This window comes from Scleropages formosus, chromosome 16 (genome assembly GCF_900964775.1).
Source record: "Scleropages formosus chromosome 16, fSclFor1.1, whole genome shotgun sequence".
Lineage (NCBI taxonomy): Eukaryota > Metazoa > Chordata > Actinopteri > Osteoglossiformes > Osteoglossidae > Scleropages > Scleropages formosus.
Genome location: NC_041821.1, coordinates 21,450,592 through 21,594,770, shown reverse-complemented (window position 1 = coordinate 21,594,770; position 144,179 = coordinate 21,450,592). Strand labels below are relative to the sequence as shown.

The 144,179-nt window shown below is 45.1% G+C and overlaps 2 protein-coding genes and 1 non-coding gene across 5 annotated transcripts in view; all 3 read right to left on the bottom strand.

Annotated features, from left to right (window-relative positions):
• LOC108933786 (ras and Rab interactor 2-like) overlaps nucleotides 1–44,846 on the bottom strand; it is a 47,923-nt gene extending 3,077 nt beyond the window's left edge. For 2 of the 3 annotated variants that reach the window (XM_018751109.2, XM_018751111.1), the window contains exons 1-8: nucleotides 42,856–43,037; nucleotides 23,953–24,054; nucleotides 16,227–16,327; nucleotides 13,741–13,939; nucleotides 12,762–12,873; nucleotides 11,333–11,405; nucleotides 9,841–9,932; nucleotides 5,962–7,191 (exon numbers count right to left, since the gene is read on the bottom strand). In XM_018751109.2, coding sequence (XP_018606625.1) covers nucleotides 5,962–7,191; nucleotides 9,841–9,932; nucleotides 11,333–11,405; nucleotides 12,762–12,873; nucleotides 13,741–13,939; nucleotides 16,227–16,327; nucleotides 23,953–24,012 — 1,867 coding nt within the window. In that variant the 5' untranslated portion in view covers nucleotides 24,013–24,054; nucleotides 42,856–43,037. Of the gene's footprint in view, nucleotides 1–5,961; nucleotides 7,192–9,840; nucleotides 9,933–11,332; nucleotides 11,406–12,761; nucleotides 12,874–13,740; nucleotides 13,940–16,226; nucleotides 16,328–23,952; nucleotides 24,055–42,855; nucleotides 43,038–44,792 lie in introns of those variants that run through there. The other variant, XM_018751110.2, reaches the window with a different exon arrangement.
• A 12,709-nt stretch (nucleotides 44,847–57,555) lies between these two features.
• Nucleotides 57,556–138,610, bottom strand: LOC108933613 (sodium/potassium/calcium exchanger 3-like). Its single transcript, XM_029259084.1, has 17 exons — nucleotides 138,369–138,610; nucleotides 125,009–125,131; nucleotides 81,158–81,234; nucleotides 76,738–76,812; nucleotides 75,715–75,799; nucleotides 75,266–75,369; nucleotides 70,119–70,193; nucleotides 64,703–64,728; nucleotides 64,375–64,428; nucleotides 64,077–64,207; nucleotides 63,059–63,219; nucleotides 62,193–62,472; nucleotides 61,462–61,628; nucleotides 60,928–61,042; nucleotides 60,128–60,240; nucleotides 58,643–58,708; nucleotides 57,556–58,067 (listed from the first exon to the last, which is right to left on the bottom strand). Exons 1-17 carry the CDS (start codon nucleotides 138,568–138,570, stop codon nucleotides 57,912–57,914), a joined length of 2,010 nt encoding a protein of 669 aa, XP_029114917.1. The 5' UTR covers nucleotides 138,571–138,610; the 3' UTR covers nucleotides 57,556–57,911.
• LOC114912461 (U6atac minor spliceosomal RNA) lies at nucleotides 99,001–99,127 on the bottom strand. The gene has a single exon (XR_003798279.1). It is a non-coding gene; the product is annotated as a U6atac minor spliceosomal RNA (small nuclear RNA).
• Nucleotides 138,611–144,179: the final 5,569 nt, after the last annotated feature.

The following is a 144,179-nucleotide window of genomic DNA, read 5'->3' as shown; positions in this document are numbered from 1 at the left end:
CATTTTTACAACGGAAGATGGAGGGGATATAAAGTAGGTGTGCCAACCCATATGGATTATGGCCTGTAGAACTTAACTACAGTGTGTAGGGAAAAAAAGTTAATGTTCATCCAATAAAATGATCTTAACCTTGCTCTTACATGAGCAGTTGGAACAAATGTGTGTCAACAGTTGTGACAAGTCATCAGATTCAAACCTTAGAAAGGGCACAGCAGTTACCTGCAGACAGTGAGCTCAGCAATATCCATATACTATTCAGTACAAATGTACAATATTAAAAACTGAAAACTATCGAAATCACCAATCAATAAATGTAAATAAATCATAACTCAGTGACACCTTTTTTCAGTGGAAGACAAAATAATCAAGGCAAGGAAGTATACACCAAATTCTTTATTGTGTAATGTTACGTCCCAGTGTTTTATATCTACCTAACCTTGAATTTTATGGGTTACCCCTGTATGGCATGACAAAGCCAACGAATTTATGTACTTTATTGTGGTGCAAACAATTTTAAAATGTAGAGAAACATCCTCCTCTACAGAAAGCAGACACAAACAACCCATAATTTCCACAATACAATGTCTGCTTGAAATCAAAGAAATCAGACTTTCAAGTGTCCCTTCCACACATCAAGCTTACAAAAAGGCACGTCTGAAGTACCGCCAGATCCATTAAGGAAGTAAAACCAAGACTAAGCCCAGGTGTGCTTCCCTCCACCATAAAATGTTTGTGTGAACCGAGTCTCTGACATAAGATGATCCAATGAAGGCGTGAAGCCTCTCATTCAGCGGAAAGAAGTGGGAAAACCCTTCAATGTGCAGCAGTGCTGTGGAATAATCTACGGAAAAGGAAAACATCCAGTGCTAACATTTACTGAGTGGTTAGAATGACTGTACACACAAAAAAAGAAAAGTCTATTCATATACACTGACTCCTCCTACTATGCATATTGAAGTTTTTCAAGTTTTTAAAGATACAAACATTCTTCCCTAGAGTATTTATTTTTAGTTACATTTTCTTTCTTTTATTTCTTTCATTTGCTTGTTTTCTACAATTTCTGTCTGGTACACAATGAAAACAAGCTGTTTTTCCACAGACAGCTGTTCGTTGGCAGTAAAGAGCATTCAGACAGTTGGAGGACTGGCTTCCATAATTTTGCCTCATGTTTTTGAGTACTGGTGATCTACAAGCTAAAGAAAGTCACACATGTTAACGGGATTATATGAATTGTTATTGAAGAGGACTTTTTCAGTTTTTTCAATATTAATGTACTTTGAAGATAGCTACATCCAAGACTTTTACAGATCCTAACCTTAGAAAAATCAATATGGGTTGACTGTATTATTAACCTTTTAGTTGTGGATATGAAAAAGAAGTGAAAAGTGGGCAGAAGTTGTCAAAAATTAGACACTTACGGGGGTGAATTGGTGAACTGTCCGTTTGATTAGGAGGTTACCGAAATGACTTTTTTTCTTCATTTCCAATAATTTTATACTGCTTTTAATTTCACTATTTGAAGTTAATAAAACCAATTAAATTTCTCAGTTTTAAACATTTGTTATGGCTTTGACATGTTTTTACAAATATACAGAAATATATCTGTATTACTAAGATTTTTTCATAATTGGAGAGAATTTATTTACAGACAAGCAGTTATGAAACTGACTTCCAGTCTCAACTGTGTTCATGTGTTGTAAGACCAGTGTATCTAGAGCAAAAGCCAGCTGCATGAAATTGAAATATAGAAGCTTTAAGTACAATAAAATCAAGATATGCTACAATTTTGTTTAAAGCATGCTTGGGTAGCTCCTGTGTGGAAATAAAGAGCTTTAATTGGTTACATTTTAATGATAAATAATTTGTAGTTCACCCCCAAAACCGCAGAAAGCAGAGTCAAAACACTTTCCCTGGCAAATATGGCTCAGTAAACAAGACTCCCTGGAAGGAAGGACAGGGGCAGGGTACAGAGTTCTGGATTTGAAGTGTCTGAGGCATTACCTCTTTCAGTTCTACTCAGAGTGCTCATTAGAAGTGATGTCTACATCTGAGGTCTTCTCCTGCTGAGAGAGGGCTGTAGCGCCTGTGGGCCCTCATTCCTGGTCAATCGCACGCTTGTGCACTTCAATGAAGTAATTACTTCCGCAGCTGGACTATTTTGGCACTTTTTCTCAGAACTGGAGCTGCAGGCTGTGAAATGAATGCTGGGAGACCTGAAGGCTCTGTGGCTCTCCATTTAGGGTGGGGTTAACATCGTCAAGTGAAATTGCTCACATGGTGTGGTTTTCATGGTAAGGGAGGGTGCCGAAATGGTTTACTACTGCCTCCCTTCCACATACCTGGATTGTGAACATGGGGATCGCATGGAAACTGCACACACCCACTGCTAGACTCCAACCTGCATATAGGAAATATAAAACACTGCTGTGCCACCGTGTTGCTCTCCAAGGACGAAAACAATGGCCTCATGTCGTCACTTGCTGCCCTCCATTTCCCTTGGTGACGACCACCTGTCACACACCTGACCTCTGAACTCAGCAGGCTCTGTTCACTCTCTGCACCACTGTGTCAATCTCTCAGCCTGCGCTTGTATATTATAACACCCAAGGATCCTCCTCCTTCGTTTGTCAGTTTTCGCTCTTCCTTTTCCTGACTCACTAACCTGCAGTGCACGGTTAATAAAATCCACTGTTATACAGTACATTTTTGAAGATACTATACTTTTCACCTAATGCTGTTCATGGTTTTTTGAACAACAAAAAGGTTCAATGAGTCCTATGGGAAGGGGTGCAGTGGCGCAGTGGGTTGGGCCACAGTCCTGCTCTCCGGTGGGTCTGGGGTTCGAGTCCCGCTTGGGGTGCCTTGCGACGGACTGGCGTCCCGTCCTGGGTGTGTCCCCTCCCCCTCACGCCGTGTTACCGGGTAGGCTCCGGTTCGCCGCGACCCCGTATGGGACAAGCGGTTCTGAAAATATGTGTATGTGTGTGTGTGTGTGTGTGTGTGTGTGTGTGTGTGAGAGAGAGAGTGAGTGAGAGAGTCCTATGAGACTGCGCTCACCTTCACACAATACCTCCTCCAACACTATTTGTGCAAACCGGAATTAGTGCGGCTTACTATGTATGAATTCGATATGTGCATTACTTATACAAGACCCAATACAAGTGCAGAGTAGTACTAGTAAAGTACAGTAATAGCTTTCAATGCAAATCAAATCACTGATTCTTTATAAGAAACAACAGGTCCTATTACTGGATCATAGTGGTTCAGAGCCTCTTCTGACAAGGCAGGGTACACCATGGCTAGGATGACAGTCCACTGTAAGAAAATTAAATTTAATATTTGAGTAAAAAATGCAAAAAAAACACCACAATCACATGGAGATACAGTCTGCCCTGTCAGGAGGGACGGCAGCCAAAACACAATACGAAAACATGAAAATAATGAAAAACTCCGGGAGAATTTGTACAGGAGCCGGCAGGAGCATACATGTCCTGGAATGATTTCCACGAAAATCTGCCCTGGAGCAGAACGGCCGTGTGTTTTTCTTCTAGGATTTAACCAACACAAAAAAAAAAAAAAAAAAAAAAGTGCGTTAAAGGAGCTCTTTTAGTCATAGGTTTTACAACACATCTGGAATGAAGCCCATTTTTTCTGCTGATCACAAACATCTCGGCAGCATGCCGATGACAGACAGTTTAATGACAGCAGTTTTTTTTTTTTTTGGAAACGGATAAAAGCTCCACATTTTCCCCTGAATCTGCAGAATATAGATCTGGCAAATGCACAGATCAACATACACGACTCACTCCCCCCCCCCCCCCCCAAGAGAGAAACTGCCAATTTGTACATTAAAGCATGTTTGCAGAATAACCTTGTTTTAATATTGAACCGTTTCAGTGCCTTCACTAATACTGCACCATTTAACTAGGGGCCTTCAGAAAGAAGCCAATCATTCACGAAACCATAACTGTAAACTCTATAATTTTAAAGTCACTATTTAAAGAAGGCGACAGGCAGCAAAGGGGACTGTGTATGTGGAAACAATCAAAGCCATGTCCTGACTCTGTATGTCAAAAGACGACAGAGATTTCACTTCCATGTCTCCCCGTCAAGCTGTCAACTTCAGTCTTTGAAAATGGGATATGAAACCGCTTTTAAACTGATTCCACAGCCATTTCCTGAGCCGCAAAAAAACAATTACTCAATCAAAGAGAGCGCTTCTCAAGTGGAAAAGCACCATCTGGACTGTAAAAAGCACAGACACACACAAATAACTGACAAAAGATGCAAACTCATTTGCATCTAATTTAAGGCCAAGGACAAAGGATGCAGGACTTTCTGTTTTTGAGTTTGTCACCTCTTATTTGGCATTGAACAGTAGGAGGAAAAAAGGCTAACAAAAAAGGAAAATAATGACAAATAAGCACACCACCTTTTCTTAGTGGAACACTTGACCAAAAAAAAAAAACAGAAGTATCAAGTTCAGAGTTTATTCATGATTCACAAAAATTTTCCCTTGTTTCCTGGGTCTGGCATGGGCCCGACAGTAGTGAGGGGACTTGTCTCTCTGTATGTAAACATCCTCCCAGTCAGCACTCCAGTGTGACCCCATGTTGCTTCTTTTCTGCCCAACTCATAAATATTCAACAGAACACAAACCCTCCACCATAAGGAGACATCTTCACAGCTTGTAAGAATCAGAAATATATAAGTAAGACCGTTCAGTCACTGATTCGTTCCCTGGACGATGAATTCTTACACTGATCCAGAGATGTAGCCCAGCCTCAAAACCAGGAACTCCTTCTCCTGCTTTGGTACACTGGCTCTTGACTTCTGCCCACACAAGAAGTCTTTACCGAGAGTAGCTGGTTCTGCACGAGGCACACTTCACACGCGACATGGTAAACTGTTACACAATGCCGCTGCTTAGCTGACACTGCAAGTCAAACTCAACTTACGAATTTAGACAGCCCACATTAAAAGTTCTTAATGTTCTACTTTAAACACCCCCTCTAAGGTAGTGTTTGCAGAGGCAGCTGGGATCTTTGGATTATGCATCAAGTTCCCTCACCATGAAATACTCCCTGGCACTAACTTAGTGTTTGCATTGTTATGCACAGTTTTTTGGATGCTCCTATTACTGACCTCATCTAGAACACTGCCGTTTCATGCAAGTGAAGAAATCCCTTAACATGGACACAGAACACACAGAATGGCAGAAGCATGCTGAATCCCAGGAAATTTCGACTTTTTGTCATGAACCGGAACTTTCAGAGCAAGAATATAAAATCCAAAAGACACTGTTTGTGACTTGTAATCTTTCAGGATTTTTCTATAAATACAGTGCTGTTTCAAAGTATCTGAAGGCCTTGTGTCCCTTAGATTCACCACAAAATGGTTATTTAATGAGAATCAGTGTTTCTCATGTGACAACTGGTTTGTAACAACCGATTCCATGTTAGTTTAGAGGAAAATCATGTGTGTAGGAGAAACACAGAAGTAGTGCAGGTGTAAAAATAAGTGAATCCCAAGCTGTACTGGTTAAACCGAGTAGGTAAATAGAATCTAAAATTAAAATTTTATACAAGAATAATAACCATCCCTATAAGGTCCACAAACTTTCAAGCAGGACTGTATGTCTAAGTCTCCAAATTCACTGAAAGCTGCCAGTGACTCAGCCTGTGAAAGACTGATCAGCCTGCACAGATTTGCCTACTCCATCATTTTAGCTGGCCAGCAGCTGTGTGTAACTTGACACTCGCCTCACCCTACAGCTTGGCAAGAGACAAATTCTGAAAGCAGGCGGCAGTGTGCAGTACCAGCTCCTACCACACTTGAGATAACAGTAAATGAGTTTGGATAATGTGCCCTGAATGGAAAGACTTACACAGAATAGTAGCTATGTGGTGCAAAGGATGAAAGGGATCACTGTAAAGAGAGAGATGAGCTGGGCTCCCTCACCAATCTGGTCTTCAGGGATGAGGGACTCAATGGGGGGGTCCAGCTCGGAGCTCTGCCGCAGGTAGGACTTCATCTGGGTCATAAATTGACGCAGGGTCTGCAGGAGGTCTAGCCCCGATGTGTGGCAGCCACGATTTTCCTGCAGAAAGCTCACGTAGTCGCGCACCAGGCAGCCGAAGTAGGAGCTCTTGTCGCGAGACAGCTCAGCGATCCGGCGAACCGCACGCCTCTCCGGTGTCATGAAAGAGTTGAAGACGCCGCTCACCTTGCGGAAGTGCCCCTTAAGGGCCCGTGGCAGGACAAAGGTGCCGCCTACATGGCGCCTCTTGGACTTGAATGGCAGCGGCACGTTGACCTCCTGGTCGCTCTCCACACTTACACCGTAGTCTTCCTCCTCTTCGTCATCCTCATTGTCCTCCTCGTCCTCGCTGCTTGTGGCACGCACATCCCCGCCGCTGGGGGGGCTAGGTCCCGGCAGGGAAAAGCCATGTGGGAAGTCCAGTGAGTCAGAGGAGGAGGTAGAGATGCTCATGTCGCTCAGTCTCTGGCCATCACGCACAGCTGCAGGAACACCTGGGGGGCTGGGGCTCTCAGCCAGCTGTGTGGCTGTGCGCCTGCGGGACAGAGCCTTTTCTATTGTTTTGTCATCCATGGCAATCTGGCACCGGAGCCCATCAGCATCAGACATGCTGAGCTGCTTCTTGACACGAGGCGGGGGCACGGGGATGGGGGCGCTGCTCTTTTTGGGCGGAGAGAAGGATGGGCTGCTGATCTTAGAGCCCATGGGACCCCTGCGGTTCTGTGGTGGCAGCTGCTCCAAACGGTGGTCCCAGCTCACCGTCTCGGGCATGCTCCTCTGCTTCTGTGGTGGGACCGGCCTGCGGGGCGGTGGAGGCCGCGGCGGTGGTGGTGGACGGGACTTTCCCCCTGCACGGTTTGGCGGGTTGTGTGCCGGGAGCCTCTCAGGGGCAGTGGTTGAGGGTTCAGGCTTGGGGGTGGAAGTAGAACCTCCCTCAGGGTGGTGGAGCTGCAGGAAGAGGGGATTTACAAAGCAAAGGGCCCCACTGGACTGGCCACACTCCAGTTGGGAGGGGGCTCGGGTACGCAGGGTGGGCGGAGCTTCCTTCTGGGGTGGCACCGGCTGTCCTTCCTGTGAGGGCTTTGGTGGTGGGCTGCGAACAGGAGACACAGGACTCCGCTTCCGGTAACAAAGATCTGAGTCCCAGAATCCTGCAAACAGCAGTTGAGAAGATGAAGGGAAAAGGGGAGGGGGAGAAAAAGTAGTCAGATATCAAAAGAAAACAGATATTCACAGACATGCACGCACACTTAGAAAGGCCTTTAGGATCTTAAGAGCCAGTATACTCACTTGAGAGTTTTGAAGATCCAAATCAAAGCTTTTAATTTATTTTAAAAAACGCTAAGCTTTAGAAAGTTAAGTGTCTCCCTCGGTGATCCGGCAGAGGAGAGGACAGGAGCGAGAACTCAGTTCGACGTTACTGGAGTCGGAATCACAAGTGCCAACACACACCCATAAACACTGCAGTGAGTCACACATACAAATGAGAGAGTAGTTGGAGCTTAACTGCTAAGCTCCGCCCCTGTCCACCACACCAGCCAATCCTTGTCGACTCCTCACAGATATTTCAGCAACGCCACGGTGCGGACTCCCGGATGCTCAAGTTACGACTCCATGCCGAACGTTAGCTGCTGCTCCATTGACCTCATTATTCTAATGTACACTGAATATGACTGTAAATCAAACACAGTCCTACTTTACGAGGCAAACAGAACTCCAGACAGCGAGCAACAGACAAGCTCCTTTGCACGCTGGAGGGCAACAAGAAAGAGCTTCAACCCACGTCTACATACGTACACGGAATACAGCAGTGATTTTCCCACTTCTCCCTGACATCCCTGCATGGAGAACCACCCCCACGAGAAACCCGACGCCGGTGGTTACGGCGAGAGAGGAAGTCGTACCCTGCCCTGGCATCTCTGACCGCACACATTTAGCATTGGGAGGGTGGTGTTTGTCAAACTGCTGATGCCAGTGAAATGACGTGTGTGCAGCCCATGAGCCGGCACCATCAATCTTTCAGCAGTCCTTCTGCACTCACACGTGCTCAGCTGGACCTTTTGGGCATCTAGGATCAGAGCCAAATTTGTGAAAGAATCAACATATAGATGACGGAATAATTTTGTAGCTTCTATGTGTATTCCTAGGGCTGGCATTTCCAGTTACACTTACTTAACTGACACTTTTTCCAAAGCAACATAGAGTGTTAAGCTGCTAAGTAATTTACCCATATAGACAGCTGGGTAAGTAGCTTGTTCTAGGATATTACTGCAAGACGTGGGATTCGAACCTCAGTCCTTCATTTGCAAGGCAGCAGCTCTAAAAACTACGCCACCTGCTGCCCCTCATTTTCCTCTATGAAAACGTCAGCATATTACTACCAATACCAAGAAAAATTTCACAAGATCACTAGTGCTTCAACACGACAATGTTTCTCTCTCTCTCTCATTATATATACTGTACACACACACACACACACACACACACATACACATATATATAGTGAAAAGATGGAACAAACATGCAGTAATACATAGCCAATAACCTTTATGACATCTGATTATGCCTTATCCCAAGGTGCAAGAGTGTCTTGGACTCCCAGAGGCCAAGGACCTGCACTGCCCACAACGATTCAAGCTGGACTAAGAGAAACCCTTTATAATGGTACCTCTAATAACTCTAAGATGCAATTATCATTAGTATTAATGGTAAAAGTTTTAATGTTTGTGAACTCCCAAAGGTGGTACCCATTTATGGTAAAATGCCACCAAATTCCATTAAAATGGACACAATTTCTTTGATAATTAACATCAGATATATCGTAAAACAACACAACAAGGCAGTTTCCCTTCATTATTACTCTATAGCACTGTATGGATTATTTTTTGTTGTACTGTACAGCTGTTTATCTGCGTTCGTTCAGCCCTTTCTGTGCTCCCGCATACCGTACACCTAAATGCTCACAAACGCATAACGCACATACACGTATGACATTCATTTATGCATTAATTCAACCTTTGATGCAAAGCATTAAAAAACAGAGGTAAAGACAAAAGAAGTGTATAAAAACAATGCGAATTAATTTGCACTAACTGAACAAACTGACATGGTGTCTCACAGCACCTGGGCTGCAAAACACAGCATGAGTTTGATCCCCACTCAGTGCATGGGGAGTTAGCATGTTATCCCCATGTTTGCACACGTTTCCTTCCAAAGATGTGTTTCAGGTGTACTGGTGATTCTAAATTGCCGGTAGTGTTTGTGCGCACATGCTGTGTTGCTTTGTTATATACAGTAGATGGGTGAACAATTGGAGAAGTCCAATGTATTTAACACAGTAAATCACATAAGACAGAGTTATCAGCTAAATACTAGCTAATCATCGGTATAATTAACTTTGGGGGGAAAAAGCACGTGTTTAAAAAAAAATGTAAACGTCTCAGCCACTCAGCCATCAGGAGGTGCATGAAATCCAAACTCGATCCTTATAAATTTAAAAAAAGTCTTATAATTCAGAGTACGGTCATTACATGTCGAATTCTTTAAACTCCAGTGGCCATGTTTTAGGGATGACTGCACCCATGTCGTATAAAGTGTCAAAACTTATGATATACTAATTCTGTTTCGGTACGTTAATTTGAACCCAAGTATCTGTCATACGCAGATTTCTGTCTTACCTAGCACTGCTAACTGGTGTAACTGCTGTCCTAAATCCTTCAGAAACATGATAATTTAAGGAAATACCTGGAACACCCTTCGCTGTCACTACTTTGGTTGAGAAAAGCGATGGTCGTGCTCACCTGCCCCCAGTTGAGCCACCTCCTCCAGCTCGGACCTGGTTCTGGCTCCAGCAATTGCCTCAGAGAGCTTCAACGTGAAAGGCAGCACATCTCTGATGGGATAAGGAAAAGGTCCCTGTGAGCAAGCTCTGCTATCAGACAGGACACCTGCGCTGGCACCCGCTCTTGATTTGGCCGTGCTGTCATAGCGGGGCACATGCTCTCTTTGAAGTGGGACAAAGGAGAGTGCTGGTCGATTGTCTCCAAATACACGCACACGCCTGCTGATCTCCCGCGTCATTTATTCACAGGGCAACAGGAGTGTGGGATCTTTCAGGCCAGCCACCTTAAATACAAGCAGATTTTGTTTGCACTGAGACGCACATTGGTGTACTCAGGTGTATTCTGTATGACAAGTTCCTTTGTTCACCTGAGACTACGAGAACAAAGTCAGACTTTGAGCTCGTAGGCCTGAAAAGACAGCGCCAAGTAAAGAAACCTACTCATGTAGAGACGTTCCTGCAAAATGCCATTGTCTGACTCCTTATGTTACAAATGGCAAGCTGAGTTACCAAATTTTCCAGTAAATACGTTTTTGTAATTTTTTATAATTCTGTTTTCTTTTTTTTTTTTTTAACTACTGTCTGTAGAAGAGCAGAAGACCTTTTTATGTAACCATTTGATGGGTGTCAGTAAAACACTCCCAACCAGGAATGTGTGACCACAATCAATTCAACTCACTTCCACAGTGTTTACGAACGCTGAGCGACTGAGCAATAACAAGACTGTGAATGCTGCTAGTCAATAAGATGGCGAATACTGCAAAAACTTATGGGATGAATCGGTCAAGAATCAGAATCAAAAAGGGGTTTGTAGAGAAAAGTTCTCCCCCAAACGAAATTTTTTACTTATTTTAATCTAGTCTGAAGCTTCTAAAACATTAACATAAGTCTTATGAAGTACTTTATTACACGTATATGCAAGGTTTTTACTAAACATAACCTGTAAATTAACAGATACATCTATATTATTAATCTTGTTGTATTGATTGTGACTTGGTGGTAAAAGTGATTGGAGTTGAAAACAAAAGGAATTAGTTGCTTTCTGTTCCCAACTGTGTTCTTCAACTGAGGAATCCATGTATTCAGTTGTCTTTATATGAGAACGTGAGCATGAATATGTTGCAGGCCTGATTAGCGGCAACCTGCCCATCATCATACTAGACCATCTTATCATTTCGCCACTCCTGCTACAGTGATGCCGTTACAAAACACACACCTGTCTTTTCGAGGCCAACATGAAACCTACGGGGAGGCACTGAGCGGTAGATAAGACACCCAGGATGCAATGCCAAAAAGACTCATGAACCTGGAGAGTCCCAGGTGAACTGGGGAACTATTAATAGAAACGACATGAGTGTCACCACTAGAAGTGAGTGATACACAAACACGGGATGTTGCCCAAGTGTGGCTTGAAAAGTAAGAAAGACACTGTAGGTGGGGGGACCCCCTACCTGCTAATGCAGTAGAAGGCGACCAGGCGGAAGAGGTCAGCAAAGCTGATTCCGGAACCCTCCAGGGAAAAGGCTGCAAAAGGAAATATGCGAAGAATCTGTTAAATAAACAGCAAAAGGAAAGGAAAAAAGGAAAACAAAGAACAAAAAAATAAATAATACAATGATAAATGATGAGGGGTGAAGAAAGGCCTTTAACACAGTGAGTGTGTGTACACACTTGCGCTATGTGTGACTCAAGGCCCGTCTATCTTGGCCTGTGAAACAAGCCCAGACGTTCCAGTTTCACCCCACCCACTGCCGGGGGTTGTGTGACTCAGCTGGCGAGCAGCAGCAGCTTTGCTCTCGTTTGTGTACTGACAAGGACAAAGAAAAGCTAAGGCAATATTTCTGTAACAGCAGTGAGCCAGTTGAGCATCACCATTAAGGCTCTGCTGATGTAACTTTGGGTCTACATAAGACCAATACACACCAATATAAAAAAAATAAAAAAAAAATCTTGAGACAAATTTGTTTATAGTGAAGTCCTGAAATTAACCTTGTAGTAACACTGACTCTCTACAAAAAGGTCTGTAAAGTTTGTATTAAGTTGTATTACTTTCAAGCAGCACTGTAAAAGTTATGTAAAGTGCTTGTGTCCCTTAGTTTTACCACAGAATGGTTATTTAATGAGAATCAGTGATTCTCATGTGACATAAAGAGGTGTGTAATGACTCAATTCCATATGTTCCTTTAGAGGAAATTATGTGTGTAGTAGAAACACGCAAGTAGTGGAGGTGTAGAAGTAAGGGAATTCCAAGTTCTATTGGTTAAACTGAGTAGGCAAGTAGAATCAGGTGTCTGAATCATAATCATTCATTGTATGTATAGTTTAAGATTTAACATTTAGACTAAGTATATTTTAATATTTTATACAGAATAATTACCATCCCTATAGGGTTCATGTACTTCCAAGCAGCATTGTATTTTAAATATTGCTTCTTTTACCTAAAACCACAAAACAACTAAAACTAAATCACTTCAGACACCAGAAGAAAAAATATTAACTCAATTAAAATGTTGTTCATAGGTGTGTGGAAGGACTCAGAGAAATTTCCTATTTACGCTGAGAGTTGTGGGATAAAAGTCATTGCGTTGGACACAAGGGGAAATTACACCCCTCTGGGAATAGAGGATGTTTTTCTGTGGATGAGAGCAAATGTGGGAGGGAGGTGGATAAGTGGTGGATGTGGAGGTCTGTGGTAGGGACCCTCATAGAGTAGGATGGGGAAGACGAGTCTTGCTCACGTCAGCAACTACAAGTGCCTTAAGAGGGGAAAACCACCTGTACCGTGTATCATGACAGCACTGGGCTCCAGGCATATTTAGCCTGAAACTGAGCCAGAAAGAAAGAACTGTGCCAGACAGATGCTGAGAAGAATACACTTACTGTACTGACTCTCCTTTACGGGGAAGTCGCAAACAGAGGGTCCGGAGACGTCATCCACGCGCAAAGACAGCACCTTCCTTTGAAGCTTAGATGACTTCCTGACCAGGAACATCTAAACCACAGAGTGTCACTTCTGTTGAATGTGAACCACAAGCAGTCCAGGAAAAAACCCATTACTGACCTTACAGGAGGAACAACTACCCCATCCTCCTTTCAGTATTACCCATGATTCTTAGACTACATCTGAACGCAAAAAAAACTCAAAATGAACAATCGCACAGACACCACCTTCACCAAGCTGCCCTGAGCTGACCAGGTGTGTGTTTGGTTACTTTTATGAACTACAAAATAAAACTGTAAATAGTAGTAGAGGACTTTTGTGTACAGAGTTCAGTCTGAACAAATTTAGTGCAGTCTAGTTCAGTGTACTGTGAACAAAAGTGCCAAATAAGACAAGCCACAGAAATTAACATGTTTGCTCATGATGCTCTGAATGAAAGTAACTCAAACTGTGCACATGTGAGAGTATCAATATGTAAACCTCTTTAAGTCCATTTATTATGGCCCAGCGGATAGTGCCAGTAACACCCAGTGCCTGGGCTGTGTTCATATCTCTATATACTCTGTGTGGAGTTTGTATGTTTTCTTAAATTACATTTATTCAATAAGCTGACGCTTCTCTCCAAAGTGACTTACAATCTTAAGCTACTTACAATTATTTACCCATTTAGACAGCTGGGTAATTTTATGGGAGCAATTAATAGTAAGTACCTTACTCAAGAGAACTACAACTAGAGGTGAACCTTTGTGTCCAAAGGCAGCGGCTCTAATCGCTCTACTACCAGCTGCCTATTCTCCTTGGAATAGAGACAACATGTAGTGCTAAAAAAGCTAAATGTCACTTAATAATCATTGGACAGGTATATGTAGATGAGGGGGTATGGTGTTAGAGTAGTGACAGCAGCAGTTAGTGTCTCACCCCTGGTGGCCGCTGGAGCAGGATGCGGGAGGCCTCCTCATCACTGAGCGACAGTAGGAGCCACACAGGATGCGTCTGCATTAGCCTGTCCAGCACGCTCATGCGTCTGCGCAAAGAGTCGTAGCCCGAGTCCCGCGCGCCCGCCGTTCCTCCGCAGGTGTGTGACTGCAAGTAGAGCCCGCTCACCTCTCCCTCGAGCCTGCAGCCGGAGAACGGGAGGAAAACGAGCTAATAAGAGGACAATTTCAACGGGTATTTTTTTTTTTTTTTTTAAAAGTGCTTAAGGAGAGATGGCAAGCTGCCAAGCAAAACCTGGCCTGTAGGATGAAGGATTTTGTGTTTTGTGGTGCCATATAAGAAGGGTCAACATATTTCTAACTCGCAGGATGAAATGGACAGGGATAGTGCAGATCCCAGTCTAACCTCATTGCCATGAGAAAGAAGCTTCCAAGGCCATTTAGAAAGCCCAACTGTAAGGTCCTTTGCTTAAAAACCCATCGGTTTCCCATTCTGGGTGCATCCGACCACATTTTTACTGCATCTGATATGCACAAGCTGCATGGAGAATGTCTGGTTTTGGCGACAACTCGGGGGTGAAATGGAGCAAGTCTGCACGTTGGGGCAAAAAAAGTTTGAAAAATCATCAGTTTCTTAAAGTTCTGAGCAAAAGAAATGTTTTTCTCCAACAATACATGTTGACCAGAGTGCAGGTCAGAATTCTTACAAATAAAAGCTTTCACTAGTTTTTCTTCAGTGGAATAACTTGCCCAATAACTGCAATCACATGCTAAAACATATCCTGAGCAAGAGGCTATATTTATTCTGAATGATGACGGTCATATTTTCAAAGGCACCACCTGTGACCACGTGGTGTAGTACACTGAAAACACGACAATGTTGCCCCCTGTCGGTGCACAGAAAGCAGGCGACCCAAAACAAAAATCTGAAGAGAAGCTGCTTCTTATGTGCTTAATTGAATATTTAGATTATGTTCAGCCTCTGCACCCCCGAAGATCGACTCATAAAGACTGGACAGACAGCTCAGTTATGACATTCCTATAAACTCAAGCAATCTGGACGTACAGGGGAGTCCTAAGAGCTGGTGGACTCACACACGATCACTATCAGTGTTGCTTCAAAGTACATGAAGCCCTTAATTTTAAGACGAAATGGTTATTTAATGAGAATCAGTGTTTCTCATGTGACATAACAGGTGTGTAATTACCAATTCTATATGCTGCTTTAGAGGAAATCATGTGTGTAGTAGAAACACACAAGTAGTGCACTTCTTTTTACACCTGCATCCAAAGTTGTATTGGTTAAATTGACCAGATAAGTAGAACCAGGTGTGTAAATCATCAATTACTCATTGTAAAAGTTTAATATACACAACTATCCATGCAGGACTTGAAATTCTACAACAGAGCTGGAGCTGAGACATTCAGCATGTTCAAATCAGTCATGGAGACTTGTACACAAATGACTTTTAAACAAATGCTATGAATGTACACTGAGCCCTATTTAAGCATCAAGTCACAATCACCTTTTTCAAAAACTTGAGATTCTGTGAAAATCTTACAAAGAGGTGGTTTTTATATACTAAAAATTTGTAAAGAATGTACACTGATACTTTTTACTACTCACATAGCAATGTAGCATATATATTTTCGGAAAGCAAACACTCAACAGTAAGTGGCCTGTTTATCAGACATATGGATGTAACGGAAAAATAAGTGTTTTGACAGGATGTACCTGAGGGCACACGAGCAAGGTCACATGGTGAAAGGGAAAAATGCTTCTCCTTCACTGGTGAGGATCATAAATGTTGCTGAGAACTGAACTATGTTCAGGTAGGGCTGTTAGCCTCAACAGTATTTATATTCACAAAAGTAAAATCATCATTATTGGACTCTTTGCACTCAAATCGGCAACCATAAAGGCTTAGTATAATGCCTGTGTGTCCAATGCATGGTCACAGTGGTCTGGAGCCTTTTCTGGAGGCATAGACTGTGAAACAAGGTGCAGCCTTAGCAGGACACCACTCCACAACTGGGAAACTGCATGTGTGGGGGGGGGGGGGGGACAAGGTTCTCAAGTGCTTTCAAAATCTGGCTTAACATCCTGTTCAATTCAAATCATTTTTTATATCTGCTATAATTGTTTCCCCAGAGTCCTTAAAAAAAAAAAAAACACACACACCTAAGAAGAACAAGTTAGACAGCGACACAGCAAAATAGGTAGATACTTTATTAATCCAGTAAGAGAAATTAAAGAAAGAAAGAAAAAAAAGAGAGTGACAAGTTCACACTCAACACAAGAGTAACATAAGCTACAAGTGGAGGAATGTGCAATCAGATGTGGTGCCATACTAACAAAGTGTGACAAACACAAAAGAATTGAAGGTAACACATGTTACTGCGGAAAGAAGTCAGAAGAGAGGCACCGTGAACCATGTTCGCAGCATAAGTGAAGGGGAATAGACTTACCCAGGTAGGACCTCCATTTCTGGGTGTTGGGCCGAGGGCTGGATCGTCTGCACCATCTCCTGCTTCAGTTCTCCAATCTCCAAGGCAAACGTGTCCACGAGCTGAGGCACGAGACAAAGGGACAATTAGAGAAAGGCAACAAGAGCAGACTTCTGTGGCAGCCAACGCCCTGGGCTCAAATGCACACACAAAACACACAGAGGAGGGAGAACAACGAGCTCGTACGCACATCCTGTCCAGGCAGCCACAGAAGCAGGGAAACCCTCATATCACCATCCTGTAAGTTCCTGCCCCTAAGAAGCCATTCACAGGAACCACTTCCCATTTACAGGAAAAGGAAAGCTTGACATTTAAGAGGAAGAATAGCAGCAGAGCTGGCAGTTGGAGGTGCACAGACTTCCTTCAGTTCCTGTTTCCTATAGCAAAGGGAGGATACACACTCATTGCACCAGTACCACCCCTTGTATAAAAAGCAGCATGCGGTCACTAATGACTCCTAATTATGCAATGTGTCTGAATAAGTGTACACATCCCTCCTTGGCAGACACTAGATTATTAAATGAATCCTCACCCTTAATGACCCATTCCTTCTCCATATATTTACCCAACAACTAAATTCATACAAAAAGTTACTTTTCTCCAATAATTTCTCACACACTCAGATGCAGCACTATTATTATACAACGATCAGCCACAACATTAAAACCAGACAGATGAAGCGAACAACACTGATGATCTCGTAACAATGGCACCTGTGAAAGGGTGGGATATATTAGGCAGCAACTGAAGTCAGTTCTTGAATTTTGTGTTGGAAGCAGGAAAAATGTACAAGCGTAAGCATCTGAGCAACTCTGACAAGGGCTAAATTGCGATGGCCAGACGACTGGGTCAGAGCATCTTCAAAACGGCAGGTCTTGTGGGGTGTTCCCGGTATCCAGCGGTTAATACCTACCAAAAGTGGTCCAAGGAAGGACAACCGGTGAACCGGCGACAGGGTCATGGGCGCCCGAGGCTCACTAATGTGTGTGGGGAGCAAAGGCTAGCCCGTCTTGTCCGATCCCACAGAAGAGCTACTGTAGCAGAAAATGCTGAAAACCTTAACGCTGGCCATGATAGAAAGGTGTCAAAGCACAGAGTGCATTGCAGCTTACTGCGTAGCCGCAGACTGGTCAGAGTGCCCATGCTGACCTACAAAGGGCATGTGAATGTCAGAACTGGACCATGGAGCAATGGAAGAAGGTGGCCTGGTCTGATGAATTGCGTTTTCTTTTAGATCACGTGGACGGCCGGGTACGTGTGCATCATTTACCTGGGGAAGAGATGGCAGCAGGATGCACTATGGGAAGAAGGAAACCGGAAAAGGCAGTGTGATGCTCTGGCTAATGTTCTGCTGGGAAACCTTGGGTCCTGGCATTCATGTGGATGTTACTTTGACACGTACCACCTACCTGAAGATTGTCCTGAAAACGGTCACTGATAAGTCACACTTTGGGTCATACAATTTATACCTTGTCTTTATTTCAGTGGCCTGATGCATTTAGCATAGCACTGAAGAATGTAACAAAGTCTTTCTGGATGAAACCAGAAGACAAATTAAAGAGATTTAAATGTCAATCCCCGACCGAGAATGCAGACCACAGGTGGACACTGAGTGAAACGTAGCACGATCTGAGCTGTGTCCGCCGTGGGGTAAAAGGCAACAGCATTTGACTGTGGAAAGCGGCCATGAGACGACAGGATGACTGAACCAGTGGACCAAGTAGTCATCATGTGCTTCAAGGCGCAGGGAAGACTTGTTGCTCAACGTATGGATGGCTGCATCCACAGACCGTAAATTACTGAAACAGAAATAACAGCAGAGAAACCAGGCACCACGCAGGAAGAGATCATTCTCAAACTATGATACTTGTAATACACCCAATCTTTGAGGGTTGGAGGACAACAGCCAGGCTTGACATAGTCCATAACACCACCAGTGAATTTAAGCATAGAAGAAAAACGTGAACGGCACAGAAAAAGCAGAACCGAGTATGACCTCTATGTAGACCAGAGTATATGTATTCACCTCCTGCTGAGCCAGGCACCAGTTCTCTATTGTCCAGGACTTACCATGAACGTTGCCTAATAATGACGGTAATAAGTAGTGCAACAATGGAGATGCGGTATGCAGAACCCCCTACAGATGGCAGTACTTCACATATTTGTATTTCTTCCCCGTTGGCCTGCATTCTGTTAGCCTCCGTTAGTCTGCATTGCAGCGAGGGTTGAGCAAAGACTGTCCACATCGACAGTAATTGGCAGGAAAACACATCAGGTGTTGAGAACCACAGCGCAAAGACAGACAGTGCATACAAACAGTTAAGGTAAAATGTAGCACTGACAGCTCACCAACTGGGCAATAAGAGACCGGTAGCACCCTGTGACCATCTTGAAACAGTATGAAAAAGCACACACACACAGTTTCTTGATGATGTCAGGGAAGTATGTGAGTGATGTATGTACTGTATGTGTCCGTATAATTTATTTATATATCTATCTCAGTTGCACTGCTGGGATGTTATTTCACTCTGTTAGCAGTGTTGTGACATTGGCATGGTGCCATGTGACACTCCTGCTAGTTAGCCTTTTGTTAATCTGGTCTCCAAGGTACTAGCGTGTGGAGCCGAGTTGCCAACAACCGATTGTACTAATTGAGGAAATTTGCATGTTTGTTGCATCTCATTTTATGCAAATATTCTGCATCTGTAGACTAACGTGGAAATCCCTTAGGACAAGAGCAGCTGCTATATGTGTGAATGTAAATGTTGGGCTCGTGTGATGTCTCTAACAAAGGCCACATTTAAGATGTAGAAGTCCTCTTGAGGTCGACAAGCTCTTGCTGGTAAACAAGAGCAATGCTATCAGAAGATATGTTAAAGGGCTAGGAAACGTAGGAATGTAATGTATAAAAAGAAAGTTTTCCCCCCTCCAGCCAAAAACAGCAGTGCTCAGCTCAGAGAATGACCCACTTTGCCTGCATCAGGCCTTTTCATGGGCTCCAGCACTCCTTCTCTCCTTTGTCCAAGTTTGTCTCAATCTTAGTCAGCAAACCAGAATTCCACAGCCTTCGCAAACCCAGCACCGGCTGCCAGGAAAAACAGCCAGACACAAATGTGTGTACAACAAAAAGGGGGGTGGGAGTCTCATGCAGCCATTCATATTCAAAATGTTTATCAAAGGCTGAATTTAACATATCTGCTTCAAGTGACTAACTCAGCTAAAGCATGTGATTCCTAGGTACAACAATTATTGTGCTCTTACAATTACATAACATTGATACATTTAGCAGATGCTTTTCTCCAAAACTATGTACAACAAAGAAAACAAAAGTGCATTTCACCAATAGATGAGACATACAGGAGATGTGATTCTCAAAGTACAGTCAGTTTGTATAACACCATTTAAACACACACACTATACAGATTACCCCATATACTGTATAACTGGAGGAGAGTAACTGTACATATGCAAATTAAAGGGGTACAAGGAGTGATGGGACATGGAGATGAATTCTGTGGATGAGGACAAGAAACGCTGGCAGTTCAGTTGAGGAAGGTACTTTGAATGGATTCAGTAAAATTACCCAGCTGTATAAATAAGTACATCATTGTAAACAGCATACACTAAATAAATAAATGTAAATGTGAAACGTATACAGCTGGGTCATTTTTACTCATTTACTCTAACATCAGTTCAGGCTAATTTCCTTGATCAAGGGTTCAACAAGAGAACGTGGGATTTCAACCTGGGTCCTTTGAGTGGAAAATAGCAGCGTAACTACTACATCACCCCTTGGCCCACTAAAATTTTAACTCTATAAAGGAGCTTCTCCCTCCAAGTTCAGTAATGTCAGCTTGGAGAAACGAGCATAAAAAGCAATCTTGACAAGTTCACTTTCATTGCTTCATCACCAGTCCACTAAGCTGAACAGACCAGTTATTCTCCTGAAGAATGACGATTACATTCATTGTGGAGCACTGCAGCTGGACCACGCTCTGGAGGAACGCGGATCCTTACCTTTAAAATGCCACCTCAGTTTTTCCACGCATCAGCACAATTATATATTCTTATACATGCATGCTTAAAATTGTCCAAAACATTTCAAAATATCCAGTGGCTGTGGGGTACACTGAAGTGACTTACTCCTTTCAACAATGTGGTGATAAACACTTTTTCAACAACAAAATAAGATGCCTATATTCATATCATTGTATGTACATACATACAATGTCTAGTGACTATTTTTGTATATTGGGTCTTGTCATTGTCATTCTGTCTGTGCTGTGGAGGCTTCTGTCACCAAGACAAATTCCTTGTATGTGTGAACATACCTGGCAATAAAGCTTGTTCTGATTCTGATTAAGAATCCTTGGGCTAAAAACAGTGGACTGGCCTTGCAACTGCTATATATTTTTTTTTAATGGTCGGAAAACAACAGGTTATAGGCCTCAAAGATTTTTTTTGCAGAAAGAAAACAAGGTCATGCTAAGCTGATACTGTGCTGTGTGCCAAGTGGACAACAAACAGTAATGCAAAAAGCAAAATCGTGTGTGGGAAAGCAGGCGTGGTACGGAGCAGATCAGGTTTTAAGGGAGCATGTGTGCACACAGGTACGCAAAAAAGGATTTCAAAGAAAGGAAGCAGAAAGTTTCAGGGAGACAACAATCTGGGCAAACGCTGCCCAATCCGTAATGTTTTATTGGGAAAGTCTGATGCTTGTCCCGTGGCACATGAACTGACCAGACAAAAAAAAAAACAACATAAAAACCTTCCATCTGCAGTTTTCCCTTTTTGTGAAGGCCAGTTCCAAAAGAGAGCGCCACTAAACGCTACACTTTAACAAGGAGAGAAGGTAAGCCATTTCCTGCATGGATGCAACACAAGTACTGTGGTCAATAGGAAAGTATGTGTGAGTGCACAGAGGTTGCTTTCATTGAGGCTGGCCAGGGGCGTTCAGACTAAGCGCGCACACACACACACACACACACACACACGACAAATATTAACACCAACCCTGACTCCAGCACAGCAATACCAACAGGGTGATGGCTATAGCAAAACTGATAGCGACCTGTCTCTGACCAGAGGCTGACTATACTAAAGCCAGGAATTGGGAAACAGGGATGGTTCTTTCATCAAAATCCTGAAACTTCTCACTATTCTAAATCTTGAAGTTTCATACCGTGCTGGAGGGTGAGGGGAGGAAAAAAAAAAAAAAAAAAAAAAAAAAAAAAGATTTTGAAGATGAGATTTACATGTGTGTTTAGTAAGTGAGCAACTCAGAGACTGACAGTGCCCGGTACCAAAGAATCACACTCAATTTCCCCAGAGTGCCCTTGTTCAAAGGGCAGCTTTGTTTGGAACACAAAGGCAGTCGCACTTATTAACATTAAAACCTATCAATATCTTTTTCCTCTCATCCAAACTATAAATAAAAGGATCCGAACTAATCTCAACTGCAGGAGAGAAGAGCGACAAAGGCATTTAAAGGGAACGCCTTTGGCTTACAACATTTCTTCAGGGTAGCATTCATGCTGCATCCAATCGCACAGATGATCTCTGGTGGCTTTTCCTGGAGCCTCCAGATACAGGCCAGACTCCTGGGGACCGGCCACATCTCACCACATGGCTTCAGATGTGGACATTCGTACGTTTCTCTAATAACCCAGAAGTGCTGCAGCAAATGCCTGGGCCATACCCCTCCCTGAGCAAACAAACCTCAGGCCTTTTGGCAACTGTCACTGGGATCACGAGGGCTTCAAGAACCTCCTTAAAAACATTTTATATCATGCAACACAACCAATTATGTTTCATAGCAAACTTGCACTTCAAAGACCCTGATAAAAATTCCACCTCTTGCTGTTGTACCCTTTAGAAAAGTACTTACCCTGAGATGATACATCAAAATGTTACCCTGTTGTACAAATGGGTAAAATAATTTTAAAATTGCTCAACACTGTTACTCACTTTGGACAAAAGTGTCCAATACATTAATACTGTAAATGTGAATGTACAGTGCTGTTTGAAAGTATGTGAACCCTACAGGGATGGTCCTTTTTTCTTGTATAAAATATTAAACTTATAAAATCTAAATGGTAAATCTCAAAATAATCGTAGAAAATAAATCATTTACACACCTGATTCTACTTACCTACTTGGTTTAACCGAAACAACTTGGGTTTCACTTATTTCTACACCTAGAGCAACATATGGAATTGATCATTACACACCTGTTATATCACATGAGAAACACCGATTCTCATTAAAAAAAACCATTTCGTGGTAAAAGCAAGGGACAGAAGGGTTTCACATACTGTCAAGCAGCCCTGTACACGTACAATACGTCAGGTACACACAAATTAAATATACGATTTCCATGTAAAAACAAAGAATGTGACAATCATCACGAACCTTGATTCAGATGATGCTTTTCTTCATGGTAACTAACAATGTGAGGTTTGTACACTGAGCTATTTAACAATGTTTTACCAGTTTATACACCAAAATAATTTTGTTTTTCATCTGCACCACTAGAGTGAAGTGCAGTCGCTATATCACTGTACTGTTTTTATGAGTCTGAAGCACTGTACAGCACTTTACTAATTTATTCTGGAAGAGCAGGAAGCAGGAGTAATTAGGGTGAAATTAATTATCAAACCATTTATAGAGTCCTTATGCCATTTTAACAGTCTGTTTAGCAGTCTTAAAATTTTTTTGTCTGAGAAGCATGGCAAAAGAACAAAAGCACTTTGTTTTTCCCATCTCAGCAGAGAAGAAAGAAGGAAGCTTTCTCCTGGCTCTTCACTCGCTACGGAAATAATGGGCTAAATAATGTGGTTCCATTGAGTTTATGCCAAACAAACAATAAGACGGGCAGACAATAACTGGTACAGTGGTCAAACGCCACTGTGCAAAGACACACCTCCTGCTTTCAACACAATAGGTGTGTGTGTGTGTGTGTGTGTGTGTGTGTGTGTGTGCTTGGAGCAAATCTGCACGTCACTTCGCGTCACTGCATGTTTGTTTGAGTCTGGCTCAGGGTGTGCGGGGTGTGCATGGTGTGCATATTCTGCCCTGCGTTCAAAATCCAAAAAAGTGTAGAAACCACTTCAGCACCCTCCATCACCAGAAAAACCACAGCAGGGGTCACAGGGAGTGGAACTGAACTTGATGACACTAACCCTGCCTACCTCTGTCCAAAGATTTTTAAAGGCAAAAAATAAAAAATAAAAAATGGATGTACAGTCTTGTGCATTTGTCCCATGTAGACTCACACAGAGACTGCACAGAAACATGTATATGTAAGGTGCACGTGTCTATTTATTTATTTAGCAGACACTTTTCTCCAAAGCAACTTCCGATGAACTCTATGCAGTGTTATCAGCCCACACACCTTATTTACCAAGGTGACTTACACTGCTAGATACATTACTTACACTGGGTCACTCATCCATACATCAGTGGAACACACTCTCTCTTTGTCACTCACACTATGGGTGAAACTGAACAGCATATCTTTGGACTGTGGGAGGAAACCAGAGCACCCAGGGGAAGCCCACACAGACACAGGGGAGAACATTCAAACTCCACACAGACTGAGCAGGGATCGAACCCACGTCCTCTTGCACCACCCGGGTGCTGTGAGACACAGCGCTACTCGCTGTGCCACCGTGCTGCCCCACCTTACCTTGAAGAAGCTCCCGCTCCGGTCCAGCGGGCGGGGGGGGTCCAGGGTGCCGGCGGCCATGCTCCGCTGCTGCCGTGGTGGGGCCAGGGGGCAGCCAGGGTCCTGCAAGTCACAGGCGGACAGCAGATTAAGTTGTGGCCCAATAGCAGGAAATTCCAGTCCAGCCGCAGTGAGCTGTGCGAGAGTCACAATGAGCACACCCTCGCTCTCTCTCTTACTTGATCACCCATGCTCTCCCTGGCCAATCCAATCTAATCTCCTGCCACTTTTTCCGGCAACAAGGGCCATGTGTGCAGGCCCCTAACCCCCCCTTCTCTCTCAAGACATAGCCTCCCTCTGCTCCTACACAACCTCCAAACCCCATCTCGTCCTTCCTGCTGCAAAACCTGACAGACAATATTATCTGCAGACGTCCTCCTGTGTTGATTTGAGTGGGGATGAAAGAGCTGCCCCCCCCCCCCCCAGCCCTGGCCTGTGTCTCAGCCCATGTGGAAACAATTATGGAGCCATCCCACTCTGGCAGGTGTTCAAAGTGGTGTAGGGAGATGCTCCGAAACCCAAGTTCAGTGGAAAAAGAAAAGAAAGCTGACAAACCAGGGAGGCTGTAGAGTCCCTGGTCCCAAAGATGAGCAGGTCCCGAGGCTTCGGGTCAGGTGTGTATTTAACATGTGAAGAGCTTTCGAAAGGATGGGACACATTAATTATGATGCACAGGATGTTAACTTTAGAAGAAACTTGGACATTTAAGTCCACCACATTTGAAGAGGGAAGTTCAGGTATGGATCATAGCAGTAAGACACACACACACACACATTTTCAGAACCGCTCGTCCCATACGGGGTCACGGGGAACCGGAGCCTACCCGGTAACACAGGGCGTAAGGCCAGAGGGGGAGGGGACACACCCAGGACGGGACGCCAGTCCGTCGCAAGGCACCCCAAGCGGGACTCGAACCGCAGACCCACTGAAGAGCAGGACCCTGTCCAACCCACTGCGCCACTGCGCCACCGCGCCCCCCAGTAAGACACATTTCTTTGATAAATACATAAGAGTAATCAGTTTATGCTAAGTTCTAACTTTACACCCTGATATATGTTTTTACTTACCAAGAATATAGCATTTTGAAGGCCTTTAGTTTTGAGTACAGGTGGGCCCCGATTTACGATGGGGTTACATTCCGCAAAACCCATCATAAGTCGAAAATGCATTTAATGCACCTAAAATACTAAACACCACAGCCTAGCATATGTGCGATGCCATTATGGGCTTGCCACCTTTATGCTGGGCAATTATCTTGAGTTTCTCCTCAAGAGTAATTGCCCTCTTCTTCTCCTTCTTGCCACGAGTAGCAGGAGACACAGATGGGCGTTTGTGACATTATGGATGCACAAAACACAACGTAGATACAGGAGGTATCTGTATAGTTGCAGACTGGGAGATGTGGATCGCTGCCACAAGAGAGTATCGCACCATATATCGTTTGTCCGGGACAAAAAAAAAAAAAAAAAAATCAAAATTCGAAGTACAGTTTCTACTTAATGTCTATCGCCAGCTCACCATCGTAGAGTTGAAAAAAAAAATCACAAGTCAAACCATTGTAAATCAGAGACCACCTGTATAGCCATTCACATGTGTAGCTCCACCTCCTAGAAGCACGAGAAGCTGACCTCTTTGTGCCCCCTTGGTTGAGGCACAGATACCAACCCACAGGTCTGATTATGACCATCAAACCCAAAAGATAAGACAGACGTTGAAGTTTCTGTTTCTACTATTGACTCTGTTCAGCTGGGGAAGCTGGCAGCCTGTCAACAATCCAGATGTTCAGAAACGGCACAACAGAGGGCAACGGAAGATCACCACGGTACACAGTTACAGGAGACTGACTGGATCAGTAAACACCAGTGGTTCTGGACACAAACACGTTCCAGTTCACACTACTCAAAAGAGCTTTACAGAGTAGACACATGGAAAAACTTAATCCATTATTGCATCATGAGTTCTGTTAGCATTTGTTCCAAGAAATATTAAAAAGCTTAAACTTAAAAAGCTACCAACAAGCTTCTCAGTGTGCAAGTATATTTTTCAAGGTGTTGGGTGGCATGATGGTGCAACAGGTAGTTGTGGTTTTCGATCTGGATCTCTGTATGCACTGCGCTTGTTTGCCCCATGTTTGCTTTGGTTTCCTCCTACAGTTCAAAGATGTGCTTTTCACATCAACTGGTCACTCTAAATTGCCAATAGTGTGTGTGAGTGAACAAGTGTATGCGATTGCCCTGCAATGGACTGGCATGCCATCCAGGGCATACCCTGCCTCATGCCCTGTGCATCCGAGCTATACTCTGGAAGACCAAAAATGTGGGCTTACACACTCTGCTGCACTGCCTACACTCCACGGTGCTCAAACTGTCTTCTCATTCACAGAACTTGGGCGTCCTGGGTAGGTGCTCAGGAACACGCGTGATATGTGACTGAGGACATATGAGAGGCCAAGGCGTTGACATCATCGAGAGGCCGGTGCTTGTTCCCCTGGGTCTGGCCCTTATTTATTTTATGCTGCAAGCAGGAAGTCGCAGTCGCCTGACAACATACTGTCAGCACATGTAGGATTTCCTATCTGCTTTAAGCAAGAGAAGACACAGTGAAGGATTATATTTCAATGTATAGTGCATGTCTGGGCGGAAATAACTGGAATGACTGAAGGCGGGGGGGGGGGGGGGGGGGGGGGGAACAGGGTTTGGCAGTTTCTCTCAAGAAATTTCTTAAAATGCAGCATTCGCCTTCTTCTTTGACCCAGTGAGTACAGAACTACATGTGCTGAAGCAGCATGTGTGTTGATGAGCACCCTGGGTTGTGCTGATTTGCACAGTGGCACAGACTTCCACACCCCCCTCCCCCACCCCCACCCATACCCACACCCACCCAAAGGCAGTTCATGCAAAACAAACTCTGGGAAAGCAATTAGACGGCCTCCACTGAGGGTAAGAGCGACTCCGCAGAAAACAGACGGCGTTTGTTTGGTTCAACAATAAATGACAACTGTGAACATAGGCTGCTGTACACAGCCAAGCGGGACCTAGCCTCAATGGAAGCCATTGTGTGACGGATACCTTGAGAAAAATTCCAAATGACAGTGGGGGCGAGGCACCGCAGAGAAGCGCCTCCTCCAACCCCCTGAGCACCACAAAGTGGTCACCTATTTTTCAGGACAGCTATGGTGGGGGTGGGGCTCCCTGAAGGCTCCTCTGTGGGACGGCAGTGCGAGCTCAGCTGCTAGAGCACAAAAGGCGCATCTGGGCGCATTGACGACAACCCCCGGCTACACGGACACTGAGGCTTTCTGTCCCTGCCCTCCTCCGGCACTGCAGGTGCCTTGCCACTCCACCCACGGGGGGGGGGGTCCGCTAGAGATATGGAGATCGTCTCCAGACAGGTCCACAGCTCCTCAAGAGGAACACCAGAAAGATGACAACTGAACACAGCTAGAGCCCAGCGAACAATTAATTTTCCACATTCACACACAAAAATCTGAGTTATTTTATTAATTTGACTGACAAAATGAACTAACCATTTATAAAGCTGGGTGATTTTGACTATCAGTTGAGGGTAAGTATTTTCATAAACGGCACTACAGCAGGAGTGGGGACTTGAACCTGGATCCTTCAAGTGTAAGGGGGCAGGTCTAGCTGCTGCACCACCTGCTTCCCCATCTGGTTCCAACATTGGCCTGCTTTTATGAACGTAACACTTGCCATCTGACCCAAAAGGCTGGAGGAGGTGCAATTCAAAACACAAACCAGGTCTGACATGGTCTGAATGTGGCCCAGACCCTAACATATATCTTAAACACAAAATAAATGAGGCTGGAAAGCTACTGTTAAACATAAGTGCATAGCAGTGTATTTAATGGTTGCTATGAGATATCCCGATAAATGCATATACTTAAAAATGTTAGTCTAGTCTACCTTTGTTCAAGTTAATAAAAAAAAAAAAATGAAAAAGCTTTACATAATGAAAAATAGGTTGGGACAAAATATTAATAATAAAAACAAAAGTAATAAACTTACCTAAACCTGTTATATGCATTTATAATTGTTTTGTAGAGCTTTTTTTTTTTTTTTTAAACCTAAAGCGAGGTACAAAGATTATCAACTAATATTTTACTTACAACTTTGTCCAAGATCACAGCTCTAGATAAACTACACTATACTGTCTTTGACACATTTGTACAGCAGAGCCACATAACTAACAGACACAGAGCAATTTAGAGTTAGCAGATCACCTCAGTCACAGGTCTTTGGACCTGAGAGGAAACTGGAGCACCTTGAGGAAACCCACAAACTCCACACAGACTGAGCTGGATTCAAACCCATGTGTGAAAGCACAATCCAATTCCACACAAGTCACAGTGGAAATGTGCTGGCACTACAGATGTGGAAGAAAGAGCTTTAAAATACTGTGTGGTGGTCACTTTGTGAATGGTTCAGCTAAAAAATTTTAAAAAGCCAAAAATAAAACCAGGAACTATAATTTCTCAACGTTTATCAACTTTGTATATTTGAGCCTAGTCGCTCAAAACCTTTTAACTGGTTGACATCCTCCCTCCGCCCCAAGGCCAAGCGCAGGGTGTCCAATGAGTTTGCTCATAAAACCCTGGTTGAAGCAGCTGCAACAGCTGGCCAGATGTCCTGCCTTGTGTGGCATCCGCTCAGTCTGTCGTGGAGACGGGGGGGCGGGAAATGTTTGAGCGGTCTGACAGCAGGCAGACGTGGAATTTCCACAGAAAAACACCACAATGACATGTAATCTGAATACAGCTTCTTCTTCCTACTTCAAATGGCCAAATTGTGTGTGCGCACGCATGCGGATGTGTATGCAGCTGGACCTTGCCTTGCTTGAAAGAAACACATGAGCACTTAATCTCAGCAACACAATCCCTGCTCTTTCTTTCCTTTAAATATTGCTGTAGTTTTCCACAGAAGGCTGAATTCAGATCAAAGCAGGCCTTCAACTTCCCTACTCAGCACTTACCCCTTTCTGAACACGGTGAACATGAGCTACAGGGCAGCAAAACCTTTTGGTTGCTAAAATTATTGTTTAGTAAAAAGGGCATTCTTCCCTTTCCCTTTACATAACAGCACACTGCAGGCCATTATTTACGATTCCGTTAAATCAGCCTTACTGAGCCGATTACAAGTGTTGCAAACACACGTGACTAACAGGAAACTACACTTTTTTTTTTTGGAAAAAACATACTATGGTTGTGTTGAAAGAACTGGTGCCTCGAGGTCCGTTCAACAAGTAGGTAGTCACATGGTAACAAAGCAGTAAGTTGCTGTTTCATGGAAAAGAACAAGGCAGTGTGAAACTTAGAGGTTAGAGCTGTTGCTTTACAATAGAGGGTTCTAACCCTACCTCCCGCCGTAGTACGCTTGGGCAAAGCACTTACCCAAAATTGCTCCAGTAAAAACTACACAGCTATATAAATGGGTTTATAATTATAAATAGCAGGACACTGCAACTCGTTTTAGACAAAAGAATCAGTCAAATAATTACTAAACAATAGAAAAACATACAGCATGTAGTGGTAAATGAGCGACAAAATGACAGCCTGCTGAGAAACAAATACGCACTGGTATAGTCAAAAAAGTGACACCTCACTGCACAACTGATGGAGTTATAAAGGGCTAGTTCTAGTGTCAAACCAGGAGGCGATGGCACCAGTGCAGTATAGCCTATGCCACAAAAAAGGAGGGGGGGGGGGGGGAAAAAAGAAAAAAAAAAAGGGGGCAGTAAACCATTTAGCCAGATCAAGGGAACCTTCTGAAAACAGGCTAAACAAAACTGCAATAACCATACAGTAATACAAGCTCTGACAGCATTTCCCAAGGGGGTCCTCATTTCTGAGAGCCCTCAGTGAACACCATTTCTTTAACCACAAGGCTTCAGAGGGAAGATGCCTCATTTCCTGCTCTGGGTCAGGTCTCAAGGCTCTCTGACTGCAGCGCGAGTTCACGGAGGCCAACTCCGAACTGGGTCATGGGGTTAGGAGTTCAACCGAATAAGGGCGGGTATGAAACAGAGAGGTAAAAACATTTGAACCGAATCAGGTGTAATGGAGTAAAAATGATGTGGTACAATGTACCGCCTTTCAGGCTCATCTTTCACAATTCACTGTACGTAACTGTTGCTGCTATTTCGAGGCACAAAAGGGGACGGGGTCAAGTGGAAACATGGGAGCCGAAAGTTCACTGACCAATCCTCCTACCGCGAGCACACAAGCAGACACATGCAGACATGGGTGGCAGATTAAAATCGGCAAGCTGAGCCAGAGACAAAAGAGCCAAACCGCTCAGCGGTGAACTTTCCCTGAGCCACACAAAAAACAAAACAGTGGGGGAAAACAAGATCATTTGTCGACACAGAACAAACAGACCCTTCAAAAGAAGCAGACGGGACAGCTTTTGTGAGGAGTGGGTCTGTGTGTCTGAACAGGAAACCCTGAACTTGTTTTTCTGTCTATTCGTGTTCTTAGAGGACGCTGCCAGGTTTTCTGGGGTCCCCAAATACCGGCCTGGGAGCATGTGACTGTTGAGCAACAGCTCCTCAGAAGCACCAGGAAGAGGTTCCTGGGAGGAGACCAGTTCAACACCCTTTTGGCATAAACAGAAAAATGTTGTTTTCCTTCCCTTCTGAATGCCGACCATACCAACGTGTTCTGAATTTCTTCGATTTTTTTTTTTTGATGTTGATGAACTGCAGTTTTCTATTAAAAAAAGCCCTACAATTAGCTGGAAGCAGTGAGGCTTTAAAGAGCAATAGAAATTAGACAGAGGGCATGTGGTTGCAATCGGGGGCAAACCTGACTGTGGGCCTACAGGTTGCGTGACAGTGCTGTGCTTCCTTGGCTCGCCCCCGAGGCGACTCACGCTCTGAGCTTGCCTCTTCTGGGATGCGGAGAAACCAGACCTGGAGAACTCCGTTCTCGTGGAAAGGAAGAAAACACTGCACATCTGGAGGGAATTAATAATGTGGCAAGGAAAGAGTAAGCACCCAAAATTCCTGAAAAACAAGTGTGTCTAAAGAGGGTCATGAGGAAAACAGAACAAAATGGGAACAGAGCACTTCTGGTGCGGGACCTGGAATCTAGAAGGCTTCAGAGAAACATTTTAATTACAACCTGCTATCAAACTACTTACTACAATTAAGACATTAAAAGGTAAGGTAAAGAGATGCCCTCCAGGAACAGGGCTATCTTCCCCTTGTTAAGAGAAGAACGGGACACTGTATACAGCTACACACCTAAAATTATACTTTATTATTATGGAAAACACAGCTTGAGAAAACTGCACAAGCTGTTGGACCATTGAGCATCAGAAGATGCACAAATCATAGTGAACTCAAGTTTTTTTTTTTTTTTTTTTTAAACAAAGTTTCTGGAGCCAGGCACATAATGTACATTCCTAATCTGATCTTTGATAACATCATGTCATCTTCCACATCACCACAAACACTGGGCTCAGTAATGATCCTTTTTGAACACTAAGACCAATGACTAACTACATGAGGACACTAAGTTCTTGGATATAATGAACATATCAGTTTGATATATATGTAGTTAAAAGGAAGAAAAATGGGTTGCATGGTGCCACAGCTGGTAGCGCTGGTTCCTCACAGCCCCTGGGTTGTTTACTTAGATGTGGATTCAAACCTGATTCAATCTCTATGGAATTTTCATATTTTAATTGTGTTTGCAGGGGTCTCCGCCAGGTGCTCTGGTTCTCTCTCTCTCACACACACACACACACACACACACACACACACACACACACACACACAGAAACCGCTTACTTCCACTGGGGTTGAGGCGAGCCGGAGCCTAACCCGGCAGCACAGGGCACAAGGCTGGAGGGGGAGGAGACACACCTAGGATGGGATGCTGGTCCGTCGTAAGGCACCCCAAGCAGGACTTGAACCCCAGACCCACCAGAGAGCAGGCAAAGGCCAAACTCACTTCACCACCGTGCCCCCCCCCCCCCATCTCTGGTTTACATTTACGATTATTCATTTAGCTAATGATTTTTGCCAAAGCGCCTTAAAATGTTAATTTACCTACAATTATTTACCCATTTATAATTAACTGGTTGATTTTACCAGAGCAATTTTAGGGTATGTTGCTGAAAGGTACTACAGCTGGAGGTGAGATTTGAACATGCAACCTTTTGGTCCATGAGGAAACTGGTCTAACCACTATGCTACCAACTATCCAAGTGGTTTCCTCCTACAGTCTAAAGACATGTGCTTCATGTTTTCATGGACATGTGGTGAACTGGTGGCTCTGAACTGCCCTCAGTCAGTGATGGTATGTATTAGTGAACGAGTGTGTGTTTACACGTGTGTGTAATTGCCCTGTGATGGACTGGGCTGGATAGGCTCCAGACTGCTATGACCCTACAACGGACAAGAGGTTATTAATAAGGGACAATCTAGACCAAGAAGGTTGCTTTAAAATGCAAGAGGACTGCAGCAAGAAAGTAACTTCTCTCCTGGCGACAGCTTTTCTGAACATCTTTTTTGATATTCAGGAAAATATGAACTGAAGCTGAGGGATCCACATATTTCTGTCGAAGATAAGCCCTACGTCACATATGTGACATTATTCTGCATGCCATGTCCAAAACGCCCAGCAAAAAGTGAAGGGTTCCATGGTCCATAAGAAGTGAATGGGAACATTTACTGAACCATAGCATTTAACCGCAACTACGTAATCTGGCATGGTGGTGTTCACTGCGCTCAGGGGGCCGGTGTTCCACTGTGCCAAGAGTGACGGTGTATCCAGATGAATCCTGTCCACCATCCATCATCAGACCTGGAGAGAGCACCCAGGTAACCATACAACTGGGGCTGGACCAACATCATTCTGTTTATTGCTACATACTGTTTTTCATTTTTATTTAAAAAAAAAAAAAAAGAAGAAGGTCTACCTCATCTTGTTTATTTTCTTCCTGCCTGCAATTACCCATTTGCTTGGCCATATGCTCACTTGGGATTTTAATAGCAATAAAGCAACATTTTCAAAACCCATCGGCTAAGAAAACATGCCTAAAATAGAGGTAACCTCTGCTTCATTTCTAATGCAAGTGCCAGCCGTCACCGCAGAGCCTCATTTCCATTCCACAACTGAAGAGGGGGCACAGGGCGAGCCGATTTGGTTTCCCCGCCCATGTAAAAGTCATCATAACAGCACTCCAGACACATTAAGAGGAGCAGAAGGAAGAAAGAACTCCATTTAACGAAGGAAAATTGTTTCTTTTGCAGACTGAAGTCCCAGACACAGACGGGGTGCTGAACAGGACAGAACTCCGCAGTCCTATGCAGGTCCCTCCAAAACTGCATGTCAGCAATAGGGTGAGCGATCCAGGTCACAGACACAGGGCAGTTAGTGAGATGGGTATAAAAACAAGGAATTGCGGTTAAGAATCCAGGCTGGTAAACCAATGAGCCTTAGGGATTTGACACTGGGCTCCAAAAGCTTCAACGCTGTGTGTGGCGCAAAGCCTAGACAATGATGACACCAGTGTGTTCACACCTGGGTGTGGTCAGACTAACTGTCTCGCTGAGAGACAAAAGGTATAAAACTACAACAAAAGGGCTACTGGACAAATGTGCGAGAGAAACGAAGCACTGAAGAGACACTGAGTTGGAAGTTCCTTGGACAGTTAACGTGTGCATATCTACCTCCTACTGCACTTTAATGCATAGGTTCGAATCCTGCTCCGCGTGTGTGGAATTCGCATGTTCGCCCCATGTGCACAATGATAAATATTTTCCATAGTGGTGTGACACCCTATTCAACAGCTACAGGAAGCAGGCTGTAGTAAACCATTTCTTACTCCACCCTACCCTGCTTCCTGCTCACCCAACAATACTACCACCAGAGTGTGGAGGTTTGGGAGGAAATGAAAGGTTGTGGAACCACTCTCCTTCTCTGTCTCACATCACTCAGCAATTGTACAGTGTTGGGTAGGCAACCCAACTGTGATCTAGCACTGAACCAGGGTGTCCCACCCCTTAAAGCCTCAACCTTAACTACCACAACCCCAAAGACCACAAAGAGGCACCACTGCTTTAGTTTGGAGAACCAGGAGGGTGAAAAAGAAAGACACGAGGCCAACTCCTTGCAGAAGAATTTCTGTTGTGAGCAAAATCGTTAAATGTCTGAAATAGTGAAATATTACTCCAATTACTCTGGCCAAGAACCCAGCTGTAAGAAAATATTTAAACGTGTCAACTTCTATGAAAATGGTAAATACCAGCTGATAAAACAGAAGTAGTGACAAACAAAATGCCTGAAATAATGCTGTGTTCTCTGTTGCTAGGTGGTGTACTACTGTATCTAGCATTCTAAGTCACTTTGGGTGAAAAGATATCAACTAAATAACACAGTAGTACTCACTGTAAGTCTGTTAAATTAATAAATGTAGCTGTAATGTAAATGGGAAACAGAGTCAAGAAGAGAAAAACACTTCTAAAGTCAAGCACTACTACGTGTTACATTAACTAGTTCCCAACACCGCCAGACTTTTTTGTAATCACTGGATGGTTACAAAATGCGGGTGACTACTAGTTACAGATAGGAAAGCTTGGGTGCCACATGCTTTTGACGACCGCGTTTCGGGCAGCAAAATGTCAGACAACTCAGTCTTCATAAACTTCAGCACAGGCGTCCGACTGCAGCACCCGCTGGAGCGGTCCATATAGTGCAAGCTGCTGGCTGACCAAAAGTATGAAAAACACCACCATCTGCACTGCGAAGCTGCGAACAGACAAAGCGAAGCCAAGAAAACTGTTGGCCTTTGTGAAGCTGGAAGTTTAGGGGTTCCAGCTGATTTATTCAGTGGAACTAATGCCAGGGAGTTGACTATACCGCTTTGACTCTTTTCAAATCAACGGAACAGGCCGAGTCCGTGGTTTTGACATTGTTTTCTGACATCGTCACGGACGCTCAAAGTGACTAAATTCCATTCTGATCTTCAACAGATGAATTACTGCCGGTTCACGCCAAGAGAAAACACAGAAAATGCTACAGGGGAAAGAAAGGGAGAAATAAAAAGCTACACCCAGTTCAGGAGGGCTTGAGATGTTGCACAGCAAGCCAACTGACAAATCAAAGGGGGTGGGGGCATTTTTGGAAACTTTTTATTTTGGATCTCATGTTAAAATGGTTGTACCCTTTCAGACTGAGAGGCACTTCCGTAGCTATAGTTCCACCTTTCACTGCCCTCCCTATACACACCCCCTATGTGTCCTCCATACATGCACTTTCTACAGGCTCCCCTCCCTACACATCCCCCTGACTGCCTTTTCTCCTAAAACACATAGTTCACTTTCAGACCACCATATAGGCACATAAGGGTCTTTTCTTTCAATGTACAGGGCACATAAAACTAGTGCTCAAGACATCACAGCTGCCCAAGTAGGCACCAGTTACTCTTAGTGTGGTTTTGATCACAGTATGATAAACACAGTAAGATTGGAATCAGTGAAGGGAAGATTTGATGACAAATGACAGCATTAGAACATCTTTTGCATCAATGCCTTCTGCCCTCTAGGCCACATGAAAGCCAGCAGTGTTACTAAAAGACTGGTAATACTCATTTTCTACAACACCCACATCCATCCCCCCAAACCAAATCTGGATATCTCTACTCCATCAAGAACAGCAGACTAGAATAGAGCACCAGAAGTTTTCACTCACTACCTTCAAATAACATGTGCCCTACAACATTCGCCCCATGTTTTGAGGCTTTTCCCCTCCGAGAGTAGCAAACTGCTGGGGCTTCACAAACTCAACATGTGAGGAGATCCAAGGGGGAAATGCTCAAGACTGCTGCACACCACTGTGGTGAGGGAGGTGGTTTGGCCACAGGTCCCATAACTAAGGGTCATGCTTGGATTTGTAGCCATGGTGCAGTTCATGACCGATAGCAGATCAGTGGAAACCCTGAAATACAAGCAGAACCTCTCATGCCTGCAACAGCACAAGTGCAGGGTACGATAAGTGATGTCAAGTCAAATTTGACGCATGGTGACCCCCTGCACGGTTATTATGGCAAGGAATGGTATAGAAGTGGTTTACTATCGCCTTCCTCAGCATGTGTCTTTGGATTGCAAACGCCACACTCTGAGCAGGATTCAAAGAAGTGCCTGAACGTACACTTCGGACTCTGTGAGGCACCAGAGTTACCTGCTGCACCACCATGCCACTTGCAACAGCATTACATTAATTCATTTAGCTGACGTTTTTCTCCAAAGCGACTTACAATGTTAAGGTTACAGTTATTAGTTATTACAGTTACAAGCTTACAATTATTTACTCATTCATATAGCTGAGTAAGTTTACTGGAGCAATTTAGGGTCAGTACATTGCTCATGGGTACTACAGCCTGAGGCGGGGTTCAAACCTGCGACTAAGATCCAAAGGGAGTAACTCTAACGTTACACTAGCAGCTGTCCCCACCAGCATAGCGCAGCAGCTAAAATAAGTGATATCAAAATGTAAGTCTTCATCCATCACTTTCTCACATATGGCAGGAGACAAAAGCAATCAAGCTTACCAGGAAGTGAAAATTAGACAACAGATACAGTGCTCAAGTGGCTTCAGACCAGGGAGGTTAATAGAAGAGCTCTCTTGTTCTATTAATCATTTCCCCAACACTATCACATGTGCTCCTCTAGCCACTTGCTGGCGTCACTCACAAGAGGTCCAAAGCTGAAAGTCTCTAGGTTCTCTTTATGACTCCAAAGAGACGAATTGAGCTCCTTCTCAACCTCAGAACTGCTGAATCCATCGCAGCATTTAAGATGGATCTCTTTCAGACCCACTTCTCTCATGATGTCCAAAAAGCTCCATATATTAGCATCACACCAACTGCCATAATCATCCCTGTTTCTCCTGGTCAGATTCACAGTTTTATAAACAGTTATGGTTCCAGCAAAATGGCAATACCAAAGAAGCAAGCTGTGCTTCTATAATCCTGTGTCTGTATCTAAAGCTCTGCATAAGCTGAAAAATGCACTTTGTATACTGAATGAAAAATATAAGCAAATATTAAGCACCACATCAATTCTTGGCAGATTTTAGCTAGCCAAAGAGGTTATAATGAATAAAAAATATACACAAGTCTCATCAACAGAACTGTACTACTGCTTTTTATGTGGGGCACTGAGAATCGGAAGTATTCAGAGGACAGCAAGCCTTTTATGCCTTTTATAAATTTTATTTAACTACACTGGTTAATTCTCAACAGAGCTGCCATTTGCTTCCCAATAGATTTTATGCAGCTAAAGCAGGAGTAATGAAGACAGCAATGCTAGTTATACCCTATGTGGTGGACAGATCACTAGCATATCACAACACACCTTTAAATTACTTTTCAGCTTCTTGACCCAGACAAGTCATCTGGCGCCAGTGACCGACTCCCAGATAAAGCCAAGAATCAGCTGGTCCTTCCGGTTGTGCAAAAACAGACATTAAGTTTTTCCTGAAATTGCTGTACAAGCCATTAACATAGTAGAGTGACGTGTTCAGCTTGACAAACAAATCTCAGATGTTTGGTGAACAGTTTTAAACATCCCGTCTGGCTCATAATCAGAAACAAATAAACATTTAATTACTTCCCTATCGTGATGTTACCAAACAGAGCAAACAATTTTTTTAAAACAGAAAGTATACGTTACCAACCTGCAACTGTACAATTTAATATGGCACAGAGTTAAGAATTTTTTCAAACTGTAAATTATGCAACTGGACCTTCTGTCAAGTGGAAATGTAGTAGAGATGAATGTGTTTCAACAAAGAAACATAACAGTAAATGATCAAGGGTTTGGTGTAACCACAACAACAATTCCATCTAATACACTGCAGACAGTGTAGTCAACGGAGTGACTCGGGTTCAAATCTCTGTTCCTGTGCACTTGATCAAGGTACTTACCCTGAATCGATAGTGAAAAATATCCAGATGTTATTAGGTAAATGGAGGTACCTTAGTATACATGTCCACAATTCCACTGAGAGATACACAGAGGTCCCTGCAAATATTTAAACAAGCAAATGCCAAGAGCCAAGGGAACATGTATGGTCAAAACTGCACTGGGCAAAAAGAAAAAAAGATTTCTTGAGCAGTCACTTGCATTCTTTCTAAACCGTCTTTACTTCACATGGAAGTACTAGCCCTAGTGGAGAGTGGACTTGGGCTCACAGACAAAGGTCTATTGAATACAAACAATTGAAATTCAGAGCTATGTGAAACAAAAGTGACCAGCTACTCCTCAATGGGCACATAGGTTGCACAGAGGTATGAAGTGATTAAAGTTCTGGTAAGAGACATTAGCATTTCAGACAGAAATATGTGGGATCTCTTCAAACACTTTCAGCTAAACAGTCAGCTTGAGGATGAACAAAATGATGAAGAAAAATTAAGAGGAGCAGAGACAAGACAGGACATGTTGGTCTTTCCATCTGGAGGGGCCTCCTACAAGTTGAGACAAATCTGTGCAACTACCAGTTAGTTTTGACAAACACTTGGTCCAGCACTCAAAAACAAAAGATTTTGGGTTAGAAATAATCTCTCCATCCAAAAGCCAAAACAGCAAAAACTAGACCAGATTACAGTACTAGATCAGATTAAACCCTAACAGAGCAGCAACATGCAAAAGAACCAACCATACTTTCACACTGTGGACAATACTTGGAACTGGATGACAAACAGGGAAAAACAAAACCTGGCTATTTAAATAGGTTAAGCGGCATCTATCACCACAAACTCCAATCTTCTGACTAAAGGTTTAGCATCTATGTGCTTTTCTGTTTCTAATTCCAAAGCCCATTTCCCTCTGCTCAAAATTGTTTTAACAGATTCCACCAATGTGTTTATGGCATAGTGGTAAGGAAACTGTTGATCCTATCATTGGAAATATCACCTAAGTGAAGAGAGGTTTCCAACATTCCTGCTGGTTTGAGGGTTTGCCACTATCAATTTGAAGCTCAAATCTGTGCTGACGACAACACTGGTAGGAAAAGCAAAAACTGGAAACGTATAAAGCTTACATAGATTCATGTAAAACTGGGTACAGTATTTGAAAAATATAACACTTAAAAAAATACATACCATATTTAGTCAAATTAAGTTGTTCCTAAATGTGACAACCTCAGACAAGTATAACAAATTTACTAAATGCAATAATCATCTTAAACCAAATAAATAATTACAGCAACATTTTTCTTATCTGTTTTACATGTGCTAGATTCTCACTATAGATCTCAGCCACCAGAAAGGAGTCTTTTCTGCTTGCTGTTTTTATCCACTAACTCCACTACTAAGACTTTAAAACAAACTCTTTAAAATCTTTGTAAATTCAATTACACAAGTAGGATAAAAATTGCTTGTATACAGAGTTAAGCAAAGTGTCAAAAATACCTGCATTCCAAAAAACTATTTCAGAGACAAACGTATTTTTTGAGTTACATTTTAAAACAGACGAACAACAACAACAACAACAACAACAACAACAACAACAAAAAAAAGCAAGAATTCAGACAGAGCTCCATATTGAAGAGATTTTCAAGATATTCCAAGTGCTCCTTCTGGATAGAATTTGGATTATTCCTTTACAAAAAACAGACCTCACTAAATGTGAATCACTTTGGGCAAACAACAAAAGCTCCACAATTCTCATACTGAGCTGCCAAGCACAATGAGTCAATTCCAGCCATAAGCCATGAACCGGCAAGGAGCTTAGTATGCAAAATTCTGACCCACCTGTGGTCAACAACTCTTGCCGTAATGTCTGCGATTTAATTTTCATGTGCTAAATCCTCTTTAAACCAAAAAAGACCATTTGTTGACATTTGTGATTTTTACAAAGCAGTCAACTACAACCTTACCATTAATTTAAATATTCATTATACATTTACCAGGTTAATTAATTTAAGAATGGATGCTGCTGGTGTCCTGTCCGATGTGCACACACAGTGCTCCCAGGGAAGGCTACGAACCACCACAAATCTGCAATGGACAAGCAGCTATTGATAATGAATGGATGGATAAACAATATTTTAATTAAAAATTTAATAAATTTATCTTAAAGAAACAAAAAACAAAGAAGAAAGGTCTGCAAAAACATTACATGGCCTCAGCAACTTTGCAAATAATTGTGCTTTAAAGAGAGGAGGTGAAAAAAACTGGTAAACTGTTTATTACTTCCATTAAAGCATAACATTTAAACTGGACAGCTGTAGCTGCGTTATGAGCGCCAAATCTTAATTAAGGAATTATTCTAGTTACCAAAGATTTATATTTTGGTAAATAGTGATAATATTTACCATTACATTCAAGACAAAAAGTACAAGATGTTACACCCCATGTGTACATTAAACATGATTTTTGATGATTCTGGTGAAAAATTGTTATTATTAATAACAATAATATTTGCCTGTGGCCCCTTATCTATATATTGTCAAACATGAAATACAAGGCATTCAGATTTATTTACTCATCTGCTTTCTCCAAAGCAATTTACAGTGTTAATCTGCTTACAATGATGTATCCATACACAGCTGGGTACTTTTTACTGTATCAATTCAGGACAAGTACACTGATCAAGGGTAATACAGCAGGAGTGGAGATTCAAACATGGGCGCTTCCTAAGTGGAAGGCAGCAGCCACTAGGTCACCCGTTGTCCCCAAGATATATATATATTACACACACACACACACACACACACACACACACACTTTCAGAACCGCTTGTCCCATATGGGGTCACGGGGAACCGGAGCCAACCCGGTAACACAGGGCGTAAGGCCAGAGGGGGAGGGGACACACCCAGGATGGGACGCCAGTCCGTCGCAAGGCACCCCAAGCGGGACTCGAACCCCAGACCCACCGGAGAGCAGGACTGCGGTCCAACCCACTGCGCCACCGCACCCCCTTAGCCCCAAGATATAATGCAACTAAAATAACTACCCAGTATGGGCTATTTACACAATGGGTTAAAAATTCAGGGGGGCGCGGTGGCAATGGACTGGTGTCCCGTCCTGGGTATGTCCCCTCCCCCTTCACCCTTATGCCCTGTGTCATCGGGTTAGGTTCTGGTTCACCGTGAGCCCACTTGGGACAAGCGGGTTCAGCCAGTGTGTGTTTGTGTGTTAAAAATTCAACGCCAAGCCACCATACCTTCAGTGAGAAAAGTGTTGAGGTGTGTTTAATTTGAAATTCAAATTTTATTCCAACCCCTCACACCCAAGAGTTGAAGCAAACATTGTTACTGTCTGGAGTACAAATTATACTCCACTACTTCACCAGAAAGAACTCCATGACCCGCTGAGGTCTGACGTAAACAGATGCAATTTTGTACTCTAATACATCTGCTACACAATTCAAGCAATTACGATATCCTCCTATTTCTTAGAGAAAATAATTATTTCCAGTTGTTCTTCATGCTTGCCACAACATCTGCAGCTGGCATAGAACACTAAACTGAGAGAACATACAGGAGAGGGGAAAAAAGTCTATAAAGTAAATTGTATCAATACACATATTCCAATTTACAGGAAATACTGTGTTCTGTATCTTACCTGTCTATCCTTTGACTTTGTCACTTAACTTACACTTGAGTCCTTAATGCAAAGGTGAAAAACACAACGAGTTGAAGCATAGAGTAGTGCCGGTTTGTTCCCTTCTCCCCAATGTCACTCTAAATTATGATTAACTACTATGAAGTACAAACTCTTGTGCAAGGCTGGAGTAAGAACCTCTTATTCACTACACGTTCCTGATAACTACAGCACTTCCCTGCTAAATACTAAGGCTTTGCCAGCATGTACTGCATAACATGTTATCATCATTCATGCCAGTTTCTAAACTTGTATGTGACAGTGGTACACATATTGAAATCCACTTACATCAACCAGTCCACTTTATTGTTTATTTATTCACTGAAATAGATTGCAGGACTAAAGCTTAGGCTGGGAAATGACTGTCACTCATATCCCATCAGGAGTATCAATGTTGGCTGTATGTTATTGAGGCCTAACCTGTTTAGAGGAAGTAAGCAAACTATTTCAGTTACCACCTGTTTCCTGTTTATATGCAATTTCACTCCAATCTCTGAGCCAAAGTACACACCGACAGGTACGTTTATCATACACGAGACCCCTGCAATGTTTGTTAGGACTTACCTAAGTTACAGGAAGTTTTTATCCAGCTCCATATCCACTTTGCACACGACTAATCTACTGACAGCAAGCATGGTATATAAGTACAGGGGTTTTCATCAGGAAAAACGATGAAAAAAAGCCCCCGTCTGCTGTTTGCGCTCCATGATTTTTCCAACACTAAGTTAGCTGGCAGTTTTGTTTGGTTCAGAAGTGGTACTGCAGGTCTGTCCATCACTCTCACATACTAGCTCTTAATTAAATAACACGTTCACTTATAATAATTCGCAAATGACTAATAATGACAATAACAAAAACAGGTGACTATCCCGCAGACTGATACTGAGCGTTACAACATGATCCTGTGGATTCTCGTCAGACGACTCCTAAACTCACTGACCAACCAAGCAAGCGCCAGCTGAACAAACAAACAAATACATGAATGAAAGGGTTTTTTCTACTTCTAGAAGAAAAAAAAAAACATTTCAATATAAAGATATCCATAAAAAGTTTTTTTTTTTTTTTTTTAAAAAAAAAAAGGTATGAAGTGGACCAACAGCACCAGCTGAAGAAGCGCAGCGCTGCGAATGAGCTGATACGTGAAGCCGCGCGCGACAGTCACAGCGTCGTGCACGAGCTCATGTGCAGCGTTTGCTCTGTAGAAGAGCTGAACAAAGGGGGGAACTAACCTGTCCCGATGGCTCCCAAGAATCCTCAAAGACCCCTAGCTAAACATTCTCAGAGGACATTAAGCTCTCTTAATGCACTCGGCCATTTGTTGCACACAAACGCGCTGTACGTTCCGCAGTTTTCTGCCGAAGAAACTCCGACGTCTCTGCAGCGCCGGACCTCCAGCGCGAGCTGCAGTCCCAGCGAGGAGGGCTCGAGCAGAACCGAAGAGGCTCGGCGCGCGGAGCGTCACGTGACCGCCTATGGAATGTCCTGCAGAGGAGTCGTTTTTGGGAATAACTTTGTTTTCCTCATCTGGTGTCTGTTTCTTACAAAAGCCTTCCATGTCAACAAAGAAGTGTGTGTTTTCAAGTGGAAGTCACGCCAGGCATGGCTACACAATGATGTCACTCCAAAGAACCGGGCAGACTTGCCTAATCATAGCTAATAGCCTAATGGAGAATGATGAAGTAAATAAAATGGAAATGCAACAAATGAAATGCTCTTAAGAGTGGGGAATAGTATTATTTCACATTGGGGTGAAGGATGTGACCGCCCATGTTCAAGCAAATCTCAATGTACCCTCATATTTGTGTCAACTCCACTGAGTATTACAGTACTGTTTTCGATCCCCAACACGTGACAAGTTGTTACGTCACTGGGTATTTAAAGTGATTGAGTTAAGAACCATTTAGGGAGTGTTTAAGCAAAGGAGCTGCATAATATTCAGCTGCATTTATTTATTTAGATGCTGTTGTTCCACAAGGGGACTACAGGAGGAGGAGGGGGGATTCAGACCTGGGCTCTTTCACAGCAAGCTGGCACTTTTCACTACACCTGCTGCATTTCCAACAGCAAAGGGACTTTGCCAATATTTTAACACAAAGTAATCAAATAAATCACGAAACAAGAAAACTACAAATTAAACTGACAATGGATTCTTAGCGTTTCACCGATTTCCGCTTTCAGGGAGGTTCAGATCTTCATTTATATTCATGCAACACAACGGAAGATGAAAACTGTAAATTCAAGCCAAGTACAACCCAAAAAGATGACAAACGGTACCACATCAGTGAAAGACACCGAGCACAACTTCACTGCAGCACTACCAAATTTTGGGCAGCAGGAGGCATAGTGTTTAAAGACACAAACAAGCTGAAGGTTGTGTGTTCCCATCCAGGAGGGCCCCGCTGTAGAAGCCTAATACTTAACACAGAAACTCAACATGTATAAGGGGAAAAATAATATCCTTCTTATTATAAATGTCACAATACTAGCTTAACCTCAGCAACATAATACTAATATGAGCCTACGGAGAGGGAACGGAAATTAATATCAGGCGACACCATGGTAAAGAAAGGTTACACAGAATCACATCGAGTTACCATTAGAAAAGGTATCAGTAGCACAGAATTCCTACCAAGCGCACAATAGTACAGGACACACACACCCTAATGCAAAATGTGGTGAAAACACGAGAAATACACCGATCACAGAGTAAAGGACAGCATAGGTCGCGTTCTCCGTTTATTTCGGTTCATGAATCATGAGCTCCGCGCCCCCCCCAACACACACACAGAGCGCACACACCGTGGTTTGGTACCGCTACCACCGGGATGAACTGAGTTATGCACGATTCCTTAGAAAAATGACTTTAAATGTAAACCTATAACTTGAGTAAACGAATTCGTGTAAAAAAAAAAAAAAAGTCCATTAGCGATCTGACAGTGCGCGTCTCCTCGGGCTGAAGAGTCCGCGAAGTAGCGCTTAGTACTTTAATACACCGCGAACGAGAGGAGATGCGCCGCGTACGGCCTTGTCGTTGTGGGGGGTCGCTGTCATCTCGGACGTGGCGAGACACAGCCCACGAAGCACTGTGTGTGTGTTACACCGCAGGCGTCGTGAATGCGCCGAGTTCGCATTGCGAACGAGCAGCTGCTCTTAGCGGGGAGCTCACCCTTCCTCCGCAGACTCCGCGCGCGGCCGCGCCCACAGCTTCCCGCTCCCGCTCCCGCATCCTGCTCTGCAGGCTTTGGATAGCCGAGCGCAGCCTCTGCTGCTCCTTCAGCACCTCAACGAGGAGCCACATGATCTCCCGCTGAGTCATCATTGTCCGCGGCAGAAAAAGAAGGAGCCGCTGCTGCGGTCCGCTCGCGTTCCTTCACTCAGCAGGTGCGACCGCGACAGCGCTCCAGAGTCCCTTCGCGTCGAGATGTGATTTGATTGTGACCCCAGGGCCAGTTCTGGACCATGCGGCAACTGGGGGGGAAACTCTTTCCTTCCTTCAGTCATTTCGAAACTTGTTCCAGTAATTTCACTTCTGCTTCGCCTCTTTTGGTCCCTAATGGTCACGCATCGCAGCGCTGACCAATCACAACCGCCTCCTTTATCGTTCCTCTTCATCGCTCCTACTATTGTTATTAATACAGTAGCAGCACTGGTGTCAGTATCCCTGAGGGCCAGCAGGTGGCGTAGTGGTGTAGCCGCATAACTTGAAGGGTTCCTGTCCAACCCCCTCCTGCTGCAGTACCCTTGCTCAAGGTGCTTACGCTGAATTGCGGATAGTGGGTCGCATAGTGGTTGGAACTGCTGTCTTTGGACCCAAAGATTGCAGGTTTGAATCCCACCTCTGGCTGTAGTACCCTTGAGCAAGGTCCCTACTCTAAAACTGATCCAGTAAAATGAGCCAGCTGTGTAAATGAGTAACTTGTAAATAAACTGAAACATTAAATTTAATAATAAATTGTAAGTGTCTTAACATTAAAAGTTGCTTTGGAGGAAAGCCTCCGCTAAATTAATAAATGTAAAGTGACACATTAAGGATACCGTGAGCTGTAAAGGGCAGGAAGCTGGAAAGTTTCATTTTATAACATTGTAAGTGACCTTGAATCAAGATTTTAGGTACGTAAAGAGTAGTGTTCATATGGGCAGCTGTCTTTTTCAGTCCGGAGTGATTTCTGATGTATTTCACATGTATCAGTCCAGGATATCTTCCTCAATGGCAACACAGCAAGGAGTGAGACTCAAACCCACAACCTTCATGGTACAAGTGAACTTTTACACCAGCTGTTTCCTAATCAAAAGTCCAAGGTCAATTCACACACAGGCTAAATCCACTTGTCCCAAGCAGGGGTCATGGCAAACCAGAGACTAACCCAGCAACACAGGGCACAGGGCTGGAGTTGGAGGGGACACAACCAGGATGGGATGCCAGTTCATTGCAGGGCACCCCAAGCAGGACTTGAATCCCAGACTCACTGGAGAGCAGGACCGGGTCAAACCTGCTGCGCCACTGCGCGACCTCAAATTCAGGTTCCTTCATTAAAACTGGACTTCATTTTCATGTTAAACATTTAAGCAGAAAAATGTATGTGCACTATTAATTGCAGGCAATTATTTACAATTAAGGGAGGCACGGTGGGGCAGTGGGTTTGGCTGGGTCCTGCTCTCCAGTCTGGGGTTTGAGTCCTGCTTGGGGTGCCTTGTGACAGAGTTGCATCCGTCCTGGGTGCGTCCCCTCCCCCTCCAGCCTTGCGCCCTGTGTTGCCAGGTTAGGCTCCGGCTCACTGCAACCCTGTTTGGGACAAGCAGCTTCAGACAGCGTGTGTGCGTGTGTGCATGTGTGTATTTACAATTATTATTAATGGCGAAAGATCCGCCTGGAAATGCTTAAGGCCCTGGATGTTGCACGGCTGTCATGGTTGACACACCTCTGCAATGTTGCATGGACCTCGGGGACAGTGCCCTTGGACCGGCAAACTGGGGTGGTGGTCCCTATCTTTAAGAAAGGGGACCGGAGAGTGTGTGCCAACTATCGGGGCATCACACTTCTCAGCCTCCCTGGGAAAGTCTATGTCGGGGTGCTGGAGAGGAGGCTCCGGCCGATAGTTGAACCTCAGATTGAAGAGGAACAATGCGGATTCCGCCCTGGCCGTGGAACAGTGGACCAGCTTTTTACCCTCTCACAGATCATTGAAAGGGCATGGGAATTTGCTAATCCAGTCTACATGTGTTTTGTGGACTTGGAGAAGGCCTATGACCATGTTCCCCGGGAAATTCTGTGGGAGGTGCTTCAGGAGTAAGGGGCTACCGAGGCCACTACTGCGGGCCATTCGGTCCTTGTACATACGGAGCGAAAGCTGTGTCCGTATACTCGGCATTAAGTCAGGCCTGTTCAGTGTGGGTGTTGAACTCCGGCAAGGTTGTGCCTTGTCTCCACTCCTGTTTGTGGTTTTCATGGGCAGGATATCAAGGCGCAGTTGAGGTCAGGAGGGCATTCTTGTGTGGGAGTCGGAAGGTGACGTCTCTGCTTTTTGCAGATGATGTTGTCCTTTTAGCACCGTCACATGACTGCCTCCAGCACGCACTGGAAAGGTTTGCAGCCGAGTATGAAGCAGCTGGTATGAGAATCAGCACCTCCAAGTCTGAGTCCATGGTTCTCTCACGGAAAAGGATGGTATGCCCCCTCCAGGTAAGGGGAGAGTTTTTGCCCCAGGTGGAGGAGTTCAAGTATCTTGGGGTCTTGTTCACGAGTGAGAGAAGAAGGGAGCGTGAGATCGGCCACAGACTGGGAGCAGCGGCAGCAGGAATGCGGTCGCTGTACCGGACTGTAGTGGTGAAGGGGGAGCTGAGCCATAAGGCGAAGCTCTCCATTTACCAGTCGATCTACATCCCTACCCTGACCTATGGTCATCAACTCTGGGTGATGACCGAAAGAATAAGATCGCGGATACAAGCGGCCGAAATGAGTTTTCTCCACAGGGTGCTGGGACTCACTCTCCGTGACAGGGTGAGGAGTTCGGACATCCAGGAGGAGCTCAGAGTAGAGCCGCTACTCCTTCACATTGAGAGGAACCAGTTGAGGTGGTTCGGGCATCTGATAAGGATGCCCCCTGGACGCCTCCCTTTGGAGGTATACCGGGCACGGCCAACTGGGACGAGGCCCCGAGGTCGGCCCAGGACTCGCTGGAGGGATTATATCTCACAGTTGGCCTGGGAATGGCTGGGGATCCCCCAGGTTGAGCTGGAAGAAGTTGCGGGGGACAGGGGCGGCTGGGCCTCTCTGCTCTCCCTGCTGCCACCGCGACCTTTTTAGGACAAGCGGGACAGAAGACGGATGGATGGATTAATGGCGAAAGAGACTTTTTTTATGGAGATACAGTATCCTTCTTTGAGAAATGTGCTGTCAGAATATTTCCACAGTTAAGTCAGAGACATTGACTGCAAATAAAATTGGTCTTGGCAAACATTTTAAATTCTAATAAAAGAGTATTTACAAAAGCACTGGACAGAGCTATGTCCTTAAGCAAAGCCTATGGCCTTGTACCTGTCAGGAAGTCTTTATTTTTGTCTTTATCAGGCCAAATCCTCTGGAACTGGACAGGAAGCATTTAACCACCAATGCTATGCTGCCAGTCGAGCTCTGCTAGTGAAACCTGCTGTGTGTTACTGGCAAACTTTTATGTAACAGGTGGGGGATTAGAGGAAGTGTTCCTTGTTATGAGTGGAATTGAACCCTGGGTTTACCGTGCCATTAAAAATCAGGGGGATTGTTGATGGAGATGTCTAACTATTGCAAGATTTCAGCTTTGGTTTCCTACACTGTGGGCTAATACAGGATGATACTGTAATAATTACATCTGAAAAAATATATATGAAGGGGGTGTGGTGGCACAATTGGTTTGACCGGGTCCTGCTTTCCGGTGGGTCTGAGGTTCGAGTCCCGCTTGGGGTGCCTTGCGACGGATTGACATCCTGTCCTGGGTGTGTCCCCTCCTCCTCCAGCCTTGCACCTTGTGTTGCCAGGTTAGGCTCTGGCTCACCGTGGCCCCACATGGGACAAGCGGTTTTCAGACAATGTGTGTGTGTGTGAATATATATGTCATTGAAGAATAATGTTAGCTTTTAAGGCTGATGAGGATAAGTAGCATTAATATACACATTACAGTCGCATTTCAATTTTGTGTGCCACATGCAGAGCTGATTTATGACGTCTTATTTATGACGTCTTTCTAATTCCCCTTGAGAGTTTCATGAGTTTTCTTCATTTTTCAGTCAAGAACAATAATAACATGATTGTGTTTAAATGTGGTGAATAGTCCATGAGAGCACTGCGGATAAAAGCATGCCTGTTAGTGTTCTCCGTGCACAGTGTGGATCACACATGGCAACACTGCTTCCACACGTCTGCTGTCAGTACTGCAGCTAGACTGCTGAATTCAAAATTTAGGGGATACTTTTGACCAAAGGTAGCTTATAATGTTACACATTCAACATTTGCCCTTCTAAATGATTTACCCATTTATACACCGTTGTATTTTTGCTGTGTCAATTTAGGATCAACACCACGATCATTGGTACTACAAGGCAGCAACCTGTAACAGCCACACTACGTATAACCCTTAAAGGCTTACTGAACTATTAAACATCAAGCGCCTTGAAAATGATTTGAGTTTATCTTCTTTTTTCATTTCAAATTCAGCAGTGGAATTTCGCATTCGGTCAAGTTACACAGTTCACATTTGCATTTATTCGTTTAGCGGGACTCGAACCCCCAACCCACTGGAGAGCAGGACCCGGTCCAATCCGCTGCACCACCATGCCCCCCGTTTGTTAACAAACACTGGATTTTAATTGACTACAAATGAGCCTAACCCTAACCTTAAGCCTACTGACTGCAGGGTAGACGATACCTGTGGCCTCGGGTTTTTTTTTTGCTTGCTTTATGTCTCTACCCTGAGAGATCTTCTTCCTGCCAGTCATTTTCCCACAGCCCTCCTCAGTGTATTTTGTCTGTTGCATTTCCTAGTTTCCAGTCGTCACCCCACGAGCTGTCTCTAGTTCTACTTCCTATGAGTCGCTTTCTCTTTGCCTTCACATCACCTACTTGCCCTCTGCAAGTCTGAATCATACCTGAGCACTGGAGCACTGAGTCCAACCAGATGACCCCCATGTGGCCAACGAAATATCAGTGCGGCCAACCAAATATCAGTGCCTTCTATGATGACCGGGGAATGCAACAAAAATTAGGGATCTGACTGAACTCTGGCACCAGCACTGCTTCTTCTCTGTGCTGGTACTCTCACCTTGAATGAACCTCACTGTGTGTTGAGGGTATCACCCTCCTATATGACTCCAAACCCTCTTGCTGCTTTGTTCATTCATTTCACTGCCATGAAGTTTTCATATTTGCTTGATATCTTGCTTGTCATTTATCATTTATCCTCTCCCAGTTTTGCCTGAGAACTTTCTAGATGCGCCTGACTTTCTCTCTTCAGTCTCATTCTGTGACCTGGTCATTCGTTTTGAATCTCCCAACTTGACTGCCACCGTTATTCCTTATTTTCCCTTTCGGACTGAGCCAAACGGTGTGAAAATAAGCAGAAATGTAAATATATAGTACTGTGCAAAAGTTTTTGGAACTTAGATGTTTCACAAAAATATTTGTTTTAGAATGGTTATTTAATGTCTTCTGCATTTGTGTCAATGGGAAAGAGCATACTTTAGATTTCCAAGCATTCCTTTTGCAAAAAGATACAGTATTACAGTAAGGGTTTTGTATTTCTTGGAAGGTGATCAGGAATCGTCAAGATTTGGATAAATTTTTATGCAGCTACTCGTGTGACGGACATTTGTTCATATGGTGGAAAGCAACTAATTTTACTTAAGAATCACGTGTCTGCATCCAAGTCTCTCTTTTTGCTAATGTGATGCACATATTGTATTTTCTGTTTTCTATTTTCTCTTTTCATAATATATTTGAAAAATTTCAGTCTGGTTTCTGCACAGGTCACAGCACTGAAACGGCACTCACACATGTTGTTAATGATATTCTCATCTCCGCTAATGCTGGTCATATCTCTGTTATGTTACTGGACTCGAGTGCTGCGTTTGATACTGTAGACCATAGTATAGACTTGAAAACCCAAGTGAAATCGTTGCATTGGCTCCTGGTTACACTTAGAGTTGATCTTCTGACCTATACCTCTGCTTCGGCTTATCTTTGTGAGATTATTTGATTCTTACATTCCAAGACGATATCTTCGTTCACTGGATGCAGGTTACCTTAAATTACCTGTGATCAACAAGACCTCGGTAGGAGGTCGCACCTTTAGCTATAGAAAACCTAAACTGTGGAATAGTCTACCAGTTACTGTCAGAAATGCCTCGTCTGTCTCAGTCTTTAAATCCGGACTCAAAATTTACATGTTGACTTGAGCATATCACTAAGAAATGTAATTCCACTTGGCTGTGCTTCTGTTCTTCCCACCTATGTATCAAAATGTATTCAATTTATTTATTTCAGTTATAAAACACTTTCTTCTTGTTGAGCATTGTTCCCTTACAATGACCTGAGAAGGCCGGCCGGCCGTTACAGAAGCACTCAGTGCTGACTGAAGAAAGTGAGGAACTACCATGATGGACGAGACATACCTTGCTGAACTGGGAAACCAAACTACCATACAGCAACAATGCCATTATTACCTCTAAACTGATGTCGAAGTCTTATTTAATCTAGAATGCCCAGGAGGGGTGGGTAGCAATTGGCACTTGGACCCTCAGATGGTTTTTTTTTTCTTCGCTTGACTTTCAGTGCGGAGTTTTTTTGGTTCCTTTCCTCTGTGGCCGGTAGGCATACTTATAGCTTTAATAAATACACTGGTAATGAGTAACGCTAGTCTGCAATCAAGTTATTTTTGTTTATTTGCTATATGTATTTGCTTCTATGCCCTTTTGCCTTTGTTCAGCACTCTGTCACATTGTGAGAAGACACACACACACACACACACACACACACACACACACATCATCTGAAACCACTTGTCCCATACGGGGTTGCAGGGAGCCAGAGCCTAACCCAGCAACACAGGGCAAAAGGCTGGAGGGGGAGGGGACACACCCAGGAGAGGATGTCAGTCCATCCCAAGGCACCCCAAGCGGGACTCGAACCCCAGACCCACCGGAGAGCAGGACCCGGTCCAACCCACTGTGCCTCCGCAGCCCCCAGCATTGTGAGAAGAGCGCTCTATAAAATAAATTGAATTGAACTGAACTGAATGTACATCGTTTTGGAGAAGAGCATCTGCTAAAGGAATATATGTAAATGTAAAATGGGTAAATCATTGTAATCATTGCTTAATGTTGCCAGCTGCTTTGGAGAAAAATGAATGGATAGTAATAAAGACACAAAGCAGGCCAGTATGTAAATTGGTTTATTGCCATAAGAGCACTGAGAACACACATCATTTGCCTCATCAGTCAAGCACTGTGAAACAGTGACCTAGGAGTCTTCAAGAAAATAAAGATTCACAATGCATTTACCTTTTCACATTTGCAAGGAAACATAAGAATAAGATGACATTGGTTTATTCAAAACTATCATATCAACTTGACATTCTAAGTATTCTCAGATTATTTTCTTCAGAAGTCTATAACATCTCATTTATAGTATTTTTCATATATATACAACATCATTAAAACATTTTCAGTGATAAAGTTCTTAAAATATATACATAGAAGATAGTAAAATTATTCTCCCATCTGGTCAACACAAAACATGCAAACTACACTTTATATTCTGTTCCCTTGTGTTCCTCAATATATCTGCAGTAAAATATTTGATTTGACTTATAAATCTCTTAAGAGAAATCTCTGCAAGAACAACATTTTCTATAATACACACTATAATACATCTATAATTTGGGTTTTAAGGTAGATATAAAAGGAGAAAAATATCAGTTACCTCGAGCAAAAAGTAGTCTGTCCCGGTTTAAAACGGCCACAGATTCTCCCCAAATGCATGTCTGGAAACATACAAATGAGCCCTGAATATCTCTCGAAACACCTCCAACTCCCGAAGATGTGCGTTACGTTTTCTGGGGATTTAAATGAAATAACATGTACGAGACATTTAGGCCTTGATCTTGTGTAATTCATGGGTTTGTGTGGAGCTCCCCAAGTCCTCAGCACTCTGTAGTGCTCTTCACTGCATCACACACAGGGTGACAAGGTCACTCATGCGTAAGGAGCGTTCCCACAGTAAAGCACAGTGAAACATCAGATCCTCGCAGAAGAACGCGACCCCCGAGCGGAAACCTATACCATGGCACACTCGGGTAACTAAAACATGTAAAACGGTGTAATACTTACTAAATACATGTATTGTTTGTTACAGCCTCAGTGCCACCTTCTTAAAAATACATTGGGTTTCCAAGGGGTTATATAAATTTCTAATTCATTTTTACAAGTTACCCAAAAGGGACTGTGCAATTTAAATAGATATTTCCAGAAAACTGTATGTTAAAATGCTTAGAAGAGAAGGCAATATGCAACGTCTTAAATGTACGTATACCGAAAAAGAGATTATATTTAACCCAGTTGAAACAAGTGTGTTCACCCTAGTGTCAAACGGAGTCCTTAAAATAGTCATTACAACAACTAAAGTACTTTTAAATCTTAAACAAATAATGTTTTTTCAAGCTGAAAAACTTAAAATGCTGTGTAACTAATGACAAAAAGTCACTGCATTCAAGTCATCACAACAATGGTTACGGGTAACATGCAGGAAGAATGAAGGTGTTGATTTTTAACTTCCCTAGAATGCTGATAATTTCTATATTCATGTATGTGATTTTAAATGCTGTTACACATTTCTTTGAAAGCATGTTCTTAACTCAATTGGCTGATTTGTCAGTAACAAGCAATGACACAGTAAAGCTTTATATCCTTGTGAATCTTATTATTCACAGAATTTAACTGCCCCCGTTATATTTTTATTTATCCAAGGACAGAATTCCTTTGCATAATCTTATGTCTTGGCTCTAGTTGCACTGTCTAAAGGGAAGAAAAATGTATTTAAACATTTTAAATAGTCCCAGAAATAACAAAATATACTTTGGCATGTATTGTGGTAACAGGGGGGACATGGTGGTGCGGCGGGTTCAGCTGTGTGGCGAGTCTGGGGTTCGAGCCCTGCTTGGGGTGCCTTGCGACGGACTGGCGTCCTGTCCTGGGTATGTCCCCTACCCCCTCGACCTTGCGCCCTGTGTTGCCGGGCACGGCTCTGGCTTGCCCCAACCCCACTCGGGACAAGTGGTTGTTAACAATGGATGGATGGATGTTTAATTCCATGTGATGTCTTTTTTAAAAACATATACAATAAATGTATTATTGATAATACAACATGTATTTTTAAAATTATGCAGTTTGTTTTTTTTCTAAATATTTTACATAAGTTCTTGAAATGTATCTCAAATATATCTCTGTTCCATATGAGGGCTCTGTTCAGCTGTGGTTTCAGCAAGTGAATATTTCACAACATTGCTTGACCTTTAGCAAAGGTCATTTTACTGATGTCAATGTGGCAAAATCCAAATTTAAAACCAAACAATCCAAAGGACTTCCTTGGGTATAAAAATGGAAACCCCAGGAGTACGGTGCAACCTGAATCTCAATATGACATGAACAGATACACTAACACAAATGGTTCAGCTGTAATACTGCTGGAAACATGCACTGACAGACAAAAGTAACGGATGTACTGTACCCATAATCTCCCATTGTTGTATTTTTTAATATTAATAAATTCTTAATTCACCATGCAAATAAAACCTTTTTCTGACCAAAATGTGAGTCCCCACACAGCCTATAGAACTGGTCATTCCAAAGGAACAGATGCAAAAAATACCTAAATAATTTTTAAGAAAAATGAAATTACCAAACATATACAGATAGTCTTTATATGATTATATATGCTTCTTTGTACATGATTTTATATACATAAACAATGACACACCTTGTGAATGTCAGAAATTATACTTAAAATATGCTTGCGCAAGACGAGGAGATGAAAAATAAATAAAACTTTTCTGAATAGTTATATACAGATAATTTAACCATGAAATGTCAGTGTTTAGTTGCACCATTGTGAACAATGCAAAAAGCAAGGCTGTCAGAGCCAAAAATTCTTAATAAGTGGTCATAACATATGGAATTAATAGTTCAATTTATTTTAAAATAAAAAAAAAAAAAAAAAAAAAAAATCCTGCCAAAAACTAAATTCCTAACTGAAGGTCAATTCATTTTTCAATTTCTGGTACAATATAAGCCTATTTCGTAAGAGTTCCACATAAAGCTTAGACCATTTTCTAACCTGTTATACTGTAACAATTGGCAATAATTTTGTCTACAACAGAACTGAAAGATAAGCAATTAGGAGGATGCAACAATAATTAGAAACATAATGCAGAAACAAGATTATTTATATTTGAGTATTAAATATTTTTAGGTGGTATGCAGAAAATGTTTCCACTTTTCCAATGGGCCCTTTTGGTTAGTTCATAGTGCTCTTTCCTGGGTTAACAGCAATAGTAACTCATTGAATTGAAATTACCGCCATGGTCTTTAGTAGCAATACTAAGACGTAAATAATCTGACTGCATATTACCAAATTAATTGATGAGAAAACAGTTTCTGCAATTTGCTTCATTATGAAGCTCTGTGCTTTTCTGTTTGACAGTAAAATACTGCGTGAAGCAATAATTCCAATAATCTTAACCTGAAATGAGAGAGTTTTGGAAACATCACAACAGATGAGTGGAACAAAGCTAAATCCGGTTAAGTGGACGAGAAATTAAAAAAATGGCGCTATGCACGGTTCTGCTAATTATTGCTAACTGCTATGATCTGAACTTTATTATGGCAATCGGTTATCAGCTGATACGTGTCAGGTATAAATACATAAAATTTTGTCTTTCCTAAAAAAAAGGGGGAGTTGTAAAGCATTTCCTAAAGTCTATTTGACATTTCAGATATTTGGATATCCTTTAAATGTGATCAGTGAAAACATGAAGAATTGAGAACTAGATCACTTTTCACAGAACAAGGGAGGAACATATCGTGTTGGAGATTCCCCATGCAAAAGCTTATCCTAAAAAAGACACAAAGCAATATATATTAATCCAGTATTAAAAATACTATAAAGGAGTCAAGGAGAATCTTTTAAAAGCACAAACTACCACTGAGCAAAAAACATTTCTAAATTTTGCATTACAAAATACGTCTAAAATAATTAAGTACATTTCTACCATTTAGAAAATTTACAGTGAGCAAACCATCTTACGCCAAACTCCCCCCCCTGTAATGTGCTGACGGACTACAAAACGAACCTCTCTGAAATTATAGTTCCAGGTTTTCTGTACAGCCAATACATAGAACAAATATCCAGATTTCATTTACTGGAAGAAATCATTTCATACTAAAAAGTAGTCCTTTACCTTAGGGATATGTGCATCCATAAATAATCGTTTCTGTGTTTCTCTTGGTAACAAACCCGTTGGATGCAGAGGTGTTTGTTCCTTTGAGAGTTTCTTTTCAAAGGAGGAGTTTGTGTTGCTGAAGAGCAAGTGGAAACTCCAGCGGGGTGATAGGTTTTCCAGCACACCTAACAGGACGGAGAAGGAGCCCTTCCCAAAGCCCTGCTTCTGGGAACCGGTCTGCTTTCACGCAGCCCACGCGGGACACCCTGCTGGCCGAAGACAAAGGGTTCAGCTCCCAGCATCGAGTGCCGCAGCCATGCGGATTCCCTGCACCCACAGTAATCCCTTCTGTGATATCGTTTCAGAAATGATAAATAATGCCCCACAGCAGATATTACAGCAAAGCCTTGCCTCTGTTTTCCTTCGTCAAAACCGACACTCAACAGAGCACGCTCTTGAAAAAGTAGTTCACCGCCACCCTTGCGTTATCTGGGACAGCAGAGATTCCGCCGCTCCCTGAAATGCCATAAAAGAGCGATTTTGTTAGAAGCGGCTGCTGAACAGGCAGGAACGGAGACCGAACAGTGGATGCCCTAGAAAAGAGTTGCATAAAAAGCTCTGTACAGTAAAGTGACAGTGCTAGACCAAAACTCCAGAGTGATCGCCTCTGATCTCCTCTTTGGGACAACTTTGTGTGGATCAATTCATTTTTGTAAGAAAAAAATTAAAAGCATTATATTTATATATATATACGTATATGTATACATATATATATAAATAGTGTTCAAATAAATTAATAAATATTGTGCCTCCTGATGAGGCAAGGAAAACAAAACACAAGCAAGAAAACAAAACTATACTATTGGCCTTGGCACCTTGTTGTCGTCAGCAGCGCAGAGGCCGTTGACAAGCCTTTTGAAAAATAAAGTCCATTACGGTCACATAAGTATCAACTCAGAACGCCAAAGTGACCATGACCGGAGCGAGTCGTCGTTTTCTCACGCAAACAGCCCCATGCGATTGTTACGAGCTTCGGCGGACAGAGATCTCATGTTTGTTTGCCAGCGGAATAGGCTTCATGTAGAGAGAACCGGGATACCTGTACCTGGGATACACCTGGTAACCTGGCCCACCTGCAGAGACAGGTGAGCTCGGAGTAGGAGGGGCCAAACCCTCATGACGGATGAGAGGGAGCTCATAGCTGCTTCAGGCGCATCAGTCCTCTCTGTCAAACATACAGGTCGGGTCACCTGTACCTTTGACTTCTTTACAAATGCATTCTATTCAGCAGAACATAAAAAAAGAAAAAAAATCATAGTGTTCAATAACCAAAAGTCATCATCCTCTTCATCTTCCTGATCATGATAATTAAGTAGACCATTATTTTCTGACTGGCTTTCCCTCAGCCAGTTAGCAGCTAAAAAAATGACTTGCAAAATATATTAGTGATAATGATGGTTCAATCCGTACAAAACTGTAAAATACAACAGTTCACACATCCAAGCAGGTATCAGTCAAACAGTTCCTGTCCATGTGGTTTTACTCCTCAACCGTTTCAGAGATCCTGCTTGTGTGTGTGTGTGTGTGTGTGTGTGTGTCTGTCTGTATGCGTTGGCCTTCCTTTCTCTTCTTGTTCTAGCCTTGGAGCAAGCAAGCGCCCTGGATCTTTATTCATATTGCACCGAAGATAAATAATAATAAAAAAAAAAAAAAATGACGAAAGAGAGGATCCACATGAATAGGAAAGAAATGCAGGCGGCTGTCATCTTGGATGTCAAGGAGGAACATGAGGAAGAGAAGGGAGCTGTGGGCCCGTGCGGTCAGAGGAGGAGCTCGCGACACATGGGCAGGTTGACGAAGGTGAAGATGTTGAACTCGATGAGGATGGAGAAGCAGAGGAAGACGGCATACATGAGCAGACACACGAAGCCCAGCCGCCGGTCCAGGGTCCACTTATTCAGGTGCACACCGAGAACCTGAGGGAGAAAGAGGCAAAATGATGGAGAACATTCACCAAGGCTGCTGAAACACACCAAAAAGGTTTTGGATGTATTTTATAGACTCAACACTGTGACAGTTTGGGAGATAAAAGACCTCTTGAGATGACAAAAATGAATGGCTGGGTCTCAAGAGGATAAATTTACAATCTGCTCTTTTTTTCCAGGCCCTAATATTCATATCAGTACTATCAGTAATGCAGCCTGTTGAAGAAGTGCAGAAGTACGGGTCCTTTTTGTGTTTTTCATAGAAAACACAATTTCTGAGAATATTTTTCTATTATTTCAAGTTAATGATATCAGTTAATTATAGAGAGTATGCCATTTAAAAAGAATCCTCTTCCGACCTCAGTGCAGGTATTGATGACCTTTATGTAATCATTTTGTAGGTAACTTCTTTTTTGTGTTGCCCGTACTGTTTTATAATATTTAAACAAAGCTGACGGCAAGAAATGTAAAGGAAAGGAAATTCGACGGCTACAAATGGCCATTGTTGAATTATGCTGAACGTAAAAGGCGTCCGGCACAATCCCTGTACGGGTGCGTGAACTTACTGTGAGAAAGACTGAAGCCAGCAGAAGTCCAACTGAAAATACAAGACCTTTGCTGCTCAGATGAATCTGAAAAGAGGGAAGAAAAAAAAAAAAAAAAAGGGTCAATAAAAACTGTTTTTTAAAAAAAAAAAAAAAAACCATGTTAAATACATTTTATGACACTTACACAGGTGTGTAATAAAATTTACCTTCTTAACATTTATTCCAATGAGGTCTGCAGCTCTCTGCGAGAGCAGGTTAACTTAAAGAAAGCTAATTTTAAAAGAAAACCTAAAAATCTCAGAGAAAAAAAAAAAAAAAAAAAAAAAGGAAATCTCAGGGGTGACTGAAGTTTGTTGAACCTGCATCATCTGTCCTGATTCGCACAACAGTTTCACTAATAGTGCAACGCACTTCCTGGATCTGGCATTTATCATTCAAACAACTTGGAACATTAAGCAGTGATATTTACTCGCTTTTAAGGTTGCTGCCAAAACGACTTCGGCTGCTTCAAGCGATCCACGTGGCATCGCACTCTCGTTCGCTGCGTTTCTACCCGATTATTGCAAGCGAACATGCGAGAGGTCATCTGTGACCAGCTGTGTGTTCCGGCGGGAGCAATCGGCTCCATCACGGGTTCGACAAAAGGCTTGTCTGTCAGCAGCGGCCTTTCAGAGCGAAGCTGTCGGAGTTCAGCTGTACAGTCACCCCGACGGGGCCAGGCCGCGCTCCTCCCCAGCCCTCAACCCGCATCTTCCATTTTGCCCGACAAGTGCACACTGGGCAGTGTTTCCACTGTGTCCTATGGCGAGTGTACACTGAACGGTGTTTCGACACTGCATGCACTCACTGTACAGTGTTTCATGTTTGATGTTTCCTTTGCGATTCTATTTGAGAAAACGAGCCATAATGGATTTAAAAAAAAAAAAAAAAAAAAAAAAAAAAAAAAAAGATTACTTTCACTTGCCACAAAATAATCTGTTACATGGAGATTTTGTACTCTATGTGAAAGGTAGGATGTGTGCAATTTAAAAAAAAAGTAAGGAAAAATACCATATGAATTGAACATCATATTTTATGTCTCCAAAACAACTTACAATCTGAGGTTTGTACACTAAGCTACTTACAACCGTTTCCCCATCTGCAAGTCTGTGTAATTATTACTGGATCAATTCAGGGCGAGAACCTTGCCGAAGGTCTTACAGCAGGAGGTGGGATTGAAACCAGAGTCCGTTGAATAAAAGCGGTGGTTCCAGCCACTAGGACACCTGCTGCCTCTAGATTTAAGGTCAAAGTGCAAAAGTCTAAAACTGACCATGAATACACAAACTCACCTTTAGTATGTTCACTATTGATCATTCATTTTATTGAGTATCAAGAACTTCCTTTAAGTTTTGAGCTGATCACAAGGATAGGGGGCGGAGCTACAGTGTCAGCATTACTGTACAATGGGAGCATGGCCACTGGGGGGCACAATCGAGCTAGGCAACGTCTTCAGGTACTCACGTAGGAGCCGTAGTCGATGGCCAGGGTCTGCAGCGTCCAGGGCAGGCCCAGCCCCATGAGGATGTCAAACACATTGCTGCCGATAGAGTTAGAGACGGCCATGTCGCCAAGACCTTGAAGGAGGTGCAATAATAAGGCCTGAGTTCATACCTGCTTAACCGGTATCAGGGATCATTGCAAACCGATGTCCCGGGAATAGCGAGATACTTATAAACATTCCTATGAGGATATGAAAAAGCATGCGGATTGCTGCCTGAATGTACAAACAAGATGCACGACAAAAAACGGAGAAGCGTTACAAATGCATTGCTTTCCAGCTCTCAGACACCGCTTCCAGAATTAATTTTTCATACCCGAGTGACAGAGGAAGCGGGGCGAGCGCTGCGAGATAAACAAAGATGAAAGAGCGCAGTCTTAGCGTGCGCATTGCCTCGGCCCTGCCCCCGCCCGCCACTCCCCCTCGTGCTCCGAGTGACGGGCCTACAGGTGACGCGGCTGCTAGCCTCTCTTCAAAGCCTAATTCCCCCTCTTCGCCTTCATCTGCTCGCATCGAGCCTGAGAGCCACCTTGAAACATTCATGAGAGCTTTGATCCCGGCACCACGTTCACGGCACAGGATAATTGCGGCGACGTGGAGCAGAAGAACGACACCCCGAAGTCAGCCTTAAGCATGCGGTGGGAACGACAGCAACAAACACAGAGGCACTAGAAGCAAAACTGGGTGCTATAAGAGTGACAAGTGTCAGTGTGTGTGTGTGTGTTTTTTTTTTTTGGGGGGGGGGGTCCCAGGTGTGGATTACCTTGTCGTGCCACAATGAGACTGGCCATGCAGTCAGGAACGCTGGTGCCAGCTGCCAGGAAGGTGATGCCCATAATGACATCAGGGATGCCCAGCGTGAACCCAATGACAGTCACCTACAATGAAACGGAAACCATCTACTAGCAATTCTTCATCAAACAACATTTTATTAACCACACAGAATCACACGCAAAGACGAAATATTAAAGTTGCTGCTTCAAAAGTAATTTGAAAATTTATTTTAATAATCCAGACATAGAATCAGCCGCAGGATGTGCTTGCGTTTACCGCATGATAATTACCACGGTATGCTTTAAGTACACTTCAGAGTGGTTTTTCAATATGGTACAGTACAGTTCAGTAAATAAATACTGTACCATAAAACTATTGAGTGGAATCAAACAATACAGAAGAGCAAATGCAGCTTTTGTTCCAGTGGGAAGTCTGCCGTCCCAGCAGAACGCATACAAAACCACATGAATCAATAGCCTGAAACGGTAAAAGAAGGCAAACTCCCGAGACAGCCTGCGCTCACCATCCACACCATGATGTAGGAGAAGCCAGCAATCCAGAGAGTGGAGGAGATAAAGGTGACCATGAACCAGCGTTCCCAGCGTGGCGTCGCACAGTTGGGCACGGTGAAGAAGAGCAGCAGGCAGATTGGCCATGCCACCAACCACTTGAACTTGTTACAAGCCCCGGCTGAAGGTAGAGCAGAGGACGGAGACAGGAGCGTATGTCCAACGGTTGAGCAGTCAACCGTTGGATCAACAAAGCAATCAATCAGGCAATGTGCTAGACAGAAAATCAATCAATCAATTAAACAATCATTTTCACTAATTACATTGTTGGCCAATAAATCATTTAGAATGTCAACTAATCAGTCAACCAAGCAATTAATCAGCGTGAAACGTGACCAATAAACTATTCGGAAAGAATAAGCAACTTATAAATCAAGTCATCTATCAATATGCCTACCAACAAGTCAACTAGGCAACCCAGCAGTCACTTAACTAATTCATCAGGCAGTCATCCAGTCATCCATCCAATTGGCAATCAGTAATTAATCAATCAATCAATCAAGTGATGAATTAAAACCATATAAATACATGAGCCAATCAATAATCAGCCAATAATTTAATAAAGCCATTCTCCAGCTGGTTCACTAGATCAGTTAGCAATAAAACTGTGCCTTAGACTGTGCCTCCCTGCTCTGAACTGTAAACATGTGCTGAGCAGATTCACTAAAGTCTGTCTAATATTCACCTGGGGCTTGAAATGGCACGAAAGGCCCTTCATTCTCCTCTTCCTCCTCGTCTTCCTCATCGTTCTCGTTGTTTTCGTTGTCCTCGTTCTCATTCTCGTTTTCTGTGTCATTCCCAGCCTCGACTCCTCCCCTGTCGTCCTCTCCCCTCCCCCTGCCGTGCCCGTTGAAGCCCCTCTCAGCTGCGCCCAGTCCATTCTCCAAGCCCCGCCGCCCCAGCACCCTTACTGCCCCGTCCGAGTCGCCGTTACTGAAGGATCTGCTGTTAATCAAGCGTTGCCTCTGTGGACATGCAAAGAGTGACAAAGTAAGGGAAGCATCAGGATTTTGATTAAATATCATGATTTTACATGATCTTGTGTAGAATGCTGGCTAAGGAGCCGAACGTGTCACCAAATGGTTACGTGTTTATATACAAACAGGACTGAATAGGGGGCAGCAGGTGGTGTAGTGCTTACAGTTGCCTCCTTGCACCTAAAAGACCCAGGTTTGAATCCTACCTTCTGCTGTAGTACCCTTTATCAAGGCACTCACCCTAAATTGCTCCACTGAAAATTACCCAGCTGTATTAATGGGTAAATCTCAGCAAGTACCTTAACCCTGCTCGTCGCTTTGCAGAAAAGTGTCACCTAATAAATAAATATACAGTAAATGCAATGCAACCTTCAGCAGAGTAGTTACAGAACATCTTAGTTTTCCTTGATCACACTCAGAATTAGAGTCTAAAACATCTGTTTCCTGGATCATGGTGCCTGTTTGGACTGTATGATTCAAAACCAGAGTGGTATCTTACACTGTAACGGGAGAGGGACAGAGTGTGAACCCAGAGTTCGGAAGTGGGGTGGGCCCACACCCAGCCCTCCCTCACCTCATTGATGAGCATGCGTGAGGCCATGGCGAGCCGGGTGCGAGGCGAGAAGTGGCTTGTGATCATGATGCGCATGCCCGCCTCAGAGAAGGACAGCTGGTGAGGGTAGGCCGACAGCAGCTCGTCCACCATCAGCACGGACGGTTTGCACGGGAAGCTGGCTGCACACGGGGCGAAATACAGAGGGGGGACAGGCTTTTTGAGTCTGCTCACTTGCCGATCTCGACGACACTGAGTGTGCTAGCATTTCCGTAATTACACGGAGAAGTCCGCTAGCGGTCTGTTAGCATCCGTTAGCCAAGGCCTGTACCTTGACTGCCATTGCCTCAGGGTCGCACCAGCAAAGGATGGCAACACACATCATATTGTGAGATCCCACTACTTGCTGAGATAACAGTTTACAAATAAAAAGAATTTTGAGATGAGCACGATTTCTGTACTTTTTATTGTCTCACAATTTACACAAGTGATGAGAACAATGTAGGATCAAATAGGCTTTTTGGGTTCAACTAATATGTGACCCAATAATAGAGCAGGAGGTGGGATAATGATTACAGATGCTGCCTTTGGACTTGAAGGACCCAGGTTTGAAACCCACCTCCTGCTGTAGTTTCCCTGCTCAAGGTATTTACCCTCAACTGATACAGTAAAAATTACCCTGGTAGATAAATCATAGCCAGTAGCTTAACATTGTAAGTTGCTTTTGGAGAAAAGCATCAGCTAAATAAATAAATGTAAGGATATAGAGCTTGATTACTAACATAGCTGCCATTCTATAGCAACTCAAGCATGGGATGCTGTTTGTTTGTCTTTAATTCAAATGAAATATTGCTAAGAGGAAAATGATAATCACAAAAAACATTCATTTCATTCTCTGCTCATATTTTGCCTGTGTTGCATCATATTGCTTTCACGGAGCTTAATTAATGGAGTGAAGTAAGAGTTTAGTAATGTTGTACAAAAATATGAAGCCTTTTGATGTAGGACGGAAGGCAGTGCAGAGCACATGGTGAGGTACCTTTTTTGAGCAGCACTACGGTGGCGTCGCAGTTGCTGTCGTCCATATCCGTGTTGCCCGTCATGCCGTTGGCGAGGTTCACAGAGCTCCTCTTCCGGTTCTCGAAGTAGCGCTGTGCTCGCGAGTTGAACCTTTGCATGGACAAAGAGCCAACAGACGTGATACAGTTGGTGGGTTGTAGCCTGAATTAAAATTTCCTACCAACAGCGTGGGATTCTTTTTGTGGAAAAACCCCGACGGTAAATTGACACACGAGCATTGATTGAGCAGATGTCCAACAGAAGAGTTCTGCGCTTACTTCATGATCAGAATGTAAACCAGGTACATCAGGATCAAGACCAGAGACTCCCACCTGCAACGGCAGAGAGTTCTTGGTGAACAAACCTCCTCAGCTAGAATAGGAGACACAGCTTGTCATTCACTACGAACAGCATCAGATGTAAGAAATAGCGTTCACACTCTTACATCTCACTGGTAATTGGAAGTAAAGGAGTTCACAGACCATACTGCATGTTCAGGAGCACATCTTACAATTACAAAAAAGGTTCACCTACACTCTGACTAAACAAGATCGCCTTGTCATGCTTGCCGTAACACATGTCACAAGAAAAAAAGATACTACATACCAAGAGACTTTTTCATCGTGGATAAACTACAAAGAGAAAGAGAAATAAAGCTTAGGGTAAAGAAACCCAGCCTGTCTGGATTTGACATATTCACAGCATGATACTACCAGCTTGCAGATACTTTTAAAATTGACATATTACTCCTTATGTAGAGATCAAGCATGGATCAGTTTCAGATGACAAACGATGTACAACCCAAAGCAGCATCCTGGTCATGAAGTCACACTCAACTCACAGCAATCTGGCTGTTCGATTGGTAGATCAGCGGTAGGGGACCCTGGTCCTTGTGGGCTGAGGGTTACCCTGGGTTTACTTCCATCTGAGCTCTCAATTACTAAGTTTTGATTGCAATTTCAAAGCACGGTGTGAGTAAACTCATGTCAGTACGAATGCATTAGCTGAAAAGTTGCTGCGATTTTTCATACATTTATTCATTTGTCCATTCATTGTCCGTCACTGCTCCTCTTATTTAGGGAAGTGGTAGTCTGGAGTCCATCCTTGAAGCATAGGTTGTAGGGCACAGTACACCGTGGACAGAATGCCAGTCCATCATAGTGCAGTCACACACACTCATACATACATGGACTACGGGCAATTCAGAGTCACCAGTTCAGTTGAAACATGTCTTAGGAGTCCTGGAGGAAACCAGAGCACCTGGAGAAAACCCACACAAACACATTTCTGCATTTTTTGTTTTGGAGAGGCTTATTCAATACGTGAACGTCACATGCTCGGAAGCTGTGACTTGGAGAATTTTTTTGAAATGAAAGCGTCTGATCTGACTCCAAATGTAAAAGTTTTGTTCTTGTCTATTCAGTAGGATTTGCCAAACTAGCGAGTATGCCATATTACTGGTAAATCGTTGTAAACTTGATCTATCGGTGTCATAACTAGTCTTGGAGAAACCCATCTTCTCAACAGAAGTAGTATGCGACCTCAACAGTGAAAAGCTAAAGATGTTTCCTCAATTAAAATGCCTAATGAATTAGTTTAATAAGTGATTATTTTGAGGCTTTGGACATTGTCTAAATGACATATAACCCTAAGCTATGTGCACCTACAACAGTTAGGTCCAACGCAATTGAGAGAAAAAAGCGTGTAGCTATTTTGTTTAGAATTATTTAAATCATGGAACTCTTTCAATGAAAGATCCCTAAAGGCTGAGTAACTGAGCGCCTGGCTGTAATGAAAAGCAGTGCATACTGCAGCCTGTGAAGACCAGGGATCTCCAGCTGTGGGTAATGGTGGTGTAACGTGGGTGCGACTCGAGCCAATTCCACCCCAGGCTCAAAGCCTTCTGCCTCAGACAGACTCGACGCTCCCTGCCGGCACATCAGCCCATGCGTGCCAGGAGACCAGGATGCGATGCTCATGGATGCACACAAACAAACAGTAGAAAAGATAAGAGTAGCTGGTGGAAGGGTGGCACTGAAATAGAAAAGGGCAGAATATAAAGGAGCCAAAGAGAAAGGGCAAATGATAGCTCGCGGCCATGTTAAAGGGTACAAGCAAGTCTGTTTGTGGTGGAAAGAACATTCCATAAAAAAGGCACCGGGACCGTGAACGTCATACAGTCTGGTGATGTAAGAACTCTGCATTATCTTTGCACATGAAGACAGACCTTGTTGTATTTTTTGTTCGTTGATGTATGAAATCCCCATCATACAATTGCGGTTGTACTTTATGGCACAAACAAAATTTGTTTTACTTAATTTTTAACTGAAATGCATCAATTAGATTTACCTTGTTGTTTGTATCTAATTACCAAATGCCTTAAAAATCATGAATCTCAAGCTTATTATAATGTTTCCTGATCAATGTCTATTGTCCAATCTGTCAAGAATCTTTATAGTTTTAATACTAGTCTATAATAATCACACATTTTTGTCCTGGAAATGTAGAGTCGGGCAAAAGGAGAGCTCAGAACGAATTCATGAGCAGTTCTTCCTTCCTATCGGAGGCCGGCCAGTGAAATCAGCTGTGGCACATCACGCTCTCCCCATAGAGACCGCTGTGTAACACCATGGGGCAATCAGGGACCAGACTGGTAGGATGGAGGCCCTGCAGCTCCATGGCAGCAGGGAATTTGCATGAGCAGATCGTTTTCCCTCATCCCCTTGCACCTGTCCCGCTATGCCGGGGCTAACTCCTCACATGCTACATCTGCACTGGATTAGCAGGCCAGCCAGATGCTGCTTTCACTCGCGGAGGGCTGTTCCAGCTGCTGGCCTCAGCCAGATTTTAGCAACCTGGACAAGACCGAGAATCGCATCAGCGCTATGGCTCTGTTGAGGCTACGATGTTGACAACGGCGACCATTGTTGTGTAAAATGATGAGGACAACAATAAACCCATAACAGCGCAAACGGTAATAGTTCCCCCCTCCTGGCGTTTGAAAATCCAACCGGATCTAAGAAAACACATGCTAAACTAATCAGCATGGGCCCCGATTTATGGCAAAGACAGTGTCTAAATTCCGGAGGCACTTTGACTCCAGTCTAATTTCATGCCACAGCAAGCTCAGTGCTCATGCAATTTAACCTCCTTTATTCTTAACGATTTTATTTTTATTATAACAATATCTTCCATCTGCCATGTAGAATTTACTCTAATTTTTCCAGCATCACCGATGCAAAGAAGCAGCTTGGTTTTTCCCAACTTCTAGGACATATCTGTGCCCGTGGTGCTCTGTTGCTTAATTCATCTATGCTTTTCTGTGGCCAAAAATACTTGGAGCCACTCTTTAATCCAAGCCCGGCCCTTTTGTGACGATGCAAAAGTGACAGATGATCTGCAATGGGAAAGAGAGCACAGCTGATCTGGCGAATGGAGCTGAGCTGAAATGTGTTCCTGCGGTTTTGTTCTCGAGAGGCTTATTCAGTATGTGAATGTCACACACTCGGATGCTGTGAGAAGGAGAACTTTTCAAACGAATCTGTCTGATCTGATTCCAACATATAAAGCGGTTTTAATCTTGAGTGTACAGTAAGATTGGTCTTAGTACCATGTACACCATACTACTGGTAAAATCCACACGGTTTTGTTGACTTGCCCCAGGTGTGGTCTTCGGGGCACTGTCCAAATGAAAAGCGCGCCAACGTGCCTTACGCTGGTTTCTTTTTTGGAAATGCTAATAAGCTGTTCACATCAGGTTCTCTTCTAGAAAGTAAAGCCTTGACTTCTAAAAAAAGAACAGTTTTGTGTATCTTCTCATAAAGCTTTCAATAGCGAGCTCAGGGAATCGTATAAGGAATGCCCGGTAAGCCGCAGAGCGCGTGGAATTCACAGCTAGGCTAGCCACCTACACGTTTGTAAGATTTGATTTAAACACACTAATTTTATTAATCCGCGATAAACCCTGTAAACCGCAGGCCGCCGTTCTGCCGGTTCCTGTCACAGCTGCGAGAGGCTGCAGATGTGTTAAAGCACTTTGCTAATCATAGCTACTTAAAAATGACATTGGCACACATCCACGTCGATGCTACGCATAAGGCGATGGCCCCTGTTACTTGCTACGGCCAATCCTCTTTTTACACTACATATTTCCATATAATGAACTTCCAGTGTCAAATATTCTATTGACTCCACTGCTTTCGAGCTGAGAAAAAGCAAACCGCAAAAGGAATGAGTTCACACATTGCTACCCTGCTAAAAGAGGTGGGGTGTGGTAGCGCACTGGGTTTGGCTGGGTCCTGCTCTCTGGGGGGTCTGGGGTTTGAGTCCCACGAGGGGTGCCTTGCGATGGACTGGTGTCCTGGGTGTGTCCCCTCCCCCTCATGCCCTGTATTGCCAGTTTAGGCTCTGGCTCACAGTGACCCTGCTCCAGGACAAGTGGTTTTAGACAATGCGTGTGTGTACATTGCTGAACTGAACTAAAATATAACAAGAAAAATACAATATTCAACAATACTACCTTAGTGTGTATGAATAATGAAAGGCTGATGCTGTATGTCTTTACATAAGCTAAGAAATGATGAAGTATGAGCATGTAGAACATATACAGCTTTCAAGTTCACGTTCTTTGGAATGATCTCTTTCTTTGGCTGGTATTGTCCAGGATTTGTCACCTTTACGAAGACTGTCAATGATGTCCAGTTCTTCCTCAGTATTTATGACAGTGTGGTCAGCTTCCTGAAGGCAGGATATGTGGGAAGACCGACCAGGGGCCCTGAGAGACAGTGCTACGATAAACCATGTGCCCTGGCCTTTCTGAACATGGCTGGGAACCAGATAAGGATACCCTGTTTGCCAATCCATATTCCTCCAGCTATGAAAGACCCTAACTGCATTACAACTTCAGAGACCCGTTGAAATACTACAAAAATTCAAAAGAGTCAAACGCTATTACTTCACTTATAAAATTTTATCATCACAATGCTATGTGAAGGAAAACTGTCTTTTTACAATTAACAACATACTGGCTATAAACAGTGGCTATACCTTAGTGCACCGAAATCAAAGAAAATAGTAACCGGCTCTTTAATTTCAACTGGATTTTGTATAAAACATATGTGATATTATGGAGAAACTCCTTATGAGATGTACGTCGCTTTGGAGAAAAGCGTCTGCTAAATGAATAAATGTAAATGTAAACTCCTAAAATATGACAATAATAATCTCCGTGCTTTTATACTGAATCCAAAATTCAGAGTTTAGATCAACTAGACACATCTAGATCTGGATCCTGAGACAAACAGGCTTATCTGGCCATGTACTTTACTTCTTTTTTAAATTCAGTGTTTCTACTTCCATTCATACGTTATCATTTAAACATGTTATTTCAGTGAAAGGGGATGCGGTGGTGTGGCGGGTTTGGCCTGTGCCTGCTCTCTGGTGGTTCTGGGGTTTGAGTCCTGCTTGGGGGGCCTTGCGATGGACTGGTGTCCCATCCTGGGTGTGTCCCCTCCTCCTCCAGCCTTATGCCCTGTGTGTTGCCGGGTTAGGCTCTGGCTTGCTGTGACCCCGCTTAGGCCAAATGGTTTCAGACAACGTGTGTGTGTGTATTTCATTTAATGCTGCAAGATTAAATCTGGGAAGCTGGAAGAATGCTTAAAAAGTAAAGCTGGAACAGACCCTGCGCCCTAATCATGTCCTAGGACCATAACATAGAGATCCCAACACTTTCTGTTCGTTTCCTTCCATCACTCGTAAAGGGTACTGAGCAAGGCAGATCGCTTCCCTGCCTGGGGCCCCCCGTGGTACTGGCGTGTAGCACTGGGGGTAAAGTAATGTGTGGTGTAACACTGCCGGTGTAGTACAGAGAGGTGCCTTAATGAGAGAGATAACACTGAGGGGTGTAACGCTGAAGGATGATGAACTGAGGGTGTAAAGAGCGAGGTGTGATGACTCTACGGGTGTACAAGCAGGGCTGCAGAACTGAGGTTGCAGCATCACGAGTGTGGATGAGAACACTCACCACAATGAGCGCCGTCACAGACAGCGTGTAGAACGCCGAGTCCCTCAGCAGGGTCCAGTGAGAGAGCCGCACGGCCTGCAGAGAGAGAGAGAGAGAGATGCAGCACGCAGCGTTCGGTCTCCCCTCGCCGAGCTCCACCTACGGAGGCGGCACGCTGACAGGTCCTTTCCGCGCAGACCTCACAAACACAAGCCATTCTGACCAACAAAGACGGCCGTTGCCTCGAGCAGCGATGACAGCTTTGAAACCATAACTGCGCAACAGAGTCCGGAATTAGACGCAAACGCCGTGCAAAAATTGGCACTAAGGTTACCTTTGACACGATGTTAGAGAATCCCTTCACCAGAAAACACATGTCCTTTATAAAAAAGAACACAAAGTTGCAGGCTCACGATTTATATGTGATATTTATGTCATCTCCCTTAGAGGGAACTACGGGGAATGAAAGGGCAATAAATGTTCATTGCACCATCACCTATAATAGGGGGACTATAAGAGGAAATCTAAAAGTATCTGTAATTACGTTTTAGCTTTTTTATACTGTTGGCTGCAGCGGTAGAGACACGTGCATGTGACACAAGCCCAAACTGGTCTGGTTAATGCTGGCATGTCGCACTCCCATTCTGTATGCACCAAAGAGCAGCTCACTCTATTCTGCTTTTTGGTCCGTGGTCGACTTTCAGCCCTGAAGTTTGAGGTTTCAAAGCATGATCCATACAGTGCAGGCCTTGCTCCTTCAGACTACCACCTGTTTGGTCTGTTCAAAGATGCTTTAAGAGGCTGTCGTTTCACCACCAAGCAGGCAGAGAAGGAAGAGGTGCATGCCTCGTACAGTAGCATACAAAAGCTCGTCCAACAATGGACGAAATGTGTTTAGTCTACGAGGCTATTTAGAGAACTGATGCTCAGGTGAACTCTATTCTGCCTGTATCCATGTTTATGAATTTATTGCTGATATTTTTTGGCTGAAAATGAATTAAAAAACAAATACCAACGAAATCAGTGAAATCACAGATAACATAAATAATCATAAATACAAAAATCATTCCTTTAATAATTTTCAGTAGAGCACATGCTGACAGAATGAAAGCATGGAAAGAGTACTACCCTTGTTTCGGGAAAGAAAACCTTTTATTATTGTTGTACCAATTTTTCAGTACAATTTATTGTTATTTAGCGCTCAGTCCTGAAGCCGGTATCAGAACGCTGCGACAGGTTACAGATCAAACCGACCAACTGAAAGCAATGACAGCTGACTGAGAAATACATATAGCACTAATTTGTAAAATATAGGAAGACTGTATGGGGGTGTGGTAGTGCAGTGGGTTGAGCCAGCTCCTGCTCTCTGGTGGGTCTGGGGTTCAAGTCCTGCTTGGGGTGCCTTGTGTTTCACAAATACCAATACCAATGTGTGTGTAAAGAATGTATATGTCAATAAATATATGAAATACAGTTACCATGGATGTTCTTCAAGGTGACAGAGTCATGATTAAGTGTTGATGTTGTGGCTAGCTGACAACAGAGGAGAGGAAGATTTAAAAACTCCAGACTGACAAAATACACCTTTGGGTGGGGGGGGGAGTCTCAGTCAACTGGATTGTAATTTGGATAGACCTAGGTCGCCTACCTCCCTACTCCCTCTTTGGGCAACAGTCTACTTGAAGAGGCTCCAAATCCATCTGAGCCCTCCTCATTTTGTCAATATGAAAATACTTGCCAGTTCTTACTAGCTGAACATAAAACTGACAGCAGCTTCAGCTACAAAACAAGAGGTCTGTGGAGGTTCTCAGCAGTTCATTGTACATCTTGGCATTGAATACCTCTGTAATTTATAGTACCAGTGAAAATTGAGAGTCCACCTGGACAAACTGGGCATTACATGTATAGGGCAGACTGGGCAGGAGAGTGCAAGCAAAGGAACACACAAGCACCCTACATGTCTGGGAATGGTTCCAGATCAGCTGGGAAGACATGGGGGGCTCATCTCCTGAGCAAACCTGTGAAATGACTCCTGGAAAACAGAATAGTTTCCAGCATGCGTACGCAAATTTTTCACCGGTATCGTATCTTGTGAGGCAAAACAAGTAAATACACAAGGCCATGTTAGACCTCTCCTCTACTCCTCTGCTTTTAGAAGCTGGCCAGGTGCTGGCCAAGCTTTTAACAGTGAGTGAGGGCTACATTTTTGTGGCTCTGTCATTTTGCCCTCCCATCATAGGACAAAACGCCGCGGCGTACTGAGGCTTACTTTGCTGTTGAGGTTACACGGCACTGCACTTCACAAAATCTTAGAATTTCTACTTACACGGGCCTGCACTCTAATCCCACCAAATCCCCCTTCCACCACACAGCCTCCTGGTGCCATTTCCAACAAACGCTGGAGATGGACACTGAGCCCGGAGCCAAATTTCAGCATGGCGTGTAACGTCCAAAGACAGCTGAAACTGCCGTCGTTTATGTTTCCTTGGAAACTGCCATAATTGTCATAAGCCATCGGCAAGACTTGGAGCGTTAGTCCAAAGCGCCTTTAGCTCTGTTTGAACCTTGATGTCAGTCTGAAGAATCTTACACTCCTTCTTCTGGGTATACCCTACATACCTTTCACCTCTCGAAATATATGTGCTTTGTAGCTCCCCTGAATGACGTTTCACATTTCAGTTCTGTTGATTGTAAGTGGAACTCTGGTTGAGAATCAGTGATCTAAAATACTTTGATCTGGTCTCATATCATACCTGGATTCACAGTCCTCCAGACTTGATGAGACATCAACATTTAATAAAGCAGGGCTTTGACTTAAACAAATACACACCAACCCCACTTCACTGCTCATAAGAATCTCCTTGCATCACAGCAGACCACACTCAGAAGGGCCATCCGAAGCAGCTACTGGATTCCACCTTGGGCCATATTGACTCCAGAGAACATTTCTTGATACTTGAGACAGTTCACTGAGAGAGTTCTGAACACATTACCCTCTAGAAGTAAATATAATGGTGATAATATGCTGGCTCCATCCTTTAATGGTGCTGACCAGCTGCCAAGTGTGTGTAGGCATTTCCTGACAATTATGTACCAGTTAAAAAATTCACATCTTGAAGATCCATTGACGTGGATAACTCACAATTTCAAAGGCCACTAACACCACTGGTCCTGCCTTTATCATCTTGTTAATGGCAAATGTTGCAAACATGGTGTTGGGAGTGAAAAGACACCTCTGCATTGTCTTTGTGTACATTTTACCTCCTCAACCCAAGAGCGTTGCGTGTTCCCTTCAGTGGACCCCTTTTGAATTCTTTCTCCAAATGCTACTTTCCGACATGGGCACAGAGGCCGAACAGAGGAGCTCAGCGGGAACGGCTTCTAATTGCTCCCGCTTTTAATTTCTCGCAATCACTTCTGTGTTGCAGTCGAGGAAGTGCTCTGGGAAAATTAGACTTTGAATGCTGTTTGATTGTTTGTAATTGCTGGAGTGTTATTTATACAGCCTTGCAACGCGCACCTCCCTCCGCGCTCGACTTTGCGTCTTCCTGTTAGTCTACCCATCAAGTATCTTTCAGCTGAATGCTGTCCGCGTTCAGACTGGCCCCACGCATGTACGTTAAAAACGATTCTTCCCTCTCATTAGCATTAACTCTACTAGGCTCTTAAATCTGCCTTAACGTACAGAGCAGAGGTCCACTTTCATTATAAAGAGCCCACTTTCCATATATTCAGCTCATCGCCATTATACAAAGTGAGCATCAGACTCGATGGGGTCATGTGACCCCTGCGTTATAATACATCAACAGTGCCCTTTATGGGCCTCGAATAAATAATACAGAAGCTATAACAGCATTAGAGGACTTTAATACACTTCTGGCAGGACTCTAATCCTTACATAATGTGTAATCTGTATTCATTTACTATTTTGAATCCATTTTGGTGGGCTTATCTCTTTGCATGTCAACTTTACCGTGACGGATCCCGTCCGAAATACAGTTTCTTTTGCTTTTAGGTTTGGTACACCTTATAGTCAGCTGATGGAGGAGATGCTGAGCAGGAAACAGCAGCGTAGCAGTGAACTGACATAGTTAATTAAACTAAAGATAACTGAAAGTGAAAGAGAAAACAAGCCGAGACCAAAACGAGCCAAGACGTAGTCCTCAGGAGATGTAACTCCTGGGTGAAAGTACAGCTGGAGCCCTGTGTGTATGCTAGTGCACAAGAGCACCTACTCCTTAACAAGTATGCATACTTTATGTAATGCATCCTCCTGCTATAATCTGTCGTATCAGAATCAGGGGCTCTTGGGTCAGATTCCTGAGCTCCTCTTTCACACACACATATCAGTAGGCATCTGACTGCTGAACTAGGATGCTCTCATCCTGTATTGGACCCCATGTACTCGACCACACATCTCTCTCATTTGCCACGCTGAGCTCAATGCGATTTCAGGGAAATCTGAGAGTATCCCCCCTGACAAACTCACATAATTTAAAAAAGAGAAATTCCTGAAGCCTTAGGATTAACTGTCACATGAAAGGAGAAAAATCTTCTTCAATGATTGCTGAGTCGGGATAAATACGCGACTACAATGAAGAAGGGGTTCAGGACAAGCGGATACACGGGCCCTGTCGGTTCAAGGCACCAGAAGCCCCTTCTGAATTTAGAACTTAGCTGGACTTCTGATGAGCTCCACAGGGGACCTTGTGTCTTGCGGTGATGTTTTTAATGCTCCAGATGGCTGGTCAGCTTTTTTGGAGGTTCTGCATAAAAAAGCTCAGGGTCACAGTGAATCCCAGCAGCGGCGTAATTCAGGTAATATCCAAAACTGAGACGGAGGCATGTTTCTTGAGCAAACTGGACACAGGTGACAATGGCAGTCAGGCAGAGTCAGACTGCCTTTAGCCATATGGTTTGGACACTGCTGCTCCTTCATGATGATCACCAGATTACCGGTGTATAGCACAGTATGGCTGATGAAAATGCAGAGAAAAGCCATTCTCCTTGCATCCCAGTGAGCAGAGATGTTCTGCTGTCTGTGATGTTGCTGGATCAAATGGACGGGTCAGGGTTAGGGTTAGCATGACCTGCAAACCTAGATGGGAGATCTCCTTCGGTAAACAGAGTGTGCCTGGTGACAAACTGGCCAGCCGGTGCGGTGTTACCTGGCCGGCGAAGATGCCGCACACCCCGATGATGCACAGGATGTTGAAGACGGCCGAACCCACAATAGTTCCCACACCGACGTCACCTTTGGTGATGAACACTCCTGGAGCGGGGACAAATGGACAGATCAGAAACGTTTGCCCACTGTGATTACATCTTCCCAAACCCAGCCAAGGTTTTTAACTTGCTTTGTTCGGATAGTATCTATTAATAATCCAAGTACAAAGAGGCAAAACAGGCATGAAGCCTAACAAACACTTACACAGAGGAAGCTATTTAATGCGGGATGTATTTTTATTACCCTACAAAACTGTTAAGAGGTTTAATGTTCTCTGAGCACTCTTAGAGGAAATCTTTATGAAACATCTGTTCTGTGGCCAGTGATAATTCCTCTAATCTGTGTGCTCATGGTGCTGGGGCTCGAATCGGTGGGGTGGGGAGTGATCACCGATGACGGACGTGAAGAGTTCGGGGGCCGAGCTGCCGGCAGCCATGAAGGTGGCCCCCGCCACATCCTCACTGAGGTGCAGGCGCTGCAGAACAAAGAGATGCAGAAAGACACTCACCGCAGACTCTCCGAGAACAACTACAAGCCCCGCCCCCTCCCGATCCTCCCTCCTCGGCCACACCCACGCAGGTCACCGTTGACACAGTGCGGTTTTACAACCAACATTTCTGGTTCTCAGTGATGTTCTGGAACTGGGTTGCTGCTATCTCTGCCTTTCCTCAAGGGAAACAAGGTTCAGTACAGCAGTGTACTGTACATCCCCTCATCCCCAGGTGGCCAGCCCCGATTTGAAGCACAGATTCTGGCTACACATGCTCACCGGTGAGAGTGTGTTTTTTTTAAAATTAACAACAGAACAGAACTGGGTCACAACAACGCAGAGGCAGAATCAGCATACCAAGAAAGTGCAAATTCTTATATAAACAGAATATAACACAGGGGTGACGGGTTACAGCATTTTGCAGGGGAGGGGTCATGTAGCACTCTCCAGAAACTTCCGTAAAAGGTCAGTAAGTATTTCAGAATTCAGTCAAATTGTGATTCAAGTCAAATGTTAACTTTTCCAGGGAAGAAATCTGGAAACGTGAGTCCACCACATTTGTTGAGGGAGTTTCTGGTGTGGACCACAGCAATAAAGGACGTTTCCTTGACAAATGTGTGAGAATAATCAGCCTACATTGCGCAACTTCATCAAAAACACAATCTGGTTTGTGGTTTAACAAGAATAAAGAGGAGGGCAAATCTGACTTTCTGTTAAATATCCTTGGAAGGCCCTTGATTTTAAGTGCCAGCCATTGCAAAAAAACAGGCCCTCTACTGGTCCACAACAAGCTGACAGGTGTGTGGCAATAAGATTCATTTTTTTGTCAGATGTGTAGGAATAACGAACCTATTTTCCATATGTTCGCCAAAAACAAAACTCTCCATTTGGGTTTTTGTGTCAGGGCATTCCGGCAGACCTACCTCGCAGATCTTCTCCAGGGAGGGAACAAAGTAGTCGTCGCAGACGAGGGCCAGGGCGTAGAACATATACATGGCCTGCGGCAGGGGGGTGAGACACAGATCAGAAAATTGGCTTCCACGCCACAAACACGATCATGCCCACAACAAACAACCAACGTGATGGAGTTCCACATGAATTAATGTTACCTGAAATGTGCTCCTTAGAGAAATTGCTTTGCCACAGATTACCAGTTTAGAACAATTAATGGTATCTTCATGGACCGGATTTTTATCGTAGAATATTAAAATGTCCTTTAATCCATAGGAGGTTTTGGGGGAAGCAAAACTGGCACCAAAAAAAAAATGCCTCTGGGGTTTGTGACTTATCAGTCTTTGCAAGGTTTTTCCTTCATGCCATCTGTATGGTGAATGGTGTCCATTGCTTTCCCATCAGGGAGCTCCCATATGGGTGAAAGCACGTCACGCATGACCAGGACAGAAGAAGCTGTCACCGACAGCAGGTTCGGGATTTGGGATTAGTAGGTCGGTCACCGTTTTGGCTTCATTCCAGCGATAGCTTTTTAATCCTAGAGTGGCACAAGGGTTAAGTGTAAAGGTTAAAACACAAACTCGCAGAGCGCTGAGGCCTGAGGTGTGAGCTGACATTACAACTCTGGTGTAGTGCCATTTGCTGAGATTTACGTAATGCTATCCCTCTCTTTTTTGTCGATTCACTGGCGAAGAGAAGTCCAAGTAGGATCTTGCCATATGAAATGTCCCTAACTGGTCCCATTGCCAAGTGGGAATCTCTAGTCGCAAACCAGTGTGACCATCTGCAGGTCTGGGAGTCAGGGTCTGGCATGCTTAGAGGCATCAAATAGCCACTGGACCTAAAAGGAGGCTTTTCACCCAGCAACCATGGGACATGCCCCCCAAGAAAGGCTGAAGTGTGCTGTGCATCTCCAGTGTTCTGCTCTGCATCAGCCATGGTGCACAAGACAGGAGGATCCCATGTGCCGTGCCAGCTCCCGCCGTGTGGCCATGAATCGGCAGAAGGTGGAGGATGCGGTGCGCTCGGCAACTAGCGGAGCAGCCGATTTCAGAGAAGGGCGCTGAGCCGCGCATTTCATTTGGCTGAAACACGCCACTCCACACGTGGTATTTATGTAACGGGCTCTAAAAGCCACGGTACCTCGCTGACGCTGACCTGGGGGGGCGTGCTGACACGGCAGCCGACGCTGCACAGATAAAGTGGCGTGCCCCTCCACCAGCTCTAGCTCTCTGCGTAAGACATCAGGGAGCAGGATATTCTGGTTTCCCTCATATTCCATGTGACCCAACGGCGCGACTCTGACATGGAGCTGCAGAGCTGCCATTGCTGCTCACGGCAGGACGTTTCAGATTATTCCATGCGACGAAAACTGACCAGCTGGGTTTCATTTGCATTTGTCCATTTAGCTGATGCCTTCCTCAAAGTGACTTACAATGTTAAGATACATAAAATGACTTACTCATGATTTACCCATTTAAAAAGCTGAGCAAATTTCACAGTTTCAGTTCAGGGTAAGTTTCCCAGGTCCCAGGTTTCCCAGGTTCGAACGAGATGAAATCCTCCCCTACTTTTCCTTCAACAGACCCATCGTGAATCAAAGTTTAACCAGGCGAGAAGAATGGCTTCTGCCCTGAGAGCCCTCAGAGTTTGTTATTGCTGGGCGAAGCTTCTTCTGGATGCGACACATGCAGAGATCTGATTATTCCACATTTGTCAGGGTCGGGGTTTTCTTGGGAGTCTTATTAGTCCTTTCGTGGTCAGCCGCCGACCTTGGCAGGACCGTGTCCAGAGGTGGTCCGCTCGGTTTGAGTTGTGCACCCCAGCCCCGTGCCCGCAGAGCCGCCCCCTGGCCTACTAATTTCCCTCTCAACATCACCTAGTGGATCGTGCATGAGGACTGCTGTGGTCAACAGGATGCAGTTGTGTTTTGCCAGACGGAGAGATGGAAAGCGAAAGGGGGTGGGAAAAGAGGCGTAAACATAACGGCTGACAGCGAATCAGATGCGGGAAGCGGTGGAAGCCACAGGTTACGTCTCTCGATGCCGGTCTTCTTGTCAGTCCCTTCTCAGTCCCTGGTTCTCCAAGCTTCATCCATCCCTCCTATGTCACTGCTCTCTACCTGACCAGTAACCACCCTCTCCTCCTAAGGGCCAATCAGCCTGGTACCCCTTAGACTTCTATCTTTTAATTAATTAGGTACACATACATCTATGGCAAAAATAACTTTCTTTAAGATATAGATTCATTAAACAACAAAGAAAGGAAATAAAATCTGAATTTATAAATAAGTCGTTTTTATGTAATTATTTGTGAAAAGTGACATATGTCCTGTACATACCTGAAAGTTATACACGCACAGAACACACATTTATGCTTTATTGACTGAAAACAGACTAAAAACTAAACTTATTTTCGAGACTGAAGTCGGTTAAGGAAACATTTAGATGTACGCTATTGACTGCGTACAGCGACAGTTTGTTTCACAGAAAATATTACCTACAAAGCCGCAACGTTTCAAAGACATGGGCAGGCGTTATGTTATGCAATATTTACATAACATATAAAGTGGCAGATCTTCAACTTTCTATTGACTTTGAAGGGCAGCTGGTGGTGTAGGGGTTAGCTGTACTGCTGTTAGACCCAAAGGTTGCAGGTTTGAATCCCACCTCCAGCTGTAATACCCTTCAACAAGGTACTTACCCTCTGTTGTGCCAGTAAAACTAACAGTCTGTGTAAACAAGTAAATACTTAGAAGTTTCTTTAGTGAGAAGTGTAATGTTGGTAAATGTAGTAGCACTGAAAAATGTATTTTTCAATTTTAGCTGCTAAATTTGGTGCCTCCAATTGTTAGTGCCTTTAGGTGATTGGTTAGGTTCACCTAATTATAAAACGAGATCTGCTCTCAGTCACTTCCATCCTGCTGACCGGGAAGCTGGACCCAGTCCAGATGAGGCCCGCGGTGCCCGGCTATAGCAGCCCCAGCTCTTCCTCAGTGCAAACGGCGTTTCGCGGCAATATGGTTGTAATCGCGGCCGTATTTACTAGCTGCAGTAAATAAACTGTGGGCGGTGTTGATAGGACCCCGGTGTTGGATCAGCTGGCACCGCTCATACTCCACAGGTCCAGATGCTGGACTCTCTTCTGCGGAGCAGCTTTAAAACCAGAACCACTTATTTAGGAACGGTTTCCAGAAAACTTTTTTTACTACAGTGGAACAGAATTCTCAGCTGTAGACATGAAGCCAGACAGCTCTGCAGGACTATTACTTCAAATTTTTGTGATGTATACAACAAAAATATTGTCTTTTTGTATTACCCAGAAATGCTGAGAACAAATTCCCTGAATTGTTGAGGTTTTTTGAGTAAAGTTTTACAATCTGCAGAGTAATTGCGGTGTTATTTCAAATAATAAAACAATATTCAGAGCAGTCATTGGAACCACAAGTTGGATAATTTATGGAAATATTATTAAAGACCATACTCCTTTGAAATATTTCTGTCTTGAACTGCCTCATCCATGAGAATAAATGAATGAAGATGTGAGCATGTGTGTTTCACGTGCTGGAGTCCCTTACGCTGGTCAAGGAAACATCGCCGTCAGGCTTCCCTCTTATGTCTGACATGGATGTTCGCGCCAGCGGCCTCTCTCGTTCCGAAAGAACCACGGCCTCATTTCATACTAAACTGAAAAACCTTTGCATCGCTTCATAGAAAATATAAAAACAAACTACTTCTATTTGTTCCCATTATTTTTGCTTAATCCAGAGTTTTTCTGCGACTGTATATAAGAAAAACAAAGATTTATTTAAATGTATCTGAGCATCTATGGAACCTCTTTAAAACTACATTTTGTACTTGTTCTGTTTTCTTCGTATTTAATTCCCATTTTCTTGTTCTGGCCAGCTCATTTTTGAACTTCAGGGAAAATGGGCCTATTTTAGGAATGAACGTTTCTTTTTTCCCAGCTCTGCTCTAGGAATAGAATTCATAATAAAGGTGTACGTTGCAACTCACATCACGCTCATCGGCATACATGGAAAAGCATTGTCACATCGTACAAGAACACTTTTTTTTGTTTAGCGTTCCCCAGCTTCATACCTCCGAAACAGACTAACACCATGGAACTGGTGTATCCCTGTACCGGTTTTACCTCTATCCCCATCGGGATTTCAAAGGAGAGAGATAATGGAAGAATCTGCCTCGTCTTGTTTTTCCCAAAGCGATACCCCCCTCGGAGGCTCACACCCAGCCCTATTTATGCGACTGTACTCTGTCAAGTCTTCGCTGAACACGGGCACGAAAAATGGCGAAGGAACAGCAACATGGCTTGCCTGGCAGACCCCTGTACACAATGAAGGGCCTCCAGGGGATAAAGAAAGAGAGAACTTACACAGAGGACATGCAGGACCACCGCACCCTTTGTCCTCTCCTCGTGCGAGAACAGGTCATTGGGGAACTCGTGCAGTGCTGCAGGAAAGAAAAAAAGTCCATTATTAATCTCTACAAGATCTCCAATGCAGAGACACGGTTGTTGCCTCCGCTTCTATATCTTGCACTCTTTATAGCTTCAGAAATTCCACTTGGTGCAACTATTGAAATCCTCTGCTGGGATTTCAAACTGCAGCTACTTGGTCGCAAGTCCAATTAGTGGTAGTCCCGTGTACAAGAGGTCCAAACATGAGCATCTGTACATTCTTGGTTTTGGCTTCAGTGTGGGCAAATGAGCTCCTTTTGTCCCTCAGAACTGCTGAATCCCTTTCAACATTCAAGAAGGGTCTGAAAACGCATCGGCTCGCCATGGGGTGTGGACTTGCGCTTCAACAGTTGCCAGTCTGTATCTAAAACTGGTGTATAATGCATTAAATGTTTAGTAAGCAGAACCCTAACCCTAAACCTAAGAGTTGCACATCTCTGTGAAGGAAAGTGTCTGATCAATGAAATGGAATATAAATATAAATGTTATTGCCACAGTTTCTGCCGATCATTGCTGCTTTCATTTCAGCAGCATCCAGTCACACAGTCCACACAACGTCTTTGGATCGGAATCCCAGCGCAATTAAGTCATGCATAAAAGACAGGGGACCACTCTAATGTGACACACTGATATTTTTTATACCAATCGCGGGAAAAAACACCGGTGAAGGTAAACCCAAGACAGAATTAACATGACTTCCAGCAAGACAATCTAGCCTTATACAGAATTCATCAGCACAATGGAACAAGTGATGATCAGTTAGCAGTAGTCAAATGGAATTGGGCAACTGGGCGTACGGCCGCGCTGCGAATCTGTCGCTTTAGTCCTGCGGCCAGGCTTCGCGAGAATGAGTAAGTTCCCTGGCGCTAAGTGATCCGAGCACCACTTTCAGCATCGGGTTCTGTCCACGGCCACGGAGGGCGATTGCAGCTGTGCCTTTGACTGAAACTACGTCAGAGACACGCACGCAGTGACGGCATGCAGCCTTATCCGCCACAGTCACAGAAACCATGATGCCTTCGCTTCCCCCTTTCCTGTACAGAGAGATGCCGAACGGGAGCAGATGGAGGAAGCAGACTTGAGAATGGCCACATCAACACGCTGCCCATCGACAAAGATGAATGTGTTTGCAAATTATTCAATGCATCTACACTGGGTCCGCAACTTAAGAACAGCACGAGAACCGGAAGTGTGTTCGCAACTCAATTTGTCTGTAACTCCGTAGTCACTTTTTCCACCAAGCTGCAATCAATAAAAGCAGAATAAAAAATACTGTTTGCTGCACCTAGGGGGCGCGGTGGCGCAGCAGGCTTGGCCGGGTTCCGCTTTCTGGCAGGTCTGGGGTTTGAGTCCTGCTTCGGGTGCCTTGCAATGGACTGGTGTCCCGTCCTGGGTGTGTCCCCTCCAGCCTTGCGCCCTGTGTTTCCGGGTTAGGCTCCGGTTTGCCGCGACCCCGCTTGGGACAAGCAGTTTCAGCCAGTGTGTGTGTGTGTGTGTGTGTGTGTGTGTGTTTGCTGCACTACTTGTTAATGGTTACGTTCTATGAAACCAACAGCTATAATCACTAAAAAAAATCCCTGTAATGCTTCCACCCATCTATTATCAACAACCCAGTACATTTAAAAACTTGTTTAAAATTACCTTAAAAGGCTTCTACACAACCAGCGCTACAGTTCAATGCCACTGACATCACACGAGTATGTTCTTCACCTTCGGAAGCTGATCTACCTAATCAGTAAAAGCTTTATAGAACAGTCCCTTGTTTTATTTATGGGTAAGCTCATGTAAAAATCTTGGATATAGCTATAGTGCTCAAAAATACAGCGTGATGCAGAAATGTAGGTAATTTTTGTACTGGAAGAGTGATGAAATCACAGCTAAATGTAAGCAAATGAAAATGTTTATATCTCCCGGAGTTCATAGCACACGAACTAAGTGACGTTTCAATGCCGACTCTGAAGGAAGCAGGTGTGAGGTGAGGCGGAAGGAGACGCAAAGGGGGGGATCGGGTCCGCATTCCTCGGAGAGCTGCCGGAGCTTTGCCCAAATGCGGTTGTTGTTTCAGAACAACACGCAGCTGGGATTTCGGGCGGGAGCGATCGAAGCAGAGCGACCTGCTCGGGTTCCAGGCTGTGTTTCGAACCTGACGCCAGCAATCCAGCTACTGGCCTAGCACACTGATACATTATGCAGAACAAACAAAATCAGCCTTGAATCATTAGTCCATCAATCCAAATAATGTTTTAGTATTTATTTTTGGCGCAGTTCCTTCCAGGCGTTACCAACGTCAGCTAACAGCTCATCTTCAATACCACCATTAAAATGCTTTTCCGGGTCCAGCGAAAATCACAGCTGGTCCCGCTTCTCACCGAGGCACGGGATCTCGTGGTGTATTTTGAGGGCATCGATCAACCTTGCTGTAAATCGCAACAAAGGACAAAATGGCACCGCAACCGTTGTGACATCAACACGAATAGCGAAGGAGTTAGCAGCAGAAACAATGCAGGGCTGAACTATTGTCTGATAGTGTTGAGAGACCATTCGCAACAGCAGTGTTTTTACCACGGCAGTGGAATGCGTGGAGTATCATATACATCATCTCAAACACAGCTGCACCTTTGGATCGATCTGATCATCCATCCCACTACCAATTAAGCTGGATTCCCGGTGGGACTGGGGTAGCTTATTTGCTTGACGGAGTGCAATGTGGACCGCATTTACGCCCCCTTGTTTGGTCCACGCTACTGTAGCTTCTTTGGTGATGATGACCAAGATGGAACAAGTTCCAAAACTCTCTATCAGATGAAGGCTACCCTGGAGGAGCACTGTCAGGATACTGGAGGTTGAGATCCTGCTGTACGGGGGCTTGCTCTACACTGGTAGGTCACAGACAGCACACCACCCAATGTTCTACAGATGCTGTTGCCTCCATGATCACTAATCACACAGTTCTTTTCACATGCATCTAACTGGCTCTCTACTCAGAGGAGAGAGAAAAGGCGAAATGGCTGCTTTTTCTGTGGTGAAGTCCAGCTGGTTGAGTCGGTTGGTTACCTGTTTACTCTACCTGATGCTAGGAACGGTAGATCTCTTTCCATTTCCACAGCAACGGGTTCGGAAAGACTCCCCCCTGCTGTGAATTAAACCGCAGTGTGTTTGCTATTTAAATATTCCCTGCCCCGGCAGGGCTGCTTTGACCTTCAGGTGCCCTCCGGGGACTCCGTCCCTGAGCACGTGTGTTAATGCATGTGTGCGAAACAGAGCTAAGGGACGACCTTCAGGTTGTGTTGACAGGGATGGAACTGCAATGACAACACACCCCACATCCCTGAAGTTTGCAGTAGGACAGGAGGCCACCCCGGTAAGCTCGACCCAGCTTCACTGCTCCACACCATCCTGTGATGGACAATTCAAAAAGCACATGTATTCTCAAATGGGATCCTTGCACAGTTTGCCACACGGAGATGATGATTGTTAACTAGCAACCAGCTGACACCTTCGCTCAAGACGAATCACAATGCTAGATACACAGCACTCTTCGCCCTACAACCATCCACCCATTTCTACTGCAGAACAAGGTAACACACACTCAATCACTTATAAACACAGTATGGCAATTCGGTGTCACCGATTCACCTGAAACACGTCTTTAGACTGTGGGAAGAAACCTGCATGAACACAGGGGAGATCACGCAAACTCCACACAGACTGTGCGGGTACGGAACCTACGTCCACTCACATGGCCCAAGCGCTGGGAGGCACCTGCTGCCCATCTTAGGATGAATCTTAAGCGTGGAAAGGAGGAGCAAGGTGACAACTTGTCATACGTTTGCCAAAGCGGTCTCGGGTAGAGATGGGAGGCTGTAGGTCACATTTGCCCTGTGCTATGATGTTCACTCTTGGTTACGGTGACAAACAGGAGGTAGCTACGGTCAGTGGAGCAAACGACTCCAACTCGGTTCAAATTCCTCTGCGACCGTGATTTACGGCAAAGGGCACCGGTATTCACTCAGCTTCCCTGCAGAGCAGTTAATTTGTTAATGAGCTGAAATGAGCTCCGGAGCGGCCCAACTCTTTAATCCGTAGGCATCCTCTACAAAATCTGTCATCTTCAGCGCTCATTAAAAAGATGGCAACGCAAAGCATTGCAAAGGTGATTATATTGTCATGACAATAAATTGCCACGGGGAAGCGGTGCCACGGCAATGAAATTGCCATGGGGACAAAGTACCGTGCTGATACAGTGTACTGGCAGCACTCTGCTGTGACACGGTCATTTTCAGCGAGGACTCAGTTTATAAGGCCGAGGAGATGGAAAGACACACATTGAGCCGCCTGTTAAAACAGCTGGAACATCTCCGATGTATGTGTTCAGCAGAGCCTCAGACTCTTTCCACACAAGAAACATCTCCCACACGGTGAGAACCAAATTCATGGGCCGCCACAAACATCCACCCAACCAGCACTGGCTGCTCATTTCCAGGGTCGGGCAACGGGGTCCACAGTCCAAATGGAACCATCTGTCGGAGGGAAAGGTCACGCAAGTTCAAACACGAAGTCGATCTCACGAGCAACAGAAAAACCGCTCCCGCTCGAGCCAGCTCCCAAATGGTTCACACCCCCTCGTCGGTTTAAAGCTCAAGGCCGTGTCACACTCATGAATAGCGACTTCTCCTCCCGCCACATGAAAGGGCACGCGAGATGCGGAAGAACAATGGCCTAAAACGGCACTCCAGAATCTGTCAGCGGGGCTTGTTTAATATTCCTGGCTGCATTGGGGCCCGTGCGTGTTCGCCGGAGCATCCCGCTCATGTTGTCCTCGGTGACACGGGACACAGAACTCTCATGACAGTGGAATAAGGGGAAGCTATTCATAGACGGCGCTGAAGGACTGCTCCACGGAGGCTGTGTCTGCGCTCTTCAAAGGCACAAATGAGTCGCGGGCTCAGCATTGTTCCGAGACACCAAAGGGCCACACGGTACATCTCTCCAGCTGCGATGCCTAAAATGAGTCCTCCCCACCCACATCTAAACGGCACTGCGCAGGGAGTTCAACTTCCCGCATTCTGCGGACATTTACATCTATTCGTTTAGCTGACGCTTTTCTCCAAAGCAACTTACGATGTTAAGGGTACAATTATTACAGTTACAAACTTAGAACTATTTATCCATTTATACATCATCTGAACCGCTTGTCCCATACAGGGTCATGGGGAACCGGAGCCTAACCCAGCAACAGAGGGCGCAAGGCTGGAGGGGGAGAGGACACACCCAGGACAGGACGCCAGTCCCTCGCAAGGCACCCCAAGCGGGATTCGAACCCCAGACCCACTAGAGAGCAGGGCCCGGTCCAACCCACTGCGCCACCACGCCCCCCATCCGTTTATACAGCTGGTTAATTTCACCGGAGGAGTTTAGGGTGAGTCCCTCCGCTGGGTACTACAGCCAGAGGTGGGGATCAAACCTGCGACCTTTGGATCTAGGAGTTCCGAAGGCAGGAACACTAACCTAGCAGCTGCTCCTAAAATGATGCGGTACGTGGACATGATGCACCATGTACAGCATCATTCTACATTTTTGGTTTTATTTACATTTTATGTAGTCTTCTACATCCATCTGTCTGTCATGCTTCCTCACTAATCGAATTTCTCGATACAGGCAAGCGCCGGCTCATGGGTCGTACGTGCCAGCTGGCTGACAAACCCGGTGGAACAGTACTCATCACAGTCTGCAACGACGGGACAGGACTGGCAGTCACAGCTAAAGCATGACCAACCTGAGAATCAAACTGCAGCTGGCGCTCTAGGATTCCCTTGGAAGGGAGGCCTTCACCATCTCAACACACTCCAAGCTTCATAAGAGCTGTGCTGTTCAAATCCCTGTTGACCCCCAAACGCTCCTTGCTAGACAAAAGCTTCCAGCAAAGAAATGACTCATCAGTTACTGTTCTGTCATCTGTGCTCTTCATCTATCATCAACAGCTGGCTTTCCCCACATGGGATTGTGGTGATCAGTGCTAACACTACATCCATTCATTTAGCTGATGCTTTTGGTAAAGTGACTTACAATGTTAATCTACTTACAATTACTTACCCAGGTGGGTAATTCTACAGGAGCAATTCAGCGTAAGTATATTTCTCCGTTCTACTATAGCTGGAGGTGGGAACTGAATCTGCTACATTCGGGGCCAAAGACAGCAAGGCTAACCCCTACTCTACCCGCTGCCCCCAGGCAGTGAAGCCTGCCAGAGAGGGTGCATCTTGGACAGGACGCCGGACAATCACACACACCGATTCACTGTCACACACACAATTTAGACAAAACAGTTACCAGTTTACCAGAAACACACATCTTTAAACTGTAGGGGAAAGCCTTGTCAACATGGGAAAAACATTCCAACTACATACAGACTGAGTCAGATTCAAACCCCCATGTAAACCCACAGCCACCACTACATAGGAGAAAAAGATTACCAGTCACACACTCGACGGAAGGAAAAAACTGTGGAAACTACGAGTTCCGGTTGCTGTGACACAAAAGTGTTTTCGCAGAGCTTGCGGAGCAGCCGGTGCCGTAGCGGTTAATGCTGTTGCCTTTGGACTTCGAAGTTTGCAGGTTTGAATCCCAACTCCAACTACAGTGCCTTCAAGCAGGGTACTCACCCGAAATTACTACAGTAAAAAAAAAAATCACCCCGCTACATAAATGGGTAAATAATTATGAGTAGCTTAATGCTGTAAATTACTAAGCTTATTAGATGGATAAACTTGCCAGTAGAGCATGAAACGCAGCCATCTCTTGGAAAGAAATCTTGGTTAATGAAAATATAGAATGACCAGCCTTGAGGAGCTGAGAAACAATAATATTCTTCTAATTAGTAATAATTGCTCAAATTTCATTTGAAAAATAATGGCAATTAAAAACACTCCTAGTATTGACATAGGGTCATTTTCTGGGTTTATGTAAGGTTAAAGGATTTTCCTTTGGATATTTTTCATAAACGTAATTTGTTTGTGCCGGCACTTTACAGCGGTTCAAAATAAGCTTGCATTTGTTATGGCTCTAATATTGGAATCACATTAAAAAAAATTCCTCCATATACGCTGTCCATTTCATGAAATAAGTTATTTTTGCACGCTATAACCAATTCCTGGAAACGTATTATCTGTACAGTCATCTGTAAATGCACCGAGTGCAGCCAGAGATGGAATTATCCTTCCATTGGAATTAAGAGCAGGGGGTATCATATGCTGCGAAAAGCTGCCAAAACACGCAAACGCACGGACACACACTCTCCTGTGCACGCTCCAATCGGACGCAGGCACACACATTCACCGACAATTAAAAGCCAGGAACGTGTGTTACCACCTCTACGTCAGGTGACCGCAGCGTCCCAACAGTGGTGCGGCATGTGACAGCATTACGTCACAGCAGAACAGCGGCACACGCGTGCTTATCCTCAGAGCACCCGTGCACATGGCGTGGAAGCAGTGCCCGTCCCGGCCTCCGCTCCCCGGCTCCGAAACCCGATTAAACTGCAGCAGGGGACAGGTGTGTGTGCATATTAATCTTCTCAGCTGGAGCAAGGAATGGAGAGGAGGCGAAAGGGAGAGAGATGGAGGAAGAGAGGCAAGAGGACAAGAAAAGCACGGTGTGGGAGAAAGAGGAGCGAGAGAGAGGAGAAGTGGAGAGGGTTGGAGGGGCCGGGTGCGGAGGCCAGTGGGCTTGCTGACCTCATTCTGATGCAGATTACGTTCGGCCGAGGAGCCACGGGCACCACGAGAAGCGGAATCGACGCCTTGGCCCGACCGGCCGAGCCGAGGGATTCGACTGAAGCAGCTGTGCCCAGCGTTCCCAGCTTGCCCGCCACGCTCCCTCTCTCACCCGCTCGCCCGCTCGCTCACCCGAGTGCTGAGTGTGCTCCCCGGGCCCCCGCTGGCACGGCGGCATCGAAAAGCCTCTTACATAAGAATGATGGGAGGAATCAAGCCCTCCGAGGCTCCCCGCACTGCTGGTTAGGGGCTGTAAGTGTAGATTTATTAAAGGTATAATAAAAAGGCTTTCTGCTAGAGAAAAGCCTCCCTCGCCCTTTCATTAAGGCTATTTGTATACCAGGCTCTAAATGAGTTGCCATCATCCAAGGCTTCTTGTTTGAGTTACGAACTCGTAGCAATGTGACAGACACCTTCATCTATGACAAACGTACAGTCTCACTAAGCGTTTCTGTTCATCTGTCCATAATTATTACTACAGACTTCGACACAGCAAGCTTTCACTTATTTACTGCTAAAATCTCACAATATGAGCCAGAATGATGTCATTATATAAAGGGACAAAAAACAGTTTTGACTGTTGCACAGACTGCACCGCTTCGCTGTTCTCAGGCTTTCAGCCTCGGTCTCAGTTTGTACTTATGTTGCTTAGAGCCATTCTGAGGGACTGAGCTCCCTCTGCCCCTCAGAAGTGCTGCATCCTCTCAAGAAGTGTCTCACAGTTCCATTGCTTTCAGACCCACTTGTCTCCTGATCTCTTAACATCTTCACAAATCCGCATCACACCGCCTGTCACAATAACGGTAACCTTAGTTTGTCCCATAGGCAGCTGCTCGAGCAACGTGTGGCAGCAAATACTACGGTATAGGACAAACTGAATGTGCTTTCATAATCACGTGTCTGTTCCTAAAGCTCTGCGTAGTGAATTGCAATGTTTCGACTGGGTTTTGTTGGAAAAAAAGCATCTGCTGAACGAATACATGTAAAAGTTAATGCACATATGCAAATATTCACAGACTATTGCATGTGTTGACTTGTGAAATGATTGTTTATTTCTGCATTTGATAGTGGGGGGCGTGGCAGCTCAGTGGGTTGTGTCGGGTCCTGCTTGCCGGTGGGTCTGGGGTTCAAGCCCTCCTTGGGATGCCTTGTGATGGACTGGCGTCCTGTCCTGGCTGTGTCCCCTTTCCCTCCAGCCTTATGCCCTGTGTTGCTGGGTTAGGCTCCGGCTCCCCATGACCCCATAGGGGACAAGAGGTTCAGACAGTGTGTGTGTGTTTGATAGTGCTGGTTGCAACACTATTTCATGTCCAATGTATAAGTGTAAGGGGGTGCGGTGGTGCAGTGGGTTGGACCGCAGTCCTGCTCTCCGGTGGGTCTGGGGTTCAAGTCCCGCTTGGGGTGCCTTGCGGCGGACTGGCGTCCCGTTCTGGGTGTATCCCCTTCCCCCTCCGGCCTTACGCCCTGTGTTGCCGGGTAGGCTCCGGTTCCCCGTGACCCCGTAAGGGACAAGCGGTTCTGAAAATGTGTGTGTGTATAAGTGTAATTCAACTTGGGCAAAAGGCATCAAGAATATAATCAATGTAACAACAACAGTAAAAATAATAATAATAATAATAGGGAATGCTAAGCCATCTTTACCCTAGTCGCAGAGCCAGTATCACACTGCCGTGTGTGATACCGCCCTTTTTCCCGGTGCACTTTGCACGAGTAGCTACCCGCGAAACCGAAAGGAAACACAAAGATGATCACGATGCTGAGACGCCAGTTTACGGAGCCGTTAGGAGCCCATCGGAGGAGAAGAAGCTCTGAAAGAGATGTGTTTCAAGACGCTTAAATGTTGAAAGAGTTTCTCGCGCGCAGCTCAGGCAGCTGCCGCCGTGTCACGTGACCCGATCACGTGATAGATCGCCCCAGTCTCTTTCTCATCAGGCGTCCATTCAGAGAAGCCCGGCTGGACACAAAGTGACAGTGATTTGCGGAGCGTGCCCTTTCTGGACACACGTGAAGGCAGTTCACAAGCCTGAAAGGCCGTGATGAGGGCTATTTAAAGAAGGCCGCCACCGGCCTTTGGCACGTCAATAATGAACCGCGGTTAGCATCGGGCCGGAAGGCTGAGCTCGTGTGTCAGTGAGGGGGAGCGGACAGAACGCGGCCGAAGCGAAAGTCGCTTCCCCCGGGGATGAGGAACCCATCAGCCAAATCTGCATCCGCGCTGGCTACTCCCTGTACGGGGGCCGCGTCTGCCGAAATTCCATTAATCCTTTTTTTTCGGGGTATTTAAATAACACCCCGAGTGCTGCAACATATTTCCCGTAACTAAATTCCTGACTTTAAGCACGCCGGAACTTGATTTCCCCGTGCTCGTTTAAAATCCTCCGAGGTGGAGCTGAGCATTGCCAGAAGTGTGTCACTTCCACTCCGCTGCAGTCAAATCTTAATGTGAAGATTAATTCCATATCTGCTGCTTGGTTTATTTAACTGTATCATTCTAGTATTTTTGCTTGTGTTTGACCGCAGAGCTGCTGTAACTGCCTTTTGAAATGAATCTTGATTTGGAGGGCTAGAGTGCATAGCTAATGGCTAGAATGCATCGCTGGCTAGTTAGCAAAATGAGCTAACAGGCTAGTTATACTAAGCGTGGGTCGTACAGTAAAAGAAAAGAAACAACAACAGTAAAAATAGCAGCACAAGTTTGCAAATAACATATTTGTATATTTGTCAAGTGTCACTGAATTAAAGTCGACTCACAGTGACCGCTCACATGGTTTTTGTGGTAATGGAGGGTACTGAAGCACGTAGAACGGTGGCACAGCGAGTAACGCTACTGTTTTACAGCAGCTGGCTGGTGCGAAAGGATGTGGGTTTCCTCCGGGTGCTCTGGTTTCCTCTCACAGTCCAAAGACATGCTGTTCAGGTTCACCCATAGTGTGTGAGTGAGAAAGAGAGTGTGTTCCACTGATGTATGGATGAGTGACCCATTGTAAGTAGTGTATCTAGTAGTGTAAGTCACCACGGTGAATAAGGTGTCTGTGCAGATACATAGAGGTCATTGGAAGTCGCTTTGGAGAAAACTGTCTGATAAATAAAGGTAAACTGGTTTTCCTTTGTGGGGTGCGGTAGTGCAGTAGGTTGGACCACAGTCCTGCTCTCTGGTGGGTCTGGGGTTTGAGTCCCGCTTGGGGTGCCTTGCGACGGACTGGTGTCCCGTCCTGGGTGTGTCCCTTCCCCCCCTGGCCTTATGCCCTGAGTTGCTGGGTTAGGCTCTGGTTCCCTGCAACCCTGTCTGGGACAAGTGGTTCTGAAAGTGTGTGTGTGGTTTTCCTTTGCCTACTGCTGTTCATCACTTTAGATCATGGACACAGCAAAAATATGGAAAGTCCACTCACACTGAGGCGCGTTTGAACGCACACCCAAACGCGCAGCTCAGACGCTACCTGCCGAGAGCAACAGAGAACGATGTATGAGGTAGTGCTTCGCAGACAGGAGGCGAACTATGCTCAGAAGAGACTTGGCGCCCTTGAGTTGCTGAAATGATTATTGCATCTGTTACAATTTTGGAAAAATACTGACATTTAAGTGACATTTTTAGGGATAACACTTTATGGTTCAACTATGGACCTGTGATAAAAAAATAATATGACAGATCAATTTCCATGAGAGCATCACGAAACCCATTTCCTTCATTGCATGCTCTACCTTCATTCTTTTAATAACAGAGATATATTTTCAAGATGCAGCCCAGCTTTAGGTACATTGCAGCGTTTTGTTTTTATAGTTTTTTCAGCTGACAAACATTATTGAAGACTCTGTCTTTCCAGAGGCCTTCCAGTTCATCATAATCTGTTTCCTTAGGAAAATTACTGCCGCAATACGTTTTGATGCCCTACTTCTATATTTATCACAAATAAAAGTGAAAGATTGATTTTTGAATGAGTCATTGCTTTTCAATGAAATTCACATTACAGGGAGAACACAAAAATAAAAGGCAAAACAAACAAATTAATAAAACTGTTTTTCCTACACCAGTTACTCTTTCACATGGATAGGCAAGCATTGCGGTTAAAGGACTGCACTTGTGACCAAGAAGCTGGATTGCTGTGATATTCTTTGCCAAAGCAATTTATGTGTATTTTAATTGAACTGAATGCAGTACCTGGATAAACAACATACTAGAGTTAACCAAAACACTAAAATACCGCATTCAAAAGGTATTACATATTAACAAGCTGTGACAAGGAAATACACGTTCATTAACGCTATTTAAATTTCCCAAAGAAAGAACAAACTCCCACTGGTGAACTCAGTGAAACAGTGCAATATAAACCAACGTTAATTTTTTGACATATCTTCAGTTTAATTAATGTTGTTCTCAGTACTACTGCATGTGCCTCTCTTCAACCTTTTACTAATAACTGATTTTTCTGGTAGCATCGTAGTCTTGTACTACTGTGTACACGTCAAGGGGGGTCCCGAGTGCAAAGTCGTTTGTCTGGATTCAGGGGATCAGGCAAGTTCTCGGTGTCGGGGATCAGGCGGACGGCCGGTCGATCGGCGGTCGGGGTCAGAGCGGGGATCCATGGGCGAGGTCAGGAGACGAAACGAGGTAAAGTCGGTTGATCGGCGGTGGGTGTTGAAACGAAGATCCGTGGTCGGGAGACAAAGCGAAGGGACGAAAACGGGAGGATGAGAACTGAGAACAAGGGTTGCGTGTGAACTGGACGTCACGAAGGAGGGCGGTTGTCTCTGACGAGATTCCGCAACGGTATGAGAGCTGAGGAGGGTCTTTTAAAGGGTGAGCAGTTAGTCAAGTGCTGGACCAGAGTCAGGTGCTGTCGGTTGAGTTGTGGGCATGGACGTGACAGTACAATGCCGAAGTGTTGCAAACTCAACAATACTATTTTCGAGCTAAAAGTGAAAATATGGTTTTAAAGTAATAGTGGGAAGGACTGTGGGCAGCAGGTGGTGCAGTGGTTAGCGCTGCCCCCTTGCCCTTGAAAGACCGAGGTTCAAATCCCACCTCCTGCTGCTGTACCCTTTAGCAAGGTGTTTGCCCTGACCTCATACAGTAAAAATTACCCATCTGTGTATCTTAATACTCCAAGCCACTTTGGAGAAAAGCATCAGCCAAATAAAGAAATTTGCATCAGTTTTGGGGTAAAGTTCCACCTGCTGCTGAATGAACAGTTTCACTAGAATTTGAAAATAATGAGTGACAGTTAAGTCCTATTACATTGAGCGGTATAGAAGGGATTTTGCTGCTCCTCTATTCAAAACACACGACATTATATTGACGAACACGTTTCATGGGTCCCCCTTTTTTTTCAGTCAAATGTTACTCAGTGCAAACATCACTTCAAGCACTGTCTTGCGACACATTTCCGCAGATGAATTCTTATAAGTAAATGCTCCAAGGCATCTATCAACGTACTTTCAGAGCAACACATAATTCCAGCTAATGACTAATGACAGAGATTTATGTGTGAAAGAGACGTGTCGTTTCTCTGCTTGTGAACAGTAATAGCTCATTATATTACAGATTATTAATCAATGAAAGCCTGTGGCGGTGACAGCAGCCATCAGGGCATTAATTTGTGCAACACACACACACACACACACACACACACACAGACAAACACAGTTATGCAGAAGCAGGCGGAACTTCCTGATCACACACAAACAGAAGGCTACAACCAAACACGCGAAACACGGAGCTTTAAATCTACTTTGGATCAAGCTGGATTGACCGCGTCTGCAGATGGAGCAGAATGCAGACAAAAGCGGCGCCCGAGCTCCACGCTCATTACATAACACTCAGCTTATTGCATAATTGCTGTGCTTCAAAAGTGAATCATTCCAGTTCCGTAGATGTTTAAATAAATGCTGCGAGATGGATTTGGAGGGCGGGGGCTTTTCAGGGTCAAACGCAAAAGACCGCACGGAATGAGGGGCAGATGCTCGTCTTCGCAGATCACAGGGCGGGATGCTCGCGGACAAGGGGAGCAGAGGGGCAACGAGGGCGAGGGCCGTGAGCGGTAGGACTACAGCAGGACACACGGGACCAGTGTATGGGGCACAGCTGCTGGGCATTTTAACACCATCACCGCAATCCGATTATCTCATCATTTGTCAACAAGAATTCCTCTACAGCGTAATCCTATGGGCTCGTAGATTAGATAAAGCTTCCCTTCATACAAAAACCGAATTTACTGCTGCATTTCTTACTGTATACTGGTGTGGCAGAAACACAGAGACACAAACACTCATGCACATCAGGAGGCCCCATTGGTGGGCATCTATAACTCTTCGGTGTACCTCTGGCCTGGTTGCAGCCCCTGCCAGATTCCAGGACAAGTAAATTCTACGTGCTGAAGCTGATTTTATGCTCACCATGACAACAGAGACACACACACACACTGTCTGAAACCACTTGTCCCGATCGAGGTCGCGGCAAACCGGAGCCTAACCCGGCAACAAAGGGCGCAAGGCTGGAAAGGGAGGGGACGCACCCAGGACGGGACGCCAGTCCATCACAAGGCACCCCAAGCAAGACTTGAACCCCAGACCCGCCAAAGAGCAGGACCTGGCCAAGTCCGCTGCGTCACCGCACCCCCCTACAACAGAGACACTGATGCTTTAAATAAACGAGACAAATGACCATCTCTGCTAAATTATGGAATATTTTGAATTTAAACAAGTCAATCACTTACGAGCAGTAAGAATACACGCCGGTTTGTAGACACCGTGCCCATACCTCCCGAGTGCACTTCACCTTGCTTGGCCTACATATGGAGCCACTCTGGGATTATTGCTTTGCTTTATGTGTGTTGTTTACGTGCCCACCCACTCCCCCCACTCTGATCCACACTGCAGCATTTTCAAAGTCAAGCCATAACCCCAGGTGTCCTTCGCTCAAGGCATTTACAGCTCGCTTCTCGGTGTCAGCCAAGTAATTAGCTGCTCCGGTTATTAGGTCCTCCAGATTCCCGGCCGTCCAGGGGAGCCCGCGGCGCTCGGGACCTCCGTCTTTGTCAACCCTATTAAAATCCCATTCTCCAGATGAACTTGGCAATTTCCTGAAATGATTTTGCACTTCAACGCACCGAGACAGCACTCCGTGACCCGAGCGCATGACAGTACACTGGTAGGGGAACATCTGCGTGTGCGCCGTGTGCGTGCGTGTGAGTCCGCGTGGGTGAGTTTGGGGTGGTGTGTTCAGGGAGGGGTTAGGGGCTGGAGTCTGGAACAAACTAGCGCTGGAGTGTTTGGGTTGTCCTAACTGCAGAGGTGAAAGCCCACACAGTGGGCTGGAATTCCACACTCTCCAGTGTGCTTCTGCTCAGATGGTGCAGGGACAGAGCTGATCCCTATATCCGCACGCAAGAGCACTTTAATACTGACACATAACAGGCATGGCCAGTGATCAGACCCCACAGTGAAGCACAACCAGTCTGCTTCCGCTGCTGGATGGAGGCCAATGCCAAAGCCTGTGGGGACTAAGGAGCCGCCTGGTGCTCGAGGGCGGATGGGAGGGTGAAGGGGGTGGGCGGAGGCAGCTGGGGCGCTCGGTGGACCCTTCACCTGCCTGGATAGACTCCCCAGGTCACGTCACTTGTGTTCATCAGACTGTCCCTCACTTCCTATTGGGACAGTAGGGGCAGCAAGGGGTGCAGTGCTGAGAGTTTGCACTGCAAGGTCTGAATCCCAGCTCCTGCTGTAGTACCCTTGAGAAAATCACTGTAAGTTTAGAGAAAAGTGTCAGCTAAATAAATAGACAATAAGCAAGGAACACATGGCTAAGCTTATTTCTTATCACAAGTGGAGGAAAACGATAAGTGGATGACACATAACCCATGGCAGCGCACCTTTACCTGCGGATGGACAGAGAGTGACTCTCCATGGAGAATTATGCACACACAGTCTGAACCGCTTGTTCCAGCTGGGGTTGTGGGGAGCCGGAGCCTAACCCGGCAACACAGAGTGTAAGGCTGAAGGGGGGACCCAGGATGGAATACCAGTCCGTCGCAAGGCATCCAAAGCAGGGCTTGAACCCCAGATCCACCAGAGAGCTGGATGTGGTCCAGCCCACTGCGCCACCATGCCACCCTTATGGAGACTTAATTTAATTATTTTTAACTAATTCGGTTTTGTTATTTTTAAGTGGTATTAGTTGATAAATGAAACGCTTGTCCTTGGAGTGTGGAAGGAAACCAGAGCATTGGGAAAGAAGTCATGCAAACACAGCGACAACACGAAAATTCTACACAGGCTCAACCAGATTCAAACCCCCGTCCAAACACACAGCCAGGTGCTGTGAGGTGCCAAAGTTACACGATGTGCCATCGTACAAGTTACAAGACAGATGCTCCAAGAAATTAATGTGTACTAAAATCAGTTTTATTGCTATTACTGCCATACTGTTGCTCACCCTTAACAGCGTGTGTCACTGATGATAAGTGCCCACCACTGACGAACAACATCACGTTATAATAACATGTAATTTCCCACAGAGAGCTGAGTCCATCCAGCAGGCTGCATTGAAACAATCTGGACCGCTTTCTGCTGTCTGCCTGCCTGCCTGCTTTTTAGACGTGCCTGTACAATTGTGGTGTTGCAAAATGGCTCGAACCCAGGGTGCAGAAGTGGTGTAGCTTCCCTTGGAGAGAAAAGGCTGTGTCGGCCACACACGGAGCTGTCCATAGAGCCATCAGGCGGTGGCTGTCGGAAAGGGACAAGCCCCCTGTAAACCCACACACACAAATTTTCAGAAACCGCTGCGGCGAGCCGGAGCCTAACCCGGCAACATAGGGCGCAAAGCTGGAGGGGGAGGGGACACACCCAGGATGGGATGCCAGTCCATCACAAGGCACCCCAAGCAGGACTCGAACCCTAGACCCACCAGAGCTGGCCAAGCCTGCTGCCCCACCACACCACACCACACCACACCACACCCCCTACCCCCTACCCCTGTAAACCACACATGGGAATTTACCGCTACATCATTTTTGTCATAATCGGTGCCATCGGTCACAGAACATCAAAACACACTGCACTCAGAGCCACGCGGATACCGCAGACAGTGGGTTTACCCTCTTTCACAATGTTTCTCTAGTGACACAAATCAGGTGCAGTAAGATCACACAGTAAACTCTGCCTACATGAAGCCTCTGTGAGATGTCTTTGCTTTATTTTTCAACGTGCCACCAACTACATCTATTTATATCTAATATCACAGCTATTTCCACCTTTATAACCATATTACTTAGATAAGCACATAAGAATTCCTGCATGTAATTGTGCCGTATTGTTGTATATTACCTTGATTTTAATTACTAAATGCATTTTGAAAAATATTACTTACTGAACCTTCTTGAAAATTTATTACGATCAGGGGTTAGAGTGGCTGCTGCATGTTACCTTCGCACTATGGATGGTGCCCTGTACTTCAGTGTGTCTGAAGGAGCGTCCACCACATGAAGGACCACACTATATAAGTGTTGAGCAAACATCACTTACGTCTGCTGCTCCCAGTTATTATACTATTTATTCTCTAAATCTCAGTATCTGTTTTTCCATTTATCTTCTCCTGAATTTCATGTACTATATATTTGAATTATACACTGGGCTGTATTTTTATGCTGTCTTACACTTGGGGAACTGAAGAAGTTGAATTTTTTTATACTTGTATAATGACAATAAATCCCAGTGGAATTGAACTGCAGTTCCTTGAATGTACAAACATATTTGGTCATGGAAGTTATTCCATCTTGTTTACATTTATTCATTTAGCTGGCACTTCTCTCCAAAGCAGCTTCTAGGATTAAGGTTATAATTACTTACCCATTAATAGAGGTGGGTCATTTTTAGTGGAGCAACTTAGGGTAAGTGCCTTACACACCTGTACTACACCCAAACGTGGGGATCAAACCTATAACCATGGGCTTCAAAGGCAGCAATTCAACCCCTACACTACCAGCTGTTGCCCAAAAAAAAAAGTGATTAGGGATGTCATGAAGTAGTGGCAGTGTCTTAACCATATGTGAGTTGAAGGCCACTAGGACCTCTTCCATCCATGTCAAGGGGAGTATCAACCTTCTCTCCTTTCATACAAATCTCGTATGAGGTAAATTTAGAATACGAACTCAATCAGAGATACTGTATGTGTGCGGGAGAGAGGTGTGTACACGTGGGCAAAACAAGCTCTTTCTTGCACCTTCAGGCAGTAGAGCAAAGAGCAATTAGTGCCGATTCCCCCCCGTGTCCGCCCACCGCCATCACACTTCGACTCCACTCCAGCGTTGTTGGCCTCAACCAGAAGCTGTGGACTCCTCGCCACCGTTTACTGATCCACCGGCGCGGGCGTCCCGACTGCCAGGAGCTGCCGTCTCTTCCAAACACAAGCTTGCAAGTGCTGAGTTTCGGACGGCGTCTTACGGACAGCATGGTACGGACGAGGTGTAACAGATGCAGCGCTACAGCTGCAGGAACAGAAGGGCCGAAACTTGAGATTTAAAAAATAAAATCACCTTTCTCCACCCATCCATTTAATCTATAAATTAGCTTGACGGTGAAGACAAAACCGCAGTGTGCGACAAGACTATAAATACCCAACACAGATACGTGAATCTTTCAGACTTTCCGAACGAATGACTTTTCTAACAGCCATTCGAATTGAAAGTACAAATTACTTCCAGAGAACAATATTGATTTTAAAAATAAACAAATAAATAAATAAACCCATGCACACAGAAGAGAAAAATCCTTTTTTTTTGGCATCTGTTCTAGAGAACAGCAACATACCGTGGCCATACTGTGTTATGTTCAGCAGCAAAAGAACTACACAAGTAAAACCATTTTAACAGCTGTAACCTTTCGTTAAACAGGCAAAATTAATTACCTTGTTCGGTGAGGAAACCACTATCGACTGAGCCAGATACCTGTTTTACACATAGAGTAAGTATGTGAACCCTATGGGGATGGCCACTATTCTTGTATAAAATCTAAATCTTACATCTTAAACGTATAAAATGAGTAAGGGATGATGATTCACACACCTGATTCTACTTACCTACCTGGTTTAACCAGTACAACTCGGGTTTCACTTATTTCTACACCTAGAGCAACACATGGAATTGATCATCACACACCTGTTATATCAAGTGAAAAACACTGATTATCATTAAATAACCATTTCGTGGTAAAACTAAGGGACACAAGAGCTTCACATATTTTGAAGCGGCGCTGTACTGTATGTATTTAAGCATGTATGTACCAGGTAAGAGGCGTTACTCCGTACAAGACCGGCTGTGAACTTCCTACAGGGACAGTTAGGAAACACCGCAGTACTGCGCAGTTCACCGGGGTTTCACCTTGGTCCAGTACTCTGCTGCTGACCACTCACTTTATTCATACATTCCGTGTTTTTCATCGATATATAAGCAGAAGCTGAGGGGTCACTTCTATCAGGGAAGAAAATTGGAGTGAAACCTATAGTGCACATGGACATGAGACATGTAATTAAGGGACAAAACAAAGTTACACATTTATATGACACATTTTGAGATGCACTTGACACAACCAGGGGTCACTGGGCATTTTGGGTATTTCAGCATCAAAATTTGAAGTGTCTCATACGGCTACGTAAGGTAATTAACTTCACAGGACAGCACTCACAGTTGCGACTGCTTATTAAGCATAGAGCTTCCACAGATGAAAGTGTAAGTAGTGTATCCAGCAGTGTAAGTTACCATGGGGGACAACTGGTAGCACGGTGGTTAGAGTTACTGCCTTTAGACCCCCAGGTTTGAGCCTCACCTCTGGCTGTAGTACCCTTGAGCAAGGTACTTACCCCAAAACATTGCTTCAGTAATATTACCCCCCGGTATAACTGGGTAAATTATTGTATCCTCAACACTGTAAGTTGCTTTGGAGAAAAGCATCAGCTAAATGAATAAATGTAAATTTAAACTTAACATGTTTCATCCTTGGGCCCTCTTTAAGTAAATGGAGGACTTAAAACGTCATGCAACAAGAAAACTCATTGGACAGACAGCAGTAGGCTATACATTAGGAGACCTCACTGGACATAAGATGATCCATGTCAAACCCACTGATGATGAGATTTTGTTATGATACACAGTTGCTCATATTACCTATGCGATACGTGTGGCTGGGTTTCAGAGATGCACGCTAACGTAAAACTGACCTCACGTTGGAAAATACAGCGAGTGACACACAATCTGGAACGCTTGATACGCAGTAAAAAAAAGCGTGACTATACTACTTACATGCGTTACCTTTATTATAGTGGGGCTCAGAAGCTGAACAATTTCAAAATCCATGAGCCAGAGCAGCGAGTATGAATGTCTGTGTGTGTGTATGTGCCTTTTCCCGCGCATGTCTGTCAGTCTAGAGGTTCAAGTATTTAAATCAATTTTATACGATGTTTGCATCGTTAGAAAAGAGATTACCACGGCTGCATAATAAATATGCACAATAACAGAAAAATTAAATCCTCCAGCACGGGAATAAAACCCATAATTGGATGTTTCTCGGCAATTATGTCTTTAGGCAAATATCATTCTACTCATTGACTCATTTTAATATCTCCGTTGGTGAGAAGCTTAATCGTTTCACAAATGCGTATCTCAGTTTTAATAATGCACCAGCGTAAAGGAAGTCAGTTTGACAGACTCTGTGGAAAATAGGCAGAGACTTCTTATGAGTCTATATAATTGCTTTTGTTCAGTCACTAGTTTGAAATTATATACCATTACAACATATATATATATATATATATATATATATACAAAATGCTGGTAGTGTAGAGCTTGGCGCTGCTGCCTTCAGACTCAGAGGTCACAGGTTTGAATCCCATCGCCAGCTGTAATACCCTTGAGCAAGGTACTTACCTTAAATTGCTTCTGTGAAAGTTCCCTATCTGTATAAATGGGTAATTAATTGCAAGTTGCATCGGAGAAAAGCTCCGGCTAAATGAATACATGTTGAACAGAGGCTGTACATATTTCAAGGACTGTCACTCCTATTTTTGCAGCTCTCACATTGCTCTTCTGTTTAGCAGTGGGTAGTAAAAATAAATTTCTAAAAAGTCATAATCGGAGGATACTGATCATACACAGGGCGAAACGGTGGCACAGTGAGTAGGACTGCTGTCTTACAGCGCCTGGATGGTGTGAAAGGACATGGGTTTGATCCCTGCTCAGTCTGTGTGGAGTTTGCATGTTCTCCCTGTGTCTGTGTGGGTTTCCTCTGGGTGCTCTGGTTTCCTCTCACAGTCCAGAGACATGCTGTCCAGATTCACCCATAGGGTGTGAGTGACAGAGAGAGTGTGTTCCACTGATGGATGGATGAGTAACCCAGTGTAAGTAGTGTATCTAGCAGTGTAAGTCACCACGGTGAATAAGGTGTGTGGGCTGATAACACTACATAGAGTTTGTTGGAAGTTGCTTTGGAGAAAAGTGTCTGATAAATAAATAAATGTAAACATAGAAGATAAAGAGGAGTCAACGAGCAGAGCTCCAAGAGATTGACAGTGGTTCAAATGGGGCAACATGCTGTTGACACATTGATGTGAGATCCTCATCATGTGTCACAGATATGGGGGTTGGCCCTGCAGGCAGCCTGAACTCTGTGTGTGTGCGTCAGGCATTGGGGAGGATGATGGCTGTTATTATGCAAAACAAGCCAGTCCTGGGGATGGAGAAAAGGTGACATGGAAATTCTGGCATTTATTTTTGACGGTCGAAAAACACGGGAGGGAAAAACAAGGCCTGACCTGGGGTCCTCTGGTGTCATTTAAAATGGAGCAAACATGACTTTTGGAGACACGGACATTGATTGTTGTAATGGGCCCTATGCGGAGGTCAGTTTTAAAAAAAAAAAAAAAAATCCCAGAAGCAGTCGAGAAATTCGCTTGAGCTGAAGTGCCACGAAGCAACAACATTATTTACTCAGCTTGGCAGGCAGCTTTACCTAACACATTTGCAGATCTTAAAGTGCGCCACTTCTGACACATTTACACATGTACACAAGCTGAAGCTGGACCCTCTCGAAGCAGCAGGAAGAAGGTTGAGAAGGGGATCTGAAGCTGCAACCTTTCCGCCACGAGCCCACTTCCTTAAGCACCCGAACAATTATTGAAAATCAGCTGCCATCGCTGGGCAGGATTACAAAACGTATGATAATAGAGGAGGTACGATGTCGAGTTACGGCACTGGAGGCAGTATGCTCTGCTAAACTGCTACAGAAGAAGCCAACGAGAGCGTGATGCTCAAACGGACGGCCAAGGTTCAGTTCCGCCTCTGAGGAGCACCGCGCAGCACGACGAAGTCTCAGCGGACGTAGCCTATATAAAAACAAACAATGCGCAAACGAAACCATGTGCGATGAGGCCACACCTCCGCTCTGGCAGACGACCAGCAACGGGTTAGGCTTACCTAGCGAAGCACCGTGATGGCGACGGACAGTTCGACACGGGCGCCTGGGTGAGGACGAAAAACACCCCGTTTCAAGCAAAATTATTTGCGCCGCAATCACCTGAAGGTCTTTCGCTCTTGAAACGCTCATCATTTCCCACGACTCGGTGAATTAATCGGCAACGAACGCGATGCGCCCCGCTCCTCTTTTGCGCAAACTCAAAGTGAACCGAAATAATACGGGCAAGAATTAGCGAATTAGTGACAGTCCCGCTCAAGTCACGGAGGCCGAGTCTTGCAGACAAGCGGACCGTCCATGAGCCATTACCATACCTGTAAATTCTTGATGCTTTTATGGCTCTTACTCTGATCTGGGAAGGGTCACGTGATTTGGCCAGAGCTTAATTGCAAACACATTTGGGTCGACGGAATGGAATGCTTGTAAAAGAGAACAATTTCTGCCTGGAAGGTCTGCCCAGGAATAAAGAAGGGAGCAAAACAAGCTTGTGCGTACAGTATGTGTATGTACAGTGTGTGTTTTAGCAGGCGTTCTTGGGGAGAATGACTGGCAGCAAAAAATAATTTTGATGCCGCGCTTTTCGCTAGCGGATCAATGAGAAAACAACATTTTTCAAGTGCGTGGTTCCACGCGTTCCGTGCGTGGACTGACTCGTGGCGGCGTCAGATAGCACGGAGCACCTCACAGTGTTTTAACGTGGTTTTACTGCAGGAAGCCACAGCTCGGGGGGAGGGTAAACAAAGGAAGCGACATCCTGTTGTTTTGAATACGGCAGTGCGGTCGAGGGTAGGGGTAGGGGATATAGAGACCACTGACTAGAGCGTGCCGCTCGACTACAGGAAAGTCTACCCAGAATCCTCCCTTCTCCGCTCTGGAATGGCACGGATGAAGACCTGTTTTCTACAAAGCGATACTGACAATGACACGCCGTTTATGAGTTCTAGACTCTCTCCAGTCATTTAGATCAATGATCTTTTCACGGCCCCATGGATTTTCGTGGCTCTCTGTAGGACCAGAAAGGGTCTGTGAAGCTCAACATGAAGCCACCGAGCACCACTTTACTGTGAAGCAGGAGTTGGGCAGAACGAACTGTCGCACTACGCTGACTGACTGACATCATGTCTTTCTGCTGTGAGAATGAGCGCAGGTAGCAGGCGTTCTGCATGTCTCTCATGGACCCATGTCCCCAGCGAATACGGCAAGCTCATTTATTTTTTAACCGTGGTGGAGGATGAAAGGTGCGGCGTGAAGAAGCGGCGTCTTTGGGGAGAAGGCAACCGGCGAGAGCTCTTCCCCCATCTGCGGACCCCGCTGTTTAAATATAGCGCACGGCATCATCGGTCTCCCTGCCGGAGGGATGCAAGGCCACCTCCCCTGTGTGCAGGGCAGAAAAAAGAGCCAAAAACCTTTTGGATATTTCATCCCGTTAATCAAAACTAATTTTTCAGCTCGCGCTGTCAGCCTCCTGTTAACTGCTGCAAGCTCCATTCTGTAACGCATGGCGAAAGCAGAAAGCACCCCGAGGTCCACTGCTCCTCCGAATGGAGCTGTCACCGTTGCTGTATATCACATACGGCAACGGCGACTGGTACCCTCTCACAGGCCACCACGCAGTGGCTTCTACAGTGCAAAGCACTCAGTGCCGACAGAGCGTTTCAATTTACTTGTAAGATCTACATAAAACAGCGCTTGACACCTCTTGGAGGTGTGCTCCATGTTTCCTCTGAATCTACGTTGTACAGGAAGAGACACCTATGGGCATTATTATTACTGTCATTACTGAGCCAGTGTTATTCAAAGTAGCTGGGCATTTTACCTGGAACGATTTGGGGTAAGTACTTTCCTCAGGAGTACTACATCAGGGACTTGCAGTAGTGCTCCATACACATATCCACCATGCTACCTGCAGCAGACACCTGACAACCATCAGCGAACGAATTAAAGCGCGGACAATTAATGTTTCCACTTTTCCTTCGGCACGCAGCGTTCTCAAACAGCTCGAGTGAGCGAGGACAGGTGAGCTGTTATTCCTTCTGAGGGATCGAAATGTACGTGTCACGACGCCTCTCGCTACCCTTATGAAACTCAACTCCACAACTCAAGTTGGGCTGATGGGTCTGTGGTGGGTGGTCTATGACGGATCTGGTTTCTGATAACTATAGAGGGGCAACGATGGAAGTTTCAGCTTGTTTTTCTTTGGTTTTTTTTTTTAATAAAAAAACACATTACTATTGAAAAACTTCAGTTCAGATCCTTGTCCCTTGGCCAGTTTCTCTGGAAGGCTGTTAGATTCGTGTAGATTAACCAAGAGCGTTATGTCGTTATGTCTCTATAGAAGCTGTAGTCCTTCCAATGTCACGTCCACACCCACAACACAAGCGACAACACCTGACTCTGCACTAGCTCCTGAGTAATCGCTCACCCTATAAAGACCCTCTTCAGCTCCCGTACCATTGCGGAATCTCGTTTGGGACAACCGGCCTGCCTCACGTTACTTCACGCACACACTTCCTCTATTCTCTGTTCACAATCTCCGGTTTTTTAACTCCTCGCTTCATTTTCTGACCACGTCCATGGATCCTCGTTCCTGTCCTGTTTGCCGATCGACTGACCTTTCGCCTGTCCCTGGTTCTGAGAACTTCAGACGAACAACGCCGCGCTTGGGTTCAGCCGTCCCGGCTCCCTGTGTTCCACGTGACATCCAAGTTATTATTCAGCTGAAAACACACGGTTATTGCAAACACATATTAAAAGATTAACACTTGATTAGTGTTTTGCACCGGTTCTCTTTCTCTGCTAGATGTCAGGGCACTTACCCTGAATTTATACAGTAAAAATGATCTAGCTGTATAAATGGAAAAATCAGAGCAAGTAGCTGTACACTGTAAGTCGCTTTGGAGAAAACCGTGAGCTAACTAAACTCAAAGCATGTTTTACGCACGAAATAAATAAATATTCTCATGTTCTACTTTTGCATTTTCTCTCACATGAGCCTTTTGTCCCCTCCCACGACACGCACATGAAAGCTGACGGAAGGCATGCACGTGCGCTTGTCGAGATTAAAAATAGATGGGTAAATTACATTAGAGGGTTGAGAAACTTTTTATCCATGAAAGAATAATAAGCCTCTTCAGAACGAATTATCAGTCGGATTTTCGAAATGTCGGGGTCCTCCGGAGCTATGCATCTTTGCTCAGTTACGTAACGTTTCAGTTCCGTGCTCTTTGTGGGCCAGAGCACTCGTAAACACCGATGGTGATGTCAAGCTCGGTCACGTTGTCTTGGCAACCAACGTGGCTGCTAAGGTGGCTTATTTGAGCACTCGGAAGAGGGAAAAAAGAAAGAAAACAAACCAGTGGTGGACCGATGACTAAGCCTGTTACTCTTTGTATGCGTCACTGAAGCGACACAGAGCACAATACAGTATGATAGCTAAAATAATTGTAAAAAATAAACAAAGACATATACAACCCAGGGGGTTGGATCTTTGGATGCTTTAAGGTTGCTTAGTAGCATTAAAGTGCACATTTCAAACAGCATATCTGAAATAATGCACTACATGATGCCATGTTACTATGTTGTGTTCAGTTACTCTAGAGGTGGATTTTTGCTGTGGAATAAAGCAGAGCTTTACAACGCAGAGAGAGACTCTTTCCCATCCTGATCATTCAATGAGTCTGAAAAATATGTCCTTCTTCAGATATTATGCTAGCTAAGTAGTCCTAGTTAAACGTATGTTTCAAATATCATACAGGCAGCTCTGACTCAATGAAGCCTTGCAATGACGGACATGAATGAAAGAAGGATTGGTAAAGGCGTGCTATTGTGCAGTAGGGTTTATGAACAAGAAAGGTGGCACAGCAGGTAGCACTGGAACCTCACAGCTAGTTGTGGATTCGGAGGGAGTTCGGATCTGGCCCAGTCTGTGCGGAGTCTGAATGTTCTCCCCGTGTTTGCGCGATTCTCCTCCCAAAGACGCCTTTCAGGTGACTAGGTGGCTCCAAATTGCACACAATGTGTGCGTCACATCTAAATGGGTGGATGAGTGTCGCAAAATTAGTGCACTGTATTTCGTGCTAAGTCGCCTAGGATAAAAGCGTCAGCAAAATACCAGTTAATAATCACTGTATGGCACTTTGGAGAAAGGCGTCTAACAAGTGTAAGGGTAAAAATCACACGAATGCTGTAAGGGTAACAGTCCAAGAAGTCATCCAGAAGGCACAGATGATTTACATTGTTCAAGTTGTGTGTGTACAACCTTCTGGTGGACACAATACCCACTAATCACGTGACTTACAAATACTTACACACGGTCTCTGAGTCCACTCTGCTACCACTAATGCTCTCCTCCGTTCCATTTCACTGCTGGTTGCTGGCCCGAGCGATAGGAAAGGCACCTCTGAAAAAGGAAGCATTTGTTGTGCTCCTCGGCGGAAAAAATAAAATCGAACTAATGCATGAGGCATCTGAGCACTGACAACGCTAAACATTTGGAGGAGCTTCAGTTATCTGCTGTTCAGAAACAAATTAAGGAAGGCAATCTGTTCATCTGCATATTAACAGCAGGGAAAACCTGATCCACTTTGGTACTCTAACCACACTGTCGCAACAACACGTTCACACCTACTAGGCCTGTCTCTGTACTGTGTGGTGAGAAGGCACAAGTTACTATATGTCTGTACATGACATGCTTTTACAGAATCACACACACATATATATTAAAAAAAAAATGTCCCTGTCACCCCACATAGGGTGGTCTGTGAGTCTTCCTCAACCTTGGGTCCTCTACCAGACGCCTTAGAGTTTGAGGGTTCTGCGCAGTGTCTTCGCTGTTAATAGGACTGCACTCTTCTGGACAGTCAGTCTGGATAATCAGTTCGCTGCAGAGTACCTGAAGAAACACGTGAATGGTGCTCTATAGATCTGCTCTCCTCTCCCAAGTCCAGCTATTTGGTCGTGATCCAATTATTTAGGAACACGAACGCACGATACTTTAACACCTCGCACTCAGGTAATTATGCTCAGTGGGAGAGGGCTGTACTCAAAGTACAGAATGTACACAAAAGTTTCCTGCTGCTATAATTGTTCAGCTTTAATTAGACAGCAAAGAAAATTCGTTTTATATTCATTCAAGGTGCAGTTTGACACACAGGTATGATCTTTTCAAAGAGGATTATTTTTAAAAGAGATATTGTATAAAGAAACAAATTTTTTTCTTTTCTTGTATATTGAAGAACTATGTTTTATGGGGGCAGCACGGAATTAATTAAATGAATTGTCCAAAAAAGGCAAGTGCGACTTGGTGAAAGTATGTGTGTTGACATGTATTAAATAAATTTTTTCCTGATTTCCCTCCAATACATGGATATTTTGACTATTGTGATGGATGCTCCGTTTTGGGTGAGTCAGACTGGGAAAAGTCCAGGGTTCATTGATCACTCTTAGTGAATATGACACTTTCAAGCACAAACTGTCGAAATCTCTGGAACCGGTTTCTATACGCTGCAAGATCAGGCCAAATGCTTTTAAGTTGCCAGATGGTATTACAGCTTTTTATGTCCTGCCATAAACCTGCAAAATTTAAATGGTATTACATGGAAACTCTTATAGTGATACACTCACAATATTAATAATATTAAGTAATATGAAACTGACATCCATGTATTTCTTTTCAATAGGAACTCTCAGTAGTGTAAATAACATTGCTGGTTTGTTTTAAAGTGCAACACATTTTTATGATTATGGAAGACAGGGAACCAGTCATTGAGTCTATCTTTTAAATATTAAATGAAAACAGGTAACCTTGTATTTTCATGTTTGAAGTCCATCTTGCTATAAAATTTTGCAGAAATTAACATCTTTCCTCAATCCAAGACGTTCCAACGCAGTCCAGAGTTGTAGGGTATTGATCATTTATAGAGTGACACTTCCAAGCATACACTTCCTAAATAGTTAGAGCGGGGTTGTAAGAACCACAAAATAAGTCCAGTCACTCACACCTAAATCAGTATGGTCTGTTAGAATTTTTATTTTTTTTTTTTACGATAAACCTACAAAGAAGATTAAAGCACTGGATGAAAGGTAAACGTTCTGAACGGAGCGCAATACAGCCACCCTATAAACCTGTATTATTGTGAGAGTTGCAGGTCAGAAAAGACACCCTGGATCTGAGAATATGCAGAAGCACATGAAGAAATATTGCAGAAACACAGCAGAGATGCTGGCCAAAGAACATAGCTAACTGTGGCACAAGGAACATGTTTGTATTCGTTCTGCTTGTTTCCATGTAAAAGCCCGGGGCCCGGTGGTTATATTTCCGTCAGAGAAAAATGACATCAATCTTAACCTAAAAATGGCGACAGTGCATTAACACCTCCCCACACGGACCGTCTCTTGGCCCTGAGAAGGATTTTGTCACATATGTGCAGGGGTTCCCAGTGGTGCCTCCACTGTCTGTGAGCCCTGGAACAGCCCGCGACTGGGGATCAGTAACAGCATCTCGTACAGACTGCAGTCATGTTTTACTGTCGGCCCATAAGATGAGCTAAAATACACATTAAAGAATTGTATTTGTGTTTGAAATTCGCATATGTACATTACATGGTAATCAACTGCGACATATGCCCTGAAAAATACAAATGAAAAACAAAAAATAGACAAAAATACACTGAAAAACTAAACTGTGACAATAAATCACCCCTTAATTAAATGCATTTTGTTCTGCTCATCTTCAGCTCAAAATGTATTCATGTTGCATCCAATACCTTCGCTCTAAAAATAAATTCTAACAAGAAGTACTTGTTATATAGATTAGATGGTACATATAGCACAATTAAAATTAAAAATTCATACTCCGGGTCATATCGTACGTAATCAGAAGTCAGCTCGTCCTTCTCTTTCCTCTGCTGTTATATAAGATATGCACGTAATGCGCTGTGTGATATTTCCACTTCCTAGAAACAAAAATTATGACGTGGTTTGGAAAGGAAACAGTTTGCAGTTAGAGTTTTCTAATGCAGAGATATTTGTTTCTAAAAATGTGAAAGGCTGCGAAATAGGATGATCATGACACAGAACACAAAGAGCCACCTATATTCAAAGAATGTTTGGCCATGCTGGATATTTTGAGGCGCAACCACATCATAAATATGACTGACTCAATGTTCTTGTGAAACAGGCTGAGAAACGTTTGGTTTACTTTGATCCACCTATGACACTTTTGTACATACTGTGTTTTACAGTTCACTGGTTTTCTCTGAAGTGCAAGAGTAACTCAGTTGCCATTCAGTCGGACAGTGGTGCTTGAAAGTTTTTCAACCCTTTAGAATTTTCTCTGTTTCTGCATAAATATGACCTAAAACATGATCAGATTTTCGTGCAAGTCCTAAAACTAGAAAAAGAGAACACAAACTAAACAAATGAGAGAAGAACACACACGCACATTTTCTGAACCGGCTGTCCCATACGGGGTCACGGGGAACCGGAGCCCAACCCGGCAACACAGGGCGTAAGGCCGGAGGGGGAGGGGACACACCCAGGACGGGACGCCAGTCCGTCGCAAGGCACCCCAAGCGGGACTCGAATCCCAGACCAACTGGAGAGCAGGACCTGGTCCAACCCACTGCGCCACCGCACCCCCGAGAGAAGAATATTACAATGAAAAATAATCCAATGTTACATATCTCTGTGTTGCAAAAGTATGTGAACCTCTAGGATTATGAATTCATTTGAAGGGGAAATTGGAGCCAGGTGTTTCAATCAATGGGATGACAATCAGGTGTGAGTGGAGGAGGGCCTGCCTTATTTAAAGAAAAGAAATCAGGGGATTCGCTATCAAATACAGGTTTGTGGAAGTGTGTTGTGGCTTGAACAAAGGAGATTTCCAAGGACCTCAGAAAAGAGCTGTTGATGCTCACCAGGCTGGAAAAGGCTACAAATCCATTTCTAAGGAATCTGGACTCCATTGGTCCACTGTCAGGCAGATCATGTACAAATGGAGGAAATTCAACACCATTGTTTCCCTCCCCAGGAAGAATAACATCTAAGGAATTGAAGGCCTCTCTAGCATTGCCTAAAGTTATTGTACCACCATCAGAAAAAACTGAACAACAATGGTGTGCATGGCAGACTTGCAAGGAGCCACAACTCTGGAAAAAGAACATTGCTGCCTGTCTACAATTTGCTAAAGACTATGTGGATAAGCCAGAAGGCAATTATAAGAATGTTCTGTGGATGGATGAGACCAAAACAGAATTTTTTTGGCTTGAATGAATGTTTGGCAAAAGGCAAACACTGCATTGTAGCATAAGAATCTTATCCCATCTGTAAAACATGGTGGTGGCAGTATCATGGGCGATGCAGCAAGACAACAACCCTAAACACACAAGTTGTTTCACCTGAGAATGGTTAAAGCAAAAGAAAGTTAATGTTTTGCGATGGCTGAGTCCAAGTCCTTACCTTAATCCTATAGAAATGTTGTGGAAGGACCTGAAGCGGGCAGTTTACGTGAGGAAGCTCACAAACACCTTGAGTTGATGCTGTTCTGTAAGGAGGAATAGGCTGAAATTTCTCCAAGCCGACGTACAGGACTGATCAGTTATATTTAGTTGCAGTTATTGCTGCACAAGGGGGTCAGACCAGTTACTGAAAGCAAAGATTCACATACTTTTGCTAAACACAGATATGTAACATTGGATCATTTTCCTTGATTTGTTTAATGGGGTTCTCTTTAGTTTTAGGGAATGTGTAAAAATTTAATCAGGTGTTAGGTCATTTGTGCGGAAATAGAGAAAATTCTAAAGGGCTCACAAACTTTCAAGCGCCACTGTACACAACCTTTAGATTAAATTTTCTATAGCACAATCTATCATAAAGCCGCACGGGATATTAAACCAGCAGTTGAGAAGTATAGTCTATGAACAGATGGACACAGTTCATCGCGTACTGCCTGATGAAAAAGTGTCCCGATATTCCCGGAAATATACCTCCAGATCCACTGATACAATGTGACATTGCGTGTTGTGGGTACTCTGACTGCTGAGAAATGTGACATTTCAGGTTTCTCTTGTGCAGCACGTTGCTGGTACAATTATTCAAATTTCTTGACTAGTAGAAATATTCCAATTCTGGCAAAAAAAAAAAAAAAAAACTTTTTTTTTGCAATTTTAGAAATGCATACAAAAAATAATTTTAAAAACAATGACTGCGGGCAGCATACTCTTTTAAACAGGACATTCAGTTTATATGATGTAAATATCTTTATTACATATTCTGAATTTTCTTCATGGATTTACAAGCAGGGGCAGCAGGTGGCGTAGCAGTCAAAGGGCACAGGTTTCAATCTCACTTACTCTTGCAGTACCTTTGATCAAGGTACTCACCTCAAATATATGCAGTAAAAGTGCTTACATGATTAAAAGTACTGTCGCATAACATTGTAAGTCACTCCGGAGAAAAGAGTCAGCTACATACGATAAATAAATGTCAATGGTTTTTGTTTAAAAGTCCCTTGATCTATCAGAGCTGTGCACAATCTACAATCTTTTCTTTAGAGAGAAATGAATTCAGAAAGCCAGCGAGAATGACAAATTTGCCAAAGGGTCATGAGAAATAACACATTTAACACTGAGTTTTTTTGCTCCTTTTTACTGCAGAATGTTCTGTGCCATCTTTATAATGTGATGTAGTGTGTAAAACAAAGGCCCCCTCCCGTCCCCCGCAGCCCCCAGTCCATCACACGTTAGCTCCGACCTCAGAAGTGACATGTCGGCGGACCCCGCGGCCAGTGACAAGCTCACACGCTCTGTGGAAGTGATGATTTCCCTGGGAGCCCACAGGAGGGGATCATTTGGAGGATTTCAGTGTCACGGGTCCACCTAAGTGCCGGGTGGCCGGGTATTCGTTTCCCTGTGTCTTTGTGTCCCTCCGACAAAAAACAAGCAAACGTGTTCGATTATACAATGAGCGTCGGGTGCTCTTCATAGCGTGGCAACCACAACCTCCATCTGTGCTCCCCTTCCTGCTGCTCCACAGATCCCCCGTGATACACTTGGTACCCTTGTGGTTATTTCCCTGCTTGCCTGGAGTGTTAAGAAGGCTCACCAAACTATCAGTGTAAACGAGACAAATTCAGCGATGATCATCCAGACAGATTACGGCCTCAGAAAGTGAAAGATCACCTTTTGACATAAATGGCATTTCATTTTTTTCCAAGGACCCATGTTGTTGTAGACAGCCACAAAGAATGCAAGGCTGGGCATAGTTAACCTGGAATTCGTGCATGTCCATGGATCAGAATTCCAAATATTGCACTGCTTGCCAGGAGCCTCCTTCCACATTCCCAGAAATTCAACGGGCAGCATGTTCTTGTATTGTTTCAAAGGTCCCTCTCCTCCAAAACCAAACATGACAGTCCCATGGAATGGACTGAGCCCCGGGGTGTCGGCACAGGTCCAGCGTCAGACTGAATAACAATAACATCTTAATATTTCAGCAGAATGCACAGGGCTGGACTGCCAATGGAACAAGCTAATGAAAAGTCAAGCTAGGAAGTGAATAGAGGACAGAAAATTGCAGAAGATAGGAAACTATTATACACATTTTAAAATTTTATTATACTATACATAGTATTGTATGCTAAAAAAAATCTAGCATAGGCCCATTTTTGTTGGACTTTATGACAGGTGAACATTGGCTGTGTGTTGTGAAGAACAGATAGAAATGTTCACATTTATTTCTGTAATCACTGGCTATTTTTTAATCTTTGATGTGCTATTTTAGATGTTGATGTTTCCGGAGTTACATCTCCAACACTTTGACAAGAAAATTTATATGAAATTCTATAAGAAGGCTAATAATGGGTCAATAGGTAGTGCAGGGATGCATCTGGACTTACGACTCAAAAGTTGCACAGTCAAGTCACATGAGGAGGCTTGCTGTTGTACCCTTCTAGCCCTGAGGTACTGAAAATTGCTTTGCTCTAAAAACCTTTGCTTAAACATATCCAGCCATATAAACAGGTGAGATCTTAGTTTATTTTCTTTTCTCGTTAGTTTAGTTGTCCATGATGTGCTGATGACCTCTGTTTGGTAGTCATACAGTTTCTCAATTCTATTAACCGGGGAGACTCTTTGGACTAAAGCATGTCCTAAATGACTAAATGTAAAGGTAAATTACACAGGCTACAAAGGTAACTGTATAGTACATAGTGTTGTATAAAATATTTGGATAAAAGCAATACTAAGGCAACAGCTCAAAATCAAATACAATCCCTTTGTCTTTTTGTCTACAGAGGAAAGCAAACCATTCAATTGTACAAGAGCTCCCAGCAAACCCAATAAAACCTAGTAAAGCACGAGTGGGAACCAGACACGGTCCTAGTGGGGGGCTTTTCCTCTCCCCTGTACAGCTGGGCTGTCTGTCTTCCACAGGCCCCCGGGGAGCATCATTCCGTCACGCTTCCCATTGGCTCTGCGCTTTCCCCCGGGTCTAGGCTTGGCCCACTTTCAGGGGTTTTGTTTGCTTAGAATCCCTCTAAAAATGCTGCTGTGAAAAAGTAAGCAGCACAACACAAAAACTGTCAGCAAGGTATGGGGTGGGGAGGGGTTTGGAGGCAAGGGAAGGGGGTTTGGTGCAGTTTTAGGACCGCATGAGAGACTGAGCGTCTAATTGCAACCATCTCCACAGCATCAACTGGAACTGATATCCTGGAGTAGTTTTCAGCTCAGAACTATGAACATTACAGTGTGTGTACAGTGGGTTCAGCAACACTAAATTCTATTGTTTCTCCAGAGAAAAACAAACAGCCCAACACTGCACGCTTCTGAAGTAAAGCAGACTTAAAATTGCATTAGAATTTGCGATGATTGCATGTTTTTAAACCAGCTCATCATACTGCTTTTCAAAGGTAAAAAACTGAATCCAAGAATGCACTTTAAATATCACAAAGTTCAGGAAAGGACATGGTGAAAGGGTTCAGAGTGCATGATGTGGGGACTATTGGATTATAAACATTTTATTATTACTATTGATTCAGCTATGAGGTATATTTCCATGTGTTTCTTTACTCAAGCACTTAACTTGAACTGCTTTATGGCATCTCAAAAACACTATTTCAACTTTGGAAAGCCTTAGTAGGATTTATTTTTAAAAAATTAAGATTAATATCATAAATATCAAGAATAAACTGATTTAGATCAGGTTATTGTTCTTAAAATTTACATAGGATTGTAAAGTGTGCTTAGCATGAAACGGAGAACTACAAAGAGCAACAAGTAATAACATGAACGATATGAAAATGGGATGATTTATCCTAGATGTCTTATAAATACATTGCAAATAGGATTTGTGTGTCATTTCGTTTTGCCAAAACCTTGAGTTATGACTGGAATGCTAAGGTTTATCTGGCAGTCCTAGGGCTTGCCAACCCTGCTTGTCAAGCAGAAACAAGGACCAGGTATGGCCAATTAACCATTTAAAGACTTTATAAAAAACTTGACTTTGCAGCGCTGAAGAGAGTTGATGGAGAGTATTTTTTTATTATTATTATTTTGGAGAGTTCAGGAGTTTTCTCTTCATTGTCCGTTTAGTGTTTTTTAGTAGAATGAATCTGAGTTACGATTATTGTTGTTAAATAACTGATACCTTTGATGGTTTCTTATTGAAGAGCTGAAAAGCCGTTTCCTTTGCACTGAATTAATTTCTATGCATTCAAATTAGCTAAAAATGGAAAATGTTAAGAAAATTAGGAGGAAATGTAGCCACTTGTGCTCCATACCTGGTCACTCACTGAACATGATATGCCCCAGGGTGTCACAGTGATACTGTAAAAAAGGAATTAATTTCTTTATCGTTATTTTGTAAGTAACTAGGAATACCTGGTGTTTAATTACCTATGAACTCATGCTTTAACTCCACCGTGGATGCTCCCAAGCCCGGCTGAGAAAGGAGGGGAGTTGGGCATGGGGCTAGCTACCCCACACCGTAAACACCTTGCCAGCTACAGAAATGCCAACAATGAAACTTCATGACATCTCAGCTCTTAGGGACGCCTGGAGAACCCTTGTTGGCGGCCTATGCCCCAGGAGGGGTGGAAGGCATAAGAAGAACAACTCATGCTTTAGCCAACATGTTTGACCCATAAACTCAACAAGCTATCACAAGCGTGTACGTGATGCCATGTTCTGACGTTCAGCTTGCTGCACCCCAAACACACCACCCACAAAACAGCAAATATGAGAGCCTGCTCTACACCAAAGAGGTTAATGCCAGGCCATTATTTGCAGAAGAAATTCCTTTTAATTACATTCCCCTATTCTTGGTCTCCTGTTGAGCAATATAATTGGTGTTGGGCATCTGAGGAGTCTGTTTGTGATGCACAGTAAAAAAAATCGTCTTACTGCAGCTTCGGAGATAACAAAATGTTATATACAATTTTTTATGATAGATCTATTTATAGCCAAAAGTGAAGAAAAAACATGCTTTTAACCAACAAGATCATTAAATGGTTCAAAGATGTAGTGCTGCAGTCTATGTAGATGCTCAGAATCAAATCCAACCAACCGGCTGACCATTTGGCTGTTCTGGATATTTCTAAAGTGCTCTAATTGTGTATATACAACCTACGGGATTTATTGTGAGCTACTTCGGGAGAGGATCTTGACAATGATTGGCCCTGAGCGTAGGGATTGCCGGTTTATGCGAGCATTTGCGTTTTCGGCAGAATTGTCCGGTAAAATATTTAACAAAGAACACCGAAATGCCAATGCACATCAAGTGCTGTTCTCCAGAGCAAATGTATCTAATTGGCGCAGAGATCAAAAATCTTACTGCTTATTTGTGTTCTGACAAAACTAAATGGAGGTGGGAAGCAAAGAGGGTGCACCCTTATCTGACTCATTAGGTAAATTGAAATATTTCTGTACTTTCACCGTCTCACACCCAGCGCATGGGCCATCCCTGTAGGTGCTCTGCGGTTCATACGAGGACAGGGCATCCGAGAGTACAGGCGGAAAGGGGGGGGGAGGATTTGCTTTGCTCTTTGATGTGCTCATTAGCCGCGCGTGGGTCTCGCCTGCACAATTTCCCCCGACATCCTGCAGGAGCAAGACACTCTTCCACCCACTAACTGCCCACTCCACGCCTCCTAGGAGCCCCCTAACAATTCATCAATGCTACCATAATGGCATCCCGCCCCTTCCAACATCGATGAGGACTACCCCAGAAGTACCACCAAAACACAATACTCTCCTTTAATAACCCAAAGTGATTCAAATAAAGCTGAACTCACCCACTCGGTGTGATCAATACTTCTCTATTTACTGTAATCTGGGCTGGGCTCAACTCGAAAATGAATAAATGAAGCTGATTAATTAATAATGTACACTAAGTGGAAACGGAGAGCAAATTCGGCAATTCTTGGACTGAACAATAGGTGTGGGGGCTGCTTTCCAAATCTGCACCCCCTCTGTCACTTTTCATTTATTTTATCTTTCCACACACCCCAAGCGCTTTGGTCTTACTCCTTCTCTGCTATTCTCCTAAAACAACAGAGAGCAGTACCGCGGCTCGCTTGGTTGCGGCTGCAAAGAGAAGGAAAACGTGTTTTATTACTTATTCATTGTTTCAGCCACCATGTACACAGTAGGGGAATACTGGTAAAAGGATACAGTTTAATCCAACGAGATGAAGTCTGTAAAGGCAGACACTACGGCACTCTGCAACATTAGTGAGAAAAGTTTAACTTCAGAGGTCCCCGAAGTTACCCAACAAAACATGTGAAGAGGACATAAATATACAGTTTTAAAGATTTTAAAATTAATAGGCAAGAGGATGCATTTCAAGATAAATAAGCAGGTGATGTTGTACTTAGAGTCGCTGTCCCACACTAGAATCCCACCTCCTGCAGCAGGACCCTTGAGCAATGTGCTTGTTATAAATTATTATAAATTACATTGCGTACAAAAAAATCTCGGTGTATAAATGGGTAAATCATTGTAAATTGCTTTAGAGGAAAACATCAGCTAAATAAATGAAATAAAGAGACTACTACAGTGGCGCTGAGTGACATGGCGTGATTTGTGTCCTTGGATTAGAGAGATATCACTGTCATCGTGGATCAGTTCAATGGGCCCCCAACAAAAACATGAGGGTAAAGGCTGTGTTAACAGAAAAAGGAAGGAGGAGGAAACCAGGAAGGTCAAATGGCAAGAAGTTCTGTCACTCTACAAACGCTGGTTTGTCTTGAACCTCAAATGATCTTCTCAGATGCGCCCCGCTGAGACGATCTCCGAATTTCCACACCGCCGCATCCTCCAGTTCCGTGTGCCGTTCCAGCTCCGAGGCTCCGAGGACCGTTGCCACATAGTGGAATTTATCAACCTCCCGCCTCATTTCTTGCTTTCAGCTACGGGGCTTAATGCAGCTCTTCACAAAACAGCAGCCCCAAAATCAACGCTTGCAGATGGCTCCCAGTCACAAATAAAATCAATTAGCAGGGAAAGCGTGCGCTTTCTCTGCCGTTTAATGCGACAGTTTGGACGATGCTCGAGTGGCGGGGATTTTCGTCTGTGGTGTCTGCTGAAAGGAGAAAAGACTATGATCCCTTTGAGGCAGACTTGTTAGCAGGGCTGCTGCCGAATAATTAACAGCTGCTACACCTCTTGCTGGAGAACTGCGACCCAGCATCAGCATCAACCTGGAGCATCTGTGCGTCCTTCTCCCTCGACCACATTGCTCGAAAGACAGCGGGCAGTTAGCGCTTCTTTCAAAGGTCGCGTGCAACGTGAGTCACTGGTGGAGCTCCAGCACGAGCACACCTCAAATATCAGAGTGAGGCGGGCATCTGGTAAAGCCGCTCAGCGGATGCTGTGGGGGATTATCCGAGGTCCCGAATCCATGATGGCCGCAGAAAGGAGAATTTTCACAAGATGGGTAGTGGAGGATCGAAACATTTGAAGGGGAAAAAAAACTGTACAACACAGTAGAAGCACATCATTTATACCCCCGATATGGTTTCTCCTGGCTCCTACTGCAGGTGACACTTTGTTATAAATGATGACCACTGATTAAGGAAGGACAATATTCATTTAATTTAAGCAAGTTTCAGCGATACAGATGCTCCTCAATTATGTTTCGACTTAGGATTTTTTGACTTTACCATGGTGGGATAGCGATACGCATTCAGTAGAAACCATACTTCGAATTTTGAATTTTGATGTTTTCCCCGGGCAAGCGATATGCAGTACAGTACGCCCTTCGATGCTGGGCAGCAGCAGCGATCCGCATCTCCCGGTCTGCCACGCAGTCGGTAGTATACACAACCAATACTCTACAGTGTTTTGTGTTGCCACAGTTTTTTTGGATACCCCCTGTGTCTACGTTGTTTTTTGTGCATGCATCATTTCTACGAAACACCCATCTGTCTCTCCTGCTACTGGTGAGAAGGAGAAGAAGAAGGCAGTTACTCTTGAGGAGAAACTCTAATTAGTATGTTTATATCTACAGTATTTATTATTTTATAATGGCTTCTGTTTTTTACCGTGTTTATTGTTTCTCGTAATTATTGGAATTTATTGTGCTGTTTTGCACGTGTCTTGCACACGTGCACTTTATGTAGTCCTGTGTAAGCAGCTTTGTGTTGTCTTACGTAGCACCATGGTCCTGGAGGAACGTTGGTTTGTTTCACTGTACACTGTGCCAGCTGTATCTGGTTGAAATGACAACAAAGACATCTTGACTTTGACTTTGATGAAGGCGGCAAGCCCGTAATGGCCATTGCACGTGAACCTGGGACTTTTGCAATCAATGATCTTAACCATCTTAAAGGATAAGAAGCAATGATGTTTGGTAAGTTAGGTGTATTAAATACATTTTCGACTTACTATATTTTCGACTTACAATGAGTTTATCGGAACCCATCCGTATAACTCTCAGTTGTCTGGGCATATCTCTCATCATAGAAGTTGGAGGAAATTTTATATATGATAACGGTAACTGTTTCACTGAAGAACTATAATCAACAACAGTGAAGAGCTACGCTGAAGACTACCCTTTGGCAGTACGGCGATGACAGATCTAGAGAAGATCCTCAAAAAACCGGTGAAACCGTATACACATTGAATATACTGTATTATTTTACTCCGAAGGGGGTGCGGTGGCGCAGTGGGTTGGACTGGGTCCTGCTCTCCGGTGGGTCTAGGGTTCGAGTCCCACTTGGGGTGCCTTGTGATGGACTGGCGTCCCATCCTGGGTGTGTCCCCCTCCCCCTCTGGCCTTACGCCCTGTGTTACCGGGTAGGCTCCGGTTCCCCGCGACCCCGTATGGGACAAGCGGTTCGGAAAATGTGTGTGTATTTTACTCCGATCTTTGCTAGATTGAAGATGTTCAGCCATTATTCTTTCTGACACTTCCTTTGTAAAGAGCAGTTTATTGCCATGCTCAAACCTCTTGCTGGACTTGAACCGGCAACCTTCAGATTACCCGTCCATGACCATGACCCCTGTTTCAACTGCTGCAATATGACAAGTAAGTTGCTAAATCAGTTCTTAATTGGGTTAGGGTAGCGAGTTAACCCTAACCCTAACCCAAGTATGTCACTTACCAAGGGGCTTAATCCGGGTTCCTTTTTTTGTAATTAAAATACTTTTTCTGCATCAACTGAGGTGTCAACTTCTGCACTTCTTGGACACACACAACATTGAGAGATGCCTCGCAATTGTCCAGAGTAACTGCTGCTGCAAAAATGGATCGTGTGAATGCCGGGCATTCAATCGATTTATGTAGTGCAAATAATCCTGTAAAAAGTCTCTCAGCCACTCTGACTGTTATTGCTCACCCAGAGAACGTCCAATTAACGCAGAAAATTCAGACCTTTCAGTTTCAATAGGGGGATTCAAGCAGCGAAACAGCAAAGGACAGAGTAAAAATAGGGGCAGGCAGAAAGGGAGCGACATGGGAAGGAAAGAGGGAAAAGGAGCGATAAGAGAAGAAAATGAGGAAATAAAGAATAGTAGAGCACTCTTCTGTGCAAAACAGTAACAATCCCAATTAAAATAATTACAGCTCTTCACAGTGCAAGGCATAATTAAGGAGAAACAAGCCATTAAGTATTTATTCCTAAATATAACTTATTTAGCATCTACATGAATCAAATATAAAGCAATGAGTGCAGATGAGGACCATTGTAAAAGGAAAGCATTACTGCCCCAGCTCGAAAATAAGGCCGATAAATTGCGCAGCGGGCTTGAGACATCACAGTCGTGCCGCGGTACCGGAGCAACAGAGAGCACGACTAGTCCGAACGGGCCGAAAGGGAATGCCAGCACAGTACAGGCCGAGCAGTGGATATCGAAGCAGAACTTAACCGTGTCGTCTAAAGCTACCAGGATTTTCCATGGCAAACAGCATTTGCGTCACGCAAATGCTCGCTCATCAACATATTCAATACCCATAAAAAGCAAGATTACACGTGCGCTGGAAACTAGTGCTATATTTGGATCGATTCGTTTTTCAGACACTTTTCTCCAAAGCTGTGTACAACTCAGAGTAAACAAAAGTGCATTTCACCAACTGATGGAGCGATAGAGACGTAGACACGTGATTCACAAAGTGCAGTCAACTGACCCGATACCACTGTTCCTACCTACATACGGTGAACAGATATGGAGAGGAGTGTTTCTGAAAGGTATGAGTTAGACCCTTCCTGAATGCTGGGGACAGTCCAGGAGTATATCTGCCACCAAGGGTACAATGTCAGGAAAAGAAGGCAACCAGCCCTGAACGATCTTGTATTTTTGGACACGTGATCCAGCTAACCAACTCCCGGGGGGTATGCAGCAATGTGCAACACATAAAACAAGACGAAGTGGCTTTTCGATGGTTATTTTTCTGCACCCAACTAGCAAGGTGAGGGAAAATGAGGGAAAATGAGGGACAATTACCATGATGTACAATATGGCCTTAATGTAGGACCGCCGCAGTCAGCCGTTCAAGAAGAAAGGGCGTAAAATATGAACGAGGACAATGTGAAAGGCACGGCGCTTTTCACGTACAGCTGAGCGCAACCAGCGGAAGGCGTAAGAAGTCCTGCACGTACAGCTATGTAGCGCGGGCGTCTGCAGACGACTTACAACGTCTCGGAATAAAAGAGCACGCCGAAACACAGCGGCACGCTACTTCAGAGCTGCCTTTGAGCCGCTCTTCTGGCACAGAAAGAGCCAACGTACAGCGCTGCCAGGAGCCTTTTTGAACACGATTGCTCTCCCCCACGCTTTTCATTGACGCAAACTCGCGCCCTGGCTGAAGGATCCTTCAGGAATGCCCACAATGTTTTCTCATTCAACAGGACTCCTGTCTACGCAGCCCACGCCGTCTACAGTAGTAATCCCCACATGGATCCTTCTAGGGAGCAGCAGGTGGTGTAATGGTTAGAACCGCAGCCTATGGACTCAAAGGACGCAGGTTTAAAGCCCACCTCCTGTAGCACCCTTGAGCAACGTACTTACCCAGAATTGCTCCAGTAAAAATGATCCAGCTGCCCGAATGGGCAAATCGATGGAAGTTGCTTAATCCTGTAAGTTGCTTTTTGGAAAAGATTCTGCTAAATGAATGAAATGTAAATGTAAAATGGAGCTGTAACCACTCATCCGGCATCTCGGATGGCAGCGCACGCTGGTTCCCGTTCTCTGAGTTCTTCACTACCGGAGGCTGGCCGTTACATCAGTACCGGCCTGTCAAAATGCCACTCGTACTACCGGGCACAAGCTGCACATCCTCCGAGACGAGTGGTACAGCTTGTGCTTGCGCTTATGCGTATGCAAATGAGAAGTCAAATCACCTGCCTTTAATTTGATTTGAACCCTCCGGGTTCCCAGGGGGTGCGGTGGGGCAGTGGGTTGGACTGGGTCCTGCCCTCCGGTGGGTCTGGGGTTCAAATCCCACTTGGGGTGCCTTGTGATAGACTGGCGTCCTGTCCGGGGTGTGTCCCCTCCCCCTCCAGCCTTACGCCCTGTGTTGCCAGGTTAGGCTCCGGCTCCCCGCGACCCCATATGGGACAAGCGGTTCAGATGATGTGTGTGTGTGTTCCCCCCAAAACTGTAAAAAGAGGAATTTCATTTAAAAAGCATCACTCGTTCATTTAGCCATCGCGGGCTTGAAACTATTAAGTGGTCATTAATTAAAAAGAATACTAATTATTCTAATGAAGTTCAGCACAATGTCGTTAATTTGAAAGGGCCGTAGATAAAATAAATTAAAGAAACACTTTTCTCATTTAATTTTTAGCTGGAAAACTGTCCCTCCAAGCACATCTCACAGAGAGGTTCAAAGAGCTTCCAAGAGTGTGTCGGTTCAAACTATTTCGCATCGAACCGGAGGGATAGCGGAAACGAGCAACAATATATAGCAATACACAGGTCAAAAATGTATTGCAGTTTGCAAGGTATACTCCATATGTTTGCATCTGCTTTTAATAAGGTAGAACCTCGGACAGACCATGACTAGGCTAGTCAGCAAGTACAATAAAAAGTATTAATACATACATTTCTGGTCACGCTATTTTTCCCCAATTATGAAAACAAGCTGCGGAAAGAAAACAGTTCACTGAACTGGAACAGCGCAATGTGATCTCATGAACATAGCCGCGCTGGTACGTCCATGACAAGAGTATATTCCTCGGAAGGCGATACAAGAGGATTCGTCAGCGGGAAAACAAAGGATATGGAGAATATATGTACTTTTGTAATGCGTAGGGAATGTTAACACACTGGAATGACCGTGCTTTATCGCAGTTAGATGAACGTGGAGCTTTACGTTCCTCGTACCCACTCCAGTGGGTGAATATATGGTAAACTCCGTGGTCACGGATAAGAGAATGAGGGCTTTGATGTAACGGTATCGCACCCTAGGTTCTGCCGTGTGTCAGCAGGGATGTGAATGTTGAATGCACAACAATGCCCTTCTGACTCCGAAAGGCTCACCCCACCCGGCACTGCATTCTGCGGAATCCAGTAACAGCTGTATCCCAGCAACAATAGCTGGGACTGTGTCAGCATATACTTAAAAACCACAAAACAAAGGCGCCAACTAATGTGTTGGGGTTGGGGCGACGTGGGGGAGGGGGAGCCCTTGCAGACTGACCAGAGCTCGTCACTTCTGACAGCCTGATACAGATGGGAGCTGCGGTCCAGCTCTCCCGCTGGCTCTCTCACGTGGCCCTCGGTCCACTGCACCGACAAGGCTGTCGAGCGCAGCAGATGGGCGCTGGTGCGGAGCCCGTGAGAGTGCCTAGTAAATCACTGCCGCGCCGGTTGTGGACGCGGAATGACATCAATGGCCTGACTTCCGTGCAGACCTCAAGTCTCGGCACCGCTACGGGAGGTGCAGACACGTACCTCAGATGCGACTTTCCAGTCCAAGTGTGACAAGAGTGTTGGTGGAAGGAAGACCCCCTACAACCCTGTGCTGAGCCCACCTCAGGATGTTCCGCACACCGGGTTGGTGCCCCCTTTGAGTACGGGTAGGTAAAGCCATGCCGTTCCCCTACCAGGCTCAGTGCAGTTTTTGGAAAGATCCCTTTCCTCCGTGCCATTGCTCCAGTGCTCCTGCAGAAGCCTCCGGCTGCCCCCCTGGAAGCGGTCGTCGGTACGATGAGCCGACGTGCTGTATCCTGCAAGAGAGACACACATGCTTATTCACGGGGGCACGGTGCCTTAAAGATCAACACATCTCTGACACCACTATCCTCTTACTCCAGGCTGATGTTTGGCATCTAGGATTGTACCTTGGATCGGGGAAATAATCCACGTACCTCTGGATTCGGCTGTTCCTGGTAACAGGGCCCGAAAGACCCAACACACGCTACAGCAGCGTCAGACAGCATGTAAAGCTCACAATAAGGTCTTGCCATGAAGACGTTCAGCACTACCACAAGGGTATCAAACATGCATGAAAACTCTACGGGAACAAAAGAACGCTGCACGGCAAGCATCCAACCCAAATTTAGTGGCATGCTGCTAAGAGCGCTCAGCAGGAGTTGGGGATGGGAATGGTGGGACGGCATAACTGACAATGCAAAAATTTTACAGAATCGCCATCGCGAGAGTATAGCTGTTTGCAAATCATAAGGCCGTTCAGCATTCAGGAGGGCCTTGGCCCTCCCGGATGGTAACAGGATGTGACACCGGGGTAAATGCTCTGGGGGCACGGTCGGGTAGCGTGCAAACCGACAGCGGCTGATTCTACAGGCAGCTCCGTTGCCTGCGCCGCTAGGTCTTTGGGGCCTCTCACCCCTAATCTCATCTCTGCTACGGAAGAACCGGCGATTTGGCTCGGCACTCTAACAATAACTGCCGAAATGATCACCACCTCCACGTCTGTCCTATAAACAAACCGTCCCAATATGTTCGGTGTCACCATAGCGACCTCCCGGGGAGCCTTCCTCTAGTGCTTTGAGTTATTGATTTGCGATTTAGAGGTTCAACAAATAACTAATCGCTCCTCCGTGGGTCGGAAGTTCTTTACTTTCCGTTGTCCGCACCGGCAGGCCAGAACCTTGGGAAAAAAAATGGATTTTGTTTTCTTTTTTAGCAGCCTGTTACATACATTATTCATTGTGGAAGTGAAGGAGATGTACTAGAGGAACCATTTGTATCTCAGATTAGAAACTCTCCAGACGGTGGGTTTTAAACATTTATATGATGGTAAGAACCTTCAGTTGGCCAACATCAAACTGGCCTGTTAATTTATGGCTGTTGTGACACTTTGCCACTTTGGAACTTCTCAGTTCCTTCCAAAGGCATGATACATCTGTTAAGATGAACACCGCACTGCGGGTCAGTCCTTCTTAGGAAAAACATCCATCAATTCACGTCACAGGCTCTTCTCATAGACGCACAAGGTGGTAATGCAATGGAACTGGTCAAGCTTGCCAACGCGCTGTCAAATGGCTTGAAACGTTGATACGTATTGTATCAATAGCTGTATACACTATATATACTGTATAAATAAAAGTAGATATAACCATGTAACTATAATGATTAATGAGTTCTAGCAGTCAAGAGACATAGCAAAGACTAGAACTTGACCACGCTGTAATGAACGATCTAGAAAAGGTGCTCAAATGCACCGATGTAAACACAAGAGCAAAGATTAGAACTGGTCAAGCAATGGTATTTCTATTGTAATTTTTTGTTATTTTTAACAGTATTATCTATAACACAGACTCTTTTTCACTGTGCTGTTAGAGGTGGCAGTTAAGAACATCATAAACTGCCAGGAATACAAAGAAAGAGACATTGGATCAAATCAGGCCAGAACTCTCCCTGGAAGCTCAAATCATGGCACTGAGCTCATGACGCTTTGGACGTGTCCAAAGAGCGGACTCTCCCTAAAAGGGATGCTTGACAATAATGCCTGGGAGAGCAGAAAAACAAAGAAGAAAACAACGGGGAGCCACATGGACAGATTCGGTCACAGTGACAATGGACACGCCGCCTTTCAACGCTGAGGACTCACGTGGGGGACAAAAGATTCCGGACACATGCTATGGATGCAGTCAGCGAATGTCCATTATATAGAAAAAGTGACACTGCGGGCACATATGTTGACAGTAAATTGGCACAAATGTGAACATTGATATTTGTGTGCATAGGCAGCATTGAAGTAAATACACACACAGTCTGAAACCATTTGCCCCAAGCCGGAGCCTAACCCAGCAACGCAGGGCATGGGGCTGGAAGGGGAGGGGACACACCTAGGACGGGATGCCAATGCGTCGCAAGGCACTCTAAGCAGGACTCGGGACTCGAACCCCGGACCCACCAGAGAGCAGGACCCAGTCAAACCCGCTGCGCCATCGCCCCCCCCTCAACGCCAATAGCTGAAAATAAATATATGTTTAAGGACAGTTATGGGGCCACAGAGCTGGAAAAGCGGCAGCTCTTGTTAATGAGCAGCCCTACGAAATATTATAGGTACATATAGCACAGCAGGTTCTGGGGTAATAACATGACAGATGTTTGCTAGGTTTTTACTTTTTTGTGTTTTCTGGGCAGTCCTGACAAAAAAAACTGCACTGAGATAGTGGTAAAGCAATAAACATCTGGATGTGTGCACTTCGGCCTGATGTTTCTTAATTTAAGGTGGAAAGACAAGTTTCTCGAAGCTTTCGTAGAATTTTCTGGGACATGAGTAATTTATCCCGTGGATATTAAAAAACTTTCCAAATACTATACTGCCAAGGATATTAAAAATAAATTCAGAGGTTGCGTCGGAAGGGACCGGTCACATTTCAGCCGGTACCGAGGGCGCTCCTCATCCACGTGGCCCCGCTCGTAGAATGTTTCAGCGACGCTTCTTTCGTTCTCGAGCGCGACTTGACGCCGTCGTCCAACACACTTGAAACGCACCATTAAGCCGCTCATCGACGCGCACGTTAATTATTAGCGCGGACTTCTACTCGACCGCTATGTTTTCGTGCCGCGCATTTTTGCCGCGACAAAAGCATCAGCTAGAAAGGCCCGAAAAGCAGCGACGCTGCGTAACACAATTCTAGACGAAAATGCAATAATTACAAATCTCTTTCCATCGTGGCATTTCGGTTAAACAAACACCTACTGCAGACACGTTGCAGTTTCCTCACACATTGTGGAGTAATGCCATTACCTGTTCAATGAGTCAGAATGAACACTGGGAAAGGAGTTACTATGGAGACGTGGCATAGCTGCCGAGACCAGGGTAACGCCGACACACACACACACACACACACACACACGCACACGCACACACACACACACACACACAAAGCTGCACGTGAGTCAGTGCCATATGCATAATGTGTTACTTTTTCTAGGCCTTTGTTTTCCACGGGGGCTAAAAAAAAATTACAGCCATAATGTTTGCCTGGGCAACCAAAAATACCGTGGATGCACAAATTTTCACTGATAAACTCCCATCATTCCTTGCACCACAACTGCAACGTATTTCAATAATCCGTTAAAATGAGAATCATTAAAAAAAAACCCCTCAAATTTATCATTCTGCAGTTTTGGAAACCATATGTGAAATAAATGCCATTATGAACTGTTCGACTCTATTGCGCTTGCAGGTAAAACTGCAGGAAGCGTAATAATTATAATGAGCTATTGAATATGTGTTCTGCAGTGCGCGCGCGCACACACACACACACACACACACACACACTGTCTGAACCACTCATCCCATACGGGGTCACGGGGAGCCAGAGCCTAACCCGGCAACACAGGGCGCAAGGCCGGAGGGGGAGGGGACACACCCAGGACGGGACGCCAGTCCATCACAAGGCACCCTAAGCGGGACTCGAGCCCCAGACCCACCGGAGAGCAGAGCTCAGTCCAACCCGCTGCGCCACTGCGCCCCAACCCCGCATGGCGGAGCCCTGGCAACACTTGTATGGAACGTCCGCTTCCAGTTTTAAGTGTTTTATGCCTTAAGTTGAGCGGACAGAAGGTCAGAGGAGCCGCGCTGCCCGAAGGAGGGAACACGGGGACGCTTTGACTCCTGATAACCTTCCCAGTGTGTCCCCAACACTCGCACCACCAGAAGGGCGGATCCAGTCGGGATTCGCGGATGTGGTTTGTGCCGTGTCCTCCCTATACCTGCGAGGCTCAACTTCATACCGCTGCCCGTAAGCTGATCCCCAAAGGAGAGAGAGGAGACGTTTTACAGGAGTCTCGGTGAAAACTCGCTAAGCTGTTTCGGATGGGTGGTTCCGGAAAGACAAAGGCCCGTCGGTCGAAGATGTAGTAGTTGTAGCGGTCTCTTCCGCAACAGAGGACTCCTCTCACAAGTGGGATCTGCCTGCCTGCGGGCTCCACACATTAGAGTAAATTTACACTACCTCAACACTGCTAGTGTACTGCTTACAGCTGCTGCCTTTAGACCCAAAGGTCACAGGTTCAAGTCCCACCTCCAGCTGTATTACCCTTGAGCAAAGTACTTACATGTACATCATTTAGCTGACACTTTTCTCCAAAGCAACTTACACTGTTGAGGTTACAATGATTTACCCATTTATTAAGGTGGGTAATTTTTCTCTTTTTTTTTTTTTTTTACTGGAGCAATTTAGGGTAAGTACCTTGCTCAAGTGTACTACTGCCAGAGGTGAGGCTCAAACCTGCAACCTTGGGGTCCAACAGCAGTAGCTCTAATGACTACACTACCAGCTGTCCCCATTTCCTCTACTTACTACGAAATTTCTCCAGTAAGATGACCCAGCTGTATAAACGGGCGAATAATTGTCGGTAGATCGACGCTCTAAGTCGCTGCGGAGAAAAGCGGCGGCTCAACGAATAAATGTAATAAAATGTAAGAACATCTCAGAGGAAACAAAAGCGCATTTCGCAACAGAGTCACAGGCACAAGATTGTTGAAGCACAGCCAGCCTGTCCCTTACGACCGCTCGCAGAATTAATCGGAATTACAGAGGTGATCGTGACAGATGGTGCGACGCAGGTTCATGGAGCGGTTAGGAGACGAGAAGAGAAGCGGCTCGACGGAGATGCGTTTTGAAAGCCTTCCTAGACGCAGGAGGGGCTCGGCAGGTCGAAGGGCCGTTCGCCGCTAAGGGGAAGACGAAAAGGAGGCATTGGCACCATCAACGCAACGAGCATCTCGGAGCATCTCGGAGCATCTCATCTTCCCCGCGATGGAGGCCTTCGCTTGGAGGACGGAAGGCGTCGAGGGGCCATCGTGAGGAACGCGGGCAGAAGCCCCGCTACGTCACCGCAGGAGGGAGCCACTGCAGAGAAGCGGGGGAAGCGCCAGACGCCAGTACATTAAGAATCCCGACCCCATAATGTCACAGCGGCGTTGTATTTAAAGCCCACATCTGTCCTCTGTGCTGGACTTAGAGGTGCACTTCATCTCTGCTAACAACGCAGGTGTGCGGTCCTTATGGGCAGGGAATTTTACCGGGCCGCTTGACAACCGTCTACCTGGAAAGGGAAAAAAAAAAAACAAACAGGTACGAAAGGAGGTCGCCGTCTCAACCCGGTCTCGGGGGAGTCTTTTCCTTCGCCGCAGTAAAATTCACTTTGCTCGGCGTACCGGCTTTTCAGACGCGTTACCTGAACGCGGGAACTTAACTGAAATGACGGAACTAATTTAATCGTTGTTCGCGTGAGGAAATAATTTCATTATCGCTTTGTGTTCCCTCCAGACATCATTACTTAGACTGCTCATAAGAGTGCTGTTATGGTGCAAAATGACGAATTCGGAGCGTTTGGAGAGACGTGAACGTGAGTCGTGAGCCAGTTGTGTGAGTACAATGAAAGATGGCGGGGGGGGGGTCCTGGTTCCATAGGCATCAGGTATATTTACATTTACACTTTCATGTACCTGCACTCCTCTTCATCAGTTCAGGAGCGGTAATCGTGTTTGTTGCATGTGCTGTCACTACGGACTCACCATCGCAAGGCTGGAATCTGTGAGCAAACACAGGAGGAAGCTCGGATCTGAGCCACCGGGCAGAGACGGGAGGGAGCGGCGCCTTTACACATCCCGGATTCGGTCCTTCGGCCTTCTCGCCCCATCGCCCCAACCGGCGTCTCCTCCCTGCCCTCGCGCCCCTGCCACCAGGCTGTCCTCAGCTCCGCCGCCACGCTAACATTATTTCTGTAACTCACCAGCGCAAGAGGACCCGAACGGTTCCTTCCCGTACATGACGCAGATGCGATTTTTTTTAACCTGAATCAGTTTGCTGCTATTTAACTTTTTTTTTTTTTTTTTTTTTTACAAATTTAGCGAACAAGTTCTCTAAAGCAACTTACAGAAGCAAGGTATTTACGGTCATTTACTTATTTCTCTAGCCAGAATAAGTAAATGGATCAAGGGCACTGCAGCAGGAGGTGGGATTTGAATGCGGGTCCTTAAAGTGCGGAGCTGCAGCTCTAACCACTACGCCCCCTGCTGCCACATTGCTGGAACTGCAGCGGTTATAAACCGAAGTTTGCGAAACAAATTCAGCGTAAAGCCGATGTGTACCAGGAGCTCTCTGTCTCCGGCGTAGGGGTGTGACGCTACATCTACCCTCCCCCTGACTGCAGGACAGTCGATAGGACTCAACACGCCTGCGGAACATGTTCAGTCTCAGTCGAACCCCCCCCGGTTCACTTCGCCGCGTGCTCCGGGGCCACCGACGCTCCCGACTGCGTTGTCTTGGGGCTTCCAGGATAAGCGCTGACTAAAAAAAGTACATCTTTTAATCAGGGACAGCGTGAAAGGAGGACAATGCGGAAAGATGACTACCTTTAATTACAGCGTACTTTAACACACATATTAACCGCCTGATTCTGCAGCTAAACCTGCCCGCCCGTTAAAACCATACGACGAATGAGGTTTTTTTATTTTTTAAAAAAAAAACCCACCGCACGATGAGACGCGCAGAAGGGCTTCGTAGCTCCTCGAGCGACAGCGCAGCTCGGCGCGGGTGTAAGAAGCTCAGAGGCCGTGTTTCCTGAGACGCGGCTGCGATAAAGAGTGCGGTGAAGGCTTCGTGAAAACACAGGCAGAGATAAGGGGGAAATTCACCCGGCGCTCTCTTCCTTTAACGGAACACGCTTCTCTTCGGCGGGGGGATGGGGCGGCAAACAGCTCACGGACCCGGGTTGTAATTCACCCCAACGTTTGCTCTTGCGATTTTACCATGGCGGTAGGGAGCGGCAAATGTACGGCAACATCTCGCCGGCGTTCGGACATGAGAAAATGGTGAGTAATGATGTCGGACTTCCCGAGGCGACGCTGGGCGGCCCCCCTAATTGCAACCACATCGGTAGTAATTGAGCGAGCTCAGGCGAGGCGAGATCCGGCAGGCCGGGGGGCCGTCTGATGTCATCATTAGAGCGCCGGACCCTCTCCGCGGACCGCTGGCCACCAAGGCTGCACGAGACCCACATTAGCGGTGCCCCCCTACAGAAATCAAAGGCCCCGCCGAAGCTAGCGCCCGCACCCCCGGAGGTAAAAGTACCCTTAAAAGCAGAGTGCGCTCTTGTCCCAGAGTGCGGTACATATTCCATTCGATTATTACTATCGGCGGCCCATGGGAAAAGTTGAGCATCACTGCCGCCTGATATCATCAACATCATCATCATTTTGACTTAATCAAGAGAACTCAGGAAGTGACAAACAAGCTGGGAATGTTTTTTCATTGTCATAAAAGCATGAAAACAAACCGCCTACTGAAGGACAGTGGACGACCAATGAAAGGAAATCAAGGCATTTCACACATTTTCAGAACCGCTTGTGCCATACGGGGGTCGCGGGGAACCGGAGCCTAACCCGGCAACACAGGCGTAAGGCCGGAGGGGGAGGGGACACACCCAGGACGGGACGCCAGTCCGTCGCAAGGCACCCCAAGCGGGACTCGAACCCCAGACCCACTGGAGAGCAGGACACGGTCCAACCCACTATGCCACTGCGCCCCCAATCAAGGCATTTCTTATCTGTTAATTATACAAAACTTAGGGGAAACTTTTTTTTCCCTCATATCTGGGAAAAAAAAAAAAGCATAACGAGGAAACGATCAGGCCACGATTTGTTTTGTAAATGCAAAAGAGGTAACACAAGAGAAGGTGTACACACGCATATTGTCTGAAACCGCTTGTCCCAAACGGGGTCGCTGTGAACCCGAGCCTAACCCGGCAACACAGCGCGCAAGGCTGGAGGGGGAGGGGACGCACCCTGGACGGGACGCCAGTCCATTGCAAGGCACCCCAAGCGGGACCCGACCCCCAGACCCACCAGATAGCGGGATCCGGCCAAACCTGCTGCACCACCATGCCCCCGAGAAGGTGCACACGCTGATATTAATATGTTGGCCCCTGTTCTAGAACAGAAATGTAACCATGTCCGACACATAATTGATCGGACCGATCAAAATCTGACGGGATCAATAGCACTTACAACAATAGTAGTGTGGCGACAAAGCTGTAGAGAGAACCCGGCTGCATTAATCTGAGGTTAAAATGTATAAACCTGATGCTCAAGAGGTGTGCATGACGCAAAACTGAAGATACACACGTCTACATTTAACCCCAACGCTACTGAAGACAAAGCCCTCGATCTTCATTCATAGAAATTAATTTTGAAATTCATAATTTTGCTTGTTTTATTTTCACACAGCCGGGGGCGCGGTGGTGCAGGGGGTTGGACCAGGTCCTGCTCTCCGGTGGGTCTGGGGTTCGAGTCCCACTTGGGGTGCCTTGCAATGGACTGGCGTTCCGTCCTGGGTGTGTCCCCTCCCCCTCCGGCCTTACGCCCTGAGTTGCCGGGTAGGCTCCGGTTCCCCGTGACCCCGTATGGGACAAGCGGTTCAGGAAGTGTGTGTGTGTGTGTGTGTGTATTTTCACACACGTCACGTCATTAGTAGCTTCAGTGCATGAAATTCCACTTCCACTTGCAACACATAAGCCTCGTAGGAGCAACGCAAACCGATCCGTTAAGAAAAAAATTTGTCAAAAGCCAGATGTCCACGTGTGACATGTGGGAACCTTCGCCGTCCACCTCCGACCCGCCTGTTTTACTGCCATTTACTGCAACAGAAGCGTTATGCACTCAGCGAGAGGTGCAGGAGGGAGGCTTGGGGTACCTTTCAGCCGAAAGTGCAGGGGGAACATCTCTTGAATGGGCTCCTTCTCGAACCCTGAATCCAAGAACCTGGACCACTCCTTCCTCCAAAAGGACAGGGTGGCTCCGGCCAATCCACCCCGGAGAAGCCAACTGACAAATAACATTTTTGACCCTTTTCTAACCAGCCGTGCTATTTTTTTTTTTTTTTTTTGCCAAACGCACGACTCGAAGCTGAGCTCCAGAACAGCACCGGGGCACTGAAAGCTGATCCGACGTCTTATTTCCTTGGCCCCGAAACACCACGATGTCTCATTATTCGGAAAATCGTCACTGCTGGCACAGTAAATCAGTGGTGTTAAAACAATCCCAACATGGTAACCTAAAAAGTTCTTTGTGAATACACAACATCTTCTCATAGATATTGAAATATCTCCTCAATTCCCTACGGGGCCGGACTGTTGGAGGAAAACTATAGCATTTTAACACATATCGCGCCACTTCCTTGTGCTTTAGAATACCAATGTAATTTAATGAATATTTTTAAATGCAAATATGTTTGTGTGCCACAGGTGAGAAAATGTATTGTTAAAAATACACTCACGCCACTTACACCTTATTCATTACAAGTGACGAGTGTGCAAGTTTTAAACGGCCCAAAACTTTACTTTGGCTTGAGAAATCGGGGCAGCACCTGGAGGCTTCGTAGAGCTTTGGAGTACCGATTTTGCACACACATGCAATGTGTCCTCAGGCTTCCGCTCAGCCAAACACGCTGCGTTCAGGACGTGACCGTTTGGACGGATTTCACCGAAAACATCCAGAAATGCCTGCAGTTCCTGCTAATGATGTTATGCATTTGCGCGGCCGTATAGGATTGAAACGGCTCTTAATCTGCTCCAGCACGTTTCCGCGATGTGTAAAAATTGCTCACATATTTATTTCAGTAGACTTACAATGATATAAAGCTGCATTCATTTCTGGACTGGTACGTTGATCAAGCAGGAGGTGGGATTTGAAGCTAGACTCCTCAAGTGGGCACCTCTAACCACTACGCCACCTAGGAACTTTTATACACACACTAGTGGAAAGACAGTTAAACACACACACACACTGTCTGAAGGTGCTTGTCCCATGCAGGATCGCAGGGAGCCAAAGCCTAACCCAGCAACACAGGGTGTAAGGCTGGAGGGGGAGGGGACACACCCAGGATGGGACGCCAGTCCATCGCAAGGCACCCCAAGCGGGACTCGAACCCCAGACCCACCGGAGAGAAGGACCGGGTCAAACCCGCTGCACCAACGTGCCCCTCAAGCCAGTTATAGTTTGCTGCAATCTGACCAGTGTTACATATACAGTATGTACATATAGGCAATAAGTGCAAATAGCCTCATTGGAGTCATTGCAGTTGAGTGAATTTAAAGGTCCCATGAAAACAAACTAAACATTTCCACAGTGAACAAGACTTCAAATATAACGTCTGAATTAGTGTATACATTTAAATGTGATTTAAAATGAAGAAAGAAAAAAAAACTCCTATGAATTTCCTGCACATTTGAGATGAAAACAGCGCAGCTGATGAAATGTCAGATTTGTGGTTATTTATCCCCCCATGATATACAATTCTGGCACAGTTTTTCAAAAATTAAAACTCAAAATAAACTAAATCTTGCCTCAGGGGTGATTTGGATTGTACAGGGCTTGGCCCATTTTGAGAATCCATGTTCACTTTGCTAATGACAGTAAAAAGAAAAAAAAAAGAGGAGGGATAGAGGACAATCCAGAGAAAAACGGGATTTTAGACGCCATACGTGAGAAAGTTTCGTCAACTAGAAAGTCCTCTTCTGCAGGTAACTGAGGTCAGTCAAAACTGCTACCGTCAGGTTTGAAATTCCTGTGGTCATAATTTAACATACCGAATCTATAACCCTTGGAGTCACATTACAATTCGAACGCTGACAAAAAAAAATCAACTGAACAAATGTGAAGGGGAATTAATAACAATGCATTTCCATACAATCAAAACATGACTCCACTGCTCCGTTTTCAAACTCGCCTCCTGTACGCACTTTGACATTTCACTTCGAAAGCACCATAAAAATATTATTATGAGTAGTAGTAGTAGTAGAACTGGGGAGGCACAGTGAGTTTGGCCGGGTCCTGCTCTCTGGTGGGTCTGGGGTTCGAGTCCCGCTTGGGGTGCCTTGTGATGGACTGGCGTCCCGTCCTGGGTGTGTCCTTCCCCCTTCAGCCTTATGCCCTGTGTTGCCGGGTTAGGCTCCCCGTGACCTTGCATGGGACAAGCAGCTTCAGACAATGTGTGTGTGGTATTATTATCATTACACTAATTGTAACAGTTATTTCAGAGGCTGCTTCAGCATCATGCAATTCCCTGCAGGACAAATACTTTTTTTAATCTATATATCTTTCTAGCTACCCTTACAATAATAATAATAATAATATGTGGGTGCGGTCTCAGTGGCTAAAGTTCACATACATTCCTTGAAACTTAAACTTAAAAACCCTTATTTTAAACAGACTAATGAAATGTTTTCTGCACTGGTAACTGAAATGCATTTTTTACCACGGCTGGTATGCGAGGAACGAGTCGTGCCTTTGAACATACATGTAACCCCCAATGAGGTTATTTTTTCCGTGGGAAAGCAGGCATGCAGCGTAATGTACTTTACGGGCTAAATCGCATTAATATTCCTGGCAGAGAATGTCTAAGAGTCCCTCCTATGCTTTTTTCCCCGCTATGCCTTCGTGGTCATACATTGTTTTTGGTAAAAATGTGCTCCAGATTAGGTGCAAGTAATTAAGAGTGGAAAACATGTTTCCCCCTTTGCCCGTAAAGTCTTGCCTTTTCTCAAGTTTTAATAACTCGTGCTAAACAAAACGGCGCTTTAGAACCTGTTACCACAGGATGACTCTTCCTGGCGATGCCGCCCTGGAGTCCCACCAAGGAGGGATGTAAGAGATGCTTCTCCCGCCTCGTGTCACACAGCTGATTATTAACTTACGTCACCTTAGCCGTCACCTTGTCCGAGGCCTCCTACAGTGCCACTTAGCGAACTTTACAATGATTTACCCATTTCTACATAGAACAGGGTACTCTTACAGTGTCAGTGCAGGGTAAGAACCTTGAGCAGTGCAGCTGGAGCAGGACTTGATCGCGCTGCTGGGAAACGGAGGGAAACGGTACACTACCTGCCGCCTCACATGCAAACGAGGTACAAAAGGAATTCTTTAAATTGTAAAGTGAGTGTAAATCACCGTAAACTTGACCTTGTTCGACACCGATCGTTATGCCGTCGTGCCTGTACCGGAGAAAGAAAGAGGGCTGGAGAGCCCCGGCGGTGCGACACCCTCACTCCTCTCTACAGGGAGGCGTTTCGTATTCGGCCCCAACTAAAGGACGTGCGGATACATCGGAGGGGACACGTTAAGCGTACAAGAAGTGGTCAAGTGGGAAGTTATCGACTACCATTCCGTTAAGTACATATTATCGAGAAGACGGCCCACTGATGGTCCAGACAAATTCACACCAGTTCCCCATCTTCGCCCACCGTTGACACCCTCAACGGTGTCATTACCCCACCGCTATTTTCACTGTAAATTACAACCACATTCCTACCAAAACCTCCCGCATATGTGCACGTTTTAATCCGGAATATTCATTTCCAGAGAAAGGGGATGTGCGCCCGGCTGGTTCTGGCTCCAGGATGGGACGCGAGCACGCAACGAGGGGCTATTTCAGTACGTGTTTGTACTGCCGCTGCGTACATATTGACTGAATATTACATAATTATATTAATGTTGACACGACGGATCACGTGTTCCTGTAAGCACAAGGAGGCCACCATAATAAGTGAGGAGCGCTGGGGAATCGCACCCGAGCCGAGTCGACGGGGGAGCCCGGTCAACTAGACAGTGACACGACGTGACACGAGCACATAGTAACACAGTAACATCTCCAGAAATGAGCACATTGCTCAATAATGTGAGAAACGCCATCAGTTCATACTTTCAGTACTAACTCTGTCTTAGACACAGTAGTGTATACACTGGAATGGAGAAGGTACCCGAGATAGAGAGGATGTAACGCGAGGACCCCCAGGAGTGGGGGGGGGGGGGGTCTCCCCTCAGTAGGGGGCCCTCCCCATTGGGGTCTCCGCCCTCCGGTGGGGTCTCACACCCATTGAGGATCGCGACCCAGTGCCGTCTCCCCTCAGCGGGCGTCAAAGCCCTGTGGGTCTCCATCCCCTCCCCTCCCCAAGATCCCTCGGGGGCGAAGCGCTCACCTGCGCGTCCCGCGAGGCTCGAGACCCCAGCCACGGCCACCAGCAGCGCCCCCAAGAAGCACATCTGCCCCACAAGGAACTCCTTCCTCCTTTTCCTGCGCGTCTTCGTCCTCCGGTGCACGAGCATCCCCGGCGGCGGCGGCGGCGGCGGCCGGACGGCTGCGATCATTGCGCCTGCGAGCAGCGCGTCCGCGGAGCCCATCGGAGCACAACGAGACAGAAGAAATAAGAAGGAGGAGAAGAAGGAGAAGGAGGAGAAGGAGAAGGAGAACGCGCGGCGGCGGCGGCGCGGCGGCGGCGCGGCGGGAGCGGCTGGAAAGTTTGCGAGCGGGCGCGCTGGAGCGCTCTCTAAATGCTGGTAAAAGGAAGGCGCTCTTTCCTCCGGGAGGTGCAGGTACCCCCCCAACCCCCTCCTTCTCCTCCTCCTCCTCCTCCTCCTCCTCCCTCACATCATTCTAGCGGCGATGTGCGGGGACGCGCTGCGCCACGGATGCGGCAGGACCGAGGCAGCCTCGCGTGTGCGCGCAACTTGTGCATGTGCATGTGGATGTGGATGTTGCGCGCGGGGTGGGTGGACGCGTTGGAGGTTGGGGGGGGGTTGCGTGAGGGAGCGACACGCACGAATTGATGCGGTACAGCTGTTGGACGGTGAAAATGGAGATGAGAGCGCGACGGGGGGGGGGGGGGGGGGGAAGAGGGAGAGGTGCGATAGCGACAGCGACAGCGATGTGCGGGACTGTGGGAATCAGCGCCCCCTTGTGGCAGACGCGTGTAAGTGCTGCAGAACTGCCCCAGTGACTCCATTATCGGGCCGCTTTTTCATAAGTCGGGTTTTTTCTCATCAGTGAGGCATCTTTCATTGCCGGGCCATTTCCCATTAGTGTTTTCTTCTATTTGTCATTATTGAGGCATGTTTCATTCCTGGGCTTTCCCCGCGCTGCGGCAGAGCTGCTAGCGCTCTTTCCCTCTTCCCCTTCTCATCTGGGAATGGCTCAAGTGAAGATACCTCATAAAATATATAGGTGTTCAAATAGAGGGGGGTGCAGCGCCGCAGCGGGTTTGGCCTGTGCCTGCTCTCCGGTGTGTCTGGGGTTCGAGTCCCGCTTGGGGTGCCTTGTGATGGACTGGCGTCCCGTCCTGGGTGTGTCGTCCTCCCCCCCCCGCCCTACGCCTTCTGTTGCTAGGTTAGGCTCTGGCCCGCCGTGACCCTGTCTGGGATGAGCAGTTTCAGACTGTGTGTGTGTGTTTAAATAGAATATGAAGCTGTACAGTTAAGAAGAGAAGATGAACACTCTTAACATACAGTATTATCGTGAGAAATATGCCATTAAAACTATCTTACATATAAAAGTAACATTTGGAGTCACAGTATATCCAGTGCAGGGTTGCAGTGCTTCATCACAGGGAGACACACACACACACTAAGGGTGATCCAGAGCCACAAGTTCAACTGAGACACACCTCTTTGGACCGCAGCAACCTTTTCATTAAGCTTGATAACATACGGATTGTTCGCAGAAAGAGCTGGAATCGAACCCAGAACCCTGGAGCTGCGAGGCCCCAGCACTACCAAGTTCAAGTTTATTTGTCACATACACAGCCATACTTAGTACGAGGTGCAGTGAAATGCTTTTCCGACTGTCCGTAAAACAAATAGTAGAGATAATAAAAATAAGGCAATACAAATAAATTAGAAATTAGAAACATACTACAGAAACATGAAGAATATATAATGATGAAAATAGGATAAAACAAATAAAGATAAAAAATATACACACACACACACATTTTCAGAACCGCTTGTCCCTCATGGGGTCACGGGGAACCAGAGCCTACCCGGCAACACAGGGCGTAAGGCCGGAGGGGGAAGGGGACACACCCAGGACGGGACGCCAGTCCATCACAAGGCACCCCAAGTGGGACTCGAACCCCAGACCCACCGGAGAGTAGGACTGCGGTCCAACCCACTGCGCCACCGCACCCCCGTGATAAAAAATATAGTGGTTTAAAATGTGGAATAACAGAAATATAATAATAATATATTAGAAATATACAGCAGGATAGAATGTATTTGAGGAGAAAAATGCTATACGGATGTCGAATCCAATATTGAGGGTTAAATAAGAAAAAAGTGCAATGTTTGCAATGTTGTGCAAAATAAAAAGAAAAAAATCTGTGCAACACCCATACCGTTGACACTGTTTAATATACATTTCATCTTTTAAAATAAACTATTGTATTATACACAAACTACTGGGAAACCTGGTAGCATAGTGGTTAGCCCTACTACCCTTGCTTTCAAAAGCTGCTGGTTCGATCCCCTACCTCCAGCTATAGTACCCTTGAGCAAGGTACTTACCTGAAAAATTGCTCCAGTAATATTACCCAGCTGAATACATTTATTTATTTAGCAGACACTTTTCTACAAAGTGACTTCCAATGAACTCTATGTAGTGTTATCAGCCCACACACCTTATTCACCGTGGTGACTTACACTGCTAGATGAACTACTTACACTGGGTCACTCATCCATCCATCAGTGGAACACACTCTCTGTGTCACTCACACACTATGGAGGAATCTGAACAGCATGTCTTTGGAATGTGGGAGGAAACCAGAGCACCAAAGACTTTCACTGCTAGATGAACTACTTACACTGGGTCACTCATCCATCCATCAGTGAAACACACACTCCGTGACACTCACACACTATGGGGGAACCTGACCAGCGTGTCTTTGGACTGTGAGAGGAAACCAGAGCACCTGGAGGAAGCCCACGCAGACACGGGGGAGAACATGCAAACTCCACACAGACTGAGCGGGGATCTAACCTACATCCTCTTGCACCACCTAGGCGCTGTGAGACAGCAACACTACTCGCTGTGCCACCCCATAAATGATACAATAAATGGTAAATAACTCTAAATGCCTTAACACTGTAAGTTGCTCTGGAGAAAACACACACACAACCGGAGCCTAACCTGGCAACACAGGGCGCAAGGCCGAAGGGGGAAGGGACACACCCCCGATGAGCTTTGGAGAAAAGCTTCAGCTAAATGAATAAATGTATTGTGCTGTGTAACGGAGTATTATAATGGAAATATGGATCTTTTCTTGACCTGCGCGTCGTCCTCTTTTTCAGCCGTGGACTGCGAGGAGCGCTTCAGTCGCAGCGAGGCTGACGTCACACTCGAAGGAGCAGCTCGTGTGTCCGGTGTCACTTGAAGGACGTGCCACACTCAATTACACGTCACCTAAAGACTTCTGTGTGCGTGAAGATGCGGCGGCTAAAGCACGCGCACGCTTATTTGCTGGTCACCTCCCGTGCGCTGCGGCCTGGAGGAACATGCCGGAAAGGGCGCCGCGCAAAAATGAACGCAACTCAACTGTACGTTTGGCACCCAGATGCTCTGCAGGAATCCAGCAAAAGTCCCGGTATTCTGGTGCTTAGATGTTTGTAAAGTGCCGTGACCGGGAGAGAGTCCAGTAGGAGCACGATTGCAGTGCTTTCAATGGATGCCCCCCCCCCGACCCCACGCTACTGCACGGCTCCACTATGAATTAACTCGACACCATTAAGCACTCATGACAAAGGGGATGGGTTTCAGTCTTCGCGGGGCCCGGAAACTCAGGTTTTTTACTCTCGCCGCTTCTACTTAGCAACACACTTCGATTAGATTAATAAGTTGTAACATTTTAATTTTTCATGATGCATTAGTGAATAATGTGTGCTTGTCCAATGCAGCGGTGCTGGGGGGGGGGGGACACTCAGGATGGGACACCAGTCCATCACAAGGCAATGACACACACACACCCAATAAGGACAATGCAGAGAATTGTGGGAGGACGCCCATGTGAACACGGATCGAACGTACCAACTCCACAAAGACTGAGCTGGATTCAAACCCATGCCCAATGGCACAGCTCGGGAGCTGTCAGGCACCAGTCCATCCAAACCGCGTACCCCATACGGGGCATGGGGAACCAGAGCCTATCCCGGCACACGGGGCGCAAGGCTGGAGGGGGAGGGGACGCACCCAGGACGGGACGCCAGTCCATCGCAAGGCACCCCAAGCGGGACTCGAACCCCAGACCCACCGAAAAGCAGGACCCGGACCAACCCGCCGCGCCATCAGGCACCAGTGCTGCCAGTATATTTACCCAGAATGCCACGAGAAAATACGTAACATTAAATGGCAAAGAAATCTGAGGTACTAAGTGGACCAGCTAACCCAGCGGAGTGGGTTAATATGCCAAACAGCAGCCACCCAGCATGCTGGGAACTGAGTCTGAGAGGCCAGGCCTATAGCAGTGGTGCAGCATGGGGCCTGTCTTCAGCACCGTACCGCCCATTTCGTAGACGCGCGGCGCTTCCTCGCCACCGCGGCGTGTTTTGAGGCCCGGCTGCCGTTTGATGTGCCGGAGCTGGCCGCGCTCCAGCCGTGTCCGCAGGAGCGAGCGGAGGGCCTCCTCCCAGCGGTGCTCGGGGAGCGCCAAACATTCCTCCTTTTGATCGCTTCTCGCTGCTGTTTGTTTACACGGCTAAAGAGGCTCTCACCCCTCGATCCCCAGTTCGTCGTGCGCCATCGCAGTGCTAATAAACATCTGCGTTGCCTGCGCAGCTGCTGGCGACGTGATTTCGAAGGAAACGCGCGGCCTACCAGCTGACCGACATTTCTCTTCGCGAACCGTTCCGGAGAAAGATACGAGCGGTGTTTAGAGTGCGCTGGCCAAAAAGTCACATTATCGGATGTAGAGAGGCGTGTTCCAGTCGGTCTTATTGAGCGACTGCAGGCGGTTAAATGGGCCCTGTGAAGATACTTGGTGCCACGGTCCATTGATCGTCCCAAACTGATCTCGGTGCCGCGATAAGCGGGGAGTTAACCGCCAGCCCAATTAAAGCCCTTCCACAAAGGCCCGCCCGTTCGGCTTTCTCGGCGCGGTGCGCAGAAATACCGCGTTTTGACGTCCTCGCCGAAGAAGGGCTGTACGCTGCGCCGTATGATGGAAAATCAAACATCTACGTCAATCAAACTTTTCCAAAAAAAATCAATCACAGCATCTGCGGCTTTGGGAAGCGATCCCAGCGTGCCCGTTATCTGACGCCCGCAGCTGGAGTCCCCGGGCCGGCTCCTCGCTACGCGGACGGCGCGGCGTCCTCGTGCCGTTTCGTCGAAATCCTCGCCTGGCTGACAGACGCCGTCTATTGCCAGGCCTTAAGTATCCTTATAAATAGCCCTGGAAACTTTCCAGCAGGAATGGAAAAAGAGGTTAGGCTCTGGGGCAATGTGCAAGCGTTCAGCTCTTAACTCTTTCGGTGGGGGTGGGGCGGGGGGGAGCAAGGCAAAGCCGAAAGAAAATCTGAACGCCGACAAGCACCGAGATCTTCGCGGCGTTTCCGATGCTCCGGCTTATCGCGACACCGGGCTCGTGGTACCGAGAGCAGACGCGATGGCGGCGCAGCATCGGAAGCTAGACGTGCCGCGGCGGCAAAGCGAAGGTTGCTCCTTCGGGCTTTATTTTCATTTTCTTAACGTCTTCGGTTCCTCCCGTTTCGTGGGATCAACCGGCTCATGATGCCGAGAGAGGAGAACCCGTGCGAGCTCGCGGCGGCGTCTCCGCACTCCCAGCGCGTCTGTTCCTCGTGGTCACGTGAGCGTGCACAGCAGGGGCGGAGAAGCGGTGAGGGGACGCGGGACGCCTCGTCGAAAGGCTTCCCCTCTACCTTCCCCTGCCCGCTCAAGCCGGGACTCTGCATGAAGCCACGAAATGAGATGGATTCCCAACAGTTTAAGTCTCAAAGGCGCACAA

Bases quoted from the DNA above. Each gene is read 5' to 3' on its own strand.
- LOC108933613 (XM_029259084.1), bottom strand. From the start codon at position 138,570: ATGGGCTCCGCGGACGCGCTGCTCGCAGGCGCAATGATCGCAGCCGTC. The intron at 70,194-75,265 runs GTAACACCGCAC...CTCTCTCTGCAG, and splicing joins GCGGCATCTTCGCCGGCCAG to GCCGTGCGGCTCTCTCACTG. The intron at 64,429-64,702 runs GTATGTAGTATC...CTGCCGTTGCAG, and splicing joins CACGATGAAAAAGTCTCTTG to GTGGGAGTCTCTGGTCTTGA.